Below are 144,179 nucleotides of genomic sequence, written 5' to 3'. Positions count from 1 at the left end.
TGGTGTTACCCGGGAGCAACGTGGTGCTCCCTCAATCACCCCGCAGCTGCGTTCTGACTAGCTGAAGTCCCCGGGTGCACCTCAGGGGTAGCCCCATGTAGAGAGCATTGCAATAATCCAGGCGAGAATATCACCAGACTATGAAAATATTTTAAATATAATTGAAAATGGATGGACGTTTGTGCACAACAGGACCAACATTTCTGCATTTGTTAGAATTTAGCACTAGTTGCGGCCCCTTTGCAGTTAAAACTGCAAGCCTGCAACACTTGTTCGGTTTTCCTTTGTTGGGATTTATACAGGGGTGAAATCTAAAAATTTTCCCTACCGGTTCTGTGGGCGTGGCTTAATTGGTGGGTGTGGCTTGGTGGTCAGGTGACTGAATGGGCATGGTCAATAATAATAAATAATAAAAATAATAAAGTATACAAAACTTGGCAGGCACCGGTCTACCTTCTTTAAACATAGAGGCACTGGTCTACTAGCTGCCTACAGCGCTGATCAGCTGTAGTGCGGTCCTTTTTTTTGTTATAAAAAGTTTTTATTGGTCAAAAAAAATTTATGCAAATACATATCAGGTATGGTAAATTTTCATTTTTCTTATACATGATAAGAATTTTACTCAAAATTTTAAACACATACAACAGCCATATGGCAAGCAGGTGATACGAAGTAGCTAAGTTTCAATCTTACACAATAAGGAAGGGTCAAGAATAATCAGAATATCATACGAAAGAGAATAAGGAAAACCAACACAATACCAAATATCTTTGTCACTTCCTAGTTTTGGATCTCAGAACTCTGGGTTCAGCCTGACCCAACTCCAGGGCCGCAACAGCGGCAGCCGCCCGCCCCATGGTCTATAACCTCCCTTCTTCAATTCCTGGGTCATCTAAATCCAGGAGGGCTTTGTTCCTCCACGAGGCCGCAGCCTCCGCAATAATTGTACTAATTTTTTCGTAATGCCCTCCCGGAAAATCATCAATCCCTCTGGCATCAGCCATCTGAAGCCCACTCTTCTGGTACAATTTGCTTGATAAAAATAATATTTCTTTCTCATTTCACGACCTGTCTGGGAATCTGCCTCAGAATGGCTATCTCCTGCCCCTATAAGTCAGTGCCCCACTCCTATGTTTTCTAAGAATTTCATCTCGCCTCTTTTCACAAATTTGACATGAACCTCTAGGAACTGCATGCGTGCGTGCATATTGTGAATTAACTCTATAAACTCGATCCACATCCCAATTCATAAAATCAACACCTCTCCCAAGAAATTCTCCCAACAGTTTAGTCACAACATCTCTCAAGTCTTCTTGGTCCACTTCTTCCAAATTTTGAAACCTAAGGAAATAAGACATTTTATCCATCTGTAGTCCAAGCACAGCATTGCTTGTCGCCTCCCTTTTCTGCACTGCCCGATCTCACCCTCCAGACCTTCCACTTTCTGCTTATTTTCTGCTGAGACTTGTTGAGTATCCTTTAAATCCTTTTGGATAGTCACAATTTCTGCTCTTATTTCATCCAGTTTCTTGTCCATATTAGATAACTTTTCAAGAATTCTCCATTTCTCCAGCAGTTGGTCTCTGACCTTTGCCATTTAAAAAATTTTTTAAAATCCTCAGGCAAGCACAGTATCCTTATAATTTCCTCCGGATCCACCAGGGGCACTCACAGGAGCAACGAGTCCAGAGTACAGTTAGTCAACCAGGAAGTCAAGGGAAGTGATGTCATCAAGATTCTCATAGTGAAGGCGGAAGCTGACGCCACCATTGTTCTCAGAGGAGGGGGCCTCAAACCCTCCCTCCTAAATTTCTCCATCACCTCTTTCTCCAGAGCTCCACAAAACCGGTAATCTTGTTATTTTAAGTTCTCCTCTCTCCAAAGTGATTCGTACTCCTTCCAGTCGCAGGGGAGAAAAAACCCCCCCGCACTCCGGAGTACTCCACTCACATTTGCCGATATTCCCTTCCCTTCTCCTCCTCAATTCTTCTCCGTTCCCTGTTCACCACCAGGCTGCTGCAATTATAAATCCAAAGCCCGTGTCACGGCACAGCGCCCAGGCGAACCAAAATAATGGCCGCGGCCTGTGGCCTCGAACCCCGCCGAGCCTGGGGACGCCAGCATCGGTCCCCCAGTCCTGTATATCGGCTGGGAGCCCCCTGGCGAGCCGTCCGTGCGGCAGGTGTCCTTTTCGGAACACCTGGCCCCTAAGGGCCTCGGCGGCGGCCGGATTCGGACACTGGAGGCAGGAGAAGCCTTCCAGACGTCCGTTGCCACCGGATACCGGAAGTCGTCCTGTAGTGCGGTCCTTTGAAGTGCCACGGCAGTCATTTAAGGCCGTTTGCTTCAGGGACAGAGAGCTTCAGGGACAGAGAAGAGGAACAGCAAGACGTGGGCAGTGGGGGAGGGGGCACTGCATGAACCAATATGGTTGAACCTCTTTTCAGGAAAGAAAGGGAGAAAAAGGCATTAAAAGGAGTGGTTGTTAGTTTAACTGAAATGGAGAATTTAGATAGAACTGTGTTTAATGATTGCATAACCATAAATCAGAAAATGAAACGCCTCGAAGGGGGTATAGAACACCAAAAAGACTAAAATCAGTACACAAAGGAGACCTTATTGCAGAATAATTCTTTGTTTTCCCAGTTTCAACATTTCCCAAAAAATTTTCTCCACCAGTAGTGTCAGAAAAAGAGTTCAATTATACAAGATCCTTAATCTGAATTTTCCATTTTCTAGTTTTGCATAAGATACTGAACTATACATTTTAGAAATACCCAAAGCAGGTTCCAGAAGCACAAAGGAATTAATTCTCAGCTAGCCTTCGACATCTGTCCGATAGGAAGGTGAACTATCCTGACTGGGTAACGATGACATAATATTCTCCGATCAGAGCCAATGAGAACTACTGGGTCTATTTCTAGCCCCATAAATCTCCTTCTGTGCTGGTGCATCAGGAGGAGGAGATGAGTTGGTGATGGGAGTTTAATTGCTATATCTTTTCTGCTATTTTAGAGAGAAGGAGGAATTCTACTAGATGATTACATGAAGAAAGCCTCTAGCTGTCCTCCCTCCCAACTCCGTCCCAGCCCTCCATTTCCATCTCCTTCCTTCCAGTTTTTCTGTAACTGCCTCAAAAAGGTTCATGGGAATAAAAAAAGAAGCAATTTTTGTTTTCTCAGGTTTGGAAGTACATATGCCTAATTCACAGAACATTCTAAACCATAATAGATAGATTTATACAACACAGCACATTTACCTTGGTTACTAAATCAGTCAATTTTTCTCATTCCATTCTAAACTGAGCCTTCAAGCAGGCTGAATTTACACAATATAACATGCCACTAAAAACCAGAAAAACCTAACAAGACTAGCATGTTTTGGCTAGTGCAGTTGCTAGGTCCTCAGTTGACCTGATGCTGTATGAACCCAATTACTGTTACTGGGATCATACAACAAGCTAATCTAAAACCAAATAAATACCTGGTGACACTGTAGCAACTCAACAGAACACCTAGACAGAACCTTCCTTCCTAAAAGCCCTTTGATTCTTCACTCCCAGACCTGGCTTCCTGTCCTTGGATTAGTTCTCACTGCCACAAGCTACCGTATTTTTCAGAATATAAGACGCACTGGAGTATAAAACGCAGCTTAGTTTTTGGGGAGGAAAATGGGGGGGGGGGAATCTGCCTACCAGGTATTTATCTGGCTAGTGTCCTTGGTCTGGTCAGCTTCAGCACATTAGTTTGCTGGTTTTTATCCCCTGCTTGGGGATAAAAAACAGCTTCTAAAGCACAACTGATCTTTGGAGAGAGAAGCAATGAAAAAAGCAGGCAAACCATGGAGATCGCTTCACTCGCTAGCATCTCGTTAGTGCTGGAAAAAAGCTTCACAGCTGAGGAGGGAGCAGGCAAAGCATGGAAGATATGCTTCACTGAAAAAAAGCTTCTACAGCAGGGGGTCACCAACCTTTTGGACCTCAGGGACCAGTAATTTATAATTTTCAATCCTGCAAACCATTAATATGTTCTGCCTAATGAGTGGGTGAGCGTGGCTAACTTGATGTCACTCACATCGAGGGGTGCCTTGTCGGCCTATACTCACCCCTCCCCTCCCAGCCACTCCTCACCTCCCCGCCCAGGCTCCTTAGGGCCCCAACAGGAAGCAGTTGTTGGAGCGTGGTCATGTGACTGGGTGGGCGTGGCCAACTTGATGTCACTCACATCGAGGGGTGCCTCGTCGGCCTATACTCACCCCTCCCCTCCCAGCCACTCCTCACCTCCCCACCCAGGCTCCTTAGGGCCCCAACAGGAAGCAGTTGTTGGAGCTAAACAGCCACCATGAGAAAGAGTTGGCTAAACAGCTAGCTCAGTTCAAATTGGATCTGACCAGGAAGAAGGCTCAGCAGCAGCACCTCACTAAGGACTACAAGCATAGGCTTTCCAAGCAGAGGGAAGACCAGCAGGAGTGCAAGGTCAGGTACCAGTGCCTGGAGGCTCAGCAGGCTGAGATGGTCAGCCAGTTCCAGGCCATGATGCAGTCCCACTGGAACAAGGCTCTCTGGCTCTTCACCACCAGCGGCACTTCTCTCCAGCCTTCGCCCAAAACCCCACACCAGGAGGCTGAAACAGACCCCAAGTCGGAATTTATGCCCCACTCCGACCTGCACAAAAAGACCCTGAAGGGGGAAGATTCTCTGCACCAACACAAATGTTCATTGCACATATCCGGCCCAAGTAGTTTGAGGACCCCTGATTTAGTGCAACATAAAAAATGCAAATAATTCTTCTGTGGACCACCAAAATTTTCTCACGAACTCCCAGTGGTCCACGGATCACCATTTGGTGACTACTGTTCTAAAGCACAGCTGAAAGTCAGAGGGAGCAGGCAAAGCACGGAGATCGCTTCACTCGTTAGGACTGAAAAAAAAACTTCGAAAAAGCTACATTCGGAGTATAAGACGCACCTAATTTTTCAGCCTCTTTTAGGAGGGAAAAAAGTGTGTCTTTTTTTTTTTTTTTTTGCAAAAAATTTTTATTTTTCCATAATAATTCCCACAATTTGACCAGTGTACAATACAATCACTTATCCAACAATCAGTCCTATACTCAAATTATACTCAGTCAGGGCTGCTCGACTGCCACTCCCCCCTTTAATCCTTTCTTCCCTTCTCATCCTTCTTAAACTTCCCCCACCACCTTCTCCTCGCTTTCCTACTTCCCCTCCTCTTTCCCACTTCTCACTACCATCCTTTCTAACCCTCTATCTTCTCCTTCTTCTCCTCCTCCTATCCTTTCTTCTCCCTCCCTTCTTTCCTCCCTACCCACCTACCTACCTACTTTCTTCCTTCTTTACTCCTCTTTCCTTACCCTTTCCCTTCGGGAGTGTTTGCCGAGCAGTCCCGACATTACACCATTCCAACTTGTTTAATTCTACTATTATTCCTGTACAATGGCAACCAATCAATTTATAGTCTTCCCCTTCCCCGCCTCCTTCCCCCCCCCCCCGAGACTTCCCAGAACAGAATACAGGGTATTGTAACTAACAAACATAATCTAAAATATAACATAAAACATATTCCATTTCACACCATCACACTATCAATTCCCTTCTTTCTTAAACTAATACATAATAATTCCTAACTTCACTCAAAAACTAATTGATATTTTTTAATCTGATACTTATTTTGAATATAATCAATCCACTTCCTCCATTCCAATATATATTTTCTTGTGTACAGTCTTTCAAGTAGGCAGAAATTTTGCCATTTCTGCTAAATTTGATACTTTACTAATCCATTCTCCAATTGTAGGTAAGTCTTCTTCTTCCAATATTGTGCAATCAATAATCTTGCAGCAGTTATTAAATTCAGAATCAGTTTTGTCTCTATAACAGTGCAATCTGAGATTATTCCTAATAAAAGAACTGTGGAACAAACTTGATCTTCTTTTTCAAAATGTTCTGCATAATCCACCATATTTTTAATCCAAAAGGCTTTAACTTTTTGCAAGTCCACCATATATGATAATAGGTAGCATCCTCACAATCACATCTCCAACATTTTGCTTTCACATTTGGATACATACATGACAGTTTTTAGGATCTAAATGCCATCTATAAAACATTTTATAAAATTTTCTTAAATTTTGTGCTTGCGTGAATTTAACATTCCTCACCCAAATTTTTTCCCATGTTTCTAACATTATAGGTTGTTGAAAATTTTGTGCCCATTTTACCATACAATCTTTAACCAACTCCATTTCTGAATCAATTTCAACCAATACATTATATAATCTCTTTATATGCTGTTGACCTTGATCTTTTATTTGTTTTACCAGATTATCATCACTTTGCCTTATACCAATTTTCTGATCTATTTTCCATCTAGATTGCAATTGTCCATACTGGAACCATGTATAATTTCTTCCTTCATCCTCAATTTCTCCCTAGATTTCAACTGTAATTCCCATTTTTCCATAGTCAAAAGCTCTTTGTAAGTGATAACTTCCATTTTTTGTAATATATTTATATTCTCTATCATATGTCTGGGGATGGTCCATATTGGTATCTTTCCATCTAACTTATATTGATATTTTTTCCAAATCCTCAACAACGCACTTCTGACCATATTATTCTTAAATGTCTTATCAATTTTCTTGTCATATATTACATATGCCATCCATATAACAAACCATAACCTTCTATATTCAAAATCCTTTCCTCTGTTAAATTAATCCAATCAGAAATTAAAGTTAAAACAACTGCATCATAGTACAATTTCAAATTAGGCATTTTTAAACCCCCTCTTTCCCTAACGTCTTGCATTATTTTTAACTTTATCCTCGGTTTTTTACCCTTCCATACAAATTTATTAATCCCTTTTTGCCATTCTTGTAAATTTGCATCTTTCTTCAAAATTGGAATCATTTGAAACAAAAATAAAAATCTAGGCAAAACATTCATTTTTATAGCTGCCACTCTTCCCAACAATGATAATTGTAACTTCTTCCATTTCTCCATTTCTTTAATTACTTTTCCCCACAATACCTCATAATTGTTTTTATATAATTTTACATTCGATGCTGTAATGTATACTCCTAAGTATTTAACCTTTTTAACTACTTCATATCCAGTTATTCTTTCTAATTCTTCCCTCTGATGTGTATTCATATTTTTAATTATCATTTTTGTCTTCTGTTGATTCACTTTAAACCCAGATACCTTACTATACTGATCAATTGTCTCCATCAAATATACAGCTGAATGTATTGGTTGAGATAAAGAAACAACCAAATCATCTGCAAACGCTCTTAATTTATAATCTTGATTTTTAATTCTAATTCCTTTTATTCGATCTAAACCACGTATCTTACTCAATAATATTTCCAAAGTTAGAATGAATAATAATGGTGACAAGGGACATCCTTGTCTAGTCCCTTTCTCAATCTTGAAAGATTCTGTTAATCCACCATTTACTATTATTTGAGCTGTTTGCTTTTGATATATAGCCTTAATTGCTTGAATAAAATAATCCCCAAATTGCATTTTTTCTATTACTTTAAACAAAAACTGCCAATCCAATCTATCAAAAGCTTTTTCGGCATCCAAAAAGAGGAATGCTGCTGAAACCTGGCTGTTTCCTTCCAAATATTCAAGTAAATTTACAATTTGTCTCATATTATATCTCATCTGTCTCCCCTTAATAAATCCTGATTGGTCATTATGAATTAATTGATTCATCAGTGGCATCAATCTATTCGCTAGTATCTTAGCAAATATCTTATAATCAGTATTTAAAAGCGATATTGGCCTATAATTCTCTGGTTTAACACCATCTCGATCTTCTTTAGGTATTAATGAAATAAAAGCTGTCCTCCATGAAGGAGGAGCCTCCCTTTGTATTCTGTTAAATAACTCCTTAAGTGGTACAATCATCTCATTTTGTAAATTTTTATAATAAGTAGTTGTCAAGCCATCTGTACCTGGTGCTTTATTCGCTTTAAGCTGCTTAATTGCAAACACTATTTCCTCTGAAGAAATTAATTGATTCAACTCTTCCCTTTGATCTACTGTAATTTCTAAAATACCGTGGTCCTGTAAATATCTATCTATATCTTTATCACTAATCACATCTCTAGAATATAACTTAGTATAATATTCTAAAAAAGCTTTTTTAATCAAATTTTGCTGATATACTTCCTTACCTCTATATTCTATTTTATCAATTATACGTCGTTTCTGTTTCTTTCTTAATAAATATGCTAACCACCTTCCAGGTTTATTAGAATTATTAAACAAATTATGTCTTACATATTGTAAATTAGTTGCCACCTGATCTGCCATTAACATATTAAATTGACCTCTTAATATATTTATTGACTCTTTTGTTTTACTATCTCCTGGATTGCCTACCAATAACTGCTCCTTCCTTTTAATTTCCTCTTCTAGTTCTTTTCGCCTTTTGTGCAGTCTATTTCTATATTTATTATTCATCTCTAATAAAATTCCCCTCATATAAGCTTTACTGGTGTCCCAAACTATCTCTATAGGTGTCCCTTTATCCATGTTCAAAGAAAAAAATTCCTTCATTAGAGTTTTACATTCATTTACATTTTGTTCATATTTAAACAAGTTCTCATTCATCCTCCACGACCTCCTGGCCTCTTTTTCCCGATCTAACTCAATCCATACCGGCTATGATCAGACAAGGTTCTAGAACAAATTTTTGTCTTCTTCACTCTGAAAAACAAATCATTAGTAATTAAAATGAAATCAATCCTAGAAAAAGATTGATGTCTGTCAGAAAAAAATGTAAAATCTCTCTCTTTTTCATTGCGTTCTCACCATACATCTCTCAATTCTAAATCTTCCATCAAATCAAAGAATGCCTTTGGCAGTTTTACACGATTGGAAATATTTCTAAGACTTCTTTTATCTTTCTGGGTATCCATCACTCCATTCCAATCACCCATTAATATATAAGTTTTATAATCCCAAGATGTTATTCTTTTATGTAAAAACTTATAAAATTTTTCTTGTTGTTGATTTGGTGCATAAACTCCTATTGAAAGTATCTTTCTCCCTTCCAATAAAAGTTCAATAGCAATATATCTTCCTTGATTATCCGCTTCAATTAATGTTGCAGATAAATTACTCTTTATATAAACAACTAGTCCATTCTTCTTTTCTGTAGCAGATGCAACAAAATGTATTCCCAATTTCGAATTTATCAAATATTTCTGGTCTAATGTTCTAATATGTGTTTCTTGTAAACATACAATGTCATTTTTAAATTGCTTCAAATAATGAAATATCTTTCTTCTCTTTTGTGGTGAGTTTAATCCATTGACATTCCAAGATAAAAGTCTAATTGCCATTATCAGCAATCGAAACTTTTGAAGCACCAACCGCAAATCATATCTTTCTTTGGGCCTTGCTCCTCCCACTGTTTCCGTCTTGGTAATAGCAGATTGAGCCTGTTGAGCCTTTTCTTCTTGTTCCTTCGTTTGACAGCTGCTCTTGTCATCCTTGGCTCTTTTGGAATCTCTGATCCCATCTTAGACACATCCAACGCTTGTAAACGGTCTTCTTCCATTACTATCACTTCTTTTCTTTAATTTCACCTTCCTTTCTCCTACCATCCGGAGATGGTGGACTTCAACCTTAAGCACATAAGCATAAAACTCTTGTGCTTTACTGACTGTATTAAGACGATGTGCTTTCCTTCATAGTAAACTATTATACCAATTGGGATGTCCCATCTATACTCAATCTGGCGTTTTTAAGTTCGTTCACCAAAAGCAAACTCCTTCCTACCTCTCAACATTTTGGGGAATTTCCTTTAGTATTAAAATATCTTGGCGGCTGCTTGAATCTTGTCTCCTTTAAAAGCTTGTAAAATCTCATTTCTCACTGTTCTAGTAGTAAAATAAATAACAATGTCTCTGGGAAGATTTCTTTGTCTTGCTATCCAGGAATTCACACGATAAATTTTATCAATATAAAATGCCACATCTACTGGCGAACTGCCAAAATCTCTGCAAAGGCCTCCGAAAAAATTTGCTTCAAATTCTCATTTTTACATTCTTTTAGTCCACGGATTCGTAAAGCAAGTTCCATTGCTCTATATTGTACCAAAACAATTTCATCATCAACTTTATCCATTTTACTTTGAACTGCCTCAATCTCATTTTCCAATTTTAAATTAACTTTCTTTATTTCTTCTACTTCCTGCTCCAATAAAATCACATTTGATGCCAGACCCTGTACTGCTGACACCAAACCTTCTTTAACTTCTTTATTTCCAGTTTGAATTTCTAACATCTGTTTTTTCATCTCTGACATTTCTTCTGTAATTAATTTAAACTTATCCTCTATCTGGGAAGTTTGCCAATTCATAGCATCGTTAAGAGATTCTTTCATAAATTCTTTCAGGTTATCCTGAAGTGCTTCCAAATTTAGTGATTTTGTATCTGCTGTATGTGCTGGAGAGACTCCCGGTGTTAATGTTCCTGGAGTTTTTGTAGCAGTTGACTTTAATTGTTTTGCTGCCATCTCTTAAAATTTCTCTTTAACTTAATATTACGTATAAACCTTTTAAGTCTTTTTTTTTTTCCAGTCTCAGTATCTCTTCTCCCTTCTCATTACAATGTTTAAAAAAAAAAAAAATTTCCAGCTGGCCTCAGCAATAAACAACAGACAGTGAGACTTGTAACACTTTCGTTTTCAACTGTGTAGCTCATTAAAGAACGATCGCCATTTTCACTTTGAAGTCAGATCCAAAACTTAAAAAAATAACAACAGGGAATTGATTGATTACTTGCTTTTATAATTAGAGCTCTCCTGTTTCTGTTCAGTCCGGTATTATCTTCTTTAAGTTAAAATTGGTCCCGGCTAATATTACGTATAAACCTTTTAAGTCTTTTTTTTTTAAATCAGTCTCAATATCTCGATCTCTTCTCCCTTCTCATTACAATGTTTAAAAAATTTCCAGCTGGCCTTCAGCAATAAACAGCAAACAGAGAATTGTAACACTTTCGTTTTAAACTGTGTAGCTCATTAAAGAACGATCGCCATTTTCACTTTGAAGTCAAATCCAAAACTTAAAAAAATAATAACAGGAATTGATTGATTACTTGCTTTTATAATTAGAGCTCTCCTGTTTCTGTTCAGTCCGGTATTATCTTCTTTAAGTTAAAATTGGTCCCGGAAGTTGGTCGCAATTAGGTCTGCCGGAGCAGGAAAAAGCCTCAGATCTGGAGCACTTTGAAGTTCTGAGGGGCTTAACCTTGAGCCCCTGGTATCTTCCAGGAGCTCTAGGGAAGCTCTACCTCTGCTTCTTTTTGCTCACCACCGCTTCTTCTCCTGAAGAGGGGGGTTTCCGAACTGCTGGACAGCTGATTGTCGCTGTCTTAGCAGTCCAACATGATCCAGAGGTTGGTGACCAGAAAGATCACCTCCATTGCCAACGGAGCCAACCAGGAAGTGTCGGAAAAAAGTGTGTCTTATATTCTGAAAAATACGGGTATTTTCTAGACCAAGGGTCTGCAACCTTAAATATTCAAAAAACCATTTGGACCATTTCCCACAGAAAAGAAAACACCAGGAGCCACAAAACCCTTCCATACTTCCACCTCTCACAATACTTGACAACACAGTATCAACAGTAGAAACCTTCAAATTTCTGGGTTCTATCATATCGCAAGATCTCAAATGGACAGCTAACATCAAAACATCATTAAAAAGGACAACAAAGAATGTTCTTTCTGCGCCAACTCAGTAAGCTCAAACTGCCCAAGGAGCTGCTGATCCAATTCTACAGAGGAATTATTGAGTCTGTCATTTGCACCTCTATAACTGTCTGGTTCGGTTCTGCAACCCAACAAGAAAAACACAGACTTCAGAGGATAATTAGAACTGCAGAAAAATAATTGCTACCAACTTGCCTTCCATTGAGGACCTGTATACTGCACGAATCAAGAAGAGGGCCGTGAAAATATTTGCAGATCCCTCGCATCCTGGACATAAACTGTTTCAACTCCTACCCTCAAAAGCAGCTATAGAGCACTGCACACCAGAACAACTAGACACAAGAACAGTTTTTCCCGAAGGCCATCACTCTGCTAAACAAATAATTCCCTCAACACTGTCAGACTATTTACTGAATCTGCAGTAATTAATTTAATTAATCGTTTCATAGTTCCCATCACCAATCTCTTTCCACTTATGACTGTATGACTATAACTTGTTGCTGGCAATCCTTATGATTTATATTGATATATTATCATCAATTGTGTTGTAAATGTTGTACCTTGATGAACGTATCTTTTCTTTTATGTACACTGAGAGCATATGCACCAAGACAAATTCCTTGTGTGTCCAATCACACTTGGCCAATAAAATTCTATTCTATTCTATTCTAAAGCTAGATTCTTGAACACAACCCAAAGTACATGACAACTGTGGGAATTATACATTAATCATTTTATTTAGAGACATAAACACAAGGTTACAATAAAGATTTAGCTAGCACACTCATATCAAATCAAAACGCTAATAGCAAATTCTTATCTAAACACTCACCTATTTTTACAGAAATAAACAATACTCTTGAAACAAGCATTGCTCAGTTCTTTCTTTCTTGGTCAGCAGTTACTCCTTCTCTCTGTTCTCCCAGAGATTTGCTGTGGCAGAGAAGGATTAGAGGATTTGATTCAATATGTGACAAAGTCCACATCAGATACTGTTCGAAACCTACTTCAGCTAGCTTGCATTTAGACTGGTCAGCTGTGAAGACATCTCTGAAAGTTGCTTTGGCCTATTCTGCTGTCCAGGCAATTTTAGAGTACAGTCCAAAATTTAACACCAAGCCAAAAATCTTACATTATATGAGATTTCAGAAATAAACAATACTCTTGAAACAAGCATTGCTCAGTTCTTTCTTTCTTGGTCAGCAGTTACTCCTTCTCTCTGTTCTCCCAGAGATTTGCTGTGGCAGAGAAGGATTAGAGGATTTGATTCAATATGTGACAAAGTCCACATCAGATACTGTTCGAAACCTACTTCAGCTAGCTTGCATTTAGACTGGTCAGCTGTGAAGACATCTCTGAAAGTTGCTTTGGCCTATTCTGCTGTCCAGGCAATTTTAGAGTACAGTCCAAAATTTAACACCAAGCCAAAAATCTTACATTATATGAGATTTCAGAAATAAACAATACTCTTGAAACAAGCATTGCTCAGTTCTTTCTTTCTTGGTCAGCAGTTACTCCTTCTCTCTGTTCTCCCAGAGATTTGCTGTGGCAGAGAAGGGCGGTATAAAAATCAAATAAATAAATAAATAAATAAATAAATAAATAAATGCCAGCAGGTATCACACATTGGCAGTTGTGACGCATATTTTGAGCGACAGGGAGCCGCAGCAGAGGGGTGAAAGAGTCACATGCGGCTCCAGAGCTGCAGGTTGCTGACCTCTGTTCTAGACAGTGCCTCATTTGTTATTCTTCCCCTTAACCTTGGCATATGAGAAATACAGCGTTTTTATATCTTGTGTGACTTTGTGACAATTACAAGGTAAAAGGTTTTTTTAAAAAGTATAATTGCTATAACATAATCTCCTGGGCATCTGCAACCCAAGTAACCAGAGGTTTAACCCTTCTATCTTTGGAGAAGGGCAGGATATAAATGCAAAAAAAATGTATCCATCCATCTCATCAAGAGGGAACGCCATGCGACTTACAATCAAGACAAGATTAAAATATTAAAATAAATATTAACATTAAAATTGGCTACATTTGAATCACTTCATTTGAATTTGTGCAGCATTATCCTTGCAAGAGAATACACTGCTAAGCCACATTTGTACAGAAAATAGTAAAAGGAATAGTAATTGGTGAAATTAAATGTAGAAGAGTAGCCAAAGATGACTACATATAGATAGTAATTAGTCATAGAATGTTAGGTAATTCAACAGACTTTTGAATTCAAATAATTTATATGAACACTTTCCTGGACCATCTCCTTGTACATTTAAAAATAAAGGTGCCAGGTATTGAATCTGGTTCTTAACTCAAGAAAATGTGGCAAGTCAACCATACAGCCAAATTCATCAGTTGCCTAATGAGACATACGGTAATTCAAAATGCCAGAAGGAATGTTAGTTATGTTTTTTATGTTGTCTTGGGCATGGTAAATCTCTTATGAGAAACTAGGCATATGCTTTAAAAGCTTTTTAAATTTCAAGATGAATCATCAAGCTCAACAGACTAAAAGAGCTTTCAATGTTTGTATATCTGAACAACTATAATACAATAAAATCTAAATTCTCACATGTAATGTTTTTATGTAATGTCTTGGGCATGGTAAATCTCTTATGAGAAACTAGGCATATGCTTTAAAAGCTTTTTAAATTTCAAGATGAATCATCAAGCTCAACAGACTAAAAGAGCTTTCAATGTTTGTATATCTGAACAACTATAATACAATAAAATCTAAATTCTCACATGTAATGTTTTTATGTTGTCTTGGGCATGGTAAATCTCTTATGAGAAACTAGGCATATGCTTTAAAAGCTTTTTAAATTTCAAGATGAATCATCAAGCTCAACAGACTAAAAGAGCTTTCAATGTTTGTATATCTGAACAACTATAATACAATAAAATCTAAATTCTCACATGTAATGTTTTTATGTTGTCTTGGGCATGGTAAATCTCTTATGAGAAACTAGGCATATGCTTTAAAAGCTTTTAAATTTCAAGATGAATCATCAAGCTCAACAGACTAAAAGAGCTTTCAATGTTTGTATATCTGAACAACTATAATACAATAAAATCTAAATTCTCACATGTAATGTTTTTATGTTGTCTTGGGCATGGTAAATCTCTTATGAGAAACTAGGCATATGCTTTAAAAGCTTTTAAATTTCAAGATGAATCATCAAGCTCAACAGACTAAAAGAGCTTTCAATGTTTGTATATCTGAACAACTATAATACAATAAAATCTAAATTCTCACATGTAATGTTTTTATGTTGTCTTGGGCATGGTAAATCTCTTATGAGAAACTAGGCATATGCTTTAAAAGCTTTTAAATTTCAAGATGAATCATCAAGCTCAACAGACTAAAAGAGCTTTCAATGTTTGTATATCTGAACAACTATAATACAATAAAATCTAAATTCTCACATGTAATGTTTTTATGTTGTCTTGGGCATGGTAAATCTCTTATGAGAAACTAGGCATATGCTTTAAAAGCTTTTAAATTTCAAGATGAATCATCAAGCTCAACAGACTAAAAGAGCTTTCAATGTTTGTATATCTGAACAACTATAATACAATAAAATCTAAATTCTCACATGTAATGTTTTTATGTTGTCTTGGGCATGGTAAATCTCTTATGAGAAACTAGGCATATGCTTTAAAAGCTTTTAAATTTCAAGATGAATCATCAAGCTCAACAGACTAAAAGAGCTTTCAATGTTTGTATATCTGAACAACTATAATACAATAAAATCTAAATTCTCACATGTAATGTTTTTTATGTTGTCTTGGGCATGGTAAATCTCTTATGAGAAACTAGGCATATGCTTTAAAAGCTTTTTAAATTTCAAGATGAATCATCAAGCTCAACAGACTAAAAGAGCTTTCAATGTTTGTATATCTGAACAACTATAATACAATAAAATCTAAATTCTCACATGTAATGTTTTTATGTAATGTCAGATGCCTTCGGACGGTGCTGGCTCTTTGGCTTTGAGACGGAGATAAGGACTGCGTCCTACAGTCAGGAACCGCCCTGAGTCTTTGGAGAAGGGCAGGATATAAATGCAAAAAAAAAAATGTATCCATCCATCTCATCAAGAGGGAACGCCATGCGGCTTACAATCAAGACAAGATTAAAATATTAAAATAAATATTAACATTAAAATTGGCTACATTTGAATCACTTCATTTGAATTTGTGCAGCATTATCCTTGCAAGAGAATACACTGCTATGTCACATTTGTACAGAAAATAGTAAAAGGAATAGTAATTGGTGAAATTAAATGTAGAAGAGTAGCCAAAGATGACTACATATAGATAGTAATTAGTCATAGAATGTTAGGTAATTCAACAGACTTTTGAATTCAAATAATTTATATGAACACTTTCCTGGACCATCTCCTTGTACATTTAAAAAATATAAGCCTCTTGATGATCAACCAACCTCAAAAAAGCTATTAATTTTAACTTTTGCTCTCATTCATGCTGCCAATTTTTAAAAATTCAGAATTAGAATCTCCACTCTGAGATAAATCAGAGATTTGATCTCACTATCAGGAAGCATGGCATGTCAAGTAAAGAAAAGACAAATTGTGTTGGATTTCTCTGGATTACTTGGGCGTATCCAGGGGTGAAATCCAGCAGGTTCTGGAGAACCGGTAGCGGAAATTTGGAGCAGTTCAGAGAACCAGCAAATGCCACCTCTGGCTGGCCCCAGAGTGGGGCGGGAATGGAGGTTTTGTAATATCCTTCCCCCAGGAGTGGGGAGGGAACGGAGATTTTGCAATATCCTTCTCCTGCCACGCCCATGCCACACCAAGCCACACCATGCCCACCAAGCCATACCTACAGAACTGGTAGTAAAAAAAATTGGATTTCACCACTGAGCATATCCATGCAATTTTCTTTGCAATAGTATTTGCTATAGCTTGCCACTGCTTTCTTTCAAGACTTTTTTTTCAACTTTTCAGTTTGGCCTTCAGGAATGGAACATCTTAATAGCATCCATTCCCACCCATATATTAACCAAGTCTAATTCTCTTTATGATTATTTTTTAAGATGAGCAATCTGGGATAAGCAGAAACACTTCCTTCTTCCCTGCAGTTTCAATTCCCTATCTGTATACCAGCAAGCCTAATTTCTGCCCAGCTCTGCTATTCGTCACTTCGCACAAGCAGCAAAATCTGTGTCTTTCCCTAAAATGCTTGGCTCGAACTAGTTTTTCAACCGCCACTCCTTTAGGATTGCAGCACAAACAAGGCGCACTACGATCGTTAGGGAGGCCAGCAACTGAGGACAAAAAAAACCCTTCTTGCCATTAACAAGCTGAACGGCGGAGGAAGCTTCACCGGCTGAACTCCTGCCTGCTTTCAGTGAAAGCGCTTCTCTTCCGAAAAGTGCCGCCTAACCCTGCTCACAAAGCATCCCTCGACTTCCAAGGAGGGAGGGAGGGAAGGAGGGGGAGAGGGGGACACGATCACGAGCTTCCCCCCCACGATCGCTGCTGAGAAGGCGTCTCGAGAACCGCGGGCGCCTTTGCCAGTGCAGGCGACTGTCAGCTGATCGATGGCGGTCATGTGACGTGCCGAGGAGGAAATGCACTCGAGCCACTGCGGGGGATACTCGGGGCCGGTTGCTTGCTGAGAGCGGCAAAAGAGCAGCGATGGCCTGGACGAGGTACCAGCTCTGCTTGGCGGCGCTGATGCTGGTCACCGGCTCCATCAACACGCTTTCCGCGAAGTAAGTTGGGGGTGGGGGGTAGGGACGTGGGAAGGCAGCCCCGACAGCGTCTCGTCCACTCTGCCCGCGTTGACTCGGAGTGGGAATAATGGGGCGAGGTGGGGTTTGGGAAGAGCAGCTGCCGTTAAAAAGAGAGCGAGCGAGAGAGCAAGCAGCCCGAAGATCGACCGAGTCTTCCGAAAGAAATATAAGGAATTGGGGAGAGGGGAGGAATAGTCTGTGATGAGATCACCGAGATCCCCCCAGTCTTCCAAAACATGGAGGGGAAAGGGTCTCTGTGCCTGATGATGTTACCTAGTTTGGGTAATGAACCGTCTGCAAGAAAACAACGAAGCTCACACAATGCTAAGGGTCCCTCATTTTAATCCTGAGCTATAAATATTCTTTTAAGGGTCTCTTGCCCATGGCCTTGTGTGCTTGCTTGAATGCATTTCAGAATGATTGGGGTCTGTTGGGCAAATTAGCTAGACATGAATTGCCGTTTTCAGAGTTGGGGATGAGTTCAGTGTGATCCAGATTATCAACCTCTAGTTGCTAGGTTCATCTACTACTTGATACACCTCACTCCACCCCAAATAAATTATGTTATGGCTTAATGTGATGGTTACCATACTGATACTGTATGGATTCCCACTGAATTATAGTTACTCAACCCCATTACTATATAGGCCAATATACGAACTGGGCCAGTTTGTTCCCAGTTTTTGGGAAATGTCAACAGGAGACCGTTTTATTCGTAAACTGCCCAGAGTCATTTAGATGAGGTGGGCATGTAGAAATCTGATGAATAAAAGTATGAAATCAAGCTTCAGTATTTTTTTTTTTTTTGTTCAAAAAGTTTTTATTAGTCAAAAAAGGTTTATACAAATACATATCAGGTATGGTAAATTTTCATTTTTCTTATCTAAAATAAGAATTTTACTCAAATTTTTTAACACATACAACAGCCATAAGGCAAGCAGGTGACACGAAGTAGCAAAGTTTGCAAATTTTAAATACGTAATAAAGAAGAGTCAAGAATAAACAGAATATCGTACAAAAGAGAATAAGGAAAACCAACACAATCCCAAATATCTTTATCACTTCCTAGTTTTGGATCTCAGAACTCTGGGTTCAGCCTGACCCAACTCCAGGGCCGCAACAGCGGCAGCCGCTTCAGCCCCATGATCTATAACCTCCCCTTCTTCAATTCCTGGGTCATCTGATTCCAGGAAGGCTTTGTGTTCCTCCACATAGGCCGTAGCCTCCGCAATTGTACTGATTTTTTCGTAATGCCCTCCCGGAAAATCATCAATCCCTCTGGCATCAGCCATCTGAAGCCCACTCCTTCTGGTACAATTTGCTTGACAAAAAATAATATTTCTTTCTTTTTTCACGTACCTGTCTGGGAATCTGCCTCAGAATGGCTATCTCCCTGCCCCTGTAAATCAGTGCCCCACTCCTATGTTTTCTAAGAATTTCATCTCTCGTCTCTCTTCTCACAAATTTGACATGAACCTCTCTGGGAACTGCATGCGTGCGTGCATATTGCAATTAACTCTATAAACTCGATCCACATCCCAATTCATGAAATCAACACTTCTCCCAAGAAATTCTCCCAACAATTTAGTCACAACATCTCTCAAGTCTTCTTGGTCCACTTCTTCCAAATTTTGAAACCTAAGGAAATAAGACATTTTATCCATCTGTAGTCCAAGCACAGCATTGCCTGTCGTCTCCTCTCTTTTCTGCACTGGCCGCATTTCAACCCCCACACCCTCCACTTTCTGCTTGTTTTCTGCTGAGACTTGTTGAGTATCCTTTAAATCCTTTTGGATAGTCACAATTTCTTCTCTTATTTCCGTTTGGCCTCTTTGCAAATCATCCAGTTTCTTGTCCATATTGGATAACTTTTCCAGAATTCTCTCCATCTCTCCAGCAGTTGGTCTCTGACCTTTTGCCATTTGAAAAAAAAAAGAATCAAAATCCTCAGGCAAGCACAGTATCCTTGTAATTTCCTCCGGATCCACCAGGGGGCACTCACAGGAGCAACGAGTCCAGAGTACAGTTAGTCAACCAGGAAACCAAGGGAAGTGATGTCATCAAAATTCTCATAGTGAAGGCGGAAGCTGGACGCCACCACTGTTCCCCAGAAGGAGGGGCCTCAAACCTTCCCTCCTAAATTTCTCCATCACCTCTTCTCTCCAGAGCTCCACAAAACCGTAATCTTCTTATTTTAAGTTCTCCTCTCTCCAAAATAACTCGTGCTCCTTCCAACCGCAGGGGAGAAAACCCCCGCACTCCGGGCACTCCACTCACTGCCACCGATATTCCCTTCCTTCTCCTCCTCAATTCTACTCCGTGCCCTGTTCACCACCAGGCTGCTGCAGTTATAAATCCAATGCCCGGTGTCACGGGCACAGCGGCAAGCGGCGACCAAAATAATGGCCGCGGCCTGTGGCCTCCGAACCCCGCCAAGCCTAGGACGCGCCAGCATCGGTCCCCACAGTCCTGTATGTCGGCTGGGAGACCCCTGGCGAGCCGTCCGTACGGCAGGTGTCCTTTTCGGAACACCTGGCCCCTGAGGGCCTCGGCGGCGGCCGGATTCGGGCGCTGGAGGCAGGAGAAACCTTCCAGACGTCCGTTGCCACTGGATACCGGAAGTCGTCTCAAGCTTCAGTATTTACATCCTGTTTAATAGCTTCTGAGAGATGGTTTTTGCTCATTGTGAAACTGAATGTGCAACAAGAAGGATTTTGATCCTGCACAGTTCTTCTGAGAGTCCTGTCACATAGTGAAGTTGTCTGGAGACACGGTTTACACATTGTCCTAAAGTCAGGCCTCTTTCACCTTGGCTAATGGAATAATACACATCAGTTGGGTTCATACAGCATGTTTTGGTGTACTCCTTGACTTACAAATTAGATATATTAGGTGGCTCAGTGGCTAAGACACTGAGCTTGTCGATCAGAAAGGTCGGCAGTTCCACGGTTCGAATCCCTAGTACAGGTCTCCTGCGTGAGCAGGGGGTTGGACTAGATGACCTCCAAGGTCCCTTCCAACTCTGTTACTGTTAAATTAAAGCTATCAGACTAGAAGCAAATAAAGCCGATTCAAAGTGATACATAAGCCCTTCTACCTAAACTTTACTGTGGTATCTGGTTTAACTGGCCAAAGGATATTTTAGCAGATGCAAATAATAACTTCATAAACTTGGGATTTCAGTGTGTCTGTGTGCAAATAGGAGAAGGGGGGGGGGAAATCAGTTGGTGGAGATGCCCATTTTCGTCTTTCTGTTTCCATTTATTGGACATGAGGGAAATATCCTGGAGATAAAAAGCTGTTCCACATATTAAGGGTCTCCAATTTCATGAAAGGATTTCTCTTTCAACTTCATCACCTATTTTTCTCTTTGCTTTACCTATTCTGTCTGAAACTTGATTTTCTGGTAAACAAGGGGATTGCTGCTGCAGATAAGAAAAAGCGGCTGTCAGGACTGAGAAGGTAGCCCACGGTTGATCAATGACCATTCTTATCACTTGTTTATAGTCCTTCAAGTTTGTTATTAGAATTGCAGTAGAAAAAGAAGAGTACACTGAATTAACACTTCTTTGAATGAAGAGGAATGTAGTGAAGCCTTATTTATTTGGAGGATCCCCCAATATTGTGAATTCTGAATAGAAATGAATATATATTTCTGCTCCTTATTATCAAGAAGACAGAAAGAATGCTAATTGTGCCTGACAAGTGAGGGTAATAATGTTTAGGTAGCCTTCCCCAATCCTAACCCTTTATCGGCAGGTAGTCCTTGAGGTACGACCACAATTGAGTCTAAAATTTATGTTGCTAAGTGAAACATTTGTTGAGCTTGCCTCATTTTACGACTTTCCTTGCCACAGTTGTTAAGTGAATCATTGCATTTGTTAAGTTAGTAATATGGTTAAGTGAATCTGCCTTCCCCATTGACTTTGCTTGTCAGAAAGTCACAAAAGTTGATCACCCCGAGACACTGCGATCGTCATAAATATGAAACCCTTGCCAAACATCTGAATTTTAATCACATGACTATGGGGATGCTGCAATGGTCATAAGTGTGAAAAATGGTCGTAAGTCACTGTTTTCAGTGCCGTTGTAACTTTGAACGGTCACTTAATGAACTTGTATTCAGTCTCATCCAACTTTCAGACCTTTTAAGATCAGCTGTCTTCATTCGTTCCAATATCTTACTATTTTAAGTTTTTAAGCTTTAAACCAGCATCTTGCTTGATGATATCAATTCAGCATTTTCTTTACCAGCCTCATTTGTCACTGCCTTCAACTATTCTCAACATAATTGTTTTTTTAAGGAATTTGATGACATGATGTGGCCAAAATAAAATGGCCTTAGCTAGGTAATCTTAGCTTCCAGTGTTATTTTTGGAATGATGCAATCTAAAATCTCTGTGTTTGTTATTTTTATTGTCCAAAATATGCACAATAGACACCTCCAAACCCATAAATTAAAGGAGTCTACATTTCTCCTATCCACCTTTTTATTGTCTAGTTTTCATCATCCTAAGTAGTTACAGAAAAGCAATCATATTTACTATCCTGTACTTCATATTAAGACTGATGGCCTTGTGGAACTTCATTCTACTCACTATAGCATTGCTAAGTGATATTCTACATTTAATTTTGGTTTAAATGTCTTCAGTCATTTTTGGAACCAAATGATCTAATAAAGTCCTGGACTGATTCAGTCAATTTTTGTCTTGATGTCACAATTTCCAGCTGTTTTTATAACCTTAAATTTCTTGGTATTTAGCTGCAATCCAGTTTTTTCATTTTCTGCCTTGACCTGCAGAATGATTTGTTCTGCAGCATTTTCTACCAATAATTTGGTGTCACCCACATCTCTTAAAATTGTTAATATTCCTGCCACCAATCTTTCTTCCAATTCTGATTCATCTTAGTTAAAACTGCCTGTATATATATATCAAAGGGGATATAATACAGCTCTGCTAGACATCTTTTCTAGTCTTGAACTAGTCTGTGTTCTGACAGCACCTTCTTTGTTGTTGCATAATGATTTAATTGATTTAAGCAAGCATCCAGGAACATTCATTTCTTACAAATATTGGATAAAAATTTAGTGTAATTGAAAAGGTTTGATATTGTCAATGAAGAATAAATATACATCCTTTTGAAATCTGCATGCTTGTTCCAACATTTGCAATGTGGTCTCAAGTACCTCTTCCTCTTCTATGTGTTGGACAGCTCTTTTTTCATTGTTTGACCCAGTTGTAGGATTTTCAGTTAATTTTTGCTAAAGTCTGAAATCAAGGCTTTTGAGTAGCAGCTGTGAGTGTCACCCTTTTAGGGGGATTGGGATGAACTTGACCTTTTCCAGTCTTTCATCCCTTCACTGGCATCCCATATGTTTTTATTTAATGTAATTGCTGCTGTTGCTGCCTTTAAGCTGTTTTGATGAAATGTCACTTCCAGGGTCTCTCTGGACAACTGCTTCAGTGCCCATGCTACCTTGTGTTCCAATAATTTATTTTTTACTTTATTTTATTTTTAATAATAAAATTTTATTTTATTTATTTATAAAAAGTAAATATTTATTTTTAAATAAATATTTATTAATGTTTTTTAAACCTATTTTTAATATTTTTTGTATGGCCATCCATCTTAAGAGACAACTCTGGGCTACTCACAAGAACTATATATCTGACTTCCCTTCAAATTTCTGTTTGTTATGTCACGAGTGAAGAACATTATTATGTTATCCAATGCCATAATACAGTGTATTCCTTCTATCGATATTTTATTTGCTTCTTATCATTTGTTCCCCTCCTCCCATCCCTGCCCCTTATTTTTGCCTGTAGTGAATGGTGTCTGAGTTTTCTTGGGGCAAAAAGTAATCCTTTTTCATTTCTGCCTTCCATTGTGTACAATGTTCATCCCAATATTTGTCATTCTTTTCTAGTTATAAGTTGAAAGTCCTCATTTATCTTGCTTTGTTAGCGATGCCTTTAGTTTTTCTTTGGATGATTTCCCCTGAAAGCCATTTGCTTATCTTTTTGTATGGGACATTATTTCTGGGCTGTTTATTTGAAATGGGATTTTTTTATTGTTTCTTTCCATAGTTTATTAGATTGTTAATGGTTAATTAATTATTTTTTATTTCAACTACATATTGTATAGAGATGAAATCTTGTCACTATCACATTCCTAGGTACAGTACCATATCCTTGTGTGTGTGTTTGTGTGTGTGTTACAGAATTTCAATTAAAATCATTTTTGGCTACAAGTAGTTGATAATCCAAATCATCGTCTGTAACAGGTAAAGTTTGAACAGAGATAACTGTGCTTTGAACTCTGGTGCTGGAGAAGACTCCTGTGAGTCCCTTGGACTGCAAGGCGATGAAACCGGTCAGTCCTAGAGGAGATCAACCCTGACTGCTCTTTAGAAGGCCAGATCCTGAAGATGAAACTCGAATACTTTGGCCAACTAATGAGAAGGAAGGACTCATGGGAGAGGAGCCTAATGCTGGGAAAGATTAAGGGCAAAAGAAGAAGGTGATGACAGAGAATGAAGTGGCTGGATGGAGTCACTGAAGCAGTAGGTGTGTCGTGTCCCACTCCTCCGCTGACGGCCGGGTCAGGGAAATCCGAATCAGGCTTGCCTCTGCAGCTCTGCCCAAAGTCCTAGCAAAGTCCTCAGAGCAGGCAGGAGACCAGAAAGTGACTTCAGCAAGATAAGTTCGACTTTGCCTGACTCAGAGACTGCCAGAAAGCAGATCCTTTATATAGGCCATGGGGTGTGGCTCCATGACTCAGCACTCATTAAGGCCTGCCCCTCCCTTCCTTCTGTTGCCTCCGCCTATCCAGTCTTCTGATGCGAGGGTCACACCAATCAGCAGCTGTTGGAAATAAACTTTCCTCAGGCTCACATGCTGTGGAGGAGGGGGAGGGGTCTAGCTGCTCCGTTTGCCTGGGCATGGAGCCAGGGCTGGGGCCGGGGGGTGCTCCCTCCTCTGCAGCCTGCTTAGGCATGGAGCCAGGGCTGGGGCCGGGAGATGCCCCCTCCTCAGCCTGTCTGGGCATGGAGCCAGGGCTGGGGCCGGGAGGACATTCTTCAGCGTTCGGAAGCAGATAAGCAGACCCCGGCTGCAGTGAGAGCGGGCAAGACACAACAAGGTGTGAGCTTAAATGGACTCCAGAAGACAGGAAGGAGGAATGTTGTCCATGGGGTAGCGATGGGTCGGACACAACTTCACAACTAATAACAAAAAACTGTGTTTTTCTGTCATTGGCTGCATAACATATAATAGATTTTATTACAATACAATGTATTTGGGATGTCTAGGTGTACAAGTAGCATTTGGGTTGAATAAATCTTGCATTGGTAATCCTCGGCCAATTTCTATTAAAAAATATCTGCCAACAATTTCTGCTTCTTAATTGTCTCCAATTTTGGTGTTGAAATCTCCCATAAAGTATATTTGATCTCTTTTCAGCTTCTTTATAGCACTTCTTAAATGTCAGCATAGAGCTGTTCTTTAGATACTTTTGTTGTTGGCACATAAATTTGGACAAATGAGACATTTAGATATTAAGCTTGGATTTGATCAGCCATTATTTTTGCATTTAGTGCTTGGAAGCTGTCAACTGATAGGTGATTTTCATTTGTTATCAGTGCCACTGCATTGCTTCTGATGGTGTCACTTCCAGAAAAATACTGCATAAACTTATCTGCCCAAAAATGATCTCAATGATGCCAGGAATGCCTATTTGGTCATTGTCATTTCTTTCTTGGTATTTAGCTTTGCATGGTTCATGTTTGAGACATTCCACATATCAATTCTATTCACTTCAGGAGTGAAATCCAGCAGGTTCTGACAGGTTCTGGAGAACCGGTAGCAGAAATTTTTGAGTAATTCAGAGAACCAGCAAATACCACCTCTGGCTGGCCCCAGAGTGGAGAGGAATGGGGATTTTGCAATATCCTTCCCCTGGAGTGGGGTGGGAATGGAGATTTGCAGTATCCTTCCCCTGCCATGCTCACCAAGCCACGCCCACCAAGCCACACCACTCCCACCAAGCCACGCCCACAGAACCGGTAGTAAAAAAAATTGGATTTCACCACTGGTTCACTTTCTTCCAGTGTAAGTGGTTTCTTTTGTCATAGTCTTTCAGTATTCATGCGCCTCAAAGATTTCCCTTTCTGCATTATAATTTCCTAGATTGCTCATACTACATTGTTGTTGTTCTTCTTCCCAAGTAGCCTGGGAGTACTGGGCAAAAATAGTTTCTAGTACTGTATCATTTCTGAACTTTACTTTGACAACTTTTCCATAAACACTAGAGTACATCATAAGGTTTTCTCCAGATCTCCCTATTGATCCCAGCTTGGGACCAACATACTATATAGCTGGATTCCCCAACCTAGTATCCTCCAAACGGATTGGGTTTAAATTTGTATAAACCAGCCAATCTGGCCAAATCTAGCTGCTTGCAGCCATCCATTCAGGAAAGATTGTTTTGAGTCCAAGTCTTTTGTTCTTCTTAAGTCTACTTCATAATATCTGGTTGCATTTTTTCTACCTTTAGGTTTCCTCTGATGAGTTTAAACGTTGAAGAATCTGTGTAACTGTTAAAAGTTGTATCTATATTCCTGATTCTTACAAATCTCATCAGCTAAATCTCTGCCACAGGATTTTTTTTGTCCTTTTGCAAATTCTAGTTGCTGAGTAAGCAGTCATTTTGAAAAATGACAAGTCATGACATTTTGGGGGAGCTTGCCTGTGCTCTGAAATTTTCCTAATTTACTGAAAGAAACCTGTGGGTGTAGTTGCTTTAAACTTGTTTGCACATGTTGTGCTATAGTACCTCAATCTCATATGATTTTTGAATGATTACATAGCCTTTTCTAAGTGTTGTTAAGAGGCTTAGGTGGAAGTGGTAATAGGAAGAACAAGGCAATTATGTCTGAATGTGGGTGAATTTGGAAATGGGTGGCCAGATTTGGTTTTGCCTGTTCTCCATTAGCTTGCTGGTACATACTGGCAAGATAAAGAGAACTGATGCTTCAGGGACTTTGCATTTACAAGTTCTCAAATCTTCAGCAGTTCCCAATAGTCATATTGGCCCTTACTCCCAATTTTTTCTGGTCCCTCCTCATAATAAAATTCTGAATGCAGCCTTTGCCATCATTTCTTAACTCTCATGTTATTGCATTTTGTATCTCATTTTCTTGTCTCCTACATGATGAAATGCCCAAGCAAGCCATATTGTGGTTGATATAGGAATGAGGAAGGTTTCAAGGTTTTGCACAGCTATTAAGTCTCTTTCTGATGAGCTCATCAGAGTTTTTTGAACTTCTGTGGGAAGGGTGTATTAGGTTGGGTGAATGAGATTTGATTCCTTCCTCACCCTTAAAGTCCCAATTCAAAAGAAGTTTAAAATGGTACCACAAAAATCCAGCCATTTTGCTTAATACTATGGCCTAATTCACACAACAAACTAAAAAAAAGGCAGTGATACCACAGAACACTGAACCACACATTTTCCATTGACTTTTGTGAACCAAACCAGATTTAACTATCTACGGCCTTCAGACTAACCTTCCTCTGTGACCAATGTTAGTGGAAAAACCTGATCAATTCATTGTTGCACAAATGTTTCCAGGAATCTGCCTTCCTTCCAGGAATCTAAAGGTAAAGGTAAAGGTAAAGGTTCCCCTCACACATATCTGCTAGTCATTCCTGACTCTGTGGGGCAGTACTCATCTCCGTTTTAAAGCTGAAAAACCAGTGCTCTCTGTGGTCATGTGGCCGGCATGACTAAACGCCAAAGGCGCATGGAACACTGTTACCTTCCCACCAGAGGTGATCCCTATTTTTCTACTTGCATTTTTTACGTGCTTTCGAACTGCTAGGTTGGCAGAAGCTGGGACAAGTAACGGGAGCTCACCCCGTTACGCGGCACTAGGGATTCAAACTGCTGAACTGCCTACCTTTCGATCGACAAACTCAGTATCTTAGCCACTGAGCCACTGTGTCTCTTTTATATTGAATTTAGAACTATCTAGAGGACTATCTAGGTGGCTCAAGGGGCTAGGACGCTGAGCTTGTTGATCGAAAGGTCGGCAGTTCAGCGGTTCGAATCCCTGGTGCTGCCGTGTAATGGGGTGAGCTCCCGTTACTTGTCCCAGCTTCTGCCAACCTAGCAGTTCAAAAACACGTAAAAAATGCAAGTAGAAAAAATAGGGACCACCTTTGGTGGGAAGGTTACAGCGCTCCGTGCGCCTTTGGCGTTGAGTCATGCCGCCCACATGACCACAGAGACGTCTTCGGACAGCACTGGCTCTTCTGCTTTGAAAAGGAGATGAGCACTGCCCCCTAGAGTCAGGAATGACTACCACGTATGTGCGAGAGGAACCTTTACCTTTACCTAGAACTATCTAAAATGATGTCGGTGTTGACTGGCAGAGAGTCTTTTCACATTTCCACATATAAAATTTTCCCTACTCATCTTGGAGCTTCTGAGGATTTATTTTACATGCAGAGTAGCTGTGCTACTAAGCTATGCTCTTTCCTCTGATCTAGCTTTCCTGTTGGGAAGTAAAGGCTCTTATAGCTACTCCGTCTGATATGAAGTCTTTCTAATCTCAGCATGCCGCAAATACTCTTCTCAGACATGGTTTTGCTTGCAGCTGCACAGATAATGGCGGACCTGTCACCTACTCTGTTGTAGCGTAGCATTCTTTATCCCATTTACTTTGTCTTGGGTTATTAATTAATAACATTGCACCAATTCTGTGGGAAGAGGGCTCTTTGTATTATGATCCCTCTTGGGGCTTCTAAAGCTTAACAAGAGCCTGTTGCTATATTTTGCAAGCAAGCTAATAGTGGCAGCACTGTTTCTCACCCATTTTTGGCAAAAGGATAAAAAAAATATCCCTACCAAAAGAAAAAAACAGCAGCTGCCTGCAATTACTGCAGGTTCTAGTCCCACCAGGCCCAAGGTTGACTCAGCCTTCCATCCTTTATAAGGTAGGTAAAATGAGGACCCAGATTGTTGGGGGCAATAAGTTGACTTTGTATATAAATATACAAATAGAATGAAGACTATTGCTAACTTAGTGTAAGCCGCTCTGAGTCTTCGGAGAAGGGCGGGATATAAATGCGAATAAAAAAAAAAAACACCCTCCAATTCAGTCCTACCTTCCATCGGCATTGCTGAAAAGTTGCAATGTAAAAATCTAGCTCCCTCCCCCCTCTTCCCTCCCCATTTATCCATAGGCCTAATCCCCATCAATATACTTTTAGCAATAGCGACTCTGTACTCACTATATATTATGTAACTATTGGGTGTCTTTTTTTTCCCCACCAAATTTTATTTTTGGCATAGGGGAATAGCAGCCTTGACACCTGAGCTGTGAAAGATCTGTTCTTGTATTACTTTGTCTGCCGTATCAGAGTTTCCAATTACAGCAGCCATGGAGAGATTTGGCCTGGTGTCAGCAAATAAACTCTTTGCAGTTTTTGTTTGCAGTTAGATATCTAAGCTGGGGACAGGTCCAGGCAAAGCAATGTGTCACAGAGCAATTTTTCCCTTAGAAGAGGAGCAAAGCCAATAAACTGGCTATGCTTAATTTATGGTTATGCTTTCCAAGTCTTTTTCTTCGGATGTGTCAAGCTATGTTTGCAGCGCTAACGTGGGTTTAAGGAATAGTTCTTCTCTTGTCTTTCAACTTGGCCTTCCTAGCAGAGTATGTATGGCAGGGGTGTCCAAACTTTTTTGAGTGAGGGCCAAATACAGAAAAATAAGCAAAGGCCCGGGCCACTGGGGGGGGGGGGATGGGCGTGGCTTATTTTGGGGTGTGGCTTTGTGGTCATGTGACTGGTGGGCGTGGCTAACTGCTCATGTGACTGAGTGGATGTGGCTATGGGCATAGAAACTACTCAGAGGGCTAAAAAAAGTAATTTTTGACCAGTCCTCACACTTATGACCATCCTCACATTTATGCCCATTGCAGCATTTTTAACAACCATATCACTCATTTCACAACTGCTTCTCTTCACCACGGTTACAAGATAGGGTGCAAAATGTAAAGATAGTTATGCGTGTGAGGACCAGTCAAAGTGTGAGAACCTGTCAGAAATCACTTTTTTCAGCCGTCTGGGTAATCCCTATGCACAGTTTAGGCTTAAGTATACTATATGTGTGTGAGTTATATATATGTGCATGTGTATCTCTATGTTTGTGTACGTGTGTGTTTGTGTTATGTTGATTTTAATGTAATATTTTTAAATATAATTATTCAGAAAGGCATGCGGCTGGACAACAAACAGTATATAAGCCTAGTAAATTCATGTGTGGCCCAGGCCACACACACAAGAGGTGACATATTGACACATGATTACTGTGTGTATTTCTAACTCACCTATAATGTGAAGAACATTGCTCTCAGTGGGAGCAGTGATGCTGTCCTTTGGATTGAAGGCGAACTCGGCCTCGGGATGCTCCGGGGACAGAAACGCCGCAAAAGAGCGACGGCTCAGCTGCCCCCAAGGGGAAGGGAGGACCCCGGAGAAGAGCCCGGCCGCCGCAGCCACGCACCTGATCGGCCTCCCAGGAGCTACGGCCGGGGTGCCCGTCAACGAGCTCAGCTCCCACAGCCAGCCCGGCCTCGCATTAGCCGGGGCCCCTTTCCAGCAGCTGGTGGGCAGCGGGGGCGTGCGGGGCGCGGCCGGGGCCTCCAAAAGCAGTAGGGCCGCCCAGGCCTTGAGTCCGCGGCTGGCGTCCTCCGGCCCTTGAAGCAGCAGCGGGGGCGGCGGCCTCCCGTGGCCCTTCGTCTCTAGGCGGAGAGCAGGTGGCAGTCAGTGGCTCCCAGGCGGCGATCCCTCAGCCTCTTCCCCCACTCCCGCCTCCGCCTGACTCACCAGCCCTGGGCCGCCTCCCACCTGGCCCGGCCTCCAGCGGGACTTGGCGGGACCCACCAGGGCCCCTCCGCCCCCCTCCCGCCGCCTCTTCCTCCCGGGCAGCCGAGGGGCACCGCCTCGCTTCAGTCCACACTCCGGGGGGACGGGGGACGGGGCGGTGGCGGGAGCAGCGCCTGTGCCTATCCAGCGCCGCTTCCCCGCCGCCGCCCAGCGGATCCCGCCACGAAATTCATCCTCAGAGTCGCCCATTTTGGCGGCGCAGCTACGCCAGGGTGCCCGTCAACAAGCTCAGCTCCCACAGCCAGCCCGGCCTCGCATTGGCAGGGCCCCTTTCCAGCAGCTGGTGGGCAGCGGGGCGTGCGGGCGCGGCAGGGCCTCAAAAGCAGTAGGGCCGCCCGGACCTTGAGTCCGCGGCTGGCGTCCTCCGGCCCTTGAAGCAGCAGCGGGGGCGGCGGCCTCCGTGGCCCTTCGCCTCTAGGCGGAGAGCAGGTGGCAGTCAGTGGCTCCCAGGCGGCGATCCCTCAGCCTCTTCCCCCACTCCCGCCTCCCGCCTGACTCACCAGCCCTGGGCCGCCTCCCGCCTGGCCCGGCCTCCAGCGGAACTTGGCGGAACCACCAGCGGCTCTCCGTCCGCCTCCGCTGCCTCTTCCTCCCGGGCAGCCGAGGGCCCCCGCCCCGCTTCAGTCCGCACCCCGGGGGGATGGAGGGGGCGGCGGCGGGAGCCGCGCCTGTGCCTATCCCGCGCCCCGCTCCCCCCCGCCGCCGCTCCAGCGGATCCCGCCACCGAAATTCATCCTCAGAGTCGCCCATTTTGGCGGCGCAGCTACGCAGGCGCCACCTTTCCGTTGCTCGCGAGCTCCCCTGCTGCCCGGCGGCTGAACTGCCCCAACCCTCTTTGCAACAGCCCCGTGCCGGGACGGAAGAGTCACGTACAGAAACAGGAGCCATCTACGATTTTTATTACATATTTTACCCGAGACGTTGCGCAACCTTCTATTGCACCAGGCCACCCCACCTGGGAAGCCGGGCAGAATGGTGAAGGCGGCGGGCCATATTCAATTATATTTTCAGAATTTGCTGCGGGCCAATAAAAACTGACCCGCGGGCCGCAGTTGGCCCGTGGGCCGTAGTTTGGACACCCCTGATGTATGGTCTTCAGCGTCTGAATGAAAATGGCTATTTGCAACTGCCACCATCTCATCTGTTAAAATGGCAGCTTTGACTTGAAGCAAGGAAGAGAGGGGCGTTCTCAAATGGCTTTTTTCAGGAGTCGAGAGCGATCCAAGCAATATTATGGAAAGGTTTTGGCAAATATTGGTTTATTAGATCTCCATTTCCAAGTTGGCTTCTTTCTAAGACCTTACTTACATGAGATACTCCGCTATAGCACAGGTATGTATGTTTAATACTCTTGAGTTCCCCAGTGTGGCTTCTACCGGTAGGGTTTCTCTTAGTATAAGAGGTGTGGATGACAAGAATGAGAGGTAGAAATCTGATAGATCAGTGATTTCTAGCAGATTGTGTTCTCCATGGGATGATTACTATTTTGCACAAGCTTTTGTAATAATGTTTCATATCCCCAAATCCCAAAATATGATGTAAATCCAAAGCCTTGGGACACATTTTCTAACTGATGCCTGACTTCTTCATTCCAGGTGGGCTGACAAGCTGAAGGCACCAGGCTGCCATGGGACAGAACCACACAATTTCCAGCATCCCTTTCTACAGGTAACATTGGCAAGATTCTGCACTACTTTGTTTCATTATATCTTAACCACCTCATGTAGCTCATTATAGCTAAACCACCTCGAATGATGACTGGAGAATTCTGGGAATTGAATTCCACGCAATTTAAAATTGCTGAGGTTAAGAAACCCTGGGCCAAACTCATTTCTGTGATGCTAAGAGTCTAGGTTCTTCAGTCTCACAAAATCTCTGTCCTCGACTTACAACAGTTCATTTAGTAACCGTTCAAAGTTACAACAGCACTGAAAAAAGTGACTTACAGCCGTTTTTCACATCCATTGCAGCATCGCCATGATCATATGATCAACATTCAAGTGCTTGGGAACTGACTCTTATTTATGACAGTTGCAGTGTCCTGGGGTCATATGATCACCTTTTGCGACCATCTGACAAGCAAAGTCAATGGGGAAACCAGATTCACTTAACAACCATGTTACTAACTTAACAACTGCGATGATTCACTTAACAACTGTGGCAAAACAGGAAGCAAAATGGGGCAAAATTCACTTAACAAATGTCTTTTTTTATTATTTGCATTTATATCCCGCCCTTCTCCGAAGACTCAGGGCGGCTTACAATGTGTCAAGCAATAGTCTTCATCCATTTGTATATTATATACAAAGTCAACTTATTGCCCCCAACAATCTGGGTCCTCATTTTACCTACCTTATAAAGGATGGAAGGCTGAGTCAACTTTGGGCGTGGTGAGGCTTGAACCTGCAGTAATTGCAAGCAGCTGCTGTTAATAACAGACTGTCTTATCGGTCTGAGCCACAGAGGCCCAACAACAGAAATTTTGGTCATAAATTGGGGACTACCTGTATTGAAAATTCCTCTTTGCTTTGCTTTTCCCTTTTTGTGCCGAATCTGCAAAATTCTTTATAGTGTTCACATTTAATGAAACAAGAAAACCCATTTTCAACCCAACAATCATCAACACATATAGTCAAGAGCTGCTTTAATCTGTCACCACTACTTTAGCAGGGACAATGGCAGCAATAGCACTGGTTCAAAATGACCGACCTATCTGGCAATTGAAGCCTTCCCTTTTTTTAAGCTGTGCTGTATGCCAGGGACCATTGCTGTGGGTGCTGCTGCTCTTAAATAACCCAGCTGGTCTTCCCTTACTTTCAATCCTGAGTGATAGTCATGCTAGTATTTCTCAAGTTGAAAGAACATAGGGGTATAATCAAGTCAGATATAGAGTATTTTGATAGGTATAGTGTATCTCAAGCTCTTAGTGCAGGTTTCCACATGCATTTCCACAATCATGGGAGGAAAAGAATAAAACATCATATTGAGTTGAGTTCATTCTGCTGGCTATTTCAACACATCAGTACAGTTTTCCTGGCAACAGTACAAATGGTGGACCATTATCTTCTTAGATATTCTTTCAAGTCACCTACAGGCCTGGGATTTCCTACTGGTCTCCCATCCATCTTTTTTTTTTTTGTTTACATTTATACCCCGCCCTTCTCCGAAGACTCAGGGCGGCTTACAGCGTATAAGGCAATAGTCTCATTCTATTTGTATATTTTTACAAAGTCAACTTATTGCCCCCCCCCAACAATCTGGGTCCTCATTTTACCTACCTTATAAAGGATGGAAGGCTGAGTCAACCTTGGGCCGGGCTCGAACCTGCAGTAATTGCAGGCTTTGTGTTCTTAATAACAGGCCTTACCAGCCTGAGCTAAACCGGCCCATCTTATAACTAGATCTAATCCTGCTTAGCCTCCAAAACCAATTAGGATTGAAGAGATGCTGCCTTCTACTGAGGCTTTCAGAAAAAACACAGTCATGAATATACAATGAAAAGTCTGAATCGTTGATTCAAACTAATTTGGTAATCTGTCCAAGTTGTGCCAGGAGGTTGAGAGACATTGGTGGCTTTTATTGGGGATTTGCTATCCATGTCAGTCCAGAACTTTGTCAACCTTTTGGTTTGCATTTCAGGCAGTGGGCATGTTTCTGGGGGAATTTTCCTGCCTGGCTGTCTTCTACCTTCTGCTCTGCACTGACCGGAGGAGGCCAGAACCCACCATGACACCACCTCAGCCCTTTAACCGATTGCTTTTCTTGCCTCCAGCACTATGTGATATGACAGGGACTAGCCTCATGTATGTGGGTAAGTGTTTAGAGATGGCTGCTTGTGCATAAAATAGCCATTGCAATAGCAGTTAGACTTACATACCGCTCAATAGCTTTACAGCCCTTCCTAAGTGGTTTAGAATCAGCTTATTGCCCCCAACAGCCTGGGTCCTCATTTTACTGACCTTGGAAGGCTGAGTCTACCTTGAGCCGATCAGGATCAAACTTCTGGCTGTGGGCAGAGTTAGCCTCCAATACTGCATTCTTACCTACCATGGCCTCCAATACTGCATTCTTACCTACCATGGCCCAGTAAAAAAAATATCCAGTAAAAGAGTGGGAGAGAGGGAGGTTTGCTAAGAATATGGCACTTTGGAGGAGTTTAGCTCTGGCCTTGGGAAAGAGGAGGGACAGGAAAAACAATTGAACAGCCCTGGGAAAGTAGAAAGGGTGAGAAAGAGGCTCAGAATGAACTTGCCTTGACCTCATCCTTAAGAGGGGTCAAGAGGCAAGTGTACAGATTTTCAGGTTTGTTTATTATAGCCTACAGAAATAAAGTATGATCTCTAAAGTTTCTGTTCTTTGCTGATTGCCTTTCTGAAAAGGCTGAGAAACACTTCCCTCTCCCTCTGTCTGTTTTGAAAGTGCAACCATACAGTACTTCCATACAGAAACAGCTGTTTTTAACATAATAGGAAAAGCAAGCCATTCAGAATAAGTAAATAGTTTACATCTGATGAAACTGAGTATGTAAAAAGTGCCAAATAACAACTGTTGATAAAACCACTTACCAAGTTGGGGGAGACAGATTTCACTTGTGGAAGCACTCTTTATTCTGTAGTATACAATTTATCACCATTTTTTTTTCTCCTGCCTCTGGAAAAACCCGGAGTCTTGGCACTTTATAACATCTGCAACTGATGGGGGGGGGCAACATAAGCACTTCTATTTTAAGCATCGGTTCCTACCATCGTAGTCCAATTTCTAATTGCTCTTTGCCTCTCCTCTCCTCGTCCCAGTTTTTCTCTGATTGTCATTCTTACCTCTCTCCTCACTACCCATTTTTGCAATTCCAGCTCTGAACATGACCAGCGCTTCCAGCTTTCAGATGTTGCGTGGAGCTGTGATCATCTTTACTGGTCTGCTGTCAGTAGCTTTCCTGGGGAGGAAGCTGATACTGAGCCAATGGCTCGGCATCCTGATCACCATTGTAGGGCTGGTGGTGGTTGGCCTGGCAGATTTGCTGAGCAGTCATGATGAAAGCCACAAACTCAGTGAGATCATCACAGGTATGTAAAGAGGGTATTCTAAAGCCAGTGGCTCTGCAGGGGTCCTGGAGAGTGGTTTCCTTTGCAGTTCATGCTCTTTATCTTCAGACAGAGATCTCAGGCTTATTTTCCAGTCGGAAGTCCCCAATATCTAGATATGCTTTCTGACCATGCTGTGCTCTTCTTCCCATTGTGATGCTTAGCTTAAAAACATTTCTCTTCTTCTCCAATCCCAGACATTGTAGTTCAGAAAGCAGTGTCCTCATGTTTTCTGTTTTAGATTTCATCACCTTGATTCAGTGTGGGGATCCGTCCCCCAGAATTTCCAACCTATGGGATTGTTGGAATCCCATAGGACTAACTGGACTAACAAAGAACTACCAATGTTCTTGTCTAGCACATTTGGGGAGCTGTTTGGGGGATATACCGTATATGTTGTAAATAGTATTCCAAAAATAACATAAATATACTGCGCCTCTTACCATTTGTATTTATATAATAAGAAAAGATAAAATCAATACCTTGTCCAGTATGTTATTAATTATTAACTACAAATGGTCTGTCTAGGGCAGGAGTGTCAAACCCAATTTCATTGAGGGCCGCAGCAGGGCTGCGGTTGACCTCGGGGGGGGGGTGTAACCAACTGGGTGGCCGTGGCCAGCTTGACGCCACTCCCCAAACTGCTGGCATGTTTCCTCTTCGCATTGGGTAGACCGGACCGAAGCCACTCTGCCCTCATCTTTCCTCTTCGTACTGGGTAGACCAGGATGGCCCTATGGGCCAAATCCAGCCTGCGGGGCTTGAATTTGACATCCCTGCTCTAGAGTAAAAGAGCATTCATGTAGTTCCAAAATAGATTTTAATGAGATTTCCAGAGAGTAAACCATCCTCTCCATTTATGGGCTGCATCCACATAATTGATTTTAAGAAAGATACAATCTCTAAAGCAGGCTTGTCAAACTGACAATCTGCGGGCTGGATGCATCACACACAGGCCACGCCCACCCCAGCTCCGCAAAGGCAAAAAAATTCACAATACATCACGATATGTCATGTGACGCGATTGAATTTGACACCCGTGCTCTAAAGGATCAGTGCTATAGTATGATAGATATTTAAAGTTTGGCACTCTCTGGTGAAATGGACCGGCAAGGAATTCAGGAACAATTTGTTCCTTCAATTTAAAGCAAGTTAAAGCATTCTATGTTGCACATTATTGCAACTGGCTTAGATTATTTATATTAAACAAGTAATGGTATAATGGCTATATGCTATTAAGGTTATAAATAAATGGAATCTAAGTGTCTAGTTTATTATTTTATAATACGCATTTCTATTAAATTAAGTGGCTTTCATAAAGCTAATCAACAATGTAATAAAAAATAAAATTGTTTATGGAGAAAAAGAAGCATAGGGCATCTATCTCCCTACGTAATAGAATAGAACACATTTTTCCTTTCAAGATTTGACAGACTAAATAAGTGGTTGAGGAAGTGTATTGCTTATGGAGTGCTCAGCTTCTTGCTTCTCCATAGGTGACCTTCTCATCATTATGGCCCAAGTTATTGTGGCCATTCAGATGGTGCTGGAGGAGAAGTTTATCTACAAGCACAATGTTCACCCTCTGCAGGCTGTTGGCACTGAAGGTATGTAAGCAATCTTGAGAATGTTCACAGATGGCGTCTGGGTTCACATGGATCAACAGCTACCATCTCTGACAAAATGGAAATACGATTTATAAATACTTTGCTGCTACAGTTGGGTAGCTTCTATGTTCTTTGAAGACCATCATGAACAGCCGCGAATTAATGGCTGAAAGAATGTTCCCCAAAATATTATTTCTATTTCTTCAGTGTACATGGCATAATTCTACAGTTCCTAAAGTGACCAATTTTCTTCCTTTCTTACCTGGGGAAAAATATCCCTTCTTTTAGCAGTCAACTTTTCTTGAGGTTTTATAACAGCTGTGTAGGGGCTACAGCCTCTAGAACAATGGTTCTCAACCTTTATAGTGCTGCGACCCCTTTAATACAATTCCCCACGATGTGGCGACCCCAACCGTAAAATTATTTTCATTTTGAATTTATCCCGCCTGAAGCCGTATTGGCTAGCGATCTGAACTGCTTGCAATTGCCTGGAGGACAGAGGCATTAAAGCGGAGACTCCTCCCCATTAAATTTATTGCGCCTGAAGCCAGATTAGAGTGATTGCAGCTAGCTTGAGAGGGAGACATCAGAGCAAAGATTTCTCTCTTTTTTAATTCATCGCGCCTGAAGCCGAATTCGACTAGCGATTTGAAGAGCCTGCAGCTGGCTTGTGGAGTCAATCATTGGAGCGCGATTCTTCAACTCGCAAGTATACTTCCCATATTTCCGATGGTCTTAGGCGACCCCTGGCAAATCGTCATTCGACCCCCAATGGGGTCCCTACCCACAGGTTGAGAACCACTGCTCTAGAATAACCAGACAGCAAAGCTGAGGATACTGAGGGTAATAAACATATCTAGAAACTGGAAGGTTGGAGAAGGCAGCTTTGTAACTACTGGAAGTATTTTACATTGAATATCTCTTAGAGATTCAGCAAGTAACAGTATCTGACCAATCTTGCCTGGGCTTGGACGTCAAGTAAGGTACTGGTGGGAGACTAGCAGGAACGTCCAGAGTTATGTCCAGATTGGGTCATTAGAAAAAAATCCTGAAGAAGGCAATGGCAAACAACGTTTTTACTCTTGCCAGGACTATGTCAGTGTGATCAGTAGGTCCTGAGCACAACTCTGAGCTGTTTTTATCTTTTTGACAGGACCAGTTGGAGGAGATTATGATCCTCCTGGGTTTCAATCATCTTCATTTCTTCTTCCTTTTTAACAGGTTTCTTTGGGTTTGTCATACTCTCCATCATCCTGGTGCCCATGTACTTCATACCTGGGGGCAGTTTCAGCGGTAGCCCACGGCAGGTACTGGAAGATGCTATAGATGCCTTCTGCCAGATTGGCCATCTGCCACTTATTGCTGTAGCCCTGCTGGGCAATATCAGCAGCATTGCCTTCTTCAACTTTGCTGGCATCAGTGTCACGAAAGAGATCAGCGCCACCACCCGGATGGTACTCGATAGCCTGCGCACCATTGTCATCTGGGTTGTCAGCCTGGCCATTGGCTGGGAAGTCTTTCATGGACTGCAGATCCTGGGTTTCCTCATCCTTCTTGTTGGAGCTGCCCTCTATAATGAACTGCACCAGCCCCTCCTTGCTCGCCTGCCCTGGGGAAGGCCAACAGCAGGGGTTGCAGCGAGAGATGCTGATAGGGAAGGTCTGCTGGCCACAGAGGAGCTTTCCATTAATGGAGATAGTTGATGGCAATGGAACTTTTACTTCTGCACCACAACTTTGGACCTTTTATTGAATGAATTGGCCTGTATTGCTGGGAGATCGGGCTAAAAACACTCAACTGGTTTCAAGATCTGCTTTGTAGCTCTGGGGATGCTTTGCTTAGCTTTAAACATCTGGATGGCTCTCCATTATTTCATTCTTCTGCCTTTTACTGAAGGAAGCAGAGAGGGTTTGTTACCTTTTCTCTAGCAACCACAGAGTAGAGATCTGCTGCTGCTAAGCAGCCCTCAAGTGGTTATTGGCTCGCTCCTGGGGTTGCTTGGAAGCCATCAAAAGCCTTGCTCTATCTTTCTCCTTCAGCATGTTGGGATGTGGACAGTGGACGTAACTGGAAAGATTTCCTGGAAACCTTATAGTTCCTAAGCTGTACCATCTGTCTTGTGGGTACCTCTCACTTTATTGTTTATCTTCTGTTAAAGTAACAACACAAAGCAATTGGAGGAGATTTTTTAAGTAAGAGCTGCTCTAGTGAGGTCTAATGAAATGCTTTCTGTTTCCCTTTTGTCACGTGAGAAGTTTACTGCTGACCTGGGTCAAAGCTGGCTGTTGAGTAGTAAGATAGGAACTGCTTTATTGAGCAGCCTCAGGTCAAGGGCATGGCATGCAAGAGTTTGTAGTCTGGAATTAGAGTGCAGCAAGTTTTGCCCTACGATACCTAGGATCTGGGATTTAATAAAGCTGTTCTGGCTACTAAAGAGAATAGCTGGTCCTGGATCATGGAGTTACACAGTTTGGAAGAAGGGAGCATGAGTTACTTACACGTGCTATTTTTTTTTTATTTTATTTTTGCTATTTATACTGAAAAGGCCTAGAGTTTAAAGACCAAGTGCCAAGGTTTTTGTTTTGTTTTTTCTGAAACAGGCCGGCAGTTGGCACAGTTGATGTACTCCTTTGATGTTTGTTTACTTATGCACCCATGTCTGAGCAGCAATAAGGAAATAGGGACTTTTGGGGAAATAGTGACTCATTTCCAGACTATTGCTATTTTCAAAGATGCTATTTGGCTGCCATCTAAAAGAAAGCCCATGGTAGAACAGACATCCTGATAAGCTGTGGCCTGTTGATGGGTTTTAATGGTGCACAGAAGGTGCCTTCTTTTGAAAGAGATCAATTGTCCAGGTATCAGCAACCCCTTAAGTGCTGAGCAGATCTTGCCCATGTGTCCTTGGTAGCTGATGACACTATCAGGTAACACTCAGTTGGGGCAGGGAATGGAGGTAACAGTTGGGTTTCTCCTGGTTGGGAGATACTAACAAGAATGCAGTTTTGTAATCAATAAAATACTTTCTGATTTGAAGTCCTTTTATGTCTGTTCAGTTGAAATTTATTTTTATGTGGGGTTTTAAAATAATGTTTTATCAGCGCAGCTGTCCTGAAGTCTGGGGATGGGTCTCAGAGCAGTACCTAAGTGAATAAAACTACGATATGAAAAGATAACTAGGCATCGGACAGCAATAATCAAGTGGCAATACATAAACATGTTCACATGCAATAGGGTCTGGATGTAAGTCAGCATAAGGTTTGGTACACAAGTTCCTGATGGGTTGTCCCAAAGGCGTTTTTTCCAAGAGGCAACTAGACTTTCTGGTTTTTCTTTGAAGAGGTTTCTCTTCTCATCCAAGAAAGTTCTTCAGCTCTTCTTCAGCTCAGAACTGATGAAGCTTCTTGGATCAGAAGCAAAACCTCTTTAAAGAAAAACCAGAAAGTCCAATTGCTTCTTGAAAAAAAGCAACCTTTAGGGTTCCTGATGGGTTTAGGGTTTGTTTTTTTAAAAAAGATTCAAGTCCTTAATTTTTTTCCCCATGAATTAGACTTACTTCCTCCTCTTTAAAATTCAAACTGATAAATCTGTAGCTTTGCACATGCATATTTTCATTATCTGACCTTTAGATAAATCTGTTGCTAAGCATTTAATTCTGAGGGTGTAGACCTCTTTCTAAGGACTGCTAAATATCTTAATCCTGGGAAAGTGCAGAACTGTGGCTTGCTTGAGTTCCAGGTGATGTAAGAAGCATCAGATCAGGGAAGACTGAACTTGTGTATTACAACTACCCCCCAAATGAAAATGTCAATAAATGGAAAGTAATATAACTTTATTCCATTTAATATATAATATAATGAGAAGGAAGGACTCACTGGAGAAGAGCCTAATGCTGGGAAAGATTGAAGGCAAAAGAAGAATGGGACGACAGAGAATGAGGTGGCTGGATGGAGTCATTGAAGCAGTAGGCATGAGCTTAAATGGACTCCAGAGGATGGTAGAGGATAGGAAGGCTTGGAGGAACGTTGTCCATGGAGTTGCGATGGAACTAACAACAACAATATAACCATAAATTAGGCACCCAGCTGCAAAGATGAAGTGGGCCACTGATTCTAGAGGGAAATATTGATGTTGTCACCTGTCTGATATGTTAAAGATACTTATAAGGAAGATAGTATACTGCAAAGCAAAATGCCAATGACAGTATAATTCTAAATTTCCTATAATTTCTCTATTTCACAAAGAGCATTCTAGGAAAACTGGGTGACTGCAACTAGTGCTTTGTTTAAATAGGTGCATACTTTCTTACGTGTGATTCCTGAACCTGTTAACCTGGCAGCCAAGCACTAAACTTAGAAGAGCATTCAAGAAAAAACATATTCTTACGATTGGACCGTTTGACAAATTTATTTTATTTATTAAATTTGTATGCCACCTATCTCACTGACAAGGAACTCTGTTTATGAAGTGCAGTGTCGCCCATTTAGCAAGCCCAGCTGATGGTTATATTACTTTCATTTATTGAAGTTTTCATTTGGGAGAGGATTGTAGTACACAAGTTCATCCTTCCCTGATTTGATGCCTCTCGAATAGGATGAATTACATTCTTCATGGCTCTTGGCCATTATCCACCAGAATATGGTTGGAGAAGATGGTGATTGTAGCTGAGACAAAGGAAGATTGCCCTGAACAACCAAACCAGGAAGCTTTCTTCCCAAATCACCTAAGAGGGGTACTGCTAGATTAAAACTGTATTTATAAATCACCAAATCTTTGCAAGACTGTTATCAGCATGCTGAGATGGCAGAATCATTGGCTTGGTTATTCTCTCCAGGGGCAAATGTCTGACTATAACAGTCTGAACTTGTAATACTTTTGTGTCAGCCTGGACACAACTAATTAATTTTTTGCAACCATCTATATTTCTGAGAGTTGCGTGAACCAGGATTTGGGCAATCATTTAATTTAGATGGGCTCTCTAATGTGCAATGATTATTGGTTCTTTTTTCCTGAGTTTTAAGATAAATACAGGTAGTCCTCGACTTACAGCTGTTCATTTGGTAACCTTTCAAAGTTATAATGGTATTAAAAAATGATTTATGACCATTTTTTGCACCTTTGTAGCATCCCCATGATCATGTGATCAGAATTAACGGTTTACATTTATGGCTATTGTTGTGTCCCAAGATCATGTGATCATATTTTGCACCATTTTAACAAGCAAAATCATTGGGGAAAGCTAGATTCACTTAATTGTGTTACTAACTTACGAACTCCAATGATTCAGTTAACAACTGTGGCAAGTAAGGTCATAAAATGGGGCAAAACTCACTTAACAAATGTCTCACTTAGCAACAGAAATTTGGGGCTCAATTGCCATAAATTGAGGACTACCTGTACTACAGCTTGGAGAAGCTTTTCACTTCAAATTGATAGCAGAGTTCAGTAATCATAGTCAGATTGATAGCAGAGTTCAGTAATCATAGTCAGATTGTGGTGCCAGAGGCAGAAAAAGAAGGCTTAGAAACCTTAATTGCCTCTCTAATTTATTTTGGAAGAAAGAATCATTTCTGATCTTTTACAATGGAGCAGGGAAAACAGGGTAATTTCCAGAAACGTGGGAGAGATTCTTAAAAAGAAATGCCATTTATGTTTCCATTTCCTGTTCTTTCTTTTTATAAATTGGCAATTTGAGCTGATTTGCCAAAAGACTTCTTTTCTTTAGAAACAAACATTGTATTTTAGAAATATTTCTGCAATGATTGCACACAATAGGGAAAACATGTTATTTCTGGACTTCAGAGGGTAGTCGCCCAACCATCCTTATAGGGCAAAAGATATAGAAGAAAATAGTATACAATGTTTCTTTGGGAAGATCCTCCACAGAGATTGTGTACTGTTGTGCTATTACACATAGATGTGCTATTACACATTTTTAGGTCATTGCCCAAAGATAACATTCTATCCAAACACAATAAAGCCTAAAGCCAAGTTTCTACGTACATGAGAGATGCAGTGCCCAAATAAACTCTATTATGATTTAATAAACTGGCCTATAAGATTATTATTCTCATCTTTTCTACTTCTCTTATTGATACCGTATGATTACATTACTTTGTTGTTTGTATGTACATTGAGAACTTACGCACCAGAGACAAATTCCTTGTGTGTCCAATCACACTTAGCCAATAAAGTATTCTGGTCTGGTCTAGTCTATTCCTACTCTACTCTACTCTATTCTACTCTACTCTATTCTACTCTATTCTATTCCTATTTCATTCTATTCTAAGATGGCCTATGTTTTCACAGCATGCTAAAAAGGAGTGAAGAAATGCTTCCTGTATGAAACAAGCAATATTCTGGACACTCTTGCCAATATCTTATTTTGCTCCTGAGCATGTGTAGAGTTCTATCACCCAGGAATAAAACTCTACCTATGCTCAGGGCATTTATTCATAGGTTGCAGGCCAAGGTAAGATGTGGGGTGTTGCAACATGTCTGCAAAGAATGAAGGGTCTGTTGATCTGCAGAGGCCTCTCTGGGAAAAATGGTTTTCCTTTTCGACTGCAATGGAAAGTGCCCCTATAGACATCTTCCAAACATGTTGGCATTCTAAGACAGGATAAATTACTATAGTAATGAGAAAATGGCCAAAGTCAGGAGAAACCTGGGGCCAGGGGAAGTCCACACAGAGAAAAAGAGATAGTACTCATTCAAGTCCCCTATGAACTCCAGACTTAACTGGATCCCAATCAGAAGCACCAGGGAGTAGGATTTAGGAAGGCAGAATTAACCAGATCCAGTTAGGAAGGCAGACTGGAACCAGATTTGTACACAACTAACTCTAAAGCAGGGGTCTCCAGCAAAGCTGGCTGAGGAACTCTGGGAGTTGAAGTCCACAAGTCTTAAAGGGACCAAGGTTGGAGACCCCTGCTCTAGAAGGACATACTCATTACCTCCAGAATAATTTTCTCCTATGGGATTCTTTGACATCACAAGCAAATAGCAGCTGTGATCAATTAAATGGCCGATTGACCCCATGAGAGAGCAGGCTTATCTTGTCCTTTTTCCTGTGCCAAAAAGGATGTTTTCCTGATTTCTGTAGTGCAATGGAATCGGGGCAAAGATATGGAATCGGGCTCCAAACCTATGCAGTGCCAGACCTGGTTAATACTTGGATAGGAGAATAGCAAAAAATCCCAATGCTATAATCTCCACTGGTAATTCAAAAAGAATCATGGAAGAAGGCAATGAAAAATCACTTCTGTATTATAGCTAAGATGACCCAGGAGTTGAATGCAATTGAAAGAGGATTTGACTTCTCAGAAATTTTTCTGTAATGTTGCTCCCCATATCCTAGCAATGAAAACGAGACTGGAATGTGTCCTTTGAAGCATGCACAAAGATTTCTGAGTTAAGAGAATGCACTAATTTTCCTTTTGCTATTTTACCATGTATGGAAAAAGGATTTTTCTTAAGCAAAATTTTAAAAAACTATGACTTTGTGGGAGCTTAAAACATTGAGAATTGGACACAAATGCCCCAGTTGCCACTAAGATATTTGGAATAGGGGGCTGCTTCAATAGATAAGGTCACTTTCCCTTTTAGGATGTGTTGGAGCACAGCTGTAGCTCTCATCTACAGTCAACCTAACAGCTTTTTGTTAGGTCTCCTTTTGTTAAGGGGACTTTCCTGACACCTTGACAGCTGAAATGCCTTACGTATGATGGTCTGAGTGTTTTTATTAGCTGACATTTGCGTCCCACTTCTGTGAAGGCCACCATCTTTCTTCTGCCCCAATGTCAACTGTTTGGAAATCAACAGGAGGAATTCTGCACCCCAAAATAAGTGGCCTTCTCTCTTTTACTCTCTTTCCCCTCTGTGTGTGTATTCACCTTCAAGTCAATTTCTACGGTCAAGTCAGTCAGATTCCTGCCAACTGCCTGGATTACTCCCTGCAGTTTTCTTGGCAAGATATTTTGGAAGTGACTTGCTGTTGCCTCCTGACTAGGGCTGAGAGAGAGTGGCTGGCCCAAAGTCACCAATTTTCTTTATGCTAATAAGGGATTAGAACTCATTCTCTCCAGTTTCTAGCTCATACCTTACCCATTACACCAAACTGGTTGCCCTTCATAGATTAGAGTTCACATAAGGAGTTAACACACACAAAGTGGTCTTGGATTAAACCAGAGTATTTGCAGCAAGAGGACAGTATGAATTCGAGCTGCCCCTTGGCTTTAAAGAGCTCCATCACCATCCCTTTCCAGCATCCTCTGTTAGCTATGGACCCTTGCATAGCTGGTAATACGATAACATCTTTTTAGGGGTTTATGAACACTTGATTTGCAAATGAGTTTTAATCCAATTAGAGAGAACCTGGAGCAATTCTCTCCACTAGACAATTCTTTAAACCCATTAGATTTATACTTCAGCAGACTATATCTTATTTCATCTATTGGGTGAGATGCTGTGCAGAGCTTCCTTCCTACGTGATTGGAAGAAAGGATGGGGGGGATAATAAATGCAGAAAGTAGAGGACAGTAGCATTTAAGTTGTTCCCAATGTCCATGCCTGCTGACAATAAACATTCTAACATTGCATGAGACAATTATCACTTGGAGCTAGAACAAAAGGAAAAAAACCTGACATCTAAACCTCATTAATTGTAACTCAGTGGTAAATACTTTTTGACCATTCGTTTTTTACAAAAATCCTTCCAGTACAAACCACTCAACATAAACATCTTTTTCTAGAACCTGTTTACAGATCCACCTACATCTAAGCACAGAAAACTAGCTGCAAGAACAGCCAGGGAAAGGACACGTGTGTCATGACACACATGATACAACTTATGTGCTTGCAGAAGTTCCGTTGTCATTTCATAATTGTGACTTTTGTGTGATGTTACAACATCTGCATTTTGACATTATTGCTGGGGACCCCTATGCCTCCAACTATTCTTAGGGCTATATGACAAGCACCCATTGGTATTCCAGGAACAAATGAAACTGGAGTTCCCCAAGGCTCCCCTGAAGTTACTGGAGGCATTCTTGCAGTCATGTGAGTTTATGCTAGACAATTCCTCAAAGACCTTGTAATGCTGCAGAAGCTTGAACTGCCTGGTCACAATTAAGCTAGTCAGTGTGTTTTGAAGGCAGTGCTGGGATAATTAGCAAGGAGGAAGAAGGAATACAAAGCTCTACATTGTGTCACAGTGTTTTTCTCTCAAATGGCTATGGACAAGATGGGGAAGGGGATTAGCAGACAATGGGCTTTTGTCTCAGATATCCTGACCAACCGTTTTCATATGGTTCACCCTCGGAACCCATTGGCCTGGGTGCATGAAACTTCTTTGTGCCATCATTCAGCCCTTCTCCCCAACTTCCATACCCCATTTCTTCTCTCACTCAATCCACAGAGCATTTTTTTTTCCAAGCATTGGGCCTAGAACCTTTTATTTCATTTTGTGCATCTGTAATGACCCAGCAGCAAAAATAGGGCAGGCAATACAGTGTAAACTACAAAGGCGGATAGGTGGGGCTTGGTGGGCGAAGCTCCCGTGTGGCGCTGTGAGAGCACTGAGGCGGAAAGGCGGGGAGGCCAAAAGGGCTATGGCTCCTCTCACTCTCCCTTGTCATGGCCTGAGATCCAGAATGCAGGCAGGGTTATTCTCTGTTGGATAAAAGGGAGAAAAAAGAAAAAAGAATATATGATTCTAGAACCAAAAGGAATTTCGTAATGCTAGGACAGACCATCAAATAACAGTGTGAGACAAAGTATGGAGACTTATAAGTATTAAGTGTGTGTGTGTGTGTGTGTGTGTGTGTGTGTGTGTGTGTGTGTGTGTGTGTGTGTAAAATGGCACCCCCACAGTTACTGCTCGCTTCAACACTTATCCTATACAAATAGTTCTCAGTTAATGACTGCCCTGCCTAGTGATTGTTCAAGCTTATGATGGCACCGAAAAAGTAATTTTACCATTGGTCTTCAAACTTTCAGTTGTTGTAACATCCCTGAAGATCAATATTTACGAGCTTCACAGCCAACTTCCAAAAAGCAAAGTCAATGGAGAAACCAGTAGCAAAATGCAAGTTGCAGTCCCCTGATGTTGTGCTTAATGATCACAGGTAATTCATTTAACAACCCCAGCTGAACTGACATTGTAAGTTGCTGCAGCCACGTGATTCATTTAAAAATTGTGTCCCAATTGTAGTTGTTAACTGAGGACTACCTGTATAGCACAGGAGATTCGCTGCCACTTTGTATTAATCTAGATCAGGGGTGCCCAAACTTGGTCCCTTTAAGACTTTTGGACTTCAACTCCCAGAGTCCCTCAGCCAGCAAAGCTGGCTGAGGAACTCTGGGAGTTGAAGTCCAAAAGTCTTAAAGGGACCAAGTTTGGACACCCCTGATCTAGAGTCTCCCTCCCCAAACAATCATTTTGGAGATTTAGAAATATTGTTTCTTTGCCTCATGCCCAAATGCACACATATTTAGTCTTCATGGGTAAAAAGTAAGTATATATCTCATTATCACAAAATCTGCAAGTTGAACATTGAGAAAGAGGAGGCTGGGACTGATCTTTGGTTCTTATAGACTCTGATGTTGTTTTCTTAAAAACATCTTTATCCAAAAGCATGTCCATGTGCTTCCTATTGATTTCCTTCAAATTAATGATATTTTAGGATACTATAGATTTTCATGGTCTTATGACCCCAAGATCTATCAGAGCTCCAATTCTCAATTGGCCATTGATGGCAGGTATTTAAATTAAATGTCCCAAAGGTGCTTTTTCAAGAGGCAACTGGACTTTCTGGTTTTTCTTTGAAGATGTTTCACTTCTCATCCAAGAAGCTTCTTCAAAGAAAAAGCAGAAAGTCCAGTTGCCTCTTGAAAAAGCACCTTTGGGACAATCATGACCTGGATAACTGAGAATTTCCATAGATATTTAAATAAAACTTTAAAGTACTGTATAAAGGTAAAAGGTAAAGGTTCCCCTCACACATATATGCTAGTCGTTCCTGACTCTAGGGGGCGGTGCTCATCTCCGTTTCAAAGCCGAAGAGCCAGCGCTGTCCGAAGACATCTCCATGGTCATACGCCCTGGCATGACTAAATGCCAGAGGTGCATGGAACACTGTTACCTTCCCACCAAAGGTGGTCCCTATTTTTCTACTTGCATTTTTTATGTGCTTTCAAACTACTAGGTTGGCAGAAGCTGGGACAAGTAACGGCAGCTCACCCCGTTATGCGGCCCTAGGGATTCATACCGCTGAACTGCCGATCTTTTGATCGACAAGCTCAGCGTCTTAGTCACTGAGCCATCACATCCCTCTAAAGTACTGTATGGACAAAAGCAACTATGGGAGATTTCAATCTTCTTGTTTCCATTTGTCCCTCACAGAAAATGTGCCTGACCTTTGATTACTCCTTAGAGATAAAGGTAAGATAAAGCATTAGAAGAATGTTTTGTGGAGCATCTGGTGGAGCAACCACTTTATATAAAACCAGCCATAAAAGAAACTATACAATGATCTTAAATGAATGCGGTCGTTTCCCATCTAGCTGAGCTCAAGAGACTATCCTAACTCTGACTCCATCTCCCCAGCTCCACACTTACACTTTATTGTCCTTGAAATCACGCAGGGCATCCCTGGCCACTATATCCATGAATGTGTCATCATCCAAAGGAACACTTCCTGGCACAGTCAAGGAGAAGGGCTCAGAATCAAAGAGCTGGACAGTCACTTGAGTGCCAGGAGTTTGGGATGTGTCTTCTGGACTGGAAGATTTCACCTGAAAAGAAGAGGACCAAGCATTAGCAGTGCCTGAAGCTATCAAAAAGATAATTGTTTCTAATGGGGGGGGAGAAGTGTTGTCTTCCACCAGCCACCCACACCAGCCTATGAACACTAAACAGAACAAGCAGAGAGAGAGAGAGAGATAAATCCAATTCCTCTCTTTTTCTTCAAGCAGAATTCCTGAGCTTCTTTGGGTAAGTCAGCAGTTCTTAAAAACAATCTTGCAATCCAAGATGTCCCTCTCTACACCCAATGAAATAATATATCCAAGCAGATAGAAGCTTCCCATTTGCTACACATTGTCCAAAGGTGTACACTGAGAATACCCCCAAGGGGGAGACGGGAGGATGCTCAGGAGCAAGCTTTCTCAGTAGTAGTTCCTATTCTGGCATATCCTGTCCTCCATCTCTGACACTAGGATGGCCTCTTCCTCCTCCTCCCTGCTGCCATTTTGGTGCTGTACTCTCTTCCGGCAAACCTTCAGCGTAAAAGAAGCTATCGTATAATGGGAGGGAACTTCTCAGAAGGGGGAAGAGTTGGGATGCTGTATGATACTAACTTACCGATGTTTTTACAATGCTATTGGAAGCTACCTAGGATTGGCAAATAAGCATCACACTAATGTATGTAAACAAATATGCTTAAACGTGCAGGTTGAAGACTTAGTGGCTACATTCACACGTTAACTTTAGTTAAAAAGTTTGTAGCTTAGTTTATGTGCACCCAGCTATTTGCCTACTTGATAGCATAATGGACAGCCGGTTCTGTCGGGTTCAGGCAAACCGATAGCGGCAATTGCGGTAGGCCCCACCCGCCCACCTGGACACAATGACGTTCTATTTTGCCACATTTTTGAGGCCAGGCGCATGCATGGGAGGCGGACGCGCAAGCAAAGAACATGCACGGAAGGCCAAGCAATGTGTGGAAGGCTCAAATTTGCGAACTGATAGGGAAGGTAAGTGAATCCACCTCTGATAATGGACTTCACAAAACCAATGAAGGAGCTAAATTATAGTAATCAAATTAAGCAAGAGAGGGAAATGCAGTCGATAACCTACCATGATAACCTTCAGAAGCCTGTCATTCCGAGTGCGATTGGCTAGCTGAGATACCCAACCAAACTGTCGGTTGAGCTGGTCCAGGATGGCTGTGGTGTTGAGCATTTCTTCCTGGAAAGCCTTGAGGATTTCATCGTATCTCCGGGTAAATCGTTCAGCCAATCGCAGAGCATCTTCAAAGCGTTCCTTCATTTTTCTCTGACCAGGATCCGTCTGGGAGCAATCTGTATGGATTTAAAGAAGATGGAGAACAAAAGACTTCCTGATGGAACAGGCCATAGAGGGGGTTTCAGAAATGGTACAGAAGTGGTTTTTGCCACTGCCTTCTTCCAGGATGTTTTGCTGACTTCTCGATTCTGGGATCTTCAGGTGTTCTACCATTCAAGGACAAAGAAGGCCTGTTCTAGCTTAGCTTCTTAAGGTCGGTCAAGGCTGGTTGGTTACGTGCTTCCCCTGCTGTGACACTTGCAAATATTTCATAAGGTCACCATAATTGTGTGGGGTACCTCATGTGTGGAGTGCCGCAGGGATCAATTCTCTCGCCTCTCCTGTTCAACATCTATATGAAGCCACTGGGTGAGATCATCAGTGGTTTTGAGGTGAGATACTAACTGTACGCTGATGATACACAGCTGTACTTTTCCACCCCAGGCCACCCCAATGAAGCTGTCGAAGTACTGTCCCGGTGTCTGGAAGCCGTACGGGTCTGGATGGGGAGGAACAGGCTCAAGCTTAATCCCTCCAAGACGGAGTGGCTGTGGATGCCGGCACCCCGGTACAGTCAGCTGCAGCCGCGGCTGACTGTTGGGGGCGAGTCATTGGCCCCTATGGAAAGGGTGCGCAACTTGGGCGTTCTCCTGGATGGACGGTTGTCTTTCGAAGATCATTTGACGACCGTCTCCAGGAGAGCTTTTTATCAGGTTCACCTGATTCGCCAGTTGCGCCCCTTCCTGGACCGGGATGCCCTATGCACGGTTACTCATGCTCTCGTAACTTCTTGCTTGGACTATTGCAATGTTCTCTACATGGGGCTCCCCTTGAAGAGCACCTGGAGACTCCAGTTAGTCCAGAATGCAGCTGCGCGGGTGATAGAGGGAGCGGTTCGGAGCTCCCATGTAACACCCATCCTGCGCAGACTGCACTGGCTGCCTGTTGTCTTCCGGGTGCGCTTCAAGGTATTGGTGACCACCTTTAAAGCGCTCCATGGCTTAGGACCAGGATATTTACGGGACCGTCTACTGCCATCTTCTATCTCCCAGCGACCGGTGCGTTCTCACAGAGAGGGACTCCTTAGGGTGCCATCAGCCAGACAATGTCGACTGGCGGCCCCCAGGGGGAGGGCCTTCTCTGTGGGGACTCCTACCCTGTGGAACGAACGTCCCCCTGGACTTCGTCAACTAGCCGACCTTCGGACCTTTCGCTGCGAACTTAAAACCTATTTATTCCATTTAGCTGGACTGGCTTGATTTTAAAAATTTTAATTTGTTTTTATGGGTTTTAAATTTTTGTAAATTTTTTATAGGGTGTTATTATATTCTAAATTTTCGGCCAATTGAATAAGTTTTTTAAGGGGTGTTCTTAATATTATATGTATTGTTTTTCTTTGTATTTTTATTCTGGCTGTGCACCGCCCTGAGTCCTTCGGGAGAAGGGCGGTATACAAATTAAATTATTATTATTATTATTATTATTATTATTATTATTATTATTATTATTATTATTATTATTATTATTATTATTAATTCAGGGTGGGGGTGGGTTGCTCCCGGTTCTTGTGAAAGCAGTGGGAGGTTGGCCCACCCACCCGGACATAATAATGGACGATCTGCGCATGTGCAGAAGCTCCCGTTGCAAACTGGTAGTAAAGGTAAGTAGAACCCACCCCTGCTATAATTCTATTTTCAACTAAAACTAGAAATCTGTTTCATTGATTCATTCAATTTCTATAGTCACCCATCTCAGTCAATGATTTGATAAGTTGGATACATGTTAAAAATAGCATCATCATAACACAAAAGCTCTATTCACATTCTATGTATAACTAAATCAATTACAGTTACCGGTAGCTGCATTCATGCAGCATATTAAATTTTGTTCATTGTAAGTTTTTATGACATTTAGCGCATTATGTGAATCCACCTCCATTACCCTAGTTTATAATTAATGTATGTATGAATTAATTTAGTAATTAGAATAACCATGTTGCACGAACACAAGCAAAAAGTCATGTTGGCAAAAGGAAACAAGTTATACGCAATCTGAATCTAAAAAACAACTTTTCTTTCAGTAGCCCAGAGATGGGAGAGTATCTGCAATGTTTTTTTGCAACCCAGCCAAAATCATACCATCGAAATTTAGTAGCAAGCCTCCAAATATTGGAGATGCTGTTTCCTACCGATTAAGAATGAAAAATAAAAGATATACAAGTAAGATGTAGCTGCCATCTAGGTAAGACAAAAGGGCACTGAAAACTATCAGAAATGCTCACAATAAAATCCCAGTCTTTCTTGTTTTGCAATTGGGACCACAATTTCCACTGCTAAATAAGACAATTGTGCCTAATTTTATTAGCTTTTTGCCATGGTTAAATAAGACAATTGTGCCTAATTTTATTAGCTTTTTGCCATGGTTAAGAATATCACTACAATTGGTAAGTGAATTGTACTGTCGTGTCCCACTCCTCCGCTGACGGCCGGGTCAGGGAAATCCGAATCAGGTGTGCCTCTGCAGCTCTGCCAAAGTCCTAGCAAAGTCCTCAAGGCAGGCAGGAGACCAGAAAGTGACTTCAGCAAGATATGTTTAGACTTTGCCTGACTCAGAGAAAGCAGATCCTTTATATAGGCCATGGGGTGTGGCTCCATGACTCAGCACTTATCCAGGCCTGCCCCTCCCTTCCTTCTGTTGCCTCCGCCTATCAATTCTTCTGACGCGAGGGTCACTCCAGTCGGCAGCTGTTGGTAATAAACCTTCCTCAGGCTCACATGCTGTGGAGGAGGGGGAGGGGTCTAGTTGCTCCGTTTGCCTGGGCATGGAGCCAGAGCTGGGGGCTGGAGGTATTTCTTCTTCTTCAGCCTGTCTGGGCATGGAGCCAGGGCTGGGGGCTGGAGGTATTTCTTCTTCCGTGTTCGGAAGCAGATAAGAAGACCCCGGCTGAGGTGAGATTGGACGAGACACAACATGTACAGCTGCTTCCCCCATTGGCTTTGCTTGTCAGAAAGGTCTGGGAAAGTCATAACAGTGATCATATGACCCTGGGATGCTGCAACCATTGTAAATACAGGTAGCCCTTGACTTACGACCACAGTTAAGCCCAAAATTTTTGTTGTTAAGTAAGACATTTATTAAGTGAGTTTTGCCCCATTGTACAGCCTTTCTTACCACAGTTCTTAAGTGAATCACTGCTCTTGTTATATTAGTAACAATATATTAAGTGAATATATGTTAAGTGAATCTGGCTTCCCCATTGACTTGGCTTGTCAGAAAGTTGCAAAAGGGGATTACGTGTCCCTGGGACACAGAAACTGTCATAAATATGAGTTAGTTGCCAAGAGTCTGAATTTTGATCACATGACCATGGGAATGCTATAAGGGTTGTGTGAAAAACAGTCATAGGTCACTTTGTTCAGTGCTGCTGAAACTCTGGTCACTAAATGAACTGTTATAAGTCCAGGACTACCTGTACATGCTGGTTGCCAAGCACCCAAATTTTGATCTTGGGACTGTGGGGATGTTACTAAAGTCATAAGTGTGAGGATCAGTCGTAAGTCACTGTTTTCAATGTCCAGTGTTACTTCAAACAATCACTAAATGAATGGATGTTAAGTTAAGGACTACCTGCACATCAGATTGCCTTCAATAGCATTTAGACTTATACACCAATTCATAGTGCTTTTACAGCCCCCTCTAAGCAGTTTACAGAGTTAGCATATTGCCCCCAACAATCTGAGTCATTTTACCAAGCTTGAAAGGATGGAAGGCCAAGTCAGGATGGAAGGCCAGTCAGGATCGAACTCAGACTGTGGGCAGAGTCAGCCTGCAATACTGCATTCTAACTACTGTGCCACCACGGCTCTTTTTATAAATCATTTTAATCAATGATCCCATTAAACCATGGTTGTCAGCTGCAAAAAAAATAAGTCTCTGCCTTCCATTTCACCCTCTTCCATTTACCTACAGCCAGGATTGCCTGGCATTTGTCGCATTTTTCCTTCATTTTCAGGCAGCCAGCAGAATTGCGACGGATCTCACGGCACACCATCCGGTTGTCATTGTGACCTGGAGTTGCTAACAGAAAGAATGATAGAAGACATGACAACAGTTTTGCCAGCTGTTATTAAGTCACAAGCTGGCATTGTTAATAAAGCCAAGAATTACTTGAGTCCAGAAATCTGGAAGCTGCACCACAACATTCGCCTTCAAAAATATACTCTTTGGACATGATTTGGAGTTCACAGAATGAAGACAATCAGACTGTTCTTGACAGCCTGAGCAGCAAAGCACAGTGGCAACATTAGAGGGGCTTACCTTTCCATATTGGAAATTGGGAGGAAGTGGAATAGAGGGGGAAAAGCAGACCCTCTTGCTAATCATTACCATCAAATTGCCAAATGAGTTTGTCCTGTAACAAGTCAATAAGTCTGCTGCTCAACAAGGGGCTTACTGTGAATATGAACCAAGCAAGTATTTCTCCAATCTTTGGGAATATGCTAGGTATCAAAAACTAGATTTCCCCTTTTTATGCCCAGTAAAACTTGTTTTCCTTTGTATAACTGGAGGGAGTAGGCAAGCAAATAACTGGAGGCAGAACTCTGAAAGAGCTCCAGTGGCCAAGCTCACTCTGCAGCCCAAGATCTCACCTTACCTGTTGGGATGTGATCAAAAGAAAACTCAGGGATTCCTCCTAGACCCGGGTGGTCCCAGTCCATGGCACTCTGAGCACCCTCAAAGAAATGCTGGCTCATCTCATAGAATGGTTGGAAAATCTGGTAGAAACCTTGATGGGGGCGGTAATTGCCAAAGAACTGAGAGAAAGGGCGTGTATTCCTAGCAACACGGGAACGGGTGAATGGGATACGGATGCTGTGGAAGCCATCCTGGAAACCACTAAATGGCCACTGGAAGAAGGAGGAGAGTTGCCCATAGGCCTGACTGCTCTCTTGGAAGAGGTCATCCACGCCATCTTCCACTAGACCGTAGCGCTCCTCAAGATCATCCAACTTCCGGCCCTGTTCTTCATCTACATCCATCAAGGAGTCGATGCGCTCCCCATTCACCCAAATGGAGAAGGGAGAAGAGTGGTTCAAAAACTCTTCCAGCTGAAGGAAAAAGTATGAAATCTTTTTTTCCCATTGTTTTTATTAAACATATTTCATCATTTTATATCACATTTACAATTTTTTCAGCATTTCAGCATCGATATTATTCATACATACATAACATTCCTTATTCTTCCTTTAACTATATACATTACCTTTAAGTTTTAGAATCTCTCTCAAGCTACCTTCGTATTTAATCTTTACATCTATTCTCTAGCCATTTGTACCACATTTCCCAGACTAAATAATACTCCGTTTCCCCTCTTTCTTTTAATTCCAATGTTAACCTGTCTATTTCAGCACAATCTAACACCTTTTTAATCACCATTCTCTCTGAGGCGTACGGTCTTGTTTCCAGCTTTGTGCATAGGCAATTCTGGCCGCTGTTGTTACATGCAATATGATATATTGAGTTTTCTTACTGTAGTTTCCTCTTATTATCCCTAACAGAAAAAATTCTGGCTTTATCTCAATTCGTTGATTCGTAATTTCTTCTAACCATTTTCTTGCTCTAATCCAATATTTCCAGGCTTCTGGACATTACCACCACATATGGCAAAATGTACCTTGATTATGTTTACACTTCAATTCGTTGATTCATAATTTCTCTAACCATTTTCTTGTTCTAATCCAATATTTCCAGACCACCACATATGGCAAAATGTACCTTGATTAGGTTTACACTTCCAGCATTCCACAAATAGATTTGGAAACATTTTGGCCAATCTAGCCGGAGGTGAATGCCAACGGTAAAACATTTTATATAAGTTTTCTTTATAGGCTGCCGATATTGTTAATTTATATTTTCCCCCATAATTTTTCCCAACGTTCTAATTCAATATTATAACCAAAATTCTTTGCTCAGGCTATCATTTGACAGTTTCTTCTTTCATCTTAAATCTCAGTAGATAGTTGTATGTTTTGGATATCATTTTTTCCTCCGTCCCCTGTATTATTTTATCAAGCTCTTGTTGCTCCTTGTAGAAACGTTATTCTTCTAGATCTTTTTTGTATCTTGCCTGAATTTGTATCTACGGCCACCAGTCTATATCTATTCCTTGTTTTAACTCTTGATTTGTTTTTAACTTCCCTTGGGCATCTAATAGTTCTTTATACCTTACAACTTTATCTAATACGTTTGTGTGAATTCTTAAGATCCCTCCAATTGGAAGGCTATTGTAATTAGAAAATAAACTGCCTAGAAAAGTAGTATGGTAAGAATTCAGGAACTAACCAAGAGAGGCATTATCAGAACTGTCTGTAAAGTTTCCACAGGTCATGTCGTGCCCTTGAGGCCAGAGACATCCGAGATTTCACTCTCTTCATTCATTTCCAGAATCAATGTACCGTATTTTTCAGAGTATAAGACACACCTTTTTTCCCCAAAAAAGAGGGTGAAAATCTGGATGTGTCTTATATTCCGAATGTAGCCCCACCAATCTTCTCAAATGGAGGTTTCAGAGGCTGAAAAAAGCATCAGAAACGAAGCTTCAGAAAAGAAGCCCCCAAACAGAGCTTCAGAAAAGAAGCCCCCAAACAGAGCTTCAGAGGCTTTTTTTCTGAAGCTGTTTTGGAGGCTTTCAGAGGCAGAAAAAAAAGTTTTTGCTGAAACAGAGTTTCAGGAATTTCAGAGGCAGAAAAAAAAGCCAAAAAAAAGCAGATGTGGTAGCCAGATGTACTGGACAAGTTCTATTATCCCAAGCACTACAGTTAGTGGGAGTTGTGATGCAAACTTCAAACAGGATCAGGTTGAAAAAAGCTTAACTCAAATATTTTTAAGAGATCTCTCTTCCTTCCTGTGCATTCAGCTCAGTAACCCAATGATCTGATCTGTAACCCACTTCCAACAAAGGAGAATGAAGAATAAAGGTTTCCAGCTACTTGAGAATGTGATTAAGTTCATTTAGGAGAATTTGAAGAGCCAAGAAATTGAGCTTATGCCATTATTTGAGAGGGGAAACAATTTCTTTGATGTAGGAGGTTTCACTTTCCTATACAGTTGGCTGTACAATTGCTTGTATGATTGAGCAGGTGGTGCCAAAGTTTGGGTGATCTGAGATCATTTAAGGCTAGCGTTTCATTAAAAATCCTGAACTCCAACTTTTCAAACAGACTTAATTTTTTCCTAATTTGGAGTGTGCTCTTCACTGTGGATCCTTCAGTCAAGAGAAGAATCACACATTTCAGTGAGGCTTATCCAGATTTTAATTTTGTAACCCATGGACATTCACCCATAAGGCTCAGCCCAGATGATACCTTGGGAGTTTGAAGATTCACCTGAATCCCTAAACTGCAGTTATGCAGAAGTCCAAGACTAAGCAAGCAACATCGCATGGCTTACTCACCTGCCTGCCAACCAGGCCAGCACCGCTATGGCATGTCCGAGTATAGAACTTCATGCAGGTCTGTTTCAGGCATGGCTTACATTCTTCCCAGAGAGCCAGCATAGTGTCATTGCACACTTCCTGTTCATTCAGTTGCTTCTCCATATCCTTCGCAAGGAGGATAGCCTCCTGCAGAGGAAACAGGGTCATTAGGACTTTCCTAAAGGGCCAGCAATAAAACAAGAGGAACTAGAACTGGAATGGAAGGCAGTGGAAAAGAAAGAAATGCCAAGAAAAGGAAGATTAAGAGCAAATGGAAGGAGCAGGTGAGTTTCCTTCAGTTTCAACATGTCCCAAAGGTGTTTTTTCAAGAGGCAACTGGACTTTCTGATTTTTCTTTGAAGACATTTCATTTCTCATCCAAGAAGCTTCTTCAAAGAAAAAGCAGAAAGTCCAGTTGCCTCTTGAAAAAGCACCTTTGGGACAACCATGTCCTGGATGACTTAGAATCTCCATAGACATTCAGTTTCAACAATTAGGTGTAAGACTTAAAAGGTTTTGGGGGGGGGATCCTAATTCCTTGGAGCATTTGCACCCTGCTGTTGGAAACACATGATACAAGAGCCAGTAGGCAGCAATAAGGGGGATCTATTTATTATTATTATTTATTTATTATTTAAACTTATATACCGCCCTATCTCCCAAAGGACTCAGGGCGGTTTACAGGCATATAAAAAACATCAATATACAAATTAAAATAATCATTAAAAGACTTATTCTAATGCCAATAGTTAATAATACCAATTGTTAAAAATAGAAATATAAATATTAAAATCGATTTAAAACCCCTCTAAATTTAAAAAATCTAAGCCAGTCCTGCACAGATGAATAAATGAGTCTTGAGCTCATGACGGAAGGTCCGAAGATCTGGAAGTTGGCGGAGTCCTGGGGAGTTCGTTCCAGAGGGTGGAGCCCCACAGAAGGCCCTTCCTGGGCGTCGCCAGACGACACTGCCTAGCTGACGGCACCCTGAGGAGTCCCTCTGTGAGAGCGCACGGGTCGGTGAGAGGTATCTGGTCGCAGTAGGCGGCCCCGTAAATAACCCGGCCCTATGCCATGGAGCGCTTTAAAGGTGGTCACCAAAACCTTGAAGCGCACCCGAAGGCCACAGGTAGCCAGTGCAGCCTGCGCAGGATGGGTGTTATCACGGGAGCCACGAGGGCTCCATCTATCACCCGCAGCCGCATTCTGGACTAACTGCAGCCTCCGGATGCCCTTCAAGGGAGCCCCATGTGAGGCGTTGCAGTAATCCAGGCGAGGCGTCACGAGGCGTGAGTGACCGTGCATAGGGCCTCCCGGTCCAGAAAGGCGCAACTGGCGCACCAGGCGAACCTGGTAGAACGCTCTCCTGGAGACGGCCAAATGATCTTCTAGAGACAGCCGTTCATCCAGGAGGCGCCTAAGTTGCGCACCCTCTCCATCGGGGCCAATGACTCGCCACCGATGGTCAGCCGCGGATTTAGCTGACTGTACCGGGATGCGGCATCCACAGCCACTCTGTCTTGGAGGATTGAGCTTGAGCCTGTTTCTCCCCATCCAGACCCGTCGGCCTCCAGACACGGGACAGCACTTGATAGCTTCGTTGGGGTGGTCCGGTGTGGAAAAGTACAGCTGGGTGTCATCCGTACAGCTGGTACCTCACACGAACCCACTGATGATCTCACCCAGCGGCTTCATGTAGATGTTGAACAGAAGGCGAGAGATCGACTCGCGGCACCCCACAAGTGAGGCGCCGGGCCGACCTCTGCCCCCTGTCAACACCGACTGCGACCGGTCGGAGAGATAGGAGGAGAACCACCGATAAGCGGTGCCTCCACTCCCAATCCCTCCAACGGCGCAGCAGGATACCATGGTCGATGGTATCAAAAGCCGCTGAGAGGTCTAATAGGACCAGGGCAGAGGAACAACCCTATCCCTGGCCCTCCAGAGATCATCCACCAACGCGACCAAAGCCGTCTCCGTGCTGTAACCGGGCGGAAACCGGACTGGAGCAGGTCTAGATAGACAGTTTCATCCAGGTGCAAGGAAACTGATATGCCACCATACTCTCTACAACCTTCGCCGCAAGGTTGAGACCGACGATAATTACCTAAAACAGCGGGTCCAGGAAGGCTTCTTGAGGAGGGCCTCACCACCGCCTCTTTCAAGGCGGCCGGAAAGACACCCTCCACCAAGGAAGCGCAGAACGCTTGAGCCAGCCTCGTGTCACCTCCTGCGTGGCCAGCACCAGCCAGGAGGGCACGGGTCCAGTAAACACGTGGTGGCATTCAGCCTCCCAACAACCTGTCCATGTCCTCGGGGCGACAGGGTCAAACTCATCCCATAAAATGTCACCAAGACCACCCTCAGCTGTCTCACCCGTATCACAATCTTGGTCCAAACCATCCCGAAGCTGAACGATTTTATCGTATAGATAACCGTTAAACTCCTCAGCACGTCCCTGCAACGGGTCATCCCGCTCCCCCTGGTGTAGGAGGGAGCGGGTCACCCGAAACAGGGCGGCTGGGCGGTTATCTGCCGATGCAATGAGGGAGGAGGCGTAGCTACGCCTCGCTTCCCTCAATGCCACTAGGTAAGTCCTAGTATAGGACTTCACTAGTGTCCGATCAGCTTCTGAACGGCTGGACCTCCAGGAACTCTCTAGGCGTCTTCTCCGGCGCTTCATCCCTCTCAGCTCCTCGGAGAACCAAGGAGCCGGTTGGGACCTGCGCCGGGTCAGAGGCCGCAAAGGCACGACCCGGTCTAAGGCCCCCGCCGCGGCCCGTTCCCAGGCCGCAACAAGTTCCTCAGCCGAGCCATGAGCCAGACTCTCAGGAAATGGCCCAAGCTCCGTCCGGAACCCCTCCAGGTCCATCAGGCGCCTGGGACGGAACCAACGTGTCGGCTCCGTCTCCCTGCGGTGGTGAATGGCGGTCAGAAAGTCCAGGCGAAGGAGAGAGTGATCTGACCATGACAAAGGTTCAGTGACTATTTCCTTTAAGTCCAGATCTCTCAACCACTGACCAGAGACAAAAATCAGGTCCAGAGTTCCTCCCCCAATGTGAGTAGGGCCATCAACTACTTGGGTCAGGTCCAAGGCCGTCATGGAAGCCATGAACACTCGTTCCGCCTGCTTTTCGTATCCACAAAAAGAAATCAATTGCTAGCAGAAGTGGACACCTTCCTCTTTTCCTGCTTTTTCAGGAGCGCAGAGAATACTGGAGGTGGGGGAGGGGTAAATAAGGGGATTCGACCGTTCAGGACTTTGTATTACAAAAACAAAGCCCCTAGGGGAATCTACCCAATTCCTCCCCCTTGCTCTGTCTCTCTCTTTCAACCAGAGAGAGAAATGAAGCCGGGATCAGTTGTTAAATCCGGCTTTTACCGTATTCAATGCGGAGTGCCATAAATTAGCACCCAGCGAGAAAGGTGGCGCCACCCAGAAGCCGGTGCAAGACTTAAAGGGTTTTGGCGGGGGGGAATCCTAATTCCTTGAAGCATTTGCACCCTGCTGTTGGAAACACATGATACAAGAGCCAGTAGGCAGCAATAAGGGGGATCTCTCATCCAAAGGAGATTATGACGGTGAAAGTAGCAACTGGATGAGCAGCAGACCAAGAGGATCAATGAGCACAGAGCCAGGAAAAGGATTGGGGATCATCTGCAGTGAACTGATGAGATTCCAGGACAAACAGCTGGGAGTCGAGGCTGTCTTGAGAGAAGCAAGTCAGCACCAGTAAAAGAAAACCATGGAACAAGGTAGCCCCGACATCCATACAGAGCCTGGGTTCATCAATGCGCTTAACAAGATTGTTGAAAGACTTTTTCAATTATTTTAAGGTAACATGCTACACTTGGTTACCTTTTTAATGGATTAGTATGCAATGTGAACCTAGCCCATTTTGTTAGTTGATATTTCATTGTAACCTGCAAACCCAGGAAATGGATTAATTCGAGTTAAATGTGTCATGTTGAGTATAGAACAGCCAATGCAAATTTATAAAATTTTAAAAAAACCCTTCCTGCTGACATTCATACTTAATGCACAAATAAAAGGAAAGAAAACTACTTGATGCACACCATATCAGAGGGTGTGGTTAGCTGCATAACCTCCCTCCCACTATTTTCCCTTATAAACATGATGCCACAAGATAGTTGTCAAGTCTTTCCCAGTTTGGTGCCTGCCAGATAATGCCAGCAACTGCAGTTCCAACTTAAATTGCAATCATCTCCTGTGAACATTAGGCTGGAGAAAGCTGAGCTATTTGTTTCATAGCAATAGTTCTACTCCACACTGAAAATGTATCCAAAGCTTGTGAGAGTTGTTGTTGTGGTCTGCCAGCAGCCTGCCGACCTGGCAGCGGAGTCGGTCAGTGAGGAGGCTGGGGAGGACAATGGGCCAGTCCTGGAGTCAGGGGAAGGCCCGGACGAGGGCTCTGCATCAGAGGCAGAGATGAGGCCATCTGGAAGCGATGCGCGGACTCCGGAGCCTCCAGAGGCAGACAGCAGAGAGGCAGAGGAAGAACAGCAACGAGCCGTTGGGTTCTTTGTGGACAAGCAATGTTGATTCTATTGCTTCTTGTCAGTGTCTCTTGAACGTTGTGGGGGTTTTGCCAAGAAAAGCCTTTGGCAGGTTGCCAAAGACAGCAAAGGTTGGTGATAAGGCTGAAGGACTGTTTATGAAGAATTTGTATTGGACTAAGCTGAGAATGAATTAATTCTCAGCTATTTTAATAAAATAAGTTTGTTCAGGATTGAGTCGTGTTTGGTAATCACTACTTAGGCCTCAGTCACAACAGTTGCAAGCTAGTAGGTCATGGAGAAGAACTTGAGAATCTAGGCTAGGCTCGGGAGAGAACTCCTTTGCCGCTTTTTGAATGGCAAAAAAACAAGACTTTCGAACCAGCTGAGTGAAACAATCACAACATCTCAGAAAGCCTGATGCCAACAGACCTCCTTCTTCTTCTTTGTGTCTTCCAAGCTATTCAAGATCTCCTGGTGGTCATTGCTCGTCTGCTCCATCAATAACTTCATCTGCCGGACTCCACTGATGGCGTTTTCCAATTCTCCATCAATGTAGCGGCTTCCTTTTTCAGACATTTCTGTGAGAGGAAAAGAGGGGGGCGGGGAAAATGCCACATCAGCACCATTCTGATATGCTATTTGCCAATGGACAATATTAACAGACAGATGGAATGTTTCAGGTACTGTAAAATGAAATAGAAATCGTTTTATAGAAAGCAAGAACATAACAAGAGAAGTGGTTACTTCACAGCACTTAATTCCTGGATGATTAGACTTTCAAACTGACCTGTATGGTTTAATATATGTTACCCAACAATTTTTATATGCAACCTGTATGTGATGCTTCGTATGTTACACTGATATGATTCATGTACTATTAGCAGACTCCATATTACAATGTAATGTACACAAGCCAGAGCCATCCACCTCTATAGAGTCAAAGGTAAATTCTGGAGCGTTTCTACTGTAGATACAGATGTGGAAGGCAAATACATTGTTCAGATATATGGTGCTAAAAGCAATCAATAGAGATGTGTCCTATTTTGAGTTTTTGCAAATCAAACCTTGCTTTGGGGGACTATATTAAAAACCCATTCCAGAAATACTATATTGTTAAGTTCGGGAAGTAACGAGGCTGGAGACCAGGGTAGTGACAACAGCTCTTTAATATATGGTGAACCCAGCAACCAGGCTGGGGAAAAACCTCTCCTTATATACAGTTTAACGGCTTCAACCAATCAACAACGTGCTTGTTTCCCTTAAAACATTTAAAGATACATTACACTCCTTCCCTCCCAGAAAACACTTTACCCATATTTACATGATATTTACATATTATTTTTCAACGTAATCACGCAAATAGACTGGGCGTCTCCTGACTCTTTCGGACCTGCGCAGTACATTCCCTGGTAGTGGGTCGAGCTGACCGGAGGGGCTGTTTGCCCCTCTCAGCTCCTTCTCTAGGCCATCCGGCCCTGGATTATTAGCAGAGTCGTCCCTGCTGTTTTCTACTGGAACCTGTGGGCGTCGCTGGACCTCCGGAAACTCAGATAAGTCCTGCGATTTTCCGGGTTTGAGTCAGCTGTGGAATCAAACATTGTATAGTCAGGGCCTGTTTCTAGATTGGATTGTTCGGCTATGCGTTTTCGTATGTGGTCTATGTGGCGCCACCATACTCGGCCGTTCTTTAACTCCACCAAGTATGATTTTGGACCTGTTCTGTTTAGGATTTGTCCTGCTATCCAGGTTGGGCCTTCACCATAGTTGTGTGCCCACTGTCTCCTATGTCCATTTCTCTTGTTTTTCGTTTCCCCTTGTAACCCTCCGGTGTATAGTTTGGATTTAAGCGGTCTAGGGGGCACCTGAGCTTCGGCCCATTAATAATTCGGCTGGGCTTCTGCGGTTGTGACACAGGGGTTCTGTGTTGGGCCAGGAAAACATCGATTTTGTTTGCCAGTCGCCTGGCTTAAGTCTGGACAATGCCTCTTTTGCGCTCGGACGGAACGCTCTGCAAGGCCATTCGTCGCAGGGTGGAAAGGCGCCGAGAGGGCATGTCGGATGCCCTCTTCTGCCAAGTACTCCTCAAATTGGGTTGCCGTGGTGCGGGCGTTATCGGAAACTAGTGTCGGCAACCCATGGGTTACAAATAGGTGCCGTGGGACTGAGATCACGGCCTCGGCTGTCATGGATCTCATGAGAATGATTTCCAGCCATTTGGAGTAGGCATCTACTACCAGGAAGGTTTGGCCGTGGAAGGGGCGGCAAAATCAATGTGTATTCTAGACCAGGGCCCCTGGGGTCTCTCCCATTCCCGAACTGGGGCCGTTGGGGGTAGCGGTCTGGACTCCTGGCAGGCCTGGCATTTCCCTACCCTTTCAGCAATTTCTGAGTCCATTAAGGGCCACCACACATAGCTTCTCGCTAGACCCTTCATCCTTACGATCCCTGGGTGACCCTCGTGGAGGAGATCCAACACCCTTTTCCTCAATTTCTCTGGGATCACCACTATCCCCATAGCAGGCACCCCCTTGAGCCGACAGTTCCCCACGTTTCTTTACAAATTCTTTAAAACGCTCCGCGGGGCCACCCTCTTGTACCCAACCAAGTACAGTTCTCAAAATAATGTCTCGTATGACGCCCGAGCCACCTCCTTAGACGTGACTGGGCCAGAGTCAGAGAGTCAATTAACAGTATGGGCATCCCCGAGTGGGGTCCTCGATCGCCCTGGTAGTGGGCATCTGCTTAATGCGTCCGCATGCCCCAACTCTTTCCCGGCCGATGCTGCAGTTTTGTAGGAGTAGGCGGCTAAAAGATAGTCCATCGGGTCAATCGGGCGAAAGTGCCACAGGCGTTGGCGGTCGCCAGCCAGTAACCCTAACAGTGGTCTATGGTCTGTAACAATTTCAAAGTCTCTACCAAAAGCGTATTCGTGAAACTTTTTACCCCTGACACTATAGCTAGAGCTTCCTTATCCAACTGACTATAGTTCCTCTCTGTCGAGGACATCGTTCTGGAATAGAAGGCTATTGGGGCTTCTGTGCCATTTGGAAGCCTGTGGCTGAGCACAGCCCCACCCCGTAGGGGAAGCATCGCAAACTAATACCAATGGCATTGTGCTATGATACTGAATCAGTAAACTATCGCCGAGTAGATGTTTTACTGCTCAAAGCCCTAGCTTCCTTTCCCCAAGACCAAGCAGTATTCTTTCCCAGTAACTTATGTAGCGGCTCGGCAACGGTTGCCTTATTTTTCAAAAGACCGTAAAGTTCACTAGACCCAGGAATGCCTGTAGCTCTGTTTTGTTTTAGGCGCTGGAGCCTTTCTTATTGCCTTGACCTTGCTTTCAGTGGGTGAATTCTTCCTTGTCTATTCTGTAGCCCAAGAACTCTACGGATTCTACCCTATTTGGCATTTGTTCACTTTAACCTTTAGACCGCTGACCGAAAATGCCCAGAACTTTTCTCAAACGCCTCCCAATTCTTCTAAATTTTCGGCTGATACCAATACATCATCAAATAGGGACTACCCCGGGAGCCCTTGCAGAAGTCGCCCATTAAATTTTGAATAGACCAGGTGCCACACTCACCCCAAACTGTAACCGGGTACACTTGAAAGCACCTCTGTGAGTCACAATTGTCTGGGCTTCGCTGTGTTGGCGCTCACGGGCAGTTGTTGATAGGCTTGGGCCAAATCTAACTTGCAAAACGTGCCCTTGCCCCAGCGAGTGCAGCAAGTGTTGCACCACGGGACCGGTAAGCGCTTTTGCAAGGCTTTGTTTAACGCCGCCTTGTAGTCAGCGCAGATTCTAACTGACCCATCTGGTTTCACTGGGGTGACGAACGCCTCCCACTTTGCATGATCGACTGGCACCAGAATCCCTGACTGATGAGCTTGTCTATCTCCTTGTCAATCTTGGGTTTAAGGGCAAAAGGGACCTCTCCTTCCTTTAACCGTAATGGGGGCTACCTGGGGTCTAAATTGAAGGAAATAGGGGTCCCCTTGTACTTGCCCAGGCAGTCCTTGAAGACATCTTCGAACTGCTCATGAGTGTGTCTTTTAGGTTAAAGTCACTTCTGTAGATGCCAGTCACTCCCATGCCCAATGCGGAACCAGTCTAGTCCCAACAAACTTGGCAGGGTCCCTTCGACTATCGTGATGGGCAGGGTCTTCTTGTGTGGTCCGTACTCGGCGTGGACGGAGGTGGTCCCTCGAACAGGGATGCGATTCCTTGGTAGTCTTGAACTCGTAGCCGCTGTGTTTGCAGTTTGCGTTTGGCGATTTCGGCAAAGCTTTTAAAAGTGTCCCAGGACATGATTGTGATCGCTGACCCTGTGTCCACTTCTAGTCGGCACGGCACTCCTTGATTTTCGGTTTTGGTGAAGATTTTCTTCTCTACCGGGTTGCTGCACGCCTATATCACGGTCGTTCGATTTGAGTTCGCGCCTTTTGTTTTGACCAATCACGGGTCGCCTTGCGATCCGCTCTGATTGGTTGGTTTGAATTTTGGCGGGAAGGTTGGGGTGCTCGACAGACTTGAGCCAGGTGCCCTTCTTCTCGCACCGCCGACATGTAGCGTCCTTGAACTTGCATGTTGGCGCTGGTGTTGCCCTCCAACTTCCGCATTCATCCCGGTCTTCTTTGCCCCTCTCTCGGTGAGGCAAACTCCTTCCTCATCCTCGCCGTCTGATTCGGTCTGGATCTCTTCTTGTGCACGGGGTTGATTTGTGCTCGCCTTTGGTGTGAGTGGCTTTTTAGGGTTTCCGCGCTTGGGTGGACATCTCATGAGCTCTGGCTTCGTCCAGGCGTTTGCCAGCGATGGGTTGCTTTTGATAGCAGCCGCCTCCATAACGCATGTCTCTGACCCCACGGATGAGTTGCTCTAACAGCTCCTCATCCAAGTCTCGGTACCCACAGTCTTGGAGGCTTTCTAGGGCGGCCATGTAATCGCTGATGGATTCGCCCTCTGCTGTCTGCTCTCCAAATTCAAAGCGCCGTGCGTGGCGGTGTTGGCGAAATGGTTCTTCAATAGATTTTGCAGAGTTTGCCACGATACCGATTGTACTGGCGTTGGCTCTGCCAGGGCTTCCGCGATGTCGATGACCTCGGGACCGCAGTGGCTCAGGAAATATGCCCTTTTGCGGTTGTCTGGAACTCCTTGCAGTTCGTTTGCCTCTAGGAAGCTTTCGAAACGGGTCATGTACGTTCCCCATTTCTCCCTGGCTGGGTCAAACGGCGCGGGCGGAGTGTAGCTGGCCATCTCCGCATTTCTGCCCTGAGTTTGCTGGGTTCGGTTCTTCCGTGCGTTCAGCTTTCCTGGTGCTCTAGCCTCGAGATCCCACCTTCGCCAGTGTTAAGTTCGGGCAATATGAGGCTGGAGACCAGGGTAGTGACAACAGCTCTTTTTTTTTTTTTTATTATAAAAAGTTTTTATTGGTCAAAAAAAAATTTATGCAAATACATATCAGGTATGGTAAATTTTCATTTTTCTTATACATGATAAGAATTTTACTCAAAATTTTAAACACATACAACAGCCATATGGCAAGCAGGTGATCTGAGTAGCTAAGTTTCAATCTTACACAATAAGGAAGGGTCAAGAATAATCAGAATATCATACGAAGAGAATAAGGAAAACCAACACAATACCAAATATCTTTGTCACTTCCTAGTTTTGGATCTCAGAACTCTGGGTTCAGCCTGACCCAACTCCAGGGTCCGCAACAGCTGCAGCCGCCTCCGCCCATGGTCTATAACCTCCCTTCTTCAATTCCTGGGTCATCTAAATCCAGGAGGGCTTTGTGTTCCTCCACGAGGCCGCAGCCTCCGCAATTGTACTAATTTTTTTCGTAATGCCCTCCCGGAAAATCATCAATCCCTCTGGCATCAGCCATCTGAAGCCCACTCCCTTCTGGTACAATTTGCTTGATAAAAAATAATATTTCTTTCTCATTTCACGTACCTGTCTGGGAATCTGCCTCAGAATGGCTATCTCCCTGCCCCTATAAGTCAGTGCCCCACTCCTATGTTTTCTAAGAATTTCATCTCTCGTCTCTCTTTTCACAAATTTGACATGAACCTCTCTAGGAACTGCATGCGTGCGTGCATATTGTGAATTAACTCTATAAACTCGATCCACATCCCAATTCATAAAATCAACACCTCTCCCAAGAAATTCTCCCAACAGTTTAGTCACAACATCTCTCAAGTCTTCTTGGTCCACTTCTTCCAAATTTTGAAACCTAAGAAATAAGACATTTTATCCATCTGTAGTCCAAGCACAGCATTGCTTGTCGTCTCCCCTCTTTTCTGCACTGCCGCATCTCACCCTTCAGACCTTCCACTTTCTGCTTATTTTCTGCTGAGACTTGTTGAGTATCCTTTAAATCCTTTTGGATAGTCACAATTTCTGCTCTTATTTCATCCAGTTTCTTGTCCATATTAGATAACTTTTCCAGAATTCTCTCCATTTCTCCAGCAGTTGGTCTCTGACCTTTTGCCATTTAAAAAAAAAAATTTTAAAATCCTCAGGCAAGCACAGTATCCTTATAATTTCCTCCGGATCCACCAGGGGGCACTCACAGGAGCAACGAGTCCAGAGTACAGTTAGTCAACCAGGAAGCCGAAGGGAAGTGATGTCATCAAGATTCTCATAGTGAAGGCGGAAGCTGGACGCCACCATTGTTCCCCAGAGGGGGGGCCTCAAACCCTCCCTCCTAAATTTCTCCATCACCTCTTCTCCAGAGCTCCACAAAACCGGTAATCTTGTTATTTTAAGTTCTCCTCTCTCCAGTGATTCAGATTCTTCCAGTCGCAGGGAGAAAAACCCCCGCACTCCGGAGTACTCCACTCACATTTGCCGATATCCCCTTCCCTTCTTCATTCCTCAATTCTTCTCCGTTCCCTGTTCACCACCAGGCTGCTGCAATTATAAATCCAAACCCCCCGTGGCAACGCGCACAGCGGCCCAGGCGGCGACCAAAATAATGGCGCGGCCTGTGGCCTCGAACCCCGCCGAGCCTAGGGCGCGCCAGCATCGGTCCCCCAGTCCTGTATATCGGCTGGGAGACCCTGGCGAGCCGTCCGTGCGGCAGGTGTCCTTTCGAACACCTGCCCCCTAGGGCCCTCGGCGGCGGCCGGATTCGGACACTGGAGGCAGGAGAAGCCTTCCAGACGTCCGTTGCCACCGGATACCGGAAGTCGTCCGACAACAGCTCTTTAATATATGGTGAACCCAGCAACCAGGCTGGGGAAAAACCTCTCCTTATATACAGTTCAACTGGCGGCGTTAACCAATCAGCAACGTGCTTGTTTCCCGCCAAAACATTTAAAGATACATTACATATATAACTCAGCGGTGTCCAAACTTGACAACTTTAAGACTTGTGAACTTCAACTCCCAGAAAAAGCTTTGCTGGCTGAGGAATTCTAAGAGTTGAAGTCCACCAGGCTTAAAGTTGCCAAGTTTGGACACCCTTGGTATAGCTGGAGTTAGCCTTCCCCAAAGTGGTGCCCTTCAGATCCACTAGCATGGCAAGTCCCAGAATTAGCAGCAAGTCTGATCAAGAGCTATTGTTCTTCTTTGTCTCTCTCTCTTCAATTCCGCATTGATCAGACAAACACTTGTTACAGTGCCAAGATCAAGAGATGTCATTGTTCCTTTCTATTCTGCATTGGTCAGGCTGCACTTCGAATACCGGGTCTAGTTCCAGGCAACTCATTTTAGGAGGGGCTCTGACAAACTGGAGTGCAGCCAAAGGACAACAACAATCAAATAAATAAACAGTCTGGGAAAGTTTAAATGTATGGAGGTATGGTATGGTTGAAAGTACTTGATATATGAAGGCAGGGAAGAATTTTTTCAGATGTCATGGCAGGAACACGTCAGGGGAAAAAAAATCCTAATGGTAGATATGGAAATGACAGCTTCAGGATGTTGTGGATTTCTTTGACTGGTTGTTTGAGAACAGATTCCTGCACTGAGCAGATTTCCCATCACAACAGTGCTTAGAATAGAATAGAATAGAATAGAATAGAATAGAATAGAATAGAATAGAATAGAATAGAATAGAATAGAATAGAATTTTATTAGGAATTAAATCATGGAATTAAATCTTGCTGCATTATTACTGGAGAATGTATTGCTTCTATTTTTAGAATAGGATAGGATAGGATAGGATAGGATAGGATAGGATAGGATAGGATAGGATAGGATAGGATAGGATAGGATAGGATAGGATAGGATAGGATAGGATAGGATATTGGCCAAGTGTGATTGGACACACAAGGAATTTGTCTTGGTGCATATGCTCTCAGTGTACATAAAAGAAAAGATACATTCGTCAAGAATCATAAGGTATAACACTTAATAATAGTCATAGGGTACAAATAAGCAATCAGGAAACAATCAATATCAATAAAGTTAGTCATACAGTCATAAGCATAGAATAGAAAATTGCCCAACAATAAGAAATAAAAGACACTTGAACAGTTTTCTGACATCCAAGAACACTGAATGAAGCCCAGATCTTCCATACGCAATCTTGAGAGATGATGCAGCAAGAAAACGAGAAAAAGGAGAACATTTCAAATTAAAGAGTTTACAGAGAAATGGAAGAGGTTTTGAGGGACCCTTCAGAGTTGGACTAGAGGAGCATCCAATTCTTGGGCAACCCTGGCTGACCAGGTTTAAAGTGGCATGGGGCAACTTTCTAGCACAGGGGTCTCCAACCTTGGTCCCTTTAAGACTGGTGGACTTCAACTCCCAGAGTTAGCTGAGGGACTCTGGGAGTTGAAGTCCACAAGTCTTAAAGGGACCAAGGTTGGAGACCCCTGTGCTAGCAGCAGCATTAAGCAGGTTCCCAACCAAATGTAACAAGTGAAGAAAGTAGAACCCTAAGAAAAATAGAAAGGCATGACATGAATTTCCAGTTGCTGATCTGGAAAATGATTAGACTATGTTGATGCAGGTTTCTTCTTCCTTTTTTCTCATTCTTATAGGAATATGAGTTACAATAAATGCATTATTTCTGTACCTACTTTCTTGAACCCCGCTTCAAGACATACAGCGTCACTGTATCAGTGAGAGGTGTGGCATAGAAATTTATTAAATACTGTAAATAAGAAACAAGCATAACCTTTTACAAACACCAGCATTATTTCAATTATTTTATACTGATCAGCTTATAAAGAGAGAGGCCCACAAATGCCAAATAATTAAGCGGGGATTTGTTTATGGATTTTCTAAAAGGTTGATAATCCCCATCAGCCTTCCTCAGCTTGGTACTGTACCTTCCAGATATGTCCTTCCATCATCCCAGCAACAGCCATGGATGATGGACTGTTACATAAGAAATTCATGATTTTTTTTTTTAAAGTTCTAGATTTCTACTTCCCTCAAGGTAGCAATATTTAAAGGCTGAGCACAATTATTCTCGGCTCACTTTTTTCAGTGCCGTGGTAACTCTGAATGGTCACTAAGCAAACCATGTAAGTTGAGGACTAACTGTCTATTTAAAGATATCAAAAAATAGTATTTTATCCAAACTTTATCAAACCCACCCTGTGCCTGGTTTGAAAGATGGCTTTATATTTCATTTAGCACCTCCCATTCAAAGTGCTGGGATTTTTAACTTTTTTTTACCTACAACAAATATTGGCATGCTCTGCAATAATGAAGTGGATGTGAGCCAGAAGCATGCAAGCCATGTCTCTCCCCTCCCCCATTTTTCTGCATGGAGCAGGAATGAGAAAATGTGTGTTCCTCTGGGATACACAACTCAGGGCAGGATTGTGACTGTTATTCCTGTTCTCACATTGCAAACTGAATCCCACAGCAAACCATCTTCAAATTGTTTTAAGGGACTGGGCAGGGGGGTGGGGGGAGAGTGCTGATATGAAGCGCCGACAGAAGAGAATATCAGAACACTTAATGGAGTAAGTTAGAGAGAAAATATGCCTTCCTACTCAAGTTAAGTTTATGTCTCCTCCCCATTACACATATCTCCCTTCAGAGTTGCAAGAAATTGGCAGTATATAAATTTAATAATTACTACAGGGTTGTCCAACTTTGGTAACTTTAAGACTTGTGGACTTCAACTCCTAGAATTCCTCAGCCAGCAAATTCTGGGAGTTGAAGTCCACAAGTCTTAAAGTTGCCAAGGTTGGACACCCCTGAATTAGTATTATTCGAATGTAGCCACTATAGCTAGCTCCCAATTTCTGAGCGTGTGGCCTTAGATATAGACATAAAATTGCTACGACTTCGGCTGCAGCAGCCATATTCGACTTTTTTTTCCTTATAATTCATGGTAATAAATATTACTTTTTTTAAAAGTAACAAACCATTCAAGTTCATTAAGTCAAAGCCACCTCCGCTTCTTCCATCTGCTTCTCCTACACAATCCTTGGACCTTTCCATAAGGTATTGTAAACATTTCCTTGCCTCCCTTTGGGGAAATAGACTCGACTGCAAGCCTCTTGCATAATTTGGCAACACAGTCAAAACAAATGACAAGGCAGCTTTAATTTTGCCCAAACTAGTTACAAGCCGCTGTGAGTCACGCTTCTAGGAAGTGACTTCATGACCCAAATGGCTGGTTCTGAAATAATGTCTTTATAAACACTGCCAGCAATTTTTCTCTTTTTGCCAGTGTGGGCCTCCTGTGGTTTACAAGATGATGTTTTGGCATCTTTTGCAGTTGCAGAATTCATGCCCAGTGGACAAGAACCTGGTCCAGCACATCCACTAATTCACCCTCAGCCCACCCGGGATTTCTCAAAAAAGCTCATAACTGGATGCCGTTCAAATCCGCAAATTCTTTGGCAACCAGGAGGAAAAAGCCATCATTTCTAATTAACAGGCATGTACTCACTCTGAAGTTCATTAGGAGGAACAAGACAATGGCCTCCTTGCGAAGAAACCAAGATTCCCAACAACGAGAGCAACAGAGTGGGAATCATTTTCTCAACAGAAGGAAATCCAGATTCCTGCAAAAAGAAAAAGAAAGGAAAATAAAATGAGAGGGGCCACATTAGTCTACTAAATAACTGAGACCAGACAATATATCTCATTGATTTTTCTTTAAATAGTAGAAACTTGAAATTGAAAAGCCTGTATTTCCTCTGGAGAAATTACAATTAAAAGCTATATAGCGTATATAATAGATATAGGATGTTTTATTTGCAATGCAGAGACTTTGGAGCTCCTTGTCAACACAGTTTCTTATTAATCACCATCAGACAAGTGCTAGCAACTTCTCATTCCAATGATTGGCTAGAAGAGCATGCAGAACCTTAGATCTTCCCAAAGCTTCGTCCCCAACTATTAGCCACGTAGCAATATCTTTTGGACCACAGTGTCCATACCCCTTTTGGAGAGGTGTTTCTAAATTAAATAGGATCAGCTGGATTCAGTTTGAAACTCTGCCAGAAAGCCTGTTTGAAGGTCCTTTTGTAGTTCAGCTTGCTTTCTGGAAATGAAGTCCAATGTATTGAGCAGGATTAGCAGTTGTTTTTTTTTTATCAAAAGTTTTATTTTATTTTTTTTGCTTTGAATTCTTGGCAAATAATGGAGCAGAAATCAATAAATGCATGGTATACTGACTGATACAATGCTGTTCTTTACTAATTCATGGGTAAGAATGAAGGCCAAAACAGGAAGGCTTTCTCCATATCCAATTGCTTCTGTAATTCTTTAGTTTCCAGCATCAAAGCCAATTTAATATATTTCTGTTCCCCAGGCTTCCAGCTGACAGTTGGACAGTTCCAGCTGACAGGACAGTCTCCAAATGGTCAGCTGGCAATACAGTGACCATTTTTGGACCAGAATATCCTCAGAGCAACAGGTCAATGTCAGCATAGAAATGATCCAGTAAACTGAAGGTTTCTTAGACGGTGGATTGTAATCCCCTGGGAGATTCACAAATAAATTTGAGGGAGGCCAAACTTTCTTGACCTGCCTGTCAGTGGGTAGCCTTTCCTGCATGGCCAGTTGGTGCATAGGATCCAAACACCATGCTCCCTTCTAACAATCTTTTCTCTCTATACAATGACTGCAAATTTCTCCCAAGAACCACCCAACTAGCTCAGCCTGGATCGAGGCATTCTTGGAAAATGTCACATTCCATTTCTTCCAAAGAACTTCTTGGAGGTCCATCATGTTGGGTCCCAGCACAGAGTCTGTGTTCTGCTCCAGGAAGTCCAAACACTGTGATTCTTCTGTTCTTTGAAGAAGCCACCTCACAGTGGGAAACTGGTGCTCTTAGACTGCCTGTCACAAACACAGTCGGAGCCAGGATGATGTGCCTTAGCAAGCAATCCAGAAGAAGCTCACTTTGGAAGAGGAGAAAGGAAAGTGATGCATTTCTATCCCATGAGCATTGCCTGCATTACCAAGAATGATTATAATAGAATAGAATAGGATTCTTTATTGGTCAAGTGTGATTGGACACACAAGAAATTTGTTTTGGTGCGTATGCTCTCAGTGTACATAAAAGAAAAGATCACCATTTCTTAGTTTAAATATGTCCTGAAACCTGATGAAATTATACAATATTTCTAATTCCATGATATGGCATGAAGATGCCGCTGAGAAGCGTTTGGGGAAGCACAGTATGGAATTCATTTGAGCTCCTCTATGCAACCACCTGGACTCTATAATCCAATGTGGTTTCCTATCCCATGACTGACTTCACAGCCTGCTTAGCCAAGGTATTAAATTAATGCATTTTTCTGGGCTTACTCTATACACTGAATCATTACCTAACCAGATGGTTTGAGTTGACCCAATATGTTATGCAAGTAGGAAAAAAACAAAGTTAAATTTAACCAAACTTTGAAGTGATGTGCATTCGGCCATTTCTCTACATCTCTTCTACCTTGGTCAAAAGGGATATATGACAGAGCCATTCAGTTTTTAATGTACGGTATAAAGGAGGCGGGAGGGGGAGATTATTGCCTAAAATATGCATATTTATTTTCTTCCTTTTTTCTCTCTTTACTCCCCACCTCACCCCATTTCAGTGGTGGGTTTCAAAAAATTTTACTACCAGTTCTGTGGGTGTGGCTTGGTGGGCGTGGCATGGCTTGGTGGGCATGGCTTGGTGGGCATGGCAGGGGAAGGATACTGTTAAATCTCCATTCCCTCCCAATCAGCTGGGACTTGGGAGGCAGAGAATAGATGGGAGTGGGGCCAGTCAGAATTTTTACTACCAGTTCTCCGAACTACTCAAAATTTTCGCTACCAGTTCTCCAGAACTGGTCAGAACCTGCTGAAACCCACCTCTGCCCCATTTATTAAAAAGACAAGAAATTCAATAGTAGTGAAAGTTCAAGATTTCTCTTTGAATAATTGAAATCTACCTACGATTACCTCCTTCAATTAACATAAAAAGGAAACAAGTTATAAACAGGTTTCAATTAACATAAAAAGGTCAGGTTATTAAAAAAAAAGCAGTGCTCCAATAGTCAAGAAGCAAATTCCACACCAAAAAAGATTATATTTCAATGAGGGTAAACAGCATTTTACATTAAGCAAAAAAGAAGCACAAATTAGAACACAGTGTTTTTCAAACTTGGCAATCTTGGGTTTCAACTGCCAGAATTCCCCAGCCAACATGGTGCCTGGGGAATTTTGGGAGTTGAAGTCTACATGTCTTAAAGTTACAAAGTTTGAAAAACACCAAGTTAAACTATGCACCTTTGTTGCCAAAACCTATAGCCATGTTTTTCCTATGTTCTAATTCAATTGCTCAAGTAGTGCAATCTGCATGGATAGAATGAGATGGTCTTGGCCTTGGTTAGCTAGAGCAGACTAAAAGATGTATGTATGAATGTTCTGCCTTTCACTGTGTCATCTCTAATGGTCTGCATCTCCTTGTGGATTTTCCACAGCTACCATTAAATCTCAAGGAATACATAACAAGAGAATTCCTCCCACAGAAAGTTTTCAGGTATCAGGCAAACAGAGATGTTGCAATATGTAAGATAAAACAACAGTAACAGAGTTGGAAGGGACCTTGGAGGTCATCTAGTCCAACCCCCTGCTCACACAGACCTGTACTAGGGATTTGAACCACCAAACTGCCGACCTTTCTGATTGACAAGCTCAGTGTCTTAGCCACGGAGCCATCTAGGCACCCAGAGGGGCACTCTCTGCCACCCTGAACAAGAGGCAGCTCAAAGACACCACTGAGAAGAAAAAAAACCAAGAGAGATTCTCAAGTACCAGTAGAAGAAATTATCTATAGCTCAAGGCTGAACTGTGGAGTTCTTGTAACTCTCTGACCTTGATTGTTTGTTTGCAGACATTTGTTACTCATCCAGGCAAAACATCTGGCAAGCACACAACCAAGATCAGAGAGCACCAAGGCAGAAAAACAAAAACCACATTTGCAGATGAAGAAAAATCAACAGGGAAATTGCTAAGCAGACTACCATATGGTATTCCGTATTGCCCAAGACCAATGAGAGGGCCTGCAAAAAGCCAACCAACTACCAACTTGCCAAGATTCACAAAGACACTGAACGATGCACACTTTGACTCAGCCCAATGTCTGTTCTCCCAGATGGACACATGGCATAACAAAGGATAGGAAACCTGGCCAGCCTTCCCAGCTTTAATAGACAGCTAGATTCTCCAGACAAGAAGAACAAATTGTCCCAACATATCTGCTTTCCAGATAACTCCTCTATTGTGCAAAGAACTGCAAAGGGCTGGTTTTGGTGGTGGGAGGTCACCAAAGCAAACTCTCTGTCCTCAATTTTTCATGGAGGAGTGAAGGAAGCGGGAGGCCTCAGTAAAGCACCCACCATTTTTATGACGCTGTCTCCAGGCAAGGCAAGCAGACAAACCTCAGCAGAACAGAAATAACAAAGTGGTTTCTTTCCCTCAGATCTTTTTTTTTTTAAACCAAGCCCAATAATGTTAATTGGACACATCTGGTAACAACTCACCCAATACTAGCGATAGTTTGAATGGGTTGAAGGGAGGGAGGAGATTGCCTTGTTTTGGGAGACATAGCATACTCTGCTGTTATATAAAATTAAATAGTAGTGGTGGTAAAGGCTTTCCATGAATTTCTGAGTATCAGAACCAACATATAGATGGTCCTTTTTCAATGAGTGTGAAGGACAGGTAATCCTTGAGTTATGACCCCAATTGAGCTCAAAATTTCTGTGGTTAAGCAAGACAGTTGTTAGGTTGGTTTTGCTCCATTTTACAACCTTTCTTGCCACAGTTATTAAGTGAATCCCTTCAGCTGTTAAGTTAGTAACATGGTTATTAAGTTAATATAGCTTCCCCACTGACTTTGTGTTCAACTCCCCTTAAAATGATAGGTTACAAGAACTTTTTTTTAAAAACAGCTATTTTTCAAGAATTCAATGGGTTGTTTGTGAACAGGGACTTCATAAAAGCTATGGAGTCCATTGCAATAGAAGTCTCGAAGGAGTATGAATCAATTTTCCTAGACAAATTTCCTACAGTACTTGCCCCCTTCGAGGCTGCTACTTAAGGGGGAAAGAGTGTGCTTTAATCCTTTCAATAAATTAATTCCTGTTGTATAAAGGAGAAAGGATCTGACCAAGTCCTTGGCTACGTAGAGCTTAGTGGCGTGGGAAACGAGCAGCAGCAAACAGAACCCTGATCGCGCTGCCAAGAGAAACAGCCACCACTCACTGAAAGACAGCAAACTGGCTTTATCTGCAGAAGGAGACCGAGATCTGTGGTTAAAGGCTCTCAAGTAGCAGGGTCAAGGCATCTGTTGTGCATACAGAAGGTCCCAAATTCAATCACCGAATTTAATCTAAAAGGATCAGTTAAGATTTCTCTGCCTGACATTCTAGAGCGCTGTGAACGGTCAGCATAGACAATGCTGCTTGACATGAACCAAGGAACTGACCTAGTTGGTTAGGCTTTGCAGGCAAGTTTCTCACCACACAATATATCCACCAACTACACAATACATCCACCAGAAAAGGCGCAAGAGATGGGGGTCATTTCAAAGAATTCTGCATTAGGTGAGCCTTTTCCCATGACTTTACCACTCAGTTGCACAAAGAGTCTGAATGGCATTTAGAGAGATTTGGAGGGGGTTGACTGCAGATAGTTTTTTTTTAAAAAAAACAGTGCTGAATTACTGGAAATTAACAGCATGTGTTAAGAAGGCTGCTGTTGCAGCACTTAGATTTCAAGGTCAAACCATGCTTCAAAGTGTGTGTACGACAACTCCTTAAAATAATTGCTATTTTCCTGGCCTCAAGGATGCTCCAGGCAGGAGTGGATAAGAGAAAGAGAATAATTTAAAGAAATGTGTACATGGGGTAGGTACATACATACTTAGATAGTACTGAGATACTTTGCAAACAAGAAAAAGAGGAGGAAAACTGGCTGTTACCTTATTTAAATATCACCTTTTATGTAAAATATTTTTTTTCTTTCAGGACCTGCAAAGGATGCAGGCCAGACTTGCTAGATCCTGGGCAATATCATTGTCTGACTCCCTTCCCTACAGCTGGCCTTGACCATGGGAATCTTTATCAGCAGAACAACAACATAGAAAGATAAATAGTATGAGTAAAGCCAGAACCATCACACATCAAAAATGGGATGCCTAACAAGGAAGTTATCAAGCTAGATGTTTTTAGTTCTTTCTGACCACAGAGATCTTGGTTGCCATCCTTTTCACTGCCTTTTCTTTCCTCGTCACTTCTGACTAAACAGAAAGTAAAGGCACAGAAAGAAGACTGCAGAAACCAATAAAGCTGAACATTTCACTTCTGCCTAGACAAGGAAACAAACATTCAGGGAAATGCTGGCACAAGATAAGCTTCCCTGGAGATAAGCTGCCAGACATGGGGAGGCTGAAATGGGCCCATCATGGGTGTGAAAAGCATCAATTATTCCTGCCTTGAGAAATGCTCACATCTTCCCCCTTCATAGATACTGTATTCTGCAATGTCCATCTTGGCCAGATCATACACTGAGCCAGTTCTTAATGTAAATTGCTTGGCTTGGCATATGAATGCAGCCATTGTGAACAGTAAACCACAGCTTATGTGACAGTATTATGTGAATAAAGTTCAAAACAAACAATCTAGCCACATTCACCCACATGATGAAAATTACATATTTTGCATCAGGACAAAAATTTATACAAGAGTGTCATTGATGCTATCTCCCCATGGATGTCCATGTATCTGGATTGCTGCCCCAATATTTCTCCTCTCGCCAGGATTTTGATTGGAGAGATCCAAACCAGATTTTAATTCTGGGTCTCTGTTTTTTAACCAAGACATATGTGGACCTCCTCTATAATTTACAAAAAAACAAAAAAACAAAAAACCAGTCCAACCTTGAAAAACTACCCTTTAATCTGAAAGCCCTCTTAGATAAACTGAGATGTCAAGCTAAACTACAGCTATTTCAGGATGAAACAAAATGATTTCTACATATACTCAGAGGCATTCTAGAATAGAATAGAATAGAATTTTTATTGGCCAAATGTGATTGGACACACAAGGAATTTGTCTTGGTGCATATGCTCTCAGTGAACATAAAAGAAAAGATACTTTCATTTATATTTCTTTATATTTTGCAGAGCTGATTCCTGACTCAAGATCTACTTTCTCTACATTTCAAATTTCTCTCCCTATGTAATTTCTGCTGAGATGGCAAGAAAAGTACAGTGATACCAAAGTCTTTCTACTGTTGTTTTTTCTTTAGTAAAAACATAATTGGGCACCAAATCTTAGAGCTGAGTGGTAACCAGGCATCATAGAAATCTGTCAATGCCCAATAAAGCTGAGGGCAAGAAGCAAGCATGCAAGTAGATTTTTTTTTACATATAATATGCTTATAACATGCCAGTATTTTGAACACTTATGATAGAAAAGATGATAAAGACTAGTCTCATGAATAGAAAGATAACAATGTGACAGTTTCTGGAAACATAAAATAACTATGGTAGCAAACGGAAAAGTGAGACCATTTGTCTCAGGTTCAAAAGCAGACACCTAGGAGCACCTCTTTCCAGGTGTATATTTGTATAAGTCAATAAATACAGCAATCATCTCACATTCTGTCATGTTCCCAAGATAACGTTCAACTTTATTTGCTTTTTGTTTTGTTTTTTAATATTCCAGCACACTTATCTGATTTCTTCCTATTTCAGAACAAAAACAAAGGTAATTATTAGAGAATGGGTAGTTCCAGTCCCATCAGTCCCTTTACACTTAAGGAACAACTTGCCCCAGTAGCTAAAAACCTGGAAGACTTTGTCCAGCATCTGAGGGATAAACTTCAAATGCTGCCTATGAATAACTGGGGCAGAAAAGGGGGAGAGGGAGAAGAGCTTGCAAAGCCTATGTGCCTGCCAAATCCAGAAAATCAGATGACGTTGGGGATCTGCCAGGTTTTCAAAAACTCTATGCTTTCCAGTCCCCAAGTGGCAGAAAAAGTTTGATCCTTTTAAGATGCTAGGAAATGGTTTATGGTTAGAGTTAATCCCCATTCTTTTTCAGATCTAATATTTTTTTAAAAAAACAGCACGCACTGTTGTAAGCAAAAAGAAGGAGAGGGTGAGGTGGGAGAAATAAAGCCCTCAGTTCTGTTGACCTAGATGCTGCTTCAGTAGAAAAATTGGCCAAGATGGAACATGGGGAAAAAGAAAATGACAATAGTTCAGGAACAGCTCAGCAGAGCAAAAAGCAAATGGACAGTGATTCACTCCTTAACCTTGGCTGGGACTGAACATGACCATGCACTTTTTATCATGGCTCCATTTCCCCAGTATCCAATGTTAGACTTCAAGCTAGCGGCAGAAGCATGTCATTTTGTACTCTGATAAACACCACACTCACAAGTGGAAATAAATCAATACAGTAGCAGGACTACAAAGCCGCTGTTAAGGCTTACATTAACAGTGAGTGGGGCATGGCAGCAGAACTCTCCTTGAATGTCTATGGAGAGTCTCAGTCATCCAGGTCACGGTTGTCTCAAAAGTGCTTTTTCAAAAGGCAGAAAGTCCAGCTGCCTCTTGAAAAAGCACCTTTAAGTCTCCTTCTTGAAGCTAAATTGTTTACAATCTCCAGGAACACTACGCCTCAGTTTTAAAATGCACAGCACCCCTTTTCTCATCTAGGCTGTGACTCTGAAAGCTGGAATCTTTGCTTGGTTGCTCTTCCTTAACACTTTGAGTCTTGTGCAATGGGACACATCCATTGTGTAAAGCAACATGAAGCAGAAGGTGCTAAGACCTGACACAGAGCTTGGCTTTCACTATTAGGCAATATTTCCCATCCCCTGATCTTGCTGTATGCTGCCTAGAGTCCCATTGGTTGAGTTGGGTGGCCAGAAAAATATTTGAAATAAAGAAAATAAAAAATGTGCCCCACACTAATTGAGGCTAAGACACCAAATGGTCTACAACTTACCAAAAAACACTCCCCACCCCACAGGTGAACTGAATAAAATATCTGAAGAGCTGCAGTCACTGCTGCCCAGCATAAATTTCTACCCTGTCCTACAAGCTAAGTGGCATCACCAAGCTAACCTGGGCTGATCACTACAAAACTCAGCTGGGTGAGACTCACTAACCGCTCAAATGGGACATTCCCAGGAAATCTCAGGACTGCAAGATGGAAGAGTTTTGTTTTTTTGTTTTTTAATGGGGATGAAAACCTTGGCAAAGCATTCAGTATGTGGTTGCCGGATGAACTTGTTGCCAAGCCTCAATTCTTTTTCACCTTTACGCGGAAATGCTGGGCATTAATTGTGTGCAAAGCAGGTGCACGCTACTAGTAGCCAGGCTCGCCTGTTCTAAGTTTCTCCCATGCCCAGAGCATCATACCCTCCCCAACCGGTACCCCTCACACAACCTGCCCTCCACCCGTTTTCAGGCACATGCAAGTAGGAACCTGCTACTTCTTCCAGTAATTTTTCTCCTACTGGAGCCCAGCGTTTGAATTAGGGTCCCCGATCCTCTCCACTATGTACATCGCTCCTCCCTTGGCTCTCCCCAGCGCGGCCAAGAGATGCCCATTTCTCTGCCCGCGTTCCTACGCTTCCCAAGTTACATTTCCACCCGCCGGGAAGAGGGCGACGCTTTTCTCCATCCTCCAAAAGGAGGGGAGGGAAACCCGCATCGCCGAAAGTCATCCTTCCATCCAGGCGAGGTAATCTCCGGTCCCCACCTTCGAGATTGTTCCAGCCTGAAGCCGAGAGCTGCGTCACTCTCGCTTCCCTCCCGCCGGCCGCTTGGACCCTTCACTTTTACGCCCCGGGAGCAGCTAGCCTTTAAAAGCTCCCGATAATCTAACGGAAGGAGGATTTCCTTTCCCAAAACTGGATCCACTCGCCCCTCTTGGCATGGAGATATTTCAATCAGGCGCTGGGCAGCTTCCTTAAGCGATGGGACAAAAAGTCCTACCGGTCCTGCAGCCCGTGCGAGGGTACCTACTCAGCCTGGGCAAGCTCCCGTTCCCACTCCCATCACCACTACCCAGGCACGACTCCAGCATTCAGATTACGTCCAGGTTCCCCACCTTGACTCTGCCGCAGTTCGCCCCGGACAGGCTATGGCGCGGTGGCCGCCGAGGTCTTATATAGGCCACCGGCCCCTCCCACCGGTCCTGAGCTCATCACCGGCAGACAGACACCATCCCGTTCCCCCCCTTCCGCCCCCCCCCTCCCCAAGACCGGACTGGGAAACCCGCCGCAAAAGCGCATCTCGCACCGCCGCCGCCAAGCGACGCCCGCACTCCACCCCTGCGGGGGGGAAAAAGAGAGATAGAGAGAGAAGCGCCGCGTTTTCCGCCGATGGCAGGGCAGCCCGGGTCCTTGCAAAGAAAGGCAGAGCGGGAAGGAAGCGGTCGGCGCTGCGGAAAAGCCGCAAGCGCCTTTGGCGCGCTGTGTCTCTAGCTGCGAAGAATTTAGCCCCCGGACCGGCGTCTCGGTCCCGGCCACTTCCCACCCCCATCCCACCCCGGTTGGTAAAGCAGGTAAAGCTGCCTGCTACTACAGGGCAAGAAGTTGTGGGAGCTTCATCACTTGAGACTTTCAAAAAAAGCTTGGACTGCCATTTGTCAGAAATGGTGTAGGCAGGGTCTCCTGCTTGAGCCGGGGGTTGGACTAGATGACCTATAAGGTCCCTTCCAATTCTCTTAATCTGTTAAAGGGCTAGCCTCGCTTTTAACGAAGGCACGGGGCGGGTGATCCGCTGGGGCTCTTGGATCAGAAAATTGAAGCCAAATGATCGACTGTGTAGTTGTAGTTAAGTGGTGATTTTCGCGGTTATTATATCAACCGTGGATAAACACGTGCGAACACCAGTACCGCAGTTATGCAGCTCGGTCCTTTCCCCAATCACAGTCTGGTTTCCCAGGCATGTAAGAAAAAGGGGGGTTGCTGTAGTTGGTGGTTATGCAGAGGGAAAGCAGTGACTGGGAGGACAAAGCATCTATCCTGCTTACCAGTTCTGCCTTAGAGACCCGCAGGCACTTATCTGTAATCTTGAGAAGGGTTTGCTAACTTTTTTTTTATTTTATTTTTTGCATTTATATCCCGCCCTTCTCAGAAGACTCAGGGCGGCTTACACTATGTTAGCAATAGTCTTCATCCTATTTGTATATTTATATACAAAGTCAACTTATTGCCCCCAACAATCTGGGTCCTCATTTTACCTACCTTATAAAGGATGGAAGGCTGAGTCAACCTTGGGCCTGGTGGGACTAGAACCTGCAGTCTTACCAGTCTGAGCCACAGAGGCCCCTTTGCTTGCTAGTAAATCATGTCACCTTTGGCTCTTTAAAAATGGAACCATTGGATGGCATCAAAGTGTGCTGATATGGGGCAAAAGCTGCATGGTATCCAGCGCATATGAATGGGCGTGTGGAACTGACTCAATCCCAAAAATAAATCTTTTTGCAGAATAAACAAAACCTACTTAAACCCATTGATGCAGCACTAAAAAAACAGCTGAGAAGGAACCTGGAAGCTGAGTCATGGTAACTGGACTTTTTTTTTCTTTAGTTTGAAACATTTTGCTGCTTATCTAAGTAACTTCTTCAGTCTGAGAAGGAAATGATATCACGGCATCATGATTGCCAGAATGACACCAAGATTGGCATGCAACATTTTTAAGGAGGGGGGAAAATCTCTGTTTAGTTGTGATATTTTGCCAAATCACCAGGTCTGTTTGCCCTCACTCAGAGGTTGTGTGTTGGAGTGTGAGTGCACACACAGCTACCTTCAAATCAGTGTTGACTTGTGATGATTTGCCTGGACTAATCACAACTAGAATTCCCAGTCTCACACTTTTCTTGCTGTCATACAGAGTTTCTAAATAGTCATAAGAAACTAGCTACAAACACATCAATGAATGCTCTCTGGAATCAGTGGAAATCACAATTTGACATGGGAAATTAGTTAATCCAAAGAAACAGTCTTGTATGTTGAGTGTTCTTATGTAAAGTTTTGAACCATAAAAATTGATGCTCCTAGATTAGAACATAAGATTCCTCCTAGATCTGGTCAAGAGCCTGTCTAATCCAATGGTGAAATGTAAAATTTGTTACTTTGGGCATGGCTTGGTGGGGGAGGTAATGTGACTGGGTGGGTGTGGCCAACTTTTTTTTTTTGTACTTTTAAAAGCATTTTTTCTATAACCTCTTTGGCCAAAGAGGTTGTAAAAAAATGCTTTTAAAAGGCTCCTCTGACAATCCCAGCTGAGTTGCTGATTGTCAGAAGCTTTTCTTTTCTTTTAAAAGCATTTTTTTGCCTTTACCAGAAAAAAAAGCCTCTGATGATCAGACAAGTCAGCTGGGATCATCAGAGGAGCCTTTTAAAAGCATTTTTTACAAAACTTTGTAAAAGTTTACAAAGCTTTTACAAAAGCTTTTAAAAACCTCTGATGATCCCAGCTGAGCCGTGCGATCATCAGAGGCTTTTTTTTCTTTTAAAAGCATTTTTTCAGCTGAAGAAAAATGCTTTTCAAAGTTAAAAAAAAGCCCTTTGATGATCACACAGCTCAGCTGGGCATAGGGGAGGGCAGGGATTTTTGCTACCGGTTCTCCAAACCACCCACCGCCATCACTACCAGATCAGGTGATCCAGTCCGAACTGGGAGCATTTCACCCCTGGTCTAATCCAATATTCATTCCCACACCATGGCCAACTGGGTGCATTCAGAAGCTCACCAATATGGAGAGACAGGCCTTCTGCTCCCTAGCAGCAGGTATTCAAGGGATATATAATGGTCTGTGAGAATGTCCTTGCGAGACAGGAGGAAGAACAGCAGTCTAGGCACTGGTCAGATATCAAAGCATTAATGGGCTAGAATCCTTATCCCTATGTCCATACATTCTGTCTATAGCTGGTTGAGCTGAACAAAAATGATATACTGTTGAAAAGACAGTTGTCTTTAAAATGCTAAATCAGATTGGGGCACATTTAACCCACTCATCTCCTGGTTTGCAGAGGTCCTGTCTTAACAGATGTGTTAATCAGGTGTAAGTTCCTGACATTGTTACAAGATAGAAGCAGATAATTTGTAAGATATAGTAAGATTCAGATTCAGATGAATAATGTTACTCAATATATGTTAGTCTTGCAAGTAATCCAGACAGGAAATACACCCAGATGAACTACTGTAAGATTAACAGAGTATTTGAGTTTGGAAGTATATTTCTTCCCCCTCTACACCCAAATAAATTAGGGAGGGTTCCTTCTAAGATGTTTGCCATGCCCACATTCCTGCTGTAGATCAAGATGCCTCTTATCCCACAATTCCCCTCACTGCCATTCTTCCATCTCTCAAGATTAGGGGTGTCCAAACTTGGCAACTTTAGTTGCCAAATTTGGATACCCCTGCTCAAGATCATTCTCACATATTATTACAATACATCATCTGAAAAACAGAGAAAATTGGGAAGGAATACTGAGTAAGCAGGAAGAGGCTATTGAAACAATCTGATTGCTATTTGTTTATTTATTTAAATACACAGAAATAAAAAATAAACAAAAAAAGACAAAAGCATATTATAATACATATAGAAGACATTTCATTTGTTGAATACCTCATTAAGCCTTGATCACACGAAGTGTAATATTGAGCAATCTTTCCATTGTCAATAAAGAGCTGGTTTATAAGCAGAGAACAAATATGTTCAGAACCATAAATCTGTGATAGCTCTATCTTTCTTCTGCAAAAGAGTAAACCAATTTTTTTTCAGTACCTCTTACTTGATGTGACTAGAATTCTTTATATAATGATTGGTTTAAGCTATTTAAGCTCTTAACAATACTCTAATGTATCTTAAAAATACCGATATGTTTAAAGAACAGATTTCAAGGATGATAATAACTCTGGAGATTTAGATGCTGCTAATGCATCAGAACCAACCTGTGAAATCAAAAGATGTTTTAGTAAAGAATTAGCCATTAATAATATTTTATTAAATTGCAAGTTTCAAACTGGGATTAACCCAAAATGAATATTTATCATATGAATAAGAATCTAAATTTTATTTTGATCCTGATCTTCCAACTACATTTAATTATCTTCCAACTACATTTAATACTAAACATATAGTGGAAATCCTGGCTAAAAAAGGAAATGAGACTCTGCCATGATATTGAAGGAGTCACGTATTATAATGATCAATTTTTTTGTTGTTTTAATCACTTTTATTGAAAATGTATGTCCAATGACAACACTGAAAATCAGGAAACTTACCCCACCATCACCATCATTACATGGTAAGGTTAATTTAAATAAAGAAAATATAAAAACTTACCCTTTTTTGCATTTAAAGCTTTGAACCAATTAATCTGTTCGAAATCCTTAAAAGAAATTACTCTGGGTATTATAACAGTCCTGAAATAATAATCCATTTTTATAATGTTTACCCTTCCCCATAAATTCATTACAATTTTAATGCTTTATTTACCTCAATATTAATCTGAGATAAATAGCTTTAAATATTTCTTCTACAGATACGTAATCTTATCTGTAGAAGTAGTAGATATGTAAAAGAATTCAATTATCAAATGAAATGCCAATTTTTACCTTTTTTCCTAGGTATATTTGATCAAGAGTCAGTTTGATATACTGGTTAAGGTATCAGAGTAGAAACCAGGAAACCATTTCTGAAAAACCTCCTGAGAAAACTACAGAGACTAGTCCAAGTAATAGTCAGCACTAACCTGAAGGAACCCCTAACCAAAATTTTTCATTTTCCTATATCACATGAGTGTGAGCGTGTATGTGTATTTCATATATATTGATTCATTATATATGAAAGCATGTATATAAGATGCCAGAAACCAGAGGTTAGTGATGGAGTGATGGTTAATGTACAGGGATTATTGAAGATGTATAAATATAATTAATGTAGGGTCGGGTCTGACCAGTTGCCATTTTAGAATGGTGGGGAGGGAAAAAAAGAGAGAGTAAGAGGTAGGAAAGAGGAGAAGAGGAAGGAAGAGGGGTAGAAGAGGGAGAAGAGTGTAGGGTGGAGGGAGGAGAGGAGGTAGATAAGAGAAGGAGAGGAAGGTTTGGAAAGTAAAAGAAGGTAGAAGAGGGAAGAAGGTTAAAAAGGGGGGTGGTGACTGGGCAGGCCCGACTAATTGTATATAACTGTACATTGGATGAATTATTTGATAAGATTGTAAAAATAAAACTTAAAAAAAAAAAAAAAAGATGCCAGAAACCCAATAATGTATCAAAATATTGAACCAATCAATAAATTTTGATATATAATGTTAATTATAATAAAAAAGACAATATAATATCACCGTAACTTTCTATATTATGTGAATCTGAACCGGTCTATGGTTTCATCTTCTTTGTGTCAGCAGAGGGCAGCAAGCACAAGCCATCTATCCCTGGTGTGAAAAGGAGAAGAGTGATGCTGATTTATCTAGCATCCTGTGCTATCTGTCAGCTATCCTTTCTATGTGGGAAATTTTGCGTGGAGATATAAAGGAGCCACCAATAGTCCAACTGATGCTTAATAGAACCACTTTTCATAGACTATTATTTTGACAGAGCAATGTCGGGACTGACATTCTACCAAATTAGACAAACAGAAGGTGATCATGGCTTCTCTTCCTAAGGATTTGTCCATTTATCTATTTTGAGTAACAATAAGATGGCTTCTATCCAAGGCTTCTATGCTATTCCAAAACAAGTTCTAGGGCTTGGTGTTCCCACAACACAACATTATTGGAGAACTGGCTGATTTACTTCCAACTCAGCTGCAGTGTAACTCACTGTATAGCTGGTTTTCTTATATGAGGTCCCCCTTGGGAGTGAAATCTTGTGTCCCTTGCATGGGTTTCAGGCAGTAGTGAAATGTAAAACTTGTTACTACCAGTTCTGTGGGCGTGGCTTGGGGGGTAATGTGACTGGGTGGGCATGGCCAACTTTTTTTTTTTTACTTTTAAAAGCATTTTTTCTACAATCTCTTCAGGTTGTAAAAAAATGCTTTTAAAAGGCTCTGACGATCCCAGCGGAGCCACGCTATCATCGGAGGCTTTTTTTTACTTTTAAAAGCATTTTTTCAGCTGAAGAAAAAATGCTTTTAAAAGTAAAAAAAAAAAACAATGATAGCGCGGCTCAGCTGGGCATAGGGGTGGGCAGGGATTTTTGCTACGGGTTCTCTGAACCACCTGCCGCCATCGCTACCGGATTGGGCGATCTGGTTTGAACCAGGAGCATTTCACCCCTGGTTTCAGGTCATGCAAGAAAAATGTCACAACAATAATGGGCAAGAATAAAATTCACAAGAGGAGATTATTAGGAGGAGACTACCTTTCCTTAATTGACTGAAACGTTATCTTCAGTGCAAAGAAGCTGCATGCAAAGCGACAGGCTATTGGGCTTTTATTTATCTTTCCTATTATTCTGTATAGACTGAAGATAAGGGGGTGTTACTGCTGCAGAACCTGCACCAACTTTGAACAGAACAGGATTTTTTACTCCTTTTTCTCAGCATTTCAAATACACAGAAGTAAAAAAAAATCTCAGAATGCTTTCACATTTGAAGCCAGTTTTCCCTAATCTGACATGCTTCAAAAGTTTTGGACTTTATATCCTATAGTTCCGAGTCAGCATGGCCTTTGGCTGAAGTTGAACACATCTTGTGAGCATTGGGCCAGAGAAACGTCAATCATCCAGATCAATGTTTCTCAATCTTGGCAGCCTTAAAATGGGTGGATTTCGACTCCTAGAATTCCCCAGGCAGCATGTTGGGAGTTGAAATCCACCCATCTTAAAAGTTGCTATGGTTGAGAAACAGTGGCATAAGGCAATGTGAGAACTGTTAGTCCTTTGCTCCAAGTACACCTACTGGGCACTCAAATTTCCCTTTTTTTCAAATGCCATTCCATTGTAATGAGGAGATATATGACCTCATGGCACACAGCATTACAGCCACAAAGGGATCCGTAATGTGCCAGTGAACTATGACATCCTTTTGAATGTTCTTCCTCTCCCTCACACCAGTGGTGGAATTCAAAAATTTTTACTACCAGTTTTGTGGGTGTGGCTTGGTGGGCGTGGTGTGGCTTAGTGGGTGTGGCTTAGTGGGTGTGGCAGGGGATGGATACTGCAAAGTCTCCATTCCCACCCCATTCCAGCGTAAGGATACTGCAAAATCCCCATTCCCTCCCCACTCCTGGGGGAAGGATATTGCAAAATCTCCATTCCACCTCACTCTGAGGCCAGCCAGAGATGGTATTTTCCGGTTCTCCAAACTACTCAAAATTTCCACTACCAGTTCTCCAGAACCTGTCAGAACCTGCTAAATAGCACCCCTGCCCCACATCCCACAAGCAGATTGGCTAAAATAAATAAATAAATAAATAAATAAGACACTTAAGGAAACAAATAAAGATGTAATGTGCATGGGGACAATATGCTGAGTTTGATTGGTGAGATGTATTGTTGGCAGCTAAAGGGATCCCAGCACCTTTGATTACTTTATGCAGTGTTTTTCAACCGCAACGAAGACGTGTGGACTTCAACTCCCAGAATTCCCCAGCCATTGTGGGAATTGAAGTCCACACATCTTAAAAGTTGCCGAGGTTGAGAAATGCTGGCTTTCTGGTTCAGCCTATTGTGCAACCCAGAAAACAGTGGGTCTATGGAGATTGTCAGTCATCCAGGCCATGGTTTTCCCAAAGATGCTTTTTCAAATGGCAACTGGGCTTTCTTTGTTTTTCCTTGAAGACCTTTGGCTTCCCATCCAAGAAACTCCTGCAGATGAACAGAAGAAGCTTCTTGGCTGAGAAGCGAAACCTCTTCAACAAGGAAAAAACAAAGTAAGTCCAGTTGCCTTTTGGGAAAAAAACCCACCTCTGGGACCAAAAAACGGCGGTTAATTCAGCAAGCAGATTAAACACGACGTGTGAATCGATAACCTGCTCAGCCTTTTTCTCTACCCCTCTCCCCAACAGACACACACACACCCTGCACCCGGGCCGTTCTTGGCCTTCCTTGCTCCCCCGTGTCAGCAAGAGAACATTTGTTAGCAATTAGAGGTGGGTGGGAGGGACAGCGCATATTTCGGCAGGGCTCCAAAGCTTCCTCGCCTCGCACTCCTTCCCTGGCCCGCCCACCCTAGATTTGGGGGCAGCGTCTTTGGGGGTGAGGTGGGGGGAAGACACAGAGAGTAAGAGAGCTTGAGGAGGAGGCAGCTGGCCCGCAGAGAAGCCGCTCGTCCTGTTGGGTCATTGGAAGGAAGTTTGTCTGGGCTCCGGCCCAAGGAGCAGAGCGAGAGAAGGACGGAGCGTGGCGGACAACATGCTTCCTGTGTGTTAAACGGCGCTCGGGAAAGCAAAGACGGCGCGCCAGGGATGCTCGCCGCCGCGGGCCCTTGAAGGGTGGGCACCTCGCCCCGCCTTGTCGTTTCCCCCACCCCTCCTTCTCCTCCTCCTCCTCCGAAAAGCAGCAAGTTTTAGCGGCGAGCTCCTTGGATTTCGAGGGCGGCGTAGCGTCCCCAGCCATCGAAGGATCGCCGCCCTTGCTTCGGATGAGAATCCCCCTACCCCGGCTGCCTCTTTTCGGGCTCTAGGGCCTAGTCCCATGAGGGCGAAGCGTCAGCCTCTCGCTGTTCGTTTTCCCAGGCTCAGCTGGGACTAGGCTGAGCGAGACTCCCGACGGGAGGAGAATGAAAGGTGAGTTCCTGGCTTAGCCGGGGCGGGAAGGGCAAGGCAGCTGTCCCATCAAAGGGCTCATCCCTTCCTCTAAAACAGGGGTCTCCAACTTTGGCAACTTGAAACCTGGCGGACTTCAACTCCCAGAATTCCCCAGCCAGCTCTGCTCTGCTCTGCTCTGCTCTGCTGGCTGGGGAATTCTGGGAGTTGAAGTCCGCCAGGTTTCAAGTTGCCAAGGTTGGAGACCCCTGCCCTAGAATAAACACCCCCCCAGTCGCTCCCTTGGGCTGCTGTAGGTCAGGCAGGGGAGGGAAAAGGGGGCTGCTGTCTTGGGAAATGCTGGGGTTACCTTCCCATCTGAATTTTAACTTGACCCCATTTTAAGTCGGGTTAGAAACTTTACAGATGCTTTGACACAACATATTGAGCATGTTGAAGAATAACCTTGATTAGACTTCTGTGCTTGCTATGCATTCAGTTTCGTTTGGTTAGTCACTGCTTTCATAGACTGTAAATTCAGAAAATGAGTTTATTCTATGATCGGGTTAAACGATTGTGTTAATAGCTGAAGACTTAAGGAAGCAAGCTAGGACCACAATTATCCCAGACTGCGGCCTGTAGACAATTGGAGACAATCAGGGATATTTCTTACCGCACAAGGCCACCTACTCGTCAGATTCAAGATTGGTTATGTTAAAACATCAGAACCTCCTATTATAAAAGATGCAATTAAAAGTACAATAGTTGTCCTCCAAGTAAAGTCTTCATCTTGAATGCTTTATGGAAGAGAAGTGTCTCGGTCAAGTTCTTGAAGGCTAAAAGGATTGGTATTAATCTGCCCTCCATGTGGCCAGCTCTTCCACAGTGTGGGGACTGTCACTGAAAAAGTCACTCCCCCAGGTCCCAACCTACCTGAGCTTTTGAGGGATTGAGTATCTGCAACAGCCTTTCCCAGCTAGACAGTATAGGATGTGCAAATTCTACCTGATGTATAACAATAGCACCCAGCATCTTGAATTGAGCCCAGATGCCTACTGGCAATTAGTACAGCAGCCACAAATTGGGCTAGGACTGATCTGCAATTCTGTTTCACCTGTAGATTCCAATTTATCTTCAATGGTATCAGAAAATTATGATAATCTGATAAGGGCACGTGTCTTTGTTTTCATCTCCTGGTCCAGGAGAGGACACGATGATCAAACCAGCTGAAGCTCATAAAAGGCTCTTCTGGCCATACCCTCACCAGCTTCTTTAGCAGAAACACCTGACCTTTTAGGGAAGTGTGACCTCATCCAAAGCAGTAGAGGGGTCATATATTGATGCTCACCAAACTCCAGAATAGTGGATGACCTCTGCCAAAAGCTTCATGGAGGTGTTAATATGGGCTAGAGCAGGGCTGTCAAACTCACGGCACACTGGCCACGCCCACACCCGGTTTAGCAAAGGGGAAAGTCACGATACATCACGTGACGATGCAAGTTGGACACTCCTGGGTTAGAGGGTCAAACTCTGAGGTGCCCTACACTGATGTACCCAAAGACGCTATGTTTCCTTCTCTACTGAAACCAGTTGGAATTACTTATAACGCCCAGAAGCACTTGAAAACAGTAGATACCTTAGGAGAACTTGTGTTCGTTTGTAATACATGGTGCCCTTGAGATTCAAAACTTTATTTACAATCTTCACATCCTTTGCTATAGGACAGAGAATATTTGTATTAAACCAGTGGATGTATTGCCTGGTGATGCGAGTTGTCAAATATCTGAAAAGCATGATGGAGTAGGGGAGGACTGCTGAGGGATGGCAATTGAATGTTCTCCTTAACCTCAACTGAAATGAGTGGGAAATATGTACGATCACATAAAGTAGTAATAACCCTGCCAGATTTGACCACAATCCATGTAACCCAGTATTTTTTTTCCCAACATTGGCAACTCATATATCCCACAAAGAACAGTTTTCATATATCATAGAGGCAACAGCCCTCCCTTGTGGCCGATACTCAGTCTCTGCTCTTCCCAAACAGACTTTTTGTGTGGAAGATCTGTATAGCTACCACCACAATAGGATTATTTCACCACTTCCCTTTTGGTTTGTATAGAGTTACACTCCACATGAAAATCTCTACACCTTCTTCAGTGTGACACCCTGATGCTTATGCTCCCAACCCTTTCAGATACTTTAAAGTGCTGTCAGGTCCCTACTCTCTTGTCATTTAAAGGTAAAGATTTCCCTGTCAGTCGTGTCTGACTCTATCACACGGTGCTCATCTCAGTTTCTTGGCTGAAGGAACCAGCGTTGTCTGAAGACTGAAGGCTATCAATCCCCCAATTTTCTTTTCTTCTGATCATTCTTCTTACCGTTTTCTATCCCTCTTCCACTTTCTTTGAATCTTTTTAAAATCTGGTGCCCAAGAACAATTGCTATATGGTGAATGAGGAAGAGGAAATCTGAAAAAATGTTTAATAAAAGGGAAACCAAGAGAGGAAAAATGAGTGGCTGGCATGAAACGGTGTGGGATTACCAAAAATCCTAACACATCCTCTTGAAAAGGCCAGTTACAACCATAGCAATTTTTTGCCTCAGGGCCTCAGGATGTTCCCTCCTCCACCCGTTTTCCTGGTCCAACTTCAGAGATCAAAGTACAGTTCAGATTTCAAACTTCCACAAAAACTGATTAAAGGTTTCCATTCCCCCTCCGGTTGGCTAAATGATTCATTTAATACTAGTGTTCATAATGATGTGATTGAAATGAGAAAGCTGATGTTTCCAACTCCTCCTGTTTTGAAAGTCCTAGACTGTTACAAGTATCACAAGTCTTTTCTTGAACTGGTTGAACTCAGAACATGTACTAAATCTTGCTTTCCTCCAGCTAAGAACATTTTTCCCAGCCTGGTCATTCTAGCTGACTTTCTATCTGGAAATTACGAGAGATGATGATCCACACATTTGGAAGGTATCACTATCATTAAGGGAAGGTAGATATAAACCAAATTGCAGTCTCTGAGTGCTAGATCTTTCAGAAGGCAGTTGTTCTTTTCTCTTTGTCTGTCAAGCAAAAGAAACCAGAAGGACACCGTGAGCTGATCAAAGTTACTTCTTTATTGCTGCATGCCTATTTACAAGAATTTTGTCAAACTAACTGCATTCTCTTAGGAACAGCCAGATAAGAGTTTCAGGTTTGTTTGTTTTTTGGGTGGTGGTGGTGTAAGATCTATGTTTGTTCCTGCTCTGCAAGGACTCTAAGCTCACCCCTTCTTCACACTTCCCCCCACTCTAGCTGGAGATCCCACCTTATTAATATTTGCCTATCATGGCGTCTGGAAATAAAAATTCCATCCTTGTTCCTTTCACCTCATCTTTTAATAAGTCTCAGCATTGGCCTTGGTGGCTTGGTTTGTGTTTTATGTACAGAGCTTTTGACTGGAGAAAGCCTTCCCCAGCTCCATCTCTGATTGACAGATTATTGACTGAACTTGACTTTCTTACCAGAACAGTTTTGCCTTCTAGATATTTGGCTAAATGACCTAAACTGATGGCAATAGTGATCAGTATTTAGGTTAAGAAGAATGGGGAGTTTATTATTTATTTATTAATTTTATATGGCTGTCCAACTCATGCATAGTTGATCCCATGCAACTTACAACGTTTAAAAATCTACCACATAAAAAAATCCACCCCTCTACCCCTTAGCAGTAAAATCATAATTAATTCAAACATTTGATGGCTCCATCTTCATTTGTGGTCCCCAGGTCCAGTGACAAAACTACATTTTACGATCTTTTGGAAAACCAACGAGATAGAGGCCACTCGTATCTTAGGGAGAATGATGATCCAAGAAAAAAGGACCATCACTAAGAAGGCTCTTTTTCATGGTCCCACCAGTTAAGACTATTGCTTAACATAGTGTAAGCCGCCCTGAGTCTTCAGAGAAGGGCGGGATATAAATGCAAATAAAAAAAAAAGTTGTAATCAATGGGATCCAAAATATACCCTGCCTTCCCATCCTGGTGGGTCAAGATGTAATAATGGTTGATTTATTAAAAATCATTTTGTTGAGGGAAAAAGTGGCCTCTTCTTTGTAATCTGGATTGTTGCAGCTCTGAAAATTCTTGCCATAATTTAATTAATGCTAATAATTAAGAAAAGCAGGTTCACATCTCCCCTCAGTCATGGAGTTACTGGGTGATTTTGGGCCTGTCACTCTCCCTGCCTCAACCCCACTTATGTTACTGGGGTTGTGGTAATAAATGTAAAGGAATCTTTCATATATGCTGTTCTGACTTCTTGCAATAAATAATGAATCTGAATATTTTGTCCCTCCAGACCAGATGCTCTTAGCATTAGCAACCAAAAACTGGTTATCAGTTATGCCATGTTTTTCTTTTCAAATGGGAGGAGAAAATGAAAGAAGCAATGAGAAAATACAGAAGATAGTTTTCTGGGTGGTGTAAAAGATAGTACCCTGTTTTCCCCAAAATAAGACATCCCCTGATAATAAGCCCAATCAGGCTTTTGGGCACATGGCAATAAGACCAAGCACTTATTTCAGGGTTCAAAAAAATATAAGACAGGGTCTTATTTTCAAGGAAACACGGTATGTATTTGCACAATTCTGTGACTAAGACAAGAAATTGCATGGTAAAAGCATCGAAGAGAACAGAGAAAGGAAGATCATTGGAAAGAGAATGCATGATGGGGAAACTTCTTTGGTCAGGAATTGAGGGGACCTCCTTTGATGCCAATTCTACAGCTGAACCAGAGCAAAGAATCCCAAAGCTGGAAGCAGGCCAAATGCCATGCTACCATAAGACCGAGCAGGAGCGCTCCCTGTGTTCCACCAACAGACTGCAGAACAAGGAGCCAAGCCCAGCACTTCAAGGGAGAAAGCGGAGCCTCAAAGAAAGAGTAATGTCTCCAAGCTGAAAATCTTACTCAGATGGTGGTTTTCCAACACCAATTTTGTGGCCATTTTTAAGGGAATAACCAAAGGCAATTCAGATGTTGCTTCCTAGATTCTCCTCTCTTACAGAAACAGCCAATGGCACAGCTTTCAAATACAGTGCAGTTGGGTGTGATCCAAATGTTCTGTTATTTATTTATTTGTTTGTTCATTTATTGTATTTATGTAGCACCTCTAAGAACCACAAGAGGACCTTCCTTAATTTTATTTAGGAAGCCTATGTAGCAGTAGGGCTAAATGGGAGCAACTGACCTAAGTCATCTTGTGAGTTCTTTGATCAAGGGGTGACTTTGATCTGGGTCTCCCTAGTCCTTCAACAATTTATCTCAGGAACACACAGCTTTCATCAGACCAGGGATTTGTACAGCATACCAAGCGACAAACTTTAAAAATGGATGAGGCTTGGACCCATTTGAGGCTTATCGGCTTGGCGCCTTATTTCCCCTTCCATACTCCCCGTAATGCAAACATAATTTTCAATCCCACCAAGCTGGAGAATGTATGCATGTGCAGCAGGGAAATATTCAGCCCCTGGGCCATTCTGTTTGAGATTAGGCATAATAATCCTGTTCCTTGGCTCTACTGCAACAGGCTTTGCAGTGTGGCTATGTGAAGAAGCAAAGTATTTGGACTTAACTTTACCGTACTGAATCTTCATTAAGGAAACATCAAGATGAGGATATCTCTGCCTGGCATCTGAGCCTAAGTGATAATGGCAGCTTTTGAAGCCTGGGAGAAAGCATGAAATGGCTCCTGGAGTGCAATGAATAGCACTTTTGCTTGGGTTGTGCAATTTGCAAAACATTGCAGAGTAGACACTGCATTTATCCCCACTCTCCTTTCATCCCCATGATGCACGATCCATCTTTCTGGGTGATAATAATATTGCAAGATAATAATATTGCAAGAAACCACTCTGTTTAAGGTGAGCAGATGTTTTTGAAGTGGCAAAAAAAAAGGAGTTGGCTTCTTCTTTAGAAATGAGATGATTGCTAGTTTAGCCTTCAGAATTGATGAATGGGTAGCACAAACTTTTATTTTCATTAAAAAAAAACCAGGGCTCAAGTAATCACAGAAATCCTGCTAGCAAGCAGAATTTCCCAGGATGCAAGAAGGGGTCAATTTGATACTTGCTGAGATGCTAAGTTAGCTCCTTCTTTGAAGTTCCTTGAAGTTGCTACTCTAACTTTTCTCAACCTGGCTCCTAAATTTCCCAACTTAGCTGGGGATTGTTGGCATTCTGGTCCAAGAGACCTGGGCTGGGATATCAAAATGAAGAAGTCTGCTCTAAATTCTAGCATTCCATTTCAGCAAAAGACTAGAAGAGTTGAATTCTCTAAAATAAATGATTAAATTTATAATGATTGTTTATAGCTGACAAACTCTTCCACTATAGAGAATAATTGCAAAAAAAGTCCTACCTGATCCCCACTCAGTTCAATCGGATCTACATAACAGCGTATCCCATGAATTACATCCATTGCCTACTCTTAGAAATGTCCATGTAACGCTCTATCAGGAATCTATTCAGCATCATATTTTTAAAAGTTTTGGACTGCAGTCATAGGCTTTTACCAGGATTTAGACTATTTTGTTATTGTGTGTGTTCCTCCATTAACATGGAACATGGTCCAATAGTACATTTTCCTTTTAAAAACATACACAAATGCAATCATAAATAAACCTTTCAGCACCAGACTTATTTTTATGCAATTCCCAAAGTTGGCATGCTGCCCAGTGACAATTTTCTGTTGACATAAGGGAGTGATTCTCAAAACAGAGAACTGCTTGCATGCATGAGAAAATTAAATAAATATAGGAAGGCCGAGTCCACTTGACGGTATCCTTCCACTCCTTTTCTCAAGTTGTCTGATTGTGGAGCCAGTGTAAGCCAAAGATCTGATCTTCAAAATAAGGTCACTTCAAGACACAATGCTCCCTACCCAGCAATATCTCAGCCACCCTGAAGATTTTTTGGAGTAGCAGGGTGAAATGAAGACTGTATGATAAATCAACAAAGATCAGAAATTTAAATTCATTTTTGAGATTCCCTCCATTATTATCTTCTTCAAACAAGTTGTGATGTAATACTATGGCTAAGAAACCAAGAAACAAAGGGCCATGTCTGATCTGAATATTGCCTTCAATTCAGCATAAATTTTGCTTTCAGGATGAATTGGTTGGTGTATGTTGGGCAAGTCACTCCCTGCTGGCCAGCGATGGGTTTCAAAATGTTTTACTACTGGATCTCTTGGTGTGGCTTGGTGGGCATGGCGTGACTTGGTGGGAGTGGCTTGGAGTGGCAGAGGAAGGATACTGCAAAATCTCCATTCCCACCCCACTCCAGGAGAAGGATACTGCAAAATCTCTATTCCTACCCCACTCGAGGGGAAGAATACTGCAAAATCCCCATTTCCTCCCAATCAGCTGGGACTCGGGAGGCAGAGAATAGATGGGGGTGGGGCCAGTCAGAGGTGGTATTTACCAGTTCTCCAAACTACTCAGAATTTCCGCTACCGGTTCTCCAGAACTGATCAGAACCTGCTGAAACTCACCTCTCCTGCTGGCCCTCCCCACTCCCCCTATGCCCCATGTAAAACTCAGTTTGATGTACTATCATAATTAAACTTTCCATGGTTATTAAATACATCTGTGGGCATTATGTTTTCCAAATTGCCCAAGTTTGGGTTTGACTTTGCACTCTTTAGTCAAGCTTTCCCCAAATTCATACCAATGCAGCAATTCTAAAAATGCATTTCTTTTTCTTCTGGGTTGAGCTCTTGAGAGTTGAATATGCATCCACATTTACAAAATCATTCATTTCAAGAAGGAAAAGCCAGTTGTGGAAAGCATTTGTTGACCACTATTATAAGGTCAGCAATGCATATACCCAGTGATTTTGAAATAATTAAAAAAACACTGACATTATAAAAAAAACTTTAATTTTGGTAAAATGACTGTTACATTTTTTTCCAGCTTAATACATTTTAGAAAGTAGAAAGTGTAATGTATTACTGTAAGTTTTGGCGGGAGTTTTAGGCGGGAAATATCTCGTTCCTGATTGGTTGCAGCCTCAGGCTGAAGTGTATATAAGGAGAGGTTTTTCTCCAGAGTTTCGCTGGGTCACACTATATTAAAGAGCTGTTGTCACTAACCTGGTCTCCTGCCTCGTCAATACCCGAACTTAACATTGGCGACGAAGGTGGGATCTTGAGGCAGAGCACCAGAACAGAGCTGAACTCACTACGAGAATCAAACCCAGCAAGGTGATAGCGAATGCAGCGATGACCGGCTACACGCCACCCACTCCGTTTGACCCTGCCCAGGAAACATGGGGGATATATATGACCCGTTTCGAAAGTTTCCTGGAGGCAAACGAGCTACAGGGAGTCTCCGACAACCGCAAACGGGCTTACTTCATAAGCCACTGTGGGTCCGCAGTCATCGCCGTCGCAGAAGCCCTGGCGGAGCCAACACCGCTACACTCCGTATCGTGGCAGACCCTTCAGACCCTCCTGAAGAATCACTCGCACCGGCCCGTCCAAATCGTTCGGATGCGAGTTTGGGGGCGCAGGCAACAAGAAGGCGAGTCTATCAGCGACTACATGGCAGCCCTGAGACAAGCCTCCAAGCATTGCGAGTACCGCGATCTCGACGAAGAGCTGCTGGAACAACTTATACGGGGGGTCAGAGACATCCGTTTGAGGAGGCGGTTGCTAGCCCAGAGCAACCTGACATTGGCAAACGCTCTGGCCGAAGCCAGAGCCCCTGAGATGGCCAACCATGCAGCAGACACCTTACAAAAGCGACTCACGCCGATGGCGGGCGCAAAGCCGAGCACAGTCCACCACGAAGAAACCTATCGTGAGTCAACCAGCGAAGAGGAGGAAGAAGTCCACTACACGGAAAATCGACAAGGAAGACCGGAGGAATGCGGAAGCTGCGGGGCGACATCAGCGCCAAAGATGTAAGTTCAGGGCGCCATTTGCGGCGGTGTGAAAGGAAGGGCACCTGGCTCAAGTCTGCCGAGCACCCCAACCTTCCGCCGAAAATTCAAATCGGCCAATCAGAGCGGCTCTGAGTCAGAGATGCAAACCCCACATTCCGCGAAATTTCAAACCAGCCAATCAGGCGCGAGATCGGCAAGGCGACCGCGATTGGCCAGGAAAGAAAGAGCGAAGTCAAACCGAATGACTGTTACCATAGACCACGCAGCTACCCGCATCGAAGAAAAGATCTTCACAAACCCGACAATTGAAGGCGTACCGTGCCGACTGGAAGTAGACACAGGATCAGCTATCACAATCATGTCCTGGGACACTTTTGTGAAAGCCTTGCCGCACATCGCAAAGCGCAAGCTACAGAAACAACGGCTCCGGGTGCAGGATTACCAGGGCAACCGCATCCCTGTTCGAGGACAACGACCGTCGAGGTCAGGGCACGGACATACGAAAAGACCCTGCCCATCACGTTAGTCGAGGAACCTTGCCAAGCTTGCTGGGGCTAGACTGGTTCAGGCGTTGGGAATGGGGTGACTGGCGTCCACGGAGCGGATGCAACCTGCAAAACGCCCTAATGGAGGAATTCGCAGGCGTATTCGAGGACCGTTTAGGCAAGTACAAGGGACCCCCATCTCCTTCAATTTAGACCCCCAAATAGCTCCCATTAGGTTAATGGCAAGGAGGGTTCCTTTTGCACTCAAACCTAAAATCGACAAAGAGTTAGAAAAATTAGTCAGCCAGGGGATACTAGTGCCAGTTGACCACGCCAAATGGGAGACGCCAATCGTCACCCTATGAAACCAGGCGGGTCCATAAGAATTTGTGCGGATTACAAGGCTACCTTGAACAAAGCATTGCAAAAGAGCGCCTACCCAGTTCCAGTAGTGCAACACTTATTGCACTCACTAGGGCACGGACAAGTTTTCGCCAAATTAGACTTGGCACAAGCGTACCAACAGCTACCCGTAGATGCTAGCACAGCGGAAGCCCAGACCATTGTAACGCACCGGGGTGCCTTTAAGTGCACCCGGTTACAGTTTGGGGTGAGTGTGGCCCCGGGGCTATTCCAAAATTTGATGGAGCGACTCCTACAAGGGTTACCGGGAGTCGTGCCCTATTTCTTTTTTTTTTTTTTTTTTTTTTTTTTTTGAAAGCTTTAATGATGAAATACAACAGCCCCTATTTTACAGACGACGACCACGGCGACCGCCCTTTCTGCGAGTGCTGTCTGAAGGAATGGGGGTAACATCCTCAATGCGCCCAATCTTCATGCCAGACCGAGCCAGAGCCCGGAGAGCTGACTGAGCTCCGGGTCCAGGAGTTTTTGTTCTATTTCCACCTGTAGCCCGCAGTTTGATATGAAGGGCAGTGATTCCCAGTTCCTTGCATCTTTGTGCTACGTCTTGAGCAGCCAGCATAGCAGCATAAGGAGAAGACTCATCCCTGTCGGCCTTCACTTTCATGCCACCAGTTACTCGGCAGATAGTTTCCTTGCCAGACAGGTCAGTAACATGGACAAATGTATCGTTGAAGGAAGCAAAGATGTGGCAAACTCCAAACACATTTTCTCCTTCAGCAACCTGTGGTCCCAAACTTATAACCTGCTCTTCCTTCTTTTCCTTACCCTTACGGGGAGCCATTTTCGAGCGTCTCTGCAGGCGGCAGCCAGCACCGGAAAGGAGAGAGCAACGTCGGAGTCGTGCCCTATTTCGATGATGTGTTGGTATCAGGGGAAGATTTAAGAGAACTGGGGAAGCGATTAAGGAAAGTTTTGGCCATTTTTAGGACGGCAGGATTAAAAGTCAAAGCAAGCAAGTGTCAGATAGGGGTCGAATCTGTTGAATTTTTGGGTTATAGAATAGACAAAAAAGGGATTCACCCCACTGAGAGCAAAGTCAAGGCGATAAAGAGAGCCCCAGCACCCAAAAACAAGACAGAACTCCAGGCTTTCCTGGGTCTGGTAAACTTTTACGCCGTGTTTTTAAAAGACAAGGCAACCGTTGCTGAACCGTTGCATAAATTGCTTGGAAAAAACACTGTTTGGTCGTGGGGGAAGTCAGAGAATAGGGCATTTGAGGCAGTAAAAAGTTTGCTATCAAGCGATAGCCTGTTAATACAATACAATAACAGGCTGCCGTTAGTATTGGTTTGTGATGCGTCCCCCTATGGAGTAGGAGCTGTACTTAGCCACAGACTCCCAAACGGCACAGAAGTCCCTATAGCGTTCTATTCACGAACGATGTCCCCGGCTGAGAGAAATTACAGCCAGCTAGATAGGGAGGCTCTCGCAATAGTGTCAGGGGTGAAAAAATTCCACGAATACGTTTTCGGGAGAGACTTTGACATTATCACTGACCACAGACCACTATTGGGATTACTGGCTGGCGACCGCCCAACGCCAGTGGCACTATCACCCCGGCTGACCAGATGGACTATCTTTTTGGCCGCCTACTCTTACAAACTGCAGCATCGACCGGGAAAAGAGCTGGGGCATGCGGACGCACTGAGCAGATGCCCATTGCCCGGGGAAATCGAGGACCCTACTCCGGGCACCCCCGTTCTACTAATTGACTCTTGGGACTCTGGACCAGTCACATCGCAGGAAGTGGCTCGGGCCTCCTACCGGGACGTTGTCTTAAGAACTGTAATCGGTTGGGTTCAAAGGGGATGGCCCGCTGCGCCGGGCGACCGTTTTAGAGAATTTGTAAAGAAAAGAGGGGAATTGTCTGTGCAAGGGGGGTGCCTGCTCTGGGGGGATAGGGTGGTAGTTCCAGAGAAGCTGAGGACAAAAGTCCTGGAACTACTGCATGAGGGTCACCCAGGAATCGTAAGGATGAAGGGGCTAGCCAGGAGCTATGTCTGGTGGCCCCTAATGGACAGGGAAATCGGTGACAGGGTTGGCCGATGCCAGGTATGTCAGGAATCCAGACCACTACCACCTACGGCCCCAGTGTTGGAGTGGGAGAAACCCCAAGGCCCTTGGTCCCGCATACACATTGATTTTGCCGGCCCTTTCCACGGCCAAACATTTCTAATTGTGGTGGATGCATTCTCCAAATGGCTGGAGATCATCCTAATGAAATCCACAACCGCGGGAGCCGTCATTTCAGCACTAAAACACCTATTCGCCACGCACGGGCTACCGGACACCCTCGTGTCCGATAACGCCCACAGTTCACCGCAGCATTATTTGAAGGGTACCTGGCTGAAGAGGGCATCCGCCATCCCCTCTCAGCGCCGTTCCATTCCTCTTCGAACTTCCTTTTCGATCGCTTTGCTCGGTGTGCGAAAGGAGCCCTATCACGATGCAGCGCGGGAGTCTGGCAGGCACAAATCGACGCATTCCTAACCGTCCAACACAGGACCCCTGTGTGGCCACCGCCGCAGCCCAGCCGAGCTATTAATGGGCGGAAGCTACGGTGCCCGCTAGACCGGCTACACCGAACTACGTGCAGGACGGGTTCAAAACAAAACCAGATAGACTCCGGAATTAAACATAGGAGACTCAGTGTGGGCACATAATTACAGCGACGGCCCAAGCTGGAAGAGGGGGATAGTCATAGACAAAACGGGCCCCAATCTTACCTAGTGGAAATAGACGATGGCAGAGTTTGGAGGCGCCACATAGATCAATTAAGAAACAGATTGAGCGATAAGGCAGAATTAGGCGAGACCAGCCCTGACTATGATTTAATTAACCCCACAGCTGACTGGAGCCGAGAACAAACAGAAAGCGTAGAACCAAACAGAGACTTATCTGAGTCAGGCGAGGTCCAGCGACACCCTCAGGTCCCTCTAGAGGACAGCAGGTCCGAGCCGGCGAATAATCCAGGGCGGATGGCGGGAGGAGGAGCTCAGAGGAATGAAAAGCCCCTCCGGCAAGCTCGACTCAACTCCAGAAAGTGAACTGCGCAGGTCCGGGAGAGTCAGGAGACGCCCCACGTACCTGCAGGACTACGTAGAGAAGTAATATGCAAATATTGGCAAAGTGCCTTCTGGGAGGGAAGGAGTGTAATGTATTACTGTAAGTTTTGGCGGGAGTTTTAGGCGGGAAATATCTCGTTCCTGATTGGTTGCAGCCTCAGGCTGAAGTGTATATAAGGAGAGGTTTTTCTCCAGAGTTTCGCTGGGTCACACTATATTAAAGAGCTGTTGTCACTAACCTGGTCTCCTGCCTCGTCAATACCCGAACTTAACAGAAAGTATCCCATTAAACATAGTAAAAAGAATGATTTGAGGTCAGTCCAGCATTTGGATATCCTGCTATGTATGTAAGATACCGTAAGTGGCCCAGGGGATTCCCACCACCGGCAGAGTGCCAGCTCCATCAAGTCTTACATTTTGTCATTTGTCTTTAACTTTGATGACCAAAGTCACTGCCAAATCTGTGATTTTTCTGTCAACTTGCCTAGCCTGTGGCTGGCAAGGAAATCCCTGGGGCATCCTAGTCTCTTTGGTTAACCACAGTATCCAAATAACATTGATTCCTCATCCAGAAAAAGAAAACAAAAAACAGGAAAACTAAAGGAGGGCTCATTCCCCCAAGTGTCTTGTTCATTAAGTCTTTTCCAAAACATTTGGCAAGAAACCTCAAGGATATTGGGTCTTGGCAAGATACTAAAAGCACAGATTTAAAAATTTGGACAGATATAAAAGCCCAGAAACTTCTTGGTGACTTGATAGAACTATTTATAAATGATAGATCAGGCTTATTTGTTGCCCAAAAGCCTTGCAGAATTGCCCAAAAAAAGGGGGGGGGGCTTGAACCATCTTGAACTATATCAAATAACTAGAAAAATTTAAGGGGGTACAGGAAATCTTTGTGGTGCACCCCAGCTATGGGCTTGGGCAGACCCCATAAAAGTTTTTCAGAGCAATGTAATCCATGTGTACTCAAATACATCTGATAATATTTAGCCACACAAACTCTCAAGGAGAATTATATACGGTTATAAACAAAATAACTGTTAACCATGGAAAAACAAATGAAATCATAGTAATAAAAAGGAAAAGAGAACCAATAAAATTGTAGATTTAAATATAGGCTGGAGAAAATTTTTGAAATTGGGGCAAAGCAAATCTAATTATGGCTTGAAAAGCATCTGCATGCGATCTAAGAGTGGTGAGATACATTGAAGCAGAGGTCTTCAAACTTGGCAGCTATGCTGGCTGGAGAATTCTGGGAGTTGAAGTCCACAAGTCTTAAAGCTGCCAAGTTTGGGAACCCCTGCACTCAAGTATCACAGGGGTGCACTATCAAAAATTGTCAAAGAAAATGAATAGCCCACACTTATGTTCAGTCATACCAAGCTGGGAAAACCACTGGTTGTCCCTTGTTGTCCAATTAATCAGCAACCAACTAGATGGCAGGAGATTGTTTCCTAACAACAGTATACCGTCAACAATAAAGAAATAGCCATTCTGATCAGATACCTCAAGGGTGCAGAGATTTAACTTTGCGTCTCAGTGATCCACAGGAAGTGTTATGTACTTAAGAGAAATGTTTAACTTGGTTCTGGGAACCTACCAGACCGGACATGGTCTGCTCTTGTGTATTGCTTAGTCAGCTTCTAGGAACAGTTCCCAACCATGCATTCATTCCATATGTCTAGGATGAACAGTGCCAACACATGATTTCTTATGCACAGAAAGAAATTATATTGAAGGAAGTGAGAAAGTCTTCCTTGGAAGGAGAAATGTAAGCCAATGAATTCAAACTATCAGCAAAACGGGGTAGATATAGCAGGGGGGGAGGTTTGACTCTTTTTTGAGAGATTCACAGAAATATACTCTAGTAACAACTAAACAACTTTTTAGCAGCTGCTTTGAATTCTCAAAGACATTCTCCATTTCGGTCCATAAGTCTTTCTCTGATGATCCTCAGGAGAGAATAAAGCACAACAATCTGAAATACTGTAGATGTCCATGCTATTTATACAATACATTAAATAGGCAACCAAGCAAAATACTACAAAGTTATTCAGGCAAGGCTCATGATACAATAGATGTTAACAATCCAAAAGCATACACAGGATGTTTTCCCAACTAATGTTGCTTCATCCAATTAGATGGTGACCCCAAGTAGGGAACAGAAGATTGCAGAGCCAGATAAATACAGTGAGAGGGATACAATGCAGATTCAGCAAGTTAATTCCTCTAAAGATTCTTGGGTTGTTGCTTTTATGCTTTTTTCTAGGCTCTGATGATCCTGCCTTCCCAATGCTAACTGGTGAGGAGCTCAAGATAAACTGGCATTTCTGACAGCTCAGGATCCTCATACTATATGAGTGTTACACTAATGTCTCACTTTGGCTGTCTGGGACCTAGATCTGGCTCATTCTGATACTGTCCTTATATCCTTGTCTCGAGCCTGATCCTTGCTGTTATGTGGATCTAGGGTCCCACCCTGTCTCTATCCATTCATCCATCACCTTGGTGCCTCTGCTGGGCGTTCCAGTAAGCAGCTTACATCATTTTTCCTGCCCGATTCACCATGTCTCTCAAGACCTTCTTGCTCAGTAAACAAATTATATTACAATGGCCTATCTATTTTTATGATGTACCAAAATCTAAAACAATGTTCAAGTCTCAATTTTTGATCCAAAATCTCCATCTTTAATCTATTTGTAATGCCAAGCAGTAATTAATACACTGTGCTGAAGAGGGTTTCAGACGAACATCTTACAAGTGTGTAATTACACATGCGTATGACAGGCATGTTGGCATGTCCACCCTGTAAACAGCATCAGGAAATAGTTATTGTGTGAAATGACTTTAGGCAGGGAGAAAGGCTGCACCTCTCCCCACCCACCATCAAACAAAGTCACTGGGAAAGAGGACTGCAGGTAAGTATACAATATGTATGTATGAATAAATGTCTATGCATGTATTGGTGCAACAATGCACTAAATAACCCTAATGGAAATCGGTAGGTTGCATAGATATATTAAGACATAGTTGCATTTTGATAACCCTGGGTCAAATTGAACTGGCTCTACAGCAGAAGCCAATGATTGTGCAATAGGAGCATGGAGAAAGTAATGCTGTTCATTTATTTGGCATATCTGTCCCTATGATTCGGTATTGCATGTCATGGAGGCCAATTTAATAGCTATGATGAGCTAGTTGTTAATAGTCTTAGCCTTGTATTCTTTTTTCAGTGCTTTTAAGATTCTGATAAATGAGCCCTGCAATAGAACATTGCATCATAAGATACTTCTACATAGGGGATTAGCCGGCCAGCCATCTGTTCCCTTCCACTCAACTTGACCTCCCAGTTTTCTGTTCCTGCCTACAATGAATTCAAGGCAGAGTTCATATGACATGCTTAATCCCATATCAGGTTAACAAAGCCAGTTAGTTGTGTTCATATAACATGGTATGCTCAAACAAGCATGTTACTAATTGACTCAGTATGTTAAGACAAGATTTTACCATAATGTGCTACAACACAGCCCCCTTTTAACCTAATCTAGGCAGAAGTTCTGATACCATAGAGAGGTTCTATGAGAGATATTTCCCCCTTGTTGTTCCCCTGCCACAGCAAAATATATTGTATTTTCTGCATGGCACAGCATACCCCTAAGATGGCAATACCTTCTGTTATGGTGCTCGGAGGACAAAATTGCCCTTAAAGATTACAAGATGTCAAACTAAGTTAAAATAAGAAGCATTGAAGCCAGCTTGGTTTCTTCAGATATGTCAAATTATCAACTTTGGAGAGAATGGCCAATTGCTTGCCAGAAAATTATGGGCAGCTGTAATCTGGAGATCACCTGATCAGAGAAGGATGGCAACATTTACATCTCTTTGGAAAGGAACAACCGTGCAGACATGGACCTTAATTGTTATTTTCAAGCCATAGCTAGAGCAACTTCTGTTTTTGTGGTTGTTTGAATTCTGCCTATTTTGATCACGCATAACCCTCTCATTGTGTCCCAAGACATACTTATGCTATCTGTTTCTAATAGTGCTATAAGTCTGTGGGAGGCATCAGCATTATTTAATAAAGCCTCTTTACCCAAAAAACTCAAAAGGACATTTGATAAAAGCCAAGTCTAACAGGTCCAGACAAAAAGCAGCAATGCTTTTTTGCCAATTGTTGATACTTAAAACATATTTTTAAAATTTTTATTTAAATTTTTTTACTTAAAAGGCATGGGGAATTTTTGGTGAGTGTGGGGGTGTCTGGGGATTGTCATGTGTGCTGGGCTTGGTCTCTGGGTGTTATGTGAATTTCATAGTATGGGTATACTGTGTATATATGTACAATGACAATAAACTATTACAAAAAATTTAAATTTCAGAAGAAGACCTTCCTGGAGAAGACGACGAAATGCCTTCCTTCAGATACAGACCAAGAACAAGTTAAGCCTGGCTGAGTTGTCCCCTCCCTCATTGCCCTTCTTTTTCTACTTCATTCCAGGGCTAGAAAATATTGGGAAACTCTACTGGGTTCTCCAAAAACACCCTTCTTTCCAACCCCTGAGGACTATGTTCTGCTTTCATACAGTCTGTGCTCTCACAATCCCTTCTCTTTGGGGTATATTTCAAAAACCCAAATATGAATAAAGTCAGAAGCTGAACTCAGCCCTAGATATACCAGGTTCTCCATGTGTACTTTCTCCCTTGCAGGCCGGATGAGGACCAACTGCAGCCGGTGTGAGAAAAACCTAACGCTGCAGACATCTGTGAAAGTGTTGTATGTCTTTGTTGTCTTGCTGGTAATGGCAGTGGTGGTGCTGGCAGCTTTAGGTGAGTAAGGGACTAGTCATTATTTGTTTATGTGTTTATTAGGCCATCATTAGCTCCATGATGATGCTGGGCAGCTTACGGTAGTAAAAACAATACAAACTAATATAAACAAAGCAGAAAGAAGACAAAAGTTGTCTGAAGAGACATGGACATGATGATATCCAACTCATTACATAAAAGTCTAATGAGAGGCTTATTACCCATCTTAACTCAAGGCCTAGGGGGAAAGGATATCTTGATGACTTTTTAAATGAAGGCAATCTAATCAATTTCTCATACTAATATTTGGAGGAATCCTGTTGCAGAGACTACGTACACTGACAGAGGAGGCCCAGTTCTGGGTTTCCATTAGATTATAATCGGCACCTTGAATTGCACCTGGAAGCTGACAGGCATGTCCATTACTATCCATACCACTTCATTTTGACCTGATACTTAAACAACTGAGTGGCCTTCAAGAGCAGCCTTATGTAGAGGGCATTTGCAATAATCATGATCAGGGCTTGAATGACTGTCTGGAGAGCTTATTAATACAAGGACAATTACAAGTGATGTACAAGATGAACTTGTAGGGAGGCTTTCTTATCCTCTTCGAGCAGGAGCTAGGAATCTGCGGAGGAGGAGGAGAGGGAGATGATGATGATGATGATATTCTAGGTCAGGGGTCAGTAACCCGCAGCTCTGGAGCCGCATGTGGCTCTTTCATCCCACTGCTGCGGCTCCCTGTCGCTCAAAATATACGTCACAACCGCCAATGTGTGATACACGCTGGCATGCGATTTATTGAGTTTTTCGACCCCCGGTAGACCAACCATGGATAAATCTAAGAAAAGAAAAGTTTCAGAAGAAAACAGAACATTTAATTCAACTACATATGCTAGTTCTGTGGCCTCTCAGGAAATAGTCAGGCATGGGAAAAGTTTTGTGGCTCTCGGTGTTTTCTTTTCTGTGGGAAACAGGTCCAAATGGCTCTGAGTGTTTAAGGTTGCCGACCCCTGTTCTAGGTCCTTAGGAAGAACTCATATGAAAGCCAACACCAGCTAAAGAACAGGCACCTGTGATTTCCCATTGTTATGTACATAATACTTTATTAAACTTGCATATCCTCTGACTCTTAATGATATTGAGCAGCTCACAACAATCAAATAAATTACAATCAAATCCACAAAACACAAAAAGATAAAAGATGACAAGCATGATGAAGTGAGAAGCCTCATTCTCCCTTGCCAAAGGCCTAAGTAAAGAATTAGGTCTTCACAGCCCTTCTAAACAACAGCAGAGTGGTGGTCAACTGGATCTTGGAGAGAATCTTTTTCCAGAGGATAGATGCTGCTACAAAGAAGGAGCCTTTCCAGGATCCTGGAGAAAAGAAGAGAACCACTTTAAAATGGTGCCCCCAATCCCCAATTCATGGAGCTGGCTCAAACGGATGCTATGCTTGATGGTATCAAAAGCTGTTGAGAAATCAAGGAGTACATGGACGGATGTATCACAGCCATCCCGGCTCTGCTACAGATCATTGGCAAGCAAGAAAGACTAAGGTTGTCTCAGTACTAACTCTCATCTTGAAATGCAACTGAGATGGGTTCAGATGATCCATTTTCTGCAATGTTCTCATCAACTGCAGACTGACCATTTTAACATCCAAAAAGGAAATGTATGAAACTGATCAGTTGTCAAAAACCATTGGGTCCAAGGACTGCCTCTTAAGGAAAAGACACACCATCACCCATTTCAAGGCAGAAGTTGCTAACTGCTTCAGATTTCATTTGTTGTTGTTAGTTGCGAAGTCGTGTCCGACCCATCGCGACCCCATGGACAACATTCCTCCAGGCCTTCCTGTCCTCTACCATCCTCTGGAGTCCATTTAAACTCATGCCTACTGCTTCAGTGACTCCATCCAGCCACCTCATTCTCTGTCATCCCCTTCATACTAATCCCAAATTGGAATTGCTACCCCATCCAGGACAAACATGAGGATTCTCCAGGGATAGATGGATCCAAAACCAGTGACCATCATCAGCATGCTGATAATACCTGGCCTAAACAAACAGATGGTGTCTCCTAACATCCTCATGTAGTCATTACCCAGAATATCAGGGGCTTCAGGCTAGATCTTTTCTCCCCTTGCCTATGCTGACTAGAACCACCCAAAGGGAAAGGAGGCGAACCAATGCAGCATAGTGTAGAGGCAGTCCAGAAGTGCCTCTAGTGCTGCACCCCAACCATTTTCTCAAAATGTCCTTCATTCAAACAATAGATAGTACATTCCTATCACAATTAGAACTTTTTAATACTAGGCTGGCCTCATAACTCGTATACAAATATCTCAAGGGCTGTTGTAATATTCAGGGCTGCTTTTAGAGTCTCCTTTTAATACTACTATATTTAACGTATTTTTTGGACTATAAGACGCACTGGAGTATAAGACACACCTTAGTTTTTGGGGAGGAAAATAAGAAAAAAGCTGATTGGGGGTGGATCAGCCTCCCGGAATGCCCCCAATCAGCTGTTCCCAGAGGTGAGCTTTAGCAACAGATTTATTGGTTGTGAGCTCTGCGCCTTGCTTTTTTTTCAGAGGCTTTGTTTCAGAGGCTTCTTCAGAGGCTTCATTTCAGGGGTTGGGTGGGGCTACATTCGGACTATAAGGTGCACCCAGATTTTCACCCTCTTTTGGGGGGTAAAAAGGTGCATCTTATACTCCAAAAAATATGGTAATACTACTGTACCAAACGTCATTGTCCTTTTAGAGACTGGAAAAAGCTTATTGCAAGCAAGGACTAAACTCTTGCTCAGAATGTATGCATTCCATTCCACATTGGAATTACTTCCTTACTTTGTTGAATCTGTATTTAAAAGTTTAAAATTTAATGTTTTCTCTCCAGATCGCCTATTTTTCATGGGACTTGCTTCAATATTTTGTTAATTCAGCAAAACTCTAGATATAAGCTCATAAGACTTGATTTGTAAAGCTTAATTCATATTGTTCTCCTGTTTATTTAGTCATTTATTATTAAAACAATTGACATATGGCCTTCGTATTTAACTAATATAATTCATAGCATTTATAACATTATTTTTGCAAAAAGCACTATCACAGTAAATGCCTTTCTATCATAGATCCTGTTAGAAAGATTCCAGAATATACTCTGTACAGGATCTTGTATAAAGACTCTACTCTTGTAGTAAATCAGAAGTGGAGTCAATGGAATACTGGTACACTGGAATACCACTATATGTTTGGCATTTAGATTTGACTAAGTTGAGGCAGATCTTTATCTCTCCTTTATTGATTTTTTTCAACCAGACTGTTTAAACATATATGCAGATTTTGCCTTCTCCAATTTAAAACCCATTACCTTCTGAATGATTTGTTTCTCATAGAATGTCATAAATTGTTAGGGTTTTTTGACTATAATAAGCCATTTTCTTATTCACTCATTACATAAAGGCATAGGTTTAATAGATAGGTGGTTGAGTTAGCAGCCGGAAGAATTTTGCCTACTTCCCCAAAAGTGTCAAGTTCAAACTTACTCTAGCCATAACATTAGATTTTGCCTCAACGTAACTGACTCACTCAACATCCAATTCCAGGCAAGTCCAAACAACTTTATCCACCAGATAGCTAGAATATTCTTCATTGCAGCCCTAGGAATGATCCTGTAGCCCAAACATCTTTTCATGTTCCCTGTTTTCTATAGTAGCCGAAGCTCTGCAAAACAAGCCGAAAAAGGCCTTACTGGTCCACATTTCTGTCTAATATTAGGGTGTTAACTGCTGGCAGTGCTATGACTCATAAAGCACAGGCTTAAATGCTGCAAACAGGGTGTATCTATAGGAATTCAGGCATTGTTAATCATCATCATCCAGCATTTTCCAGCACCCTGGAAAGAGGGAAAGAAGTATCCAGTAATTCTTCTTTTTCCCCAGATTCCCTTTTGATGACCCTTCTTGGTCCAGCTTTGTCTTTTTTCTAGCAATTAGTCTGTGCTTGTTCCCCTTTCTCCTCAACTGATGACTCAGTTTTAAGAACTGACTTGCAAAGGCCAATCTTGGTATGTTATTCCTTTGGGAATAACTGCCTCTCTGCCTGCCTGCTTGGATTCCATCTGCTTAGCCTGGAACATCTGCAAATAAGTCTTATCTTTTTTATGAAACTTTTTGGCAAAATGTTTTAATATATCTTATTTGCAAACATGACACTAAACCAATCTCAAATTGATCTGGTTGATAGACCACACTCAAACCTTGGTGTGTTTATCCATGGTTTGTTGAATAAGTTTTTGTTGGCTGGCTTCACAATGTGCTAAGCCAAAGACAAAACAATTATTGATTCCCCCATATAATAATGATAAACACCATCGAACAATATCTGGCTGTCCCAGGTCCTTGGAAAGGAGTTGATAGCAGGGGTGGGCTTCTGGAGGTTCGCAGGGGTTCGGGAGAACCTCTAGCTAAGATTCTGTGCAGTTCGGAGAACCCCCAAATCCCACTCCTGGCTGGCCCTTCTCACCCCACCCCTTCCAGGAGTCCCCACATGGCCCATTTTGAATGCAGGTAAGTGCAAGGTACACACACAGGCTCAGGGAGGGCAAAAAAAGGGCGTACTGGAAGTTTGGGAAGGCCGGAAATGGGCCCGTTTCCAGCCACCAGAGGGCGTCCAGAGCCTGGGGAGGCAGTTTTCACTCTCCCAGGGGCTCGAGGAAAGCTTCTGGAGCCCGGGGAGGGCAAAAACGCTCCCCCTCCCTGCCGTGGTGCAGGAGGCCAATTAGGCCACACCCACCATGGCCATTCCCACCCAGCAACCGGGCAAAGAACCCCTTCCTAAAATTTTTGAAGCCCACCCCTGGTTGATGGGTGGATAAAAATGCCAAATCCAGTCTGAGCGGCTGGTTAATGGTGTGACAAACCATAATATTTTTATTTATTTATTTATTTTTGTCACAACAGTATATACAATCATCAACATAAACAATAACCCATCATGAGAGAAAAAAGTATATATAAGTAAAAGTATGCATATATACTATAATGAAGAGAACAATAGACAGGAACGGTAGGCACTTTTGTGCTCTTATGCACGCCCCTTATAGTCCTCTTAGGAATGGGGTGAGGTCAATAGTAGACAGTTTTTGGTTGAAGATTTTGGGGTTTTGAGTAGAGACTATAGAGTCAGGTAGTGAGTTCCAAGCGTTAACAACTCTGTTACAAAAGTCATATTTTCTGCAATCAAGTTTGAAGCGGTTGACATTAAGTTTGAATCTATTGTTTGCTCTTGTATTGTTGTATAATTGTATAATTATAACCTTGTTTGCCGCCTGATTCCCAACAACTGGGCTGCACATTGAGTTTTCTTTCATTTATGTTCCTACAAAAAAATCCTTTTGAGCAGGACCTATCCTCTTGTAATCTGAAAGTATTCTTTGAGGGATTTTCATCTGTTTTATTCTCTGGATTGGGTTCATTTACAAATACAGTCTTTCTTTTCCTGGCCTCTTCCATCACATGAATTAAGTCCACCTATGTTGATTTTGTTTTATGGATAAATACAAAGTCCTGTGTCCATTTGCATAATTTCTTTCAGCATTCTTTTGACTTGGAAAGAATGAAAAGGCATCCCAATCTGGTTTGCATATTCCTCTCACAGTCTATAATGGGTCCCTGCAACAAAAGTGCTTGTTCAGCCTGGAACAAAAGTGGCTGTGTTGAAAGAGAACTTGGCTACCGTTAGGCCTTGTGTATTTCAGGTTCTACATAATCCGCCAGGTTCTCTAAGCATGGCCTACATATTCCCAAGATGGATACAGCAATCATATGCCTTTCAAAGGACAACCTGGTGTTGATAACAGGCCAAGTGGAAATGGCACCCTAAAAAAGCAACTGTCTAAGGATAGTTACATTGGCTCATCTTTCTTTTGTCCTCTGTTTGAACCAATTCCAAGTGGCAATTAGGAATCTTTCCCTTTTTTGAGCCAAGAAATGTAGAGGATGGAAAGCAAAACTCCTAAATTGCTGATTGGTGTATTAGATTCTAGGACATAATAGACAGAGGAAGAATGAATACAATAGAAGAAAGATCAACATCACTGGTGGAAACTTGAGTGTTATTTTAGTTCAAAAACAACTTGTTTTTTAGCCCTGACATTTTTTGTATATAGTCACGCTATATGACTGTATGTAAGATACACAGAAAGCTCTAACTTTGATGCCATAATATGTATGTCAAGTTTTTAAAACTCAGAGGTTGTCACCATATACAAACCCAGGAAATAACATTCCAGGAACCCAGCAGCATCTGCAGGAAACTTCAGTAACACTTAAAAGACAACATCCATGTGGTATTTGTTGTGGAGTCGGACAGTGAGGAGGCTGGGGAGGACAATGGGTCAGTCCTGGAGTCAGGGGAAGGCCCGGATGAGAGCTCTGTGTCAGAGGCAGAGATGGGGCGAGATCCATCTGGGAGCGATGCACGGACTCTGGAGCCTCCAGAAGCAGACAGCAGAGAGGCAGAGGAACAGGAGGAGCCTGTTCCTAGTGCACGCATGCGAAGAAGGCAAGAGCAGTTAAAGCAAAAAAGGATGACTCGGGAGTAAGGCCAGGAGATGATTGGCCCCTCCCATAAGGCTTAAAAGAGCAGCAACGGCTCTTGGGCTCTTTGTAGGAAAGCAACATTGCTACAATTGTTTCTTGTTGGCATCTCCTGTTCTGAACTTTGTGGGGTTCTTGCCAAGAAAAGGACTTTTTCAGAAGGACTTTGTTTTGGACTTAATTTGGACTAAACTGAGAATGAAGTAATTCTCAGCTGTTCTAGTAAAATACGTTTGTTTAGGACTGATTGTGTCTGGTAATAACTACTTGGGCCTAGGTCACAACAGTATTGAAGAAGTGGAGTCTGAGAAAGGGATTTATTTAATTATTTGTATCACACCTTTTTATTTTTACAAGTCACTCAAGGCTGCAAACATACCTTCCACCTATTATTTCCCCACAATAATAATAACATACCTGGGAGCAGGGGTGAAATCTAAAAATTTTCCCTACCGGTTCTGTGGCCGTGGCTTAATTTGTGGGCGTGGCTTAGTGGTCAGATGGCGTGGCCAATAACAATAAATAATAAAAATAATAAACAAAGTATAAAAAAACAATAAGAGGTACCAAAAACCAACTTTCATACTTTACACACACACAACACAACACAACTGACTCACACACAATGTAAAAGCAGCTGCACTTCACACTTCACACAGCCACAAAAAGCTCAAAAACCAACTTTCACACTTTACACACACACAACATAACACAACTGACACACACACACACGCAATACCACATACAGCTTTCTGAGATTTTGTGTGTTTGTGTAGTTAGAGTGAAACACTACAGAAACACACCAAATCCCAGAAAGCTGCACAAATATTTTATTTTATTATTAAGGTTTGTGGACTTCAATTCCCAGAGTTCCTCAGCCAGGAAAACCAGCCAGCATTAATCACTCAGTGATGAAATAGATTAGCTAAATTAGATTAGTTCTGTCTGGTGCTGAAAATGAAACTTGGGGCTTTCCGGCTGCGAAAAAAGCCATGAGGTCGATCAGTAGTCAGGTAAGTATCTTAGACTCTTTTAAAAGGAGTTTTTCTACATGTTTTCTACAGAAAACATGTTTTTTAAGGTTCTGCAGAGTAGCCTTTAATTATTATTATTATTTTTTTTTGCAAAAAATTTTTATTTTTCCATAATAATTCCCACAATTTGACCAGTGTACAATACAATCACTTATCCAACAATCAGTCCTATACCCAAATTATACTCAGTCAGGGCTGCTCGACTGCCACTCCCCCCTTTAATCCTTTCTTCCCTTCTCATCCTTCTTAAACTTCCCCCACCACCTTCTCCTCGCTTTCCTACTTCCCCTCCTCTTTCCCACTTCTCACTACCATCCTTTCTAACCCTCTATCTCCTTCTTCTCCTCCTCCTATCCTTTCTTCTCCCTTCCTTCTTTCCTCCCTACCCACCTACCTACCTACTTTCTTCCTTCTTTACTCCTCTTTCCTTACCCTTTCCCTTCGGGAGTGTTTGCCGAGCAGTCCCGACATTACACCATTCCAACTTGTTTAATTCTACCATTATTCCTGTACAATGGCAACCAATCAATTTATAGTCTTCCCTTCCCACCTCCTTCCCCGAGACTTCCCAGAACAGAATACAGGGTATTGTAACTAACCAACATAATCTAAAATATAACATAAAACATATTCCATTTCACACCATCACACTATCAATTCCCTTCTTTCTTAAACTAATACATAATAATTCCTAACTTCACTCAAAAACTAATTGATATTTTTTAATCTGATACTTATTTTGAATATAATCAATCCACTTCCTCCATTCCAATATATATTTTTCTTGTGTACAGTCTTTCAGGTAGGCAGAAATTTTTGCCATTTCTGCTAAATTTGATACTTTACTAATCCATTCTCCAATTGTAGGTAAGTCTTCTTTCTTCCAATATTGTGCAATCAATAATCTTGCAGCAGTTATTAAATTCAGAATCAGTTTTGTCTCTATAACAGTGCAATCTGAGATTATTCCTAATAAAAGAACTGTGGAACAAACTTGATCTTCTTTTTCAAAATGTTCTGCATAATCCACCATATTTTAATCCAAAAGGCTTTAACTTTTTTGCAAGTCCACCATATATGATAATAGGTAGCATCCTCACAATCACATCTCCAACATTTTGCTTTCACATTTGGATACATACATGACAGTTTTTTAGGATCTAAATGCCATCTATAAAACATTTTATAAAAGTTTTCTCTTAAATTTTGTGCTTGCGTGAATTTAACATTCCTCACCCAAATTTTTTCCCATGTTTCTAACATTATAGGTTGTTGAAAATTTTGTGCCCATTTTACCATACAATCTTTAACCAACTCCATTTCTGAATCAATTTCAACCAATACATTATATAATCTCTTTATATGCTGTTGACCTTGATCTTTTATTTGTTTTACCAGATTATCATCACTTTGCCTTATACCAATTTTCTGATCTATTTTCCATCTAGATTGCAATTGTCCATACTGGAACCATGTATAATTTCTTCCTTCATCCCTCAATTTCTCCCTAGATTTCAACTGTAATTCCCCTTTTTCCATAGTCAAAAGCTCTTTGTAAGTGATAACTTCCATTTTTTGTAATATATTTATATTCTCTATCATATGTCTGGGGATGGTCCATATTGGTATCTTTCCATCTAACTTATATTGATATTTTTTCCAAATCCTCAACAACGCACTTCTGACCATATTATTCTTAAATGTCTTATCAATTTTCTTGTCATATATTACATATGCGTGCCATCCATATAACAAACCATAACCTTCTATATTCAAAATCCTTTCCTCTGTTAAATTAATCCAATCAGAAATTAAAGTTAAAACAACTGCATCATAGTACAATTTCAAATTAGGCATTTTTAAACCCCCTCTTTCCCTAACGTCTTGCATTATTTTTAACTTTATCCTCGGTTTTTTACCCTTCCATACAAATTTATTAATCCCTTTTTGCCATTCTTGTAAATTTGCATCTTTCTTCAAAATTGGAATCATTTGAAACAAAAATAAAAATCTAGGCAAAACATTCATTTTTATAGCTGCCACTCTTCCCAACAATGATAATTGTAACTTCTTCCATTTCTCCATTTCTTTAATTACTTTTCCCCACAATACCTCATAATTGTTTTATATAATTTTACATTCGATGCTGTAATGTATACTCCTAAGTATTTAACCTTTTAACTACTTCATATCCAGTTATTCTTTCTAATTCTTCCTCTGATGTGTATTCATATTTTTAATTATCATTTTGTCTTCTGTTGATTCACTTTAAACCCAGATACCTTACTATACTGATCAATTGTCTCCATCAAATATACAGCTGAATGTATTGGTTGAGATAAAGAAACAACCAAATCATCTGCAAACGCTCTTAATTTATAATCTTGATTTTTAATTCTAATTCCTTTTATTCGATCTAAACCACGTATCTTACTCAATAATATTTCCAAAGTTAGAATGAATAATAATGGTGACAAGGGACATCCTTGTCTAGTCCCTTTCTCAATCTTGAAAGATTCTGTTAATCCACCATTTACTATTATTTGAGCTGTTTGCTTTTGATATATAGCCTTAATTGCTTGAATAAAATAATCCCCAAATTGCATTTTTCTATTACTTTAAACAAAACTGCCAATCCAATCTATCAAAAGCTTTTCGCATCCAAAAGAGGAATGCTGCTGAAACCTGGCTGTTTCCTTCCAAATATTCAAGTAAATTTACAATTTGTCTCATATTATATCTCATCTGTCTCCCCTTAATAAATCCTGATTGGTCATTATGAATTAATTGATTCATCAGTGGCATCAATCTATTCGCTAGTATCTTAGCAAATATCTTATAATCAGTATTTAAAAGCGATATTGGCCTATAATTCTCTGGTTTAACACCATCTCGATCTTCTTTAGGTATTAATGAAATAAAAGCTGTCCTCCATGAAGGAGGAGCTTCTCCTCCCCTTTGTATTCTGTTAAATAACTCCTTAAGTGGTACAATCATCTCATTTTGTAAATTTTTATAATAAGTAGTTGTCAAGCCATCTGTACCTGGTGCTTTATTCGCTTTAAGCTGCTTAATTGCAAACACTATTTCCTCTGAAGAAATTAATTGATTCAACTCTTCCCTTTGATCTACTGTAATTTCTAAAATACCGTGGTCCTGTAAATATCTATCTATATCTTTATCACTAATCACATCTCTAGAATATAACTTAGTATAATATTCTAAAAAAGCTTTTTTAATCAAATTTTGCTGATATACTTCCTTACCTCTATATTCTATTTTATCAATTATCGTCGTTTCTGTTTCTTTCTTAATAAATATGCTAACCACCTTCCAGGTTTATTAGAATTATTAAACAAATTATGTCTTACATATTGTAAATTAGTTGCCACCTGATCTGCCATTAACATATTAAATTGACCTCTTAATATATTTATTGACTCTTTTGTTTTACTATCTCCTGGATTGCCTACCAATAACTGCTCCTTCCTTTTAATTTCCTCTTCTAGTTCTTTTCGCCTTTTGTGCAGTCTATTTCTATATTTATTATTCATCTCTAATAAAATTCCCCTCATATAAGCTTTACTGGTGTCCCAAACTATCTCTATAGGTGTCCCTTTATCCATGTTCAAAGAAAAAAATTCCTTCATTAGAGTTTTACATTCATTTACATTTTGTTCATATTTAAACAAGTTCTCATTCATCCTCCACGACCTCCTGGCCTCTTTTTCCCGATCTAACTCAATCCATACCGGGCTATGATCAGACAAGGTTCTAGAACAAATTTTTGTCTTCTTCACTCTGAAAAACAAATCATTAGTAATTAAAATGAAATCAATCCTAGAAAAAGATTGATGTCTGTCAGAAAAAAATGTAAAATCTCTCTTTTTCATTGCGTTCTCGCCATACATCTCTCAATTCTAAATCTTCCATCAAATCAAAGAATGCCTTTGGCAGTTTTACACGATTGGAAATATTTCTAAGACTTCTTTTATCTTTCTGGGTATCCATCACTCCATTCCAATCACCCATTAATATATAAGTTTTATAATCCCAAGATGTTATTCTTTTATGTAAAAACTTATAAAATTTTTCTTGTTGTTGATTTGGTGCATAAACTCCTATTAAAAGTATTTTTCTCCCTTCCAATAAAAGTTCAATAGCAATATATCTTCCTTGATTATCCGCTTCAATTAATGTTGCAGATAAATTACTCTTTATATAAACAACTAGTCCATTCTTCTTTTCTGTAGCAGATGCAACAAAATGTATTCCCAATTTCGAATTTATCAAATATTTCTGGTCTAATGTTCTAATATGTGTTTCTTGTAAACATACAATGTCATTTTTAAATTGCTTCAAATAATGAAATATCTTTCTTCTCTTTTGTGGTGAGTTTAATCCATTGACATTCCAAGATAAAAGTCTAATTGCCATTATCAGCAATCGGAAACTTTTGAAGCACCAGCCGCAAATCATATCTTTCTTTGGGCCTTGCTCCTCCCACTGTTTCCGTCTTGGTAATAGCAGATTGAACCTGTTGAGCAGAGTAGCCTTTAATTATTATTTTTTTAAGTTTAAAGGCTCTGCGGATCTTAGCTGAGGGGCGGGATCCTCAAAGGCTTTTTTTTACTTTTAAAGACATGTTTTGGCTGAAGCAAAACCTTTTAAAAGTAAAAAAAAAAACCCTCTGCTGATGGTGTGGCTTAGCAGAGGCAGGGGGGCAGGGCCAGAAATTTTTGCTACCGGTCCTCCGAACCAGCAGCTGCCATCGCTACTGGATCACGTGAGCCGGTCCGATCCGGAAGTATTTCACTCCTGCCTGGGAGGTATGTTAGGCTGAGAGTGAGTGAGTGGCCCAAAATCACCCAGCTAGCATTCATGGCTAAGGGAGGACCAGTGATGGGTTGCTATCGATTCACCCCAGATTGGGCGAACCAATAGCGGCGGCAGTGGGAAGTTCCGCCCACCCGCTTGGACGCTTCTGCACAGAAGCGTTGCGCATGCGCACAAGTGCATGCAGGCCCACAAGTGAACCAGTAGCAACGGGTTTTGAAACTGTCCCTTAGCAGGACCTGAACTCACAATCTCTGACTTTCTAGACTTGCATCTTAACCACTAGACCAAACTGGTTCCCAATTTAGCTGAGTGGATTTAGGTGAAAGTTTTAAACTACTCTAAGAACGTAATGTGAGGAGCCAGGCCTTCCTGCAAGCATGGATCTTTTCAGTTACCATACATAAAGCTAAGCATTGGCTGGTCAGTTTCAAGTCTTTGTCTCTAGAGGGACCTGTCCACCAATCCATTTAAACAAGAAAAAAACGGCAATGGAATCTAGTGTTTCAGTCTCTTTTGCAGCCAAAAGTGGTCAGAGGGGAAAGTAAAGAAACCAGGGGTCAGATTGAAGGGTGTGGTCCTCTAACAAGGAAAATTCAACTGCTGCCAGAAAATTAATTAGGAAATATTCTGGAAATATTTTCACCTATATAAATTGAATTTTTAAACAGTCAGATTCAAGGTCTCATTTGATCCCCCAAATCCTCATCCCCTTCAAGCTTTGTCCCTCACTGGTAAAACTTACCCATAAGAAGGACACCTCGGTGGAGATGTACAGAATGTAAGGATCAGATGAGCAGCTGGCTTGGAAGAACCGCAAGGATATGGTGAATTGCAAAATAAACATGAGTCAGGAAAACCCTGCAGTGGCCAGGACAAGGGAGTGTTTGGGGGAGATGTATGGGCCAGAGAATTTGACGTCCTTCCACGTTGCTTAGTACTTGGCAGGAGGAAAGAAATCTACCCTTGAAGGAAAAAAAATAAAAGTAAGTGGGCTGATCTATCTAGATTGGAGAGGGGAGTAATTATACACTGTTGCAGAATGAAAGATTAACCAGGTTCCTTGAGCTACCAATTTCCTATCAGTAGATCGATTTACTGAAATCTCATAGATATATGTATTGATCTCATTTTAATTGGGCATATCAAAAGATAATGTCTTAGAGCAAGGACAGAGATCTTTTTGATAGCTAAGGACTTTTGGGGCGGGGGATAGATGGCTTTAGGGTATTTTTTTAAAGCTGTACTAGGCTTATTTGGGACTGTCAATTTTTGATTATATATTTTGTGCATCAAGATGGCAGAAAAACTCTTTAATCAGTTATATTCAGAGAGGCTCAAGAAAGGGGATGACAGATGACCCACCCGTGATTTAAAGGAACATTTCCTCATTTTGGACTACTGTAACATTCATCTCAATAATGAGAAAGTCTGGAGGCAAAGTACATATATGGATTTGGGTTCTTTTAATATTTGCAGAGATTTATAAAGAAATGACACAACAGTAAACATTCCAATAGGCAGCCAAAACTCAATGCTCTAATAACTGATATGTGGGACAGATTTCCCAAACATTTGTTCTTCATATGTGTTATACAAATCCCTTAATTTTCCTTTCCAGGAAGAGTCTCATTACGGAAGATCATTAATTTGTAACATTTGTAGCAAAGGAGAAACTTGAAAACTCCTAGCCCAGATTGTTAAGGTGATTTTGCACATGTCATTTTGGATTGGCCCTTTTCTATTTAAATGTGCATCATTGTTTGGCTTGTGGTGCAATAGGAAATGAACAAACATAATTAAAATATCGTATATGGCATTTTCTTTCATCATGGAATTTTTTATGCTGCCCAACCTTCAGTTATTCACCAACTGATACTGACTATGAAGTTGTAATCTTGAGTTGAAGACAATCATATGCTAATTCGTTTTTCATGCTTTTCTTTCAGTTTTCAAGAAAGTAGGATCAATAGCTGATAAATTTAACTCAACTCAGACATACTATGAAAAGACGATTGTGTCAGTCCAAGAAAATCTTCAGGAACTAGGTAAGAGCAATGCTGCTACGTTGATGTTTTCATCCAAAAAAACCAGGAATGTTACATTCTAATTAGCTCCATTTATTTTAAGTTCCAATACTGATATGGTACATGTTTCAGTTCCTACAGGGGTTTGACATTGGTATCTCCTGTATGCAAGGCAAGCCAAGGCTCCTTTCATATTGCAAATTGGAGAATCTCTGGTCCTTCAGAGGATGCTGAATTAACAACTTCCAGCATCTCTCATAACTGATTTGGCTGGCAGTTGTATTTAGATTGCTGTGGTTATGGAGAGGATTGATTGATTGTTGTAAATTCTTAGCAACCATATAGATAAGCTTTCTTCATCATAATCTGTGCATAATTGGTCTTTCTAATCTTCCAATAGTGCACTCATTACAAGTATGGTTGAGTTCATGCACCTTGCTGGCAGGCATCTTCTTCCATCATTAGCACCTTCGCTTGGGAACTAGGTATTTGCATAAGGTGTCCTAACTAGGGTGACTTGAGCTTCAAGTGAGAACTCTGGGTTGATTTGTTTGATGAGCCACTTGTTTGTTTCCTTAGCTGTCCATGGTATTTATCATAGCATCTGAATATCTTTTCCGGGACATTTGTGGCTGCTCTACCAAGTGCTAGTCTGCAGCTTATTTCTTGACTGTTCCTTCACTGTTGATGGTTGATCCTAAAACCCAGAAGCTATCTGCCACTTCAGTATGGACAAGGGAATAAGTTTTCACTTATTTTCTCTTTCAAGGCAATGTTTTTCATTGGATAGGGAGTTTCTATTGTGCCTTTCTAGGTTCAGAGGAACCATCTCAGGGGTTGCCACAAAGAGGGAGTCAAACTATTCTCCAAAGCACCTAAAGGTAGAAGAAGAAGCAATGGGTGGAAACTGATCGAGGAAAGAAGCAACTTAGAACTAAGGAGAAATTTCCTGACAGTCAGAACAATCAATAAGTGGAACAACTTGCCTGCAGAAGTTATGAATGCTCCAACACTGGAAGTCTTTAAGAAGATGTTGGATAACCGTTTGTCTGAAGTGGTGTAAGGTTTCCTGCCTGGGCAGGGGGTTGGACTAGAAGACCTCCAAGGTCCCTTCCAACTCTGTTATTATTATTATTATTATCTTTTCATGCCAGCAGCTGGGAGTTTAAAACTTAAAACACCTTCCCATCTGCTATGACTCCCGGATTAGGTACATTCACACAGAGGGTAGTCAAAATCATCAGGTTGTTTTCCATTCTTTTATTCCTCTTATGTGTACTGATAAGAAAACGGAAGAACCCGTTAAAACAAAGAAATAGGCAGAAGGTACAAGAGATTGCAAATAAAGCTGCTTTTTTAAATCAACCTATAAATTAGCTGCTGTTGGGACACTCATTTTCTTTCTTTCTTTTTTAATCCAATCATAAACATTCTGTAGAATGTCATGGAATTTGCCTCCCTGGCTCATACCCACCCCTTGTTATCTCCATCTAATTTTGTTCCCCTTTTTCTTCTCTTTCCAGTATATTCACATTTTTCTCTCATTTTCTTGCACCCTGCTTCTTCTTTTCTTTCTTGCTGTTTCTGCTGGAAAACATGAACTGTATTTGTATGATGATTGTTCCGTAGATGTTTTTGAGACTGGATGGGTATATGAGGATTGGAGATCAACTGAAATACCTTATTTACACACAACTGGTTTTAATTAGTAGTAATTACTGTCTGTTGCTGTTCTGGCCTTTTCATTATGAGGATTATAACTTCTCATAAAGTATATATCCATCCATACACAATTATGTTACATGGACATGTAGGCATCTGGATGCCCACTCCAGTTAGTTCCCAGTTGGCATAGGCATCTTATATAGGAAAGCTGGGATCAGACCGCATTTGTTAAGAACTTTTACTCTTCCTTTGAGGGTTCATCTTGAAATTTGGAGTCATATATTTTTATTTTATTTATTTATTTATTTATTTGTCAATCATATATAAGATAACAGGTAAAAGTATAAACATAATTTGGATATGTGAAAAGAGTAAGTAAAAAAAAGAATATTAGGACAGGGATGGTAAGCACGCGGGTGCACTTATGCCCTTACAGACCTCTTAGGAATGGGATGGGGTCACAGTAGACAATTTAAACTTAAAGTTTTGGGGGATTGGGGAAGAAACTACAGAGTCAGGTAGTGCATTCCAGGCATCTGGTTATCTATGTAGAGTAGTAAGGGAAGACCCCACCCCTCTCCTAGAAGAATGAAATATTTTGAGAAATATTAAAAAGGCATAATATTATAGATGGAATAAAGAATGAGAAATGGAGAGACATGCTCTTGGAAAGCAGCCCCCACCTTCTTTAATAGCCCCAGCAGATATTTTTTGCCCATTAAGAAAGACTGGGATATCGTATCTACAAAACAAAAGATCTCCAGCTCCAGGATGATGGGATTAAGACATGACCCTCCAGGACATAATAGGATTAACCCACTAGCAGCAGAGCTCACTACATTGCACAATTTCCTAAGGACATTGCATCCTCCAAGCTTCAATCAAACCTGGGAGCTCAGACAAACTCCTAGGATTTGTACATGGCCCCATGCAGCGGTGAAATGCTCCCAATTCAGACCGGATCGGCTGATCCGGTAGCGATGGCAGCAGGTGGTTCAGAGAACCAGTAGCAAAAATCCCCGCCTCCATGCATGCCCACCCAATGCCTGGTTGTCAGCTTCCCTGCTTGCTGCTTCTTTTACAAAATGCTTTTTAAAAGTAAAAAAGAATATTAGGACAGGGATGGTAAGCACGCGGGTGCACTTATGCCCTTACAGACCTTTTAGGAATGGGGTGAGGTCACAGTAGACAATTTAAACTTAAAGTTTTGGGGGATTGGGGAAGAAACTACAGAGTCAGGTAGTGCATTCCAGGCATCTGGTTATCTATGTAGAGTAGTAAGGGAAGACCCCACCCCTCTCCTAGAAGAATGAAATATTTTGAGAAATATTAAAAAGGCATAATATTATAGATGGAATAAAGAATGAGAAATGGAGAGACATGCTCTTGGAAAGCAGCCCCCACCTTCTTTAATAGCCCCAGCAGATATTTTTTGCCCATTAAGAAAGACTGGATATCGTATCTACAAAACAAAAGATCTCCAGCTCCAGGATGATGGGATTAAGACATGACCCTCCAGGACATAATAGGATTAACCCACTAGCAGCAGAGCTCACTACATGGCACAATTTCCTAAGGACATTGCATCCTCCAAGCTTCAACCAAACCTGGGAGCTCAGACAAACTCCTAGGATTTGTACATGGCCCCATGCAGCGGTGAAATGCTCCCAATTCAGACCGGATCAGCTGATCTGGTAGCGATGGCAGCAGGTGGTTCAGAGAACCAGTAGCAAAAATCCCCGCCTCCATGCATGCCCACCCAATGCCTGGTTGTCAGCTTCCCTGCTTGCTGCTTCTTTTACAAAATGCTTTTAAAAGTAAAAAAAAAAGATTGCGCGCCACAGCTGATCACACACACCTCACGCGCTGTTCTATTTACCCCATGCCTCCTTTTGGCGTGCACTGCGTGCGCACACACACCTTTGTTGCATTTGGTGCATGGTGTGTATTGCGCATGTGGGCACAGCGCACATGCACAGCCAGCGAACCGGTAGTAAACTGGTTCAGATTTCACCACTGGCCCCATGGGAGTCTGACAACAGCCAATAGAATACATGTTTTTGCACAGGAACAGGAAATTCAAGTGTAACCCAAGAGAAGGTATAAATACCCCACCCCTCTCCTAGAAGAATGAAATATTTTGAGAAATATTAAAAAGGCATAATATTATAGATGGAATAAAGAATGAGAAATGGAGAGACATGCTCTTGGAAAGCAGCCCCCACCTTCTTTAATAGCCCCAGCAGATATTTTTTGCCCATTAAGAAAGACTGGGATATCGTATCTACAAAACAAAAGATCTCCAGCTCCAGGATGATGGGATTAAGACATGACCCTCCAGGACATAATAGGATTAACCCACTAGCAGCAGAGCTCACTACATTGCACAATTTCCTAAGGACATTGCATCCTCCAAGCTTCAATCAAACCTGGGAGCTCAGACAAACTCCTAGGATTTGTACATGGCCCCATGCAGCGGTGAAATGCTCCCAATTCAGACCGGATCGGCTGATCCGGTAGCGATGGCAGCAGGTGGTTCAGAGAACCAGTAGCAAAAATCCCCGCCTCCATGCATGCCCACCCAATGCCTGGTTGTCAGCTTCCCTGCTTGCTGCTTCTTTTAAAAAATGCTTTTAAAAGTAAAAAAAAAAAGATTGTGCGCCACAGCTGATCACTCACACCTCACACGCTGTTCTATTTACCCCATGCCTCCTTTTGGCGTGCACTGCGTGCGCACACACACCTTTGGTGCATTTGGTGCATGGTGTGTATTGCGCATGTAGTCGCAGCGCACATGCACAGCCAGAGAACCGGTAGTAAACTGGTTCAGATTTCACCACTGGCCGCATGGGAGTCTGACAACAGCCAATAGAATACATGTTTTTGCACAGGAACAGGAAATTCAAGTGTAACCCAAGAGAAGGTATAAATACCCCACCCACTCTCAACTCCATGTGGTCAGCTGCCCAGAACCACCCATGTGCTTCTGCTTCATCAATAAATGGACCCTCTTTCCAATCAGCCTCCAGCCTCCATTTTATCTCCAGTGCCTTTCTCCCAGCTTGGACCTGGAGCTGTATATTTCTTCCAAGAGTAGCATAAGAAAAACCACCCAGTTAGTAAGCTTCTGCGTATCGTTGACATTACTTTGAATGATTGGATGTATGTGTTATTGAATCGTATAGCCTTGGGACCACTTAAAATACATGTTTTGCCATACTGAACAATTTAGAAACATGGTGGCTAGAACTTGTTTTCCATGTATTCAACTACATTTTGGTAACTGTAGTTCCAATAAGACTTGATGTCAAAGACCTTTGATCCATTTCTCATTTCTTAGGTATTAGCAGTTTACAGTGATGGGAGGAAAACCAGGATCCAGATCAGGGACCTTGTAACAAGAAATTAAGCAGCGCCATCAGTGCCTCCAACTTTTTGTATGCTGGGTTCAGCCATCCCCAACTTATTGTTTCCAGCTGTGTTTAACAACAGCTTATATCATCCTCAGGCAGCAGGGACCAAGCTTTCTGGACTGATGTGATTTGCAGATAATCACATTGGGAAACTATTCCGTATCACTTTAGCTTAAATTCTGCAACAGTGAAACTGGATTCTATAATATGTGTTTATGTTTGTGCCGGCACATTATTTTCCTAATACATTCTTCATAATTTATGGGAAGGAACCAAGTGTAATCACTTATTGCTTAAACTTTAGCATTAAAACAGAATTATCAACTAAACTAATACGCTTCTGCTCCTTCATTCAGATCAGAAATCAATGGACAACTGCTCCTTGTGTCATGACACAGGGCAACTTGGACAGGAAATTAGCAAATTGCAAAAGGAACTAGAGGAGATTCAGAAGAAGCTCTTGGCCCAGGATGTATTACTGGATCGAGCAGGACAAGCCCACCAGCAGCTTTCATCTTCCAGCAGCAAGATCACTGATGATGTGGATAGATGTTTCTTTGCTGTTCAGCAGGTCAATCAGAGTTTGAGCCTCTTTCTGGCCCAAGTGATGGGCTGGCAGGCTGCCACTTCTCAGCTAGGCAACTCACTCAAGGAGCTAACACAAGAACACTTTGATGTTGAAACTGCTTTGCTGCAGATAAACTTTACCAATAGGCAGACCTCAGACTGGGTCCAGATCATCCAAAGAAAGACAAATGAGGAGACCCTGACACTACAGAAGATTGTGACTGAGTGGCAGAACTACACCCGGCTGTTTGGCAGCGTGAAGGCCACCTCTTCCAAAACAGCTGATCTGGTCAAGAATATTCAGACTAATTTAGCTATTGCCTCGCAAAGGATCAGCCAGAATTCAGAGAGTATGCATGACCTCATACTCCAAGTAACAAGTTTACAGTTGCAGCTGGACAACATCTCCTCTTTCTTGGATGACCATGAGGAGAACATGCATGACTTTCAATACCATACCCAATACATGCAAAATCGGACAGCTGAGCATTTTCAGACCTTAGAAGGCCGTATGACATCCCATGAGATTGAGATCAGCACAATCTTTACCAACATCAATGCCACGGATAGCCATGTCCACAGCATGCTCAAGTACCTGGATGATGTGCGACTCTCTTGCACCCTGGGCTTCCACACACATGCTGAAGAACTTTACTACCTGAACAGATCTGTCAGCCTCATGATAACCCTCACAGATGTTCTGCGGGAACGTTTTAGCCTGCTCAATGCCCAGTTAAACTTCAACATTCGCAACCTTTCCATGGTCATGGAAGAGATGAAAGCTGTTGACATCCGACATGGGGAGATCCTGAAGAATGTCACCATCATACAAGGTAAACAAATGGCAGGATTGGGTTTCCAGGTGAATATCTCCCAAATAAAAGCATCCTAATAAACTGTTTAATGGAACTGTGAAAATGTGGGAGAGTCTATCAATAATTTCTTAGAAATATTTTTTTCTGAATAAAAAACCTCATAAACTAAAAGATCGGGTATCTTTGAACTTACCTGGGGATGCTTATAAATAGAAAATTCACAGAAAGCTTTCAATTCAAAAAGCAAGCAAGTAAACAGTACACAAAATGACCAAAAAAAGTTAAAAATGTCAGTTACTTTCCTAATTGTGTAAAATAGTTTCCATGTGACGCTTTACAGTTTTGATGTGAATTAGTGAAGAAAGCAGGAGGCAAAGGATAAAGAGGAACTTATTCAACATTATTTTTTCCCCCTCACAAATTTGGACAATTTTTTCTAAAAAAGCGCATGTCCATACACATTATCTGTCCATGGTCTAGTAAACAAGTTCTTCTATATGCTTTGATTTGTATATAATGCTTCATCACAATAAGTGGATCCTACAGCTTTATAAATGAGAAGCAGTAAATCATTTTATGGCATAATGTGATGTCTGCACCCAATTAACACATTAGATCTCTATCAGACCTGGCTGCATTCATTTGCAACAAGGGTTGGATTCACACATTGGGTTAAGCCGTAAATTAATTTGTTTGGTCTTTTAATTTAGAGCATTATGAATACAATCTTTTTGATCTGTAAGCCATAGTTTATGGCAGGGGTGTCAAATTCAAGGCCCAGGGGCTGGATCTGGCCTGCAGGGTGCTTAGATTCAGTCTGCAGGGCCGCCCTGGAAACAGTGAAGGACCGGCCCGTGTTCCTTTGACAGCGAAAATGGAGCTTGTGAGGGCCACAGGCGCCCCTCCAGAGCTCCATTTTCTTTTTTTTTCTTTTTTTTAAAATAATTTTTTATTTCTATTTTTCAACATCATATTTATGTACAAACTATTATCTATCATTAATCATTAATTTTTATTTATTACTGATTCAGGCCTGCCCGACTGCCACTTCCTTACTACACAACCTCCCTCTCTACCCTCTACTACTTTCCCATCCTTCATCTCCTTCACTTTACTACTTCCTCTCCTCCTTCTCCACTCCTCCCTTCTTCCACCCTATCTAACCCTCTTATTCCCCTCATCCTTCTCTACACTTTCCTACCTACTTTCTTCCCTCCTTCTACTCCTCTCTCCTTTTCTTCCTGAAATGGCAGTCGAGCATCCTCAATATCATTTTAAATTTTTTAATTTCATATCTTCAAAAATTACTGTACATTAATAATCAATCCATGTATCACTTGGTGATTCATTTCCCCCTTCCCCCTCCTCCCCTTCCCCCAGACTTCCCAGAGCAAATACTGGGTATTATGACCAACAATCACAAGCTAAAGTATACAAAATATACATAACCTCCCACCTTAAAAAATTTAAAACTATAGATCCCCTCACAATAAAAATAAAAAGATAGGAAAGAATAATAAAAAAAAAGAAAAGAAAAGAAACAATACCAACTTCACATATTATTTCTTCTTACAGTCCATTTTTAAAATTAATCCATCTTCTCAAATTCAATTTTTTTCCCCACTTGTATATTCCTTCAAATTTCATAAGTCCATTTCTCAAGTTACAGTCCATCTTCTCGAACTCAAATTTTTATCACTTATATATTTCTTCAATTGCCATAACATTTAATGTCCATTCTTCTTACAGTCCATTTTAAAAATTAGTCCATCTTCTAAAGTTCAAAAAAAAAAATTTCCGCCCACTTGTATATTCCTTCAAATTTCATAAGTCCATTTCTTAAATTACAATCCAGCTTCTCAAATTCAAATTTTCATCACTTATATATTGCTTCAATTGTCATAAGATTTAATATTCAGTCTTCCAATACTACTCCATCAATCAAATATCAAGCAAATAATCATTTAGACTACATCCACAATATAACAGTAAACAATTAAAATCATTACATCCACATTATCTAAATTCATAAATTTCACTTTCCATCCTTCACAATTGAGTAATATCATCCCATAGATTTATACCATACAAATAGCAAATAACAAAAATCCTATAATTTATATCCTAAACAAATCAATTCCAAAAATTAACCATAATCATCCTATTCACATCTTAAACATTCCTCCCCTCTCCCATTCTATTTTCCATCATTTCCAAACCAGTTAACTTAGCATCTAACAACAAAGGATTCCCACTCTTTAAAACATTAATATAAAAATGTCTCGCTTTCATAACTGAATTAAGAAAATACTTTCTACCTCTAAAATTCACTGACAAACCCATTGGGACTTCCCATCTAAAATATATCTGATATTTCTTAAACTCATCCACCAAAAAAGCAAATTCTCTTCTGTTTCTTAACATTTTAGGAGGAATTTCCTTCATCATTTTATATCTTGTCCCAATATCTGAAATTTATTTTTATAAAAGGCTTGCAAAATTTCATACCTAACCTTTTTAGTTGTAAAATAAATAACCACATCCCTAGGTACTCTATTTTGTCTTGCCCACCAAGAATTAACACGATAAATTCTTTCAATATTAGTCTCAAAATCTTCTGGCTCCACACCCTTTATCTGAGCAAAGGCTTGCGTAAAAATCTCCTTTAAATTTTCCTTCCTATTTTGTTTCAACCCCCTCACCCTTATAGCATATTCCATTAATCTATATTGTAATATTACTCTTTCTTCATCTGCCCTATCTACCTTTGCCTTTATATCTTCCATCTTATTATCTAAGTTCCAATTGTTTTGATTTTTTTGAATTTCTTCTATTTTCCTTTGCAACTCTAAATTAGCTTTATTAATTTCTGCAAGATCATCCTGCATCTGAATACAAGAGCTTAATATTTGCAATTGCATCCTTTACCATTTTCATTTCCCTCTTCTGCTCTTCCACCACTTCCTTGAAATCCAACATCTCTTTCTCTATTTCGTCAAATTTTTGATCTATTTCTAAAAAGTGACTCTCCAAAAACTCCTGTAAAGAATTTCTTACTTCCTTTTTGATTTCTTCTTTTAATTTTTGAATCTGAGCTGAAGAAATTTCAAAGTTTTTAATGACTTTTGGCACTATTTGCTTAAAAGCCATTTTTAAAAAATATAACTTAATAACAGACCAAGAGAAAAAAAATATTTAGAAAAAAAATTAGAAAAGAAAGTTTCAAAAAAACTTATCTTCTAAATCACTATAATCCCAAAGAAGAAGAAAAAATATAAATCATAAGATTCTCATTTCTTCCATTTAGTCAGTATCTTCCTATGTATCTTCTATTTCGACACACTTTTGGCACTATTTGCTTAAAAGCCATTTTTTAAAAAAAATATAACTTAATAACAGACCAAGAGAAAAAAAAATATTTAGAAAAAAAAAAATTCAAAAAACTTTTCTTCTAAATCACTATAATCCCAAAGAAAAAGAAAAGATATAAATCATAATATTCTCATGTCTTCCGTTTAGTCAGTATGTTTCTATGTATCTTCTTTCTTCTATTTCAACACTAGCTGTTAGTAAGCATTTCTACTTTCGTTTTCAGTACACACATTTCACAAAACCGCCATTTGCTTTCTTCTCTCCTATCTTCGCAGCAAATAAATCCTCAGGGGCTTACAGTCTTCTTACAAACAAGTGCTAGAACTCCAGTTTCTGCTCCGTCCACGTTACAATCCATCATAAATCAATTCCTGCTGTGGAAGTTGGACGCTTCGTTTGTTTGCCATAAAGGCAAATGCCTCACCCAGCCAGGAGCTTATCAGGTTATAGAAGGAGAACTTCCCACAAGCTTTAAAAGCTTATTAGGGCATCTCAACCTCAACCTAATTGCTCATCTTTCCTTCTTTGCCCGAAGGAAAGAATTCCAAGCTGTCTGACCCAGATTTACGATGTCCTGACAGCTTTACAGACTAGGGAGTTAGCAGCTAAATCATAGCTGCTTCTGCACGAAGCGGAGCCAAACCGGAAGTCCTCCAGAGCTCCATTTTCACTGGCAGAGGGTTGCAGGAGGTTGTTGCAGCTGAAAACGGAGTTCGGGAGTCTGTTTTCGCTGGTAGAGCGCTCAGGCCACCACAGGCACCCCCTACATGAGTGACGTCGAGCTGGTCACACCCATCCGGGACATGTCCACCCTGCCCCCCCCCCGAGATCAAACCCAACCCTGATGAAATGAAATCGAGTTTGACACCCCTGGTTTATGGCTTAGTATTATGTGTTAGTCATGCATCTTGTCCAATTCAATAGAGTTAAACAAACTATAGCTTATTGCAATTTGTGAGTCCATCTTTTGTTATTGATCACAATGGAACAAATTCTATGCCCTTTTACTTGGAAATAAGCCCTAGAAAATTCAATAGAATGTTTCTAAACACACATACATAGAACTGGATACTCCACCTTGTCAACCTTGCCAGGAACAAGAGATGTTATTCATGTTATTTGCCACAAAACTAGTATTAAATTTTGAGCAGAATAGTCACCACTTCCTTTTAGGAGTGAATATGAGAGAGAGAAAGAAAAAAATAACCATTCCATTATCTCCCAGCCTAGTGGTTTTCCTCCCTCTGAAGGCTGACCTGATAAGTCCAGGTAGTCAGGTATGCCTGGATTTTGACAAATAACCTTGATTCTCTCAAGGCTGTTCCAGAGGCTCATTGGTCATCTTTACAGAACAGAGAGGTCCATAATTTACGTTTATTTGCTGTACTTTTTTACTAGTTAATTAGGTTATATTGGGTAAAATGCTCCCGGTTCGGATTGGATCACTCGATCCGGTAGTGATGACGGTGGGTGTTTCGGAGAACCAGTAGCAAAAATCCCTACCCCCACTTCCCCCTGCATGCCCAGCTGAGCCGCGCGATCATCAGAGGTTTTTTTTTTACTTTTAAAAGCATTTTTTTCTTCGGCCAAAAAATGCTTTTAAAAGTAAAAAAAAAGGCTCTGATGATCACGTGGCTCAGCTGGGATCGTCAGAACCCTTTCAGATCATTTTTTCCACAACCTTTTCAGCCGAAGAATCTGTAAAAAAAAAACGTTGGCCACACCCACCCAGTCACATTACTCCCCACACCAAGCCATGCCCACAGAACCGGTAGTAACAAATTTTACATTTCACCCTTGGGTCAGAGGTGAAATGCTCCCGGTTCAGATCGGCTCGCGTGATCCAGTAGCGATGGCGGCTGCTGGTTCGGAGGACCGGTAGCAAAAATCCCTGGCCCCGCCCCCCTGCCTCTGCTAAGCCACACCATCAGCAGAGGGGTTTTTTTTTTACTTTTAAAAGCCGGTTTTGCTTCAGCCAAAACATGCCTTTAAAAGTAAAAAAAAGCCTTTGAGGATCCCGCCCCTCAGCTGAGATCGGCAGAGCCTTTAAACTTAAAAAAAAATGTAAAGTCTCCTCTGGCGATCTCACCTGAGTTCCTCATCAGCAGAACCTTACTTGTACTCTTACTTGTAGAAAACATGTTTTCTACAAGTAAGAGTAGAGATTCTAAGGCACTTACCTGATTACTGATGAACGCATGGCTTTTTTTCCAGCCCGAAAGCCCCAGTTTCACTTTCAGCGAGACAATCAATTGCTTAGCTAATCTATTTCCTCAGTGATCAATTAATGCTGGCTGGCTTTGCTGGCTGAGGAACTCTGGGAATTGAAGTCCACAATAAAATAAAATAAAATAATAAAATAAAATACTTGTGCAACTTTCTGAGATTTGATGTGTTTCTATAGTGTTTCACTCTAACTACACAAACACACAAAATCTCAGAAAGCTGTATGTGGCATTTTGTGTGTGTGTTTGTGTGTGTCATTGTGTGTGTATAAAGTGTGAAAGTTGGTTTTTGAGCTTTTTGTGGCTGTGTGAAGTGTGAAGTGCAGCTGCTTTTATATTGTGTGTGAGTCAGTTGTGTTTTTTGTGTTGTGTTGTGTGTGTGTAAAGTGTGAAAGTTGGTTTTTGGTACGTCTTATTGTTTTTTATACTTTGTTTATTATTTTTATTATTTATTGTTATTGACCACACCCACCCAGTCATCTGACCACCAAGCCACGCCCACCAATTAAGCTACGCCCACAGAACCGGTAGGGAAAATGTTTAGATTTCACCCCTGCCCTGGGTCATATCCTAAAATATTAAGAAAAACTGTTGATACTTTATAAGTTTCTTTAAATCTATGTGAAATTTCTGGTTTTGTCAGTTTCTGCCCACTTTTTTAAAAAGGCACCATGAACGGTCTCATCAAAGCTGGAGGCCAAGAGGCATTTATTTGCAGTTCCAGGTTCTCCAACTTAGAATTAAACAATAGATTAGCATAGATGTATTATCACAGCAATAAGAGAGCGCTGCTGCTTGTGCTGTTTTAATGTAATACCCAATTACATCAGGAGGTTAATGCATTTTCATGCGGCTGATTGTCTCTTAGCTCTATTAACTCTTGATCTGAAGACAGCCCCTATTTGGCTAGAGATTTTCTTCCGCGTTTCAGGTATATGCCACCTTAGATAGGGCATTGGGGTTCCTCTTCCTGTCATCAAACTGTGATTTCCATAAAATATCAAGCCCTCTAACTTTATAGGGATTAAAATAAATCTGCAGGCGGTAGAAAGTTGCAAAAAAAAATTATATTTTAGGGTAAAAATAATTGAGGGAGGAATATTTTGGCAGAAAACCTAAGGAAAAAAATTGCAAGAGTATAGTCAACAAAAATATTTGTAGCTTCACTGCAAATGAAACAGAGAATGCATAGACAAGCAAGGTATTGGCCAGACAAACCATTTCACAGCAATATAGCAATGTCATAAATTTGGAAGACAACTGTAAATTTAGTATGTAACTTGCTGCTGGGATCCAGAAAATGTCTGTGTAGAATTGACACTCTGGACGAGAGCAGCTAATTAAGGTGTCTTTTAGATGAGCTGGCAACTTCAGTTATAAAATCTATGGCCCCCTTTTTGGAAACAGCTGTCAGTCTACCTCCTGCCTGTCAAATGCATCACCTGGGATGGAAGAAAACAAGAATTTGAATTTTGGAAAGGTGTTACACATGAGTAACTGAAGCTAGGCAGCAGGAACTACCATATTTTTCGGAGTATAAAACGCACCAGACTATAAGACGCACCTACCTTTTTTGGTGAGGAAAACAGGAAAAAGAAATCTGTCTCTGCCTCCCAGCAATTTTGCCTCATTACAGCAAATAGTAAACAGCCTGCTTTACTTTCATTTTCATTTTCAGCATAGCTTGATTAGCACACACACAAAAAAAATCTGCTCCCAGCAATTTACCTCCTTGCAGCAAGCAGCAGAGGCCCGCACCGCAATAGGCAATGGCAATCCCTGCAGCCTGAAACAGCTGAGAGTCGGGGACAATCAACTTGTGCTAATTAGACCGTGCTGAAACTGAAATGGGCTGTTTCTTCTTGCTGCAAGGAGGTAAATTGCTGGGAGCCAGAGGTCAAAAGGTGGGGGCCAGTGGGTGAGCGGTGCTACATTCGGTGTATAAGATGCACCCAAATTTTCATCCCCTTTTAGATGGGAAAAAGATGCATCTTATACCCCCAAAATACGGTATGTAACTACAGCAAGTAAGGAAACTGTCATTAGCTGAGCATCCATTGAGATTTACAATACCAAAATTGAGTATCAAATTATCATATAATAATGGGAGTGAGTGTCCTTCTATCTCTCTTTCTCTATTAGTAAAAATATCTGCTTTTAACTTAAAACATCGATTTTAGAAAGGAAAACAATCTTATTACCCTAATTGTTTTTTTAAAAAAATCTGGATTTTTTAAAAAAAAACTTGTATTCTCCAATGGATAATGCAACCTCTGTGACTTTCAGAGAGGAAAAATGTGCTTAAAATTACTCTGTCCTTCTACCCTCCACTCCCCAAAAGCTATAAGAACTACTTAAACATTTTCAGAATGCCGATGTTTTGCCTCTCTGCAGGAGTTTTCCACATTTTGATGCTTCCGAATATAACTCAAGTTATTTGCAAAGAGTACAGCTGTTGTTTATACTACTAATGTTGCTTTTACTGGTTTGCCCCAGAATTTCAAACCAAAACTTTGTTCAATCCTGTTGCATTTTAGGGCCATTTTTCTGTAGTTATCCTGGGAAACTTCAGTTAGAAACACTTTCTGAATCTTAAAATGCACTTGGAATAAACTACATGAATATCAAAATCCTCACTTTTCAGAATATTGTAATATTTATATTATGGACACGTGCAAACAAGATACTATAACCTACAAAATTATATATACCAGAAAAGCTACAAAAGTAACAAAACTCTTGTTTTAGAGGGAAACAAACACAAAATATGTGCTCTAAGAAGAAAGTGCCCATGAAATATTGTTATAATTACTATTACATTTGCAAACTGGGAAAAAACATGCCAAAACAAACATCACAAAAATGAGAATGCAAGCAAATCCAAAATGCCTTAGTGTACTTGATATGCCTTGGGCCTAAATCAGGCTGTTTTGTGTCTCAGGTGGTGCCTCCACAAAAACAGAGCAGTCCAAAATATGTCCTGAAGTTACAGAGGATGGATGATATGATGGCAGAAGGCTTTATATGAGCCCATCCAATGCACCATTTCTGTCCATTGCTCATTCCTTAAACAAGCTCTTAAGCTGCTGTCCCAATGGTGCTTTTGCAAAAGGCAACTGGACTTTCTTTTTCTCTGAAGACCTTTCACTTCTCATCCAAGAAGCTTCTTCAGTTCTTAAGCTGCTCTTCTAATCAATTCATGTCCATTTCATCATGCCAGGAATTATGCCAGGCGCTACAAGGTTGTACTCCAAAGTAATCGTCCCCAAAACTCCAAAAGGTTTGGGGGAGGTTGAGAAAGTTTCAAGGGATGAAAGGGGCACCCCTCAACCAGGTTGTTTTTATTTATTTATTTATTTATTTATTTAGTCACAACATCATATAAAAAGATTATATAGTATAAAAACATATATATGAGTAAATATTAGGAGGTATAAGCATACCTCAAACCCCCACTAGCAGTTAAAAGGAAGAAACAGCTGCGATCACACATTGCTCCCAGAAGCACGAAGCTGAAGCCTGAAGATGACGAATGAGACTTCGTCGAAACGTCGCCAAGACACTTCCAATTTTACACGGGAGAAAACCCGAACAACCAAAGACCTATATACAAACACCCGTGAAAACCTCAGAAAACAAATATATATATATATATATATTCTGAGGTTTTCGTGGGTGTTTGTATGTAGGTCTTTGATTATTCGGGTTTTCTCCGCAAGTGTCTTGGCGACGTTTCCTAAGTCTCATTCGTCATCTTCAGGCTTCATCTGTTCTGGGGCTGTGTGATCGCAGCTGTTTCTTCCTTTTTAACTGCTAGTGGGGGTTTGAACTGATTGGGTGGGAGCTTGGCTGTGCTCTGATTGGATGGGGGTATGTCCTGTTTGGGTGGGGGTTTGGTTGTGCTCAGATTAGTCTGAGTTGCAGGGGGATTTGAGCTGGTGAGCCGCATTGCTGTTGTTTGGCTTCGTGTTTGTAGTCGTGCTACATCTTCATAGTGGGTGTCTGTCTGCTGTATGTATGGATTGGAGGGGTTTGAAATGGCTAATATATATATAGGAAGAAGAAAAGAAAAACAATAGGACAGGAACGGTAGGCACATTTGTGCGCTTATGCACGCCCCTTATGGTCCTCTTAGGAATGGGGTGAGGTCAATAGTAGAAAGTTTTTGGTTAAAGCTTTTAGGATTATGGGAAGAGACCACAGAGTCAGGTAAAGTATTCCAAGCACTGATGATTCTGTTACAGAAGTCATATTTTCTGCAATCTAGATTAAAGCGGTTAACATTAAGTTTAAATCTGTTGGTTGCTCTTGTATTATTGCAGTTAAAGCTGAAGTAGTCTTTAACAGGAAGGACATTACAATAGATGATTCTATGAGTTAAACTTAGGTCTTGTCGAAGGCGACGGAGTTCCAAGTTTTCTAAGCCTAGGATTTCAAGTCTGGTGGGATAAGGTATTTTGTTGTTTTCAGAGGAATGGAGAACTCTTCTTGTAAAATATTTCTGGACTCGTTCAATTGTATTGATGTCAGAGATGTCAGAGATTTTATTCTTAAAATTCCTGAAAAATCCAAAAATGGGATAAATATTTACCTTGCCCACTGTTGGGGGATCTGGATCCATAAAGGGGTAACTGGCAGGCCATATGAGGGCCAACAGTCTCTGCTTGTGGCACCAGGGACTGTGGCATCCTTACTTTAGGATCCTTGGGATCGTCAAGGGAGATTGTTTTTGGTGTCATCTACAGATTGTCATTGAATCAGAAGATACCATTTTCTAGCTATTACGCTTGTTTCCTGGGCTTTATCCACCATTATTTTATTGAAATGATTGTATGATGTGTAATAGTTTTATTTTGCATACTATTTAGGAATGATTTTAATAATGAACTAAACCTTTTTTTTTTAATTGAAAAAGTTTTACAACAAACAAATTTTTTTTAAAAAATTCCCCCTTCACCCTCCCCCCTCCCTCCCCCTCCCCCCCCGAGACTTCCCAGAGCAAAATACAGGCTATAACATCTAACAAACATATGCTAAAATACTACAAAAACCATAACCCATAATCCCTTCTCCCCCATTGATCCCTTAACTCCCCTTTCCCCCTTTTTTTTAATGGTATTGCTACATCTTAATCTTTCCCTGTCTCTTTCTTCAGGTGTTCCTGGCCCTCCTGGCCCCAGAGGATTCAAAGGAGAGCTTGGCATTAAAGGGCCACCTGGAAGCAGAGGAGTAAAGGGTGACATGGGGAGCCTGGGCCCTCCTGGGCCACAAGGATCCTTGGGCCCTCCCGGACCTTCTGGACCTCAAGGCGAGAGAGGTGCTGTGGGCCCAAAAGGCCCCACTGGATTCAAAGGAAGCAAAGGTAGTTTTGGACAAGGGGGTTCCAAGGGGCGGGCGGGCCCCAAAGGGGACCCTGGATCTCCAGGTCCTGAGGGGGCCATTGGTCCACCAGGCCCACCTGGCGCACCTGGGAAACCGGGCTTCCCAGGGAAACCCGGAGTCCCTGGTCCTTTAGGGCCGATGGGCCGAAAAGGGGATCCTGGATTACGAGGTCCACGTGGAGTTCCAGGGCCCCCAGGACCTCCAGGAATGTAAATTCTCCCTTTTTTTTATCCCCCCCAAAAAAAGTTTTAATGTGGACAATTAAAAAAAAAGCTCTTCACTGCAGACACTTGTCTCCTCCAGGAAGGCATCAAGATAATGGGAAATGGATGGTGTCTTTTTTTCTGCACTGTCTAATTCCATTTCCAGCAGCTTAGGGGGGTAGGCTTGAAAAATCGCTCCAAGTCACCGAATTTCCTTAATTTTGGGAACTTCAAAGGTAAAGAATTGCAGCTGCAAAGTAAGTAGGAGGAGCAATCACTGGTAATTAGAATACATGGTTTGCATGTAAATGGTCCTAAATTCAGTCTCTAACATCCCCGTAGAGGGCTGAAGCTCTGGAGAGATAGTACCACTTAACATAGCCCAGAGTCACTTGGTTCAGTGGGTGGCTATAGAAATTGAATAAATAAATAAAAATTAGCCATACTAAGTGAAGAAATGGGCTGACTCAAGCAATAGCAACTCCCTATCTTCATGTTGCACAGTTGCCATGCTTTTTGTATATATGGGTGTGTGCATGTGCAAGTGTGTTCATATGAGATATTGGCTCATATGCTTGTGCATTCATTCCACAGCGCAACTAGATTGTGTCACTGATCTCTTCATCTGTAACTCTCTTACACATGTATGGTATAACCGCTACACATATACATCCAAAACAATAAAAAAAAAATTAATGTCAAGCTGAGATGAAATTGCGTGTCTTCTTTGTATGTGGTGGAGCAGAGACTTGTAAAGCTTGCCAATTCCAATGTCTGTATTTCTTTGGGTAGTATATTCTTCCTGACAAATCAGTTGGACAACCTGCTATTTTCCTTATGAAAGAAATAGAGTACACCAGAGATCATCTGTCACTGAGCATTGGGCAAGCATACAAGTTTAAACAATTAGTAGTAGAAATAGTAGTCGTAGCAGTAGTAATCTACAGTTCGATTCATAGTCAAAGACTGGTAGAAGTTTAATAACTGAAATCCTAACCAAGGAATGAAGAATTATTAGGTAACAACTGAAGATATTGGCATAGGGTATTTTGTTGTTTTTACGGTTGGTTGCATAGTCAGCCAGATGTTTAGACCGGACTTGGCACTTTTATCCACCTATCTTCTTTTTATTTATTTATTTATTTATTTTTTGCCACAACAGTATGCACAAACAATTGTCATAGATAGAACAACATATTTTGAAGAAAATATATACATATATGTAAAAAATATGCATCAGCTATATCAAATTGATAAGATAAAGGGAACAATAGGACAGGAACAGATTATCTGATTCAGTCAAGACCAGTCTTTCTCAACCTTGACAACTTTAAGATGTGTGGATTTCAGGGCTGGCTGGGAAATTCTGGAAGCTGAAATCCGTACATCTTTAAAGGTGAGAAGGTTGAGAAGCAGTGCTCTAGATAATTTCACCATTTTGTGGGATGATATGGATTTTACAGAATATGACAGCAAAAGTGCTGACAGGCGCCTACTTTTTCATGATCTCTTCCTGACTTTATAGCATCTTCAAAAGTTCCCGTTTTGTTTCTAAGGCACGTTCAGTATACTGGCTTTCATCTTTAAAATTCCAGTGATTTTAGATTGAGTTAGCTAAAGAACCACTGCTTCCCATCCCAATTGACTCCCCGCTTAGGATGCTCAACTGAGTTTTGCTCTGCATCTGCATAAGCAAGAACAATCCTATCTTGGCAAGTCATTGGCTTAGATTTCTGCATTTTTTTATATTTTTCAACTGCTGTGATTTCTATCCTACTCTGAGGTTTTTTGTTCTTTTTTTTATTTTAAGCTTGTTCAGTTTTCCTGTTTTACATACTATTGTGCTGCTATGTAATGCTTACAGTCACTGCCTATCTGGACCAAAGAGAGATCCTGTGGAATCAGGTCATTGTAATGACCTATCTACTCCAGTTTGCTTTGTTACACAGTGACCGACCAGTTCAACCGCTTTACTGGCATGTACAGGAGAACATGCCAGTAAAGGGCCATGGTGGCTCAGGCTGTAAGATAGCCTGTTATTAAAACACAGCAGCCTGCAATTACTGCAGGCTCGAATCCCACCAGGCCCAAGGTTGACTCAGCCTTCCATCCTTTATAAGGTAGGTAAAAAGAGGACCCAGATTATTGGGGGGGCAATAAGTTGACTTTGTAAATATACAAATAGAATGAGACTATTGCCTTACACACTGTAAGCCGCCCTGAGTCTTCGGAGAAGGGCGGGATATAAATGTAAATTTAAAAAAAAAACCAATATGCCTTGTCCACTATTACTTCCCAGCAAGTGAAAGCTTTCTCTGCAGGTGAAAACACTGGATCGACATACTGATGGGAAGAAAGGAAGGAGCTCTTTGTGGTTACTTTCCCTCACTTCAGGCTCTTTGTAGTTCACGGGTGTCAAACTCATCGTGTCATGTTGCTGTCACGTGACGTTTCGTGACATTTTCCCATTCGCGGAGCTGGGGTGGGTGTGCCTGTGCGTGATGCATCTAGCCCACAAGCCACCAGTTTGACACCCCTGCAGTGTAATTGCTTTCCCTCACTTTCAATTATTTAAAATCTTAGCCATTGAAATTTTCTAATCCGTATCTAATTTGTTGTTTTGAGGCAGAAAAGCAAACTCTTTAGCCAAGATAAAATCAAGAAGAACCAGGAGGAAAATTTGTCTGGAAATGCTTTCGCAATGCCACATACTTTTAACAATCATGTAATCAAGCCAGAGAAATGACAAGTTGGGTGAGTTCCTAGGAATGACCTGATGAAAATTGACTCTGATTTCCCTAAATTCCAGTAATGAGCTTAATGGGGGGGAGCAGTAATACTGTCATTCATAATAATGTGAATGATTTCACAATGATGGCATATGGTTTATTTATTTAGCATTTTCTCAATCCTTAAGGGATATGTTAGGTTTTATGGGCAAAAGCTTCTAATGAGGTTCT

At 41.9% G+C, this 144,179-nt stretch overlaps 4 protein-coding genes across 6 annotated transcripts; 2 read left to right on the top strand and 2 right to left on the bottom strand.

Annotated features, from left to right (window-relative positions):
• The first annotated feature begins 17,279 nt into the window (after positions 1–17,279).
• Positions 17,280–40,197, top strand: SLC35F6 (solute carrier family 35 member F6). The gene is made up of 6 exons (XM_058164734.1): positions 17,280–17,496; positions 32,066–32,138; positions 34,110–34,281; positions 35,321–35,533; positions 37,048–37,158; positions 38,380–40,197. Exons 1-6 carry the CDS (start codon positions 17,420–17,422, stop codon positions 38,859–38,861), a joined length of 1,128 nt encoding a protein of 375 aa, XP_058020717.1. The 5' UTR covers positions 17,280–17,419; the 3' UTR covers positions 38,862–40,197.
• A 6,380-nt stretch (positions 40,198–46,577) lies between these two features.
• Positions 46,578–82,803, bottom strand: CLU (clusterin). Of its 3 annotated transcripts, none has more exons than XM_058164731.1 (9): positions 82,761–82,803; positions 73,091–73,205; positions 62,649–62,797; positions 57,678–57,845; positions 54,879–55,332; positions 54,188–54,301; positions 50,018–50,241; positions 48,779–48,954; positions 46,578–46,830 (listed from the first exon to the last, which is right to left on the bottom strand). In XM_058164731.1, exons 2-9 carry the CDS (start codon positions 73,176–73,178, stop codon positions 46,824–46,826), a joined length of 1,380 nt encoding a protein of 459 aa, XP_058020714.1. In that variant the 5' UTR covers positions 73,179–73,205; positions 82,761–82,803; the 3' UTR covers positions 46,578–46,823. The 3 variants fall into 3 exon arrangements, with proteins under 3 accessions (XP_058020714.1, XP_058020715.1, XP_058020716.1); XM_058164732.1 differs by having other exon boundaries at positions 82,718–82,799; XM_058164733.1 differs by lacking the exon at positions 82,761–82,803 and adding an exon at positions 82,676–82,700.
• Positions 82,804–90,863: 8,060 nt separating this feature from the next.
• Positions 90,864–141,921, top strand: SCARA3 (scavenger receptor class A member 3). Its single transcript, XM_058164729.1, has 6 exons — positions 90,864–91,395; positions 108,645–108,704; positions 108,973–109,092; positions 123,500–123,598; positions 129,012–130,055; positions 140,790–141,921. Exons 1-6 carry the CDS (start codon positions 91,389–91,391, stop codon positions 141,227–141,229), a joined length of 1,770 nt encoding a protein of 589 aa, XP_058020712.1. The 5' UTR covers positions 90,864–91,388; the 3' UTR covers positions 141,230–141,921.
• On the bottom strand, positions 101,468–102,023 carry LOC131188990 (small ribosomal subunit protein uS11). The gene has a single exon (XM_058164730.1). It carries the CDS (start codon positions 101,976–101,978, stop codon positions 101,523–101,525), a length of 456 nt encoding a protein of 151 aa, XP_058020713.1. The 5' UTR covers positions 101,979–102,023; the 3' UTR covers positions 101,468–101,522.
• Positions 141,922–144,179: the final 2,258 nt, after the last annotated feature.

This window comes from Ahaetulla prasina, chromosome 1 (assembly GCF_028640845.1).
Source record: "Ahaetulla prasina isolate Xishuangbanna chromosome 1, ASM2864084v1, whole genome shotgun sequence".
NCBI classification, from domain to species: domain Eukaryota; kingdom Metazoa; phylum Chordata; class Lepidosauria; order Squamata; family Colubridae; genus Ahaetulla; species Ahaetulla prasina.
This window is presented reverse-complemented; position numbering and strand designations above follow the sequence as displayed.

Excerpts from the sequence above, each read along its gene's own strand:
- SLC35F6 (XM_058164734.1), top strand. The coding sequence starts at position 17,420 with ATGGCCTGGACGAGGTACCAGCTCTGCTTGGCGGCGCTGATGCTGGTC. Across the intron at positions 34,282-35,320 it reads GACTAGCCTCATGTATGTGG|CTCTGAACATGACCAGCGCT; the intron begins GTAAGTGTTTAG and ends TTGCAATTCCAG. Across the intron at positions 37,159-38,379 it reads GCAGGCTGTTGGCACTGAAG|GTTTCTTTGGGTTTGTCATA; the intron begins GTATGTAAGCAA and ends CCTTTTTAACAG.
- CLU (XM_058164731.1), bottom strand. The coding sequence starts at position 73,178 with ATGATTCCCACTCTGTTGCTCTCGTTGTTGGGAATCTTGGTTTCTTCG. Across the intron at positions 50,242-54,187 it reads CCAGGCAATCCTGGCTGTAG|ATTGCTCCCAGACGGATCCT; the intron begins GTAAATGGAAGA and ends AAATCCATACAG. Across the intron at positions 48,955-50,017 it reads GGCTTCTGAAGGTTATCATG|GTGAAATCTTCCAGTCCAGA; the intron begins GTAGGTTATCGA and ends TCTTCTTTTCAG.
- SCARA3 (XM_058164729.1), top strand. Across the intron at positions 108,705-108,972 it reads CAGATACAGACCAAGAACAA|GCCGGATGAGGACCAACTGC; the intron begins GTTAAGCCTGGC and ends TCTCCCTTGCAG. Across the intron at positions 123,599-129,011 it reads AGAAAATCTTCAGGAACTAG|ATCAGAAATCAATGGACAAC; the intron begins GTAAGAGCAATG and ends TCCTTCATTCAG.
- LOC131188990 (XM_058164730.1), bottom strand. The coding sequence starts at position 101,978 with ATGGCTCCCCGTAAGGGTAAGGAAAAGAAGGAAGAGCAGGTTATAAGT.